Source organism: Carcharhinus amblyrhynchos, chromosome 3 (assembly GCF_965287045.1).
Source record: "Carcharhinus amblyrhynchos chromosome 3, sCarAmb.v2.hapA, whole genome shotgun sequence".
NCBI lineage: Eukaryota > Metazoa > Chordata > Chondrichthyes > Carcharhiniformes > Carcharhinidae > Carcharhinus > Carcharhinus amblyrhynchos.
In genome coordinates, this window is record NC_137326.1 from 137,816,292 (window position 1) to 137,960,470 (window position 144,179).

The 144,179-nt window shown below is 43.0% G+C and overlaps 1 protein-coding gene and 1 pseudogene across 1 annotated transcript; both read left to right on the forward strand.

Annotated features, from left to right (window-relative positions):
• Positions 1–42,369: 42,369 nt before the first annotated feature.
• LOC145341281 (scavenger receptor cysteine-rich domain-containing protein DMBT1-like) lies at positions 42,370–91,067 on the forward strand. The gene is made up of 14 exons (XM_080186206.1): positions 42,370–42,565; positions 44,204–44,521; positions 47,743–48,057; positions 51,109–51,423; positions 54,733–55,044; positions 55,813–56,127; positions 57,080–57,394; positions 57,902–57,976; positions 63,623–63,928; positions 68,625–68,756; positions 71,882–71,968; positions 72,054–72,131; positions 86,258–86,380; positions 90,961–91,067. Exons 1-14 carry the CDS (start codon positions 42,370–42,372, stop codon positions 91,065–91,067), a joined length of 2,994 nt encoding a protein of 997 aa, XP_080042332.1.
• A 6,279-nt stretch (positions 91,068–97,346) lies between these two features.
• Positions 97,347–121,371, forward strand: LOC145341282 (EEF1A lysine methyltransferase 3-like; annotated as a pseudogene).
• The last annotated feature ends 22,808 nt before the right edge of the window (positions 121,372–144,179 follow it).

The following is a 144,179-nucleotide window of genomic DNA, read 5'->3' on the forward strand; positions in this document are numbered from 1 at the left end:
CAATGAGATTGTTTTTATTTAACATTGTTACGCTACATTCCAGTCGACTGGCAGAACCCTGTTGTGGTGTGTGGAACCAACAACACGCTTGGTTACAAACGAACAAGGCAACAGACGCTGATCTCCCAAAACATCTATCGACATTATTCGCGTTGAACTTTCAAGACCCGATGTTGCCTTCATTTCGAGGGCTGGACTAATTTGGTCCCACTTGTCTAAATTATTACGGAAATCAACAGCCTCAGTGCATAATGCAGGAAATGGCGAATTATGGCGATGATGGTGAGCGTCGCTTATTATTTCAAAAGTTTCAGTGGACTATCCGAGATAAGCAACGCTTAATCTCATCTCTTTCAGAAGCACCTTGAGGGAGTTCAGAGATTGCAGACATTGTTTGAGTAGGTATTCTTAGAACCATTCACTGAGATTTCCCTCTGGTATATTCACACTTCTTATTTCTCTGTGCAAGAACGTACCCGGCCGTTATGTTTCGGCCTTATATTCTTGATCACTTATTATAACTCAGCCACTCATCTTTATGTTCGACTGATACCTTTCACGTCTCTCATTAACACGCTGATCCAGAATTGAAATTTCCGTTCAGATGAATGTGAATAAAGCAATGAAAAGGAGTTTGCATTCTTGCATCAAGGGATTTTTTTTCTTTACACCTCCCAGATTTCAGTTTCGCTTTCTTTCTCCCTCTCTCTATATCGTTTTGTGCTGCCATTATCTTTGTTCACATGTTTGTCTTCGTATATCTCTTTCTCGCTGTTGTCTTGCCTTTGAATTTTTTTTTCCAATCCCCAATCTCACATTTCACTGAGTTTCTTGATTTTTTTTTATTGTTGTACGCCACTCTATTTTGCTCTCTCTGCCTGTTCCTATTTTCACGGCAGCATATCTCACAGCAGCACGGAACTGCTGCATAATCATCTGGGGGCATTCGCTCAGCTTCACGGTATGTTAAAGCGCGTACAGAATAAACTATTGGGTATAAATGCAGCGAAGAATTCATATGGTCTTCCGCAGATAAGAGCATCAGCATAAAATGAAAACTCCCCATACAGCGATCTCCTGGCCCTCTTGCTTTTCGTTGGTACTTCTTAGTCTTGCGATATTGCGCCACAATCTCTTGCTTTGAAATGTTGACGGTCAACGGCAAATTCTCCACCGTGCTCTCACTTTGTCGAACATTGATGTGCTTAATTGTCAGTGTGCCGGTCACAGCAACCGACTTAAGCAAAGTACAACATCTCTCGAGGGCTGACGTGAATTTAACATTTTTCATAGTGATTGAAATGGTGAATTGTGCAATCTGTTACATTTAATCTCTGATGGGAAATCAAACACTATTGCTGATGTCTCCATTCATCCCTACCCATGGGAAATAGAAATACCTTTACATTAAAACAGGTTAGGTATCTTTATTTTGCCAGGATACTTTTATGGTTTTTATATCCCACGTGGTTTCATGAATGTGAATCATGTATTGGCACATTTCATCCAGAATGGTACAGTCCTTTGTGTTACTGTAACGCACTCGGTTTCCTCTCACTGGGGAGTTTCAGGAAGAACCTGACAATTAGAAGTCTGAGCGAGCGATGAACATAAGCCCATTGGGAACCAGGCTCTCTCAGGGGAATTGCCTCGGTAACCAAATTCGCTGCAATGAAATCCAGATGTCGGCGGATTGGAGCTTCCTTTCGGACGCATCATCGATATTCCCAGTTTGACTTCCCACTGCGTCGAAACATTAAAACTAAACTTTGCAGAAAGGCAGAAAAAAATGCTAAACGGTGAGAAACCTGAGGCAGCGCGGTGGCACCGTCATTAGCATAGTTGTCTCGCAGCGCCAGGAACCGGAATCAGTTCCGGCCTCGGTAACTGTCCGTTTGGAGGTTGTTCTTATTGTGTCTGCGTGGGTTTCCTCCGGGTGTTTCGCTTTCCTCCCACACTCTAAAGGTGTTCCAGTTAGGTTGATTGGCCATGGCGAATTGCCCCTCATTGTCAGCGGGTTTAGGCAGGATGCATATCTGGGATGACTAGATGGGGCCTAGGTAGGAATGCTGTCGGTGCAGGCTCCATGGCCTCTTTCTGCATTGTAGGGATTCCAAGATTCTGCGATAGGTTTTGATATCAAAAGTATGTCCTGTTCTCCTTGTTCAAGTCCATGTAGACAACATCTACTGCCTCACCCTCATCAATCATCTTCGTCACTTCCTCGAAAAACTAGATCTACCTCGATGACCAGCCATGATCTATCAGAATGGCCAAGCAGGCTGCAGAGTCTGAATTTTCTACTCCATCCCCTGTGTTGCACAATTGGTAAAAAAAACACGAAGAAACATTGTATCTGCATAGGATAGCTGGGGTCCGTGATAAGAACATAAGAACATAAGAAATAGGAGCAGGAGTAGGCCATCTAGCCCTTCGAGCCTGCCCCGCCATTCAATAAGATCATGGCTGATCTGTTGTGGCTCAGTTCCACTTTCCCGCCCTCTCCCCATAACCCTTAATCCCCTCTCTTATCAAGAACCCATCAACCCGCTTCTTAAAAATATTTAGCGAGGCAGCCTCCACCACTTCAACGGGCAGAGAATTCCAGAGATTCACCACCCTTTGAGTGAAGAAGTTCCTCCTCAACTCCGTTCTAAACCGCCTCCCCTTTATCTTGAGGCTGTGCCCCCTAGTCCTACTGTCTTTTTTGAGCGGGAAGAGTCTCTCCACCTCTATCCTATCCATCCCATTCATCATCTTATTCGTCTCAATGAGATCTCCCCTCATTCTTCTAAACTCTAACGAGTACAAGCCTAGTTTATTCAGCCTCTCCTCATCGCTCAATCCCCTCAACTCCGGTATCAGCCTAGTAAACCTCCTCTGCACTCCCTCCAGGGCCAAAATATCCTTGCGCAGGTGCGGCGCCCAAAACTGCACACAGTACTCCAGCTGCGGCCTCACGAATGCCCTATACAGCTGCAGCAAGACCTCCCTACTTTTATATTCAATCCCCCTCGCTATGAAGGCCAGCATCCCATTCGCCTTCCTGACCACCTGCTGCACCTGCAAGCTGGGTTTTTGCGACTCATGCACAAGGACCCCGAGGTCCCTCTGCACCGTCGCCTGCTGCAGTTTTTCGCCACGTAAGTAATAGTCCTTCCTACCATTCTTCCTACCAAAGTGGACCACCTCACACTTGCCAACATTAAATTCCATTTGCCATTTCCTGGCCCATTCGCCCAGCCTATCTAGATCCTTCTGCAGACTCTCCACACCCTCCGCACAATTTGCCTTTCCCCCAATCTTGGTGTCATCAGCAAATTTCGACACCCTGCACTCGGTTCCCTCCTCCAGATCATCTATATAAATGGTAAATAGCTGAGGCCCCAGCACCGACCCTGTGATGCAATATATAATTTCTAATTCCCTTGAATGATATTGATTCAAACATTGCATGTAATGGTGTAGAATTTACGGATCATGCCAAGCTAGGATTTGCATTTCCGACCCACAGTTTAGAAATCTTAGAATATATTTGTCAAATTATCCGGGTGACCAGCAGACGGGATTCAATGGGGACAGCGGAACAACTGAGTGTACGCAGCCTGCTGGTATGCAAAAGACTGAATGGTAAACTGAAACAGCGAAACTTAAGTGGAATCAAGCCAAACGTGTCCATCTATTGCAGAAACGCAATCAATCATAGTCAATGCAGTACATTAAGGAAGTTGAATGCGAGAAAGTTAACCGCAAACTGTTCACACAGCACGGTCAATACGTTGTCCATTTGTGGTTGCAAGAATGAGGAGTAGCCAAACGCGGGAAGAAGTGAACGCCATCGGATATAATTGAATTAAATATGATCGGCCTTTAATACCTTCATGTGAATATTGCTGTCGACTCAAATGTGTTTAAAGACGGAGAGTGTTTTTTGTAATTCTATCACCCAATGTGGCCATCTCTGTCTGAACCATCATTTATTACCCATAACTAATTGCCGCTGAGGGGACATTCATGAGTCAACCATTTACATGTGGATCTGGAAACGCATGGAAGCTAGATCAGGTAGGGTTGCAGATTTTCTTCCCCGAAAGACGTTAGTGAACCAGGTGAGTTATTACCATAGACAATGGTTTCATGATCATTGGACTTGTTCATTGCACCATCTGTGTGGTGGGATTCCGGCCCGGGTGCCCAGAACATTACCCTGGGCCTCCGGATTGCTAGTCTAGTGGCTTGACCACAATGGCGCTCCCCGCATATCGTTGCATGATGTTATGAAAACAATGACATGATACTCTTCTACCTCTTACAGAACAGGATATTTTTGTTTGATACAGAATTTACAATTGAAGACACAAAGACGTACGAGAGTTTGACTGCAATTTTCAGAATAACGGGAGATCAAGTGAAATCCAACTGAATAGAACAAAGCAAAATGTTAGCCATGCTGAGGTCACCTACTGTTCAGATTGACTTAGGACCCGATAGTTTGACCTACACACATCACTTCTCAGTATGTGGTTTCAATTTAGAAATCGTCGTGAAACCAATAACCGACTGGGAGTTCGGAACGGTGGTCTGGGATGGTGTAAGTTCACATCAATTTCATTCTGTAAAATATGGTTGCAACTATGTGTACTTGTCATGTTACTTCACTCGCGAAGGCAAATTTGCACTAATTAGATTTGAAGTGAAGGTCAACATGTCATATCGGATGCTCGGGAGAAGGGCAGACTAAAGAGATTGCCCTAAACTTGGATGTAATTACAGTGTGACAAGTGCGACTCAAGAACAGTTTATAGAACATATAAAACATAGAACACTACAGCACAAGCAGGTCTTTCGGCCCAAAAGTTGCGCCGATCATATCCGTACCTATCAAGCCACAGAACACTCTGTAACTCCCAATCCCATTAAATCCCATGTACTCATCCAGAAGTCTTTTAAAAGGCCCCAGCGAGTTCGCCTCTACGACCACCGACGGCAGCCGATTCCATTCACTCACCACCCTCTGAGTGAAAAACTTACCCCTAACATCTCTGTACCTGCTCCCCAGCACCTTAAACCTGTGTCCTCTCATAGTGACCATTTCTGCCATGCGAAATAGCCTCAGAGAATCCACCCTATCTATCCCTCTCAGCATTTTATAAACCTCTGTCAGGTCACTTTTCAACCTTCATCTCTCCAGGGAGAAGAGCCCTAGCTCCCTCAACCTATCTTCATAAGGCATGCCTCCCAATCCAGCCAACATCCTTGTAAATCTCCTCTGCACCCTCTCAATAGCTTCCACATCCTTCCTGTAGTGAGGCGACCAGAACTGCACACAGTACTCCAAGTGGGGTCTGACAAGGATCTTATAAAACTGCAGCATTACCCCCCCGACTCCTAAGCTCAATCCCTCGATTAATGAAGGCCAGTACACCATATGCCTTCTTGACCACATCCTCCACCTGCGAGGCCGATTTAAGAGTCCTATGGTCCCAGACCCCAAGATCCTTCTGCTCTTCAACACTGCTAAGACTCCTACCCTTGATATTGTACTCCTTCATCCCATTGGTCCTGTCAAAATGGACCACTACACATTTATCTGCATTGAAGTCCATCTGCCACTTCTCCGCCTACTCTTGCATCCTATTTATGTCACGCCGCAACTTCTGACATCCTTCAGACTATCCACAACACCACCAAACTTTGTATTGTCGGTGAACTTGCTAACCCATCCCTCCACTTCCTCATCCAGGTCATTTATGAAAATGGCAAACAGCAAGGGTCCTAGAGCAGATCCCTGGGGCACTCCACTGCTGACTGACCTCCATGCAGACAAAGACCCATCCATAACCACTCTCTGCCTTCTGCAGGCAAGCCAGTTCTGGATCCACAAGGCCAAAGCCCCTTGGATCCCATGCCCTCTCATCTTCTCAAGAAGTCTTGCATGGGGGACCTTATCAAACGCCTTGCTGAACTCCATGTAAACAACATCCAACGCTCTTCCTTCGTCAATGTGTTCAGTCACATTTTCAAAGAACTCAACTAGGCTCGTAAGGCATGACCTGCCCTTAACAAAGCCGTGCTGACTATTTCTGATCATACTAAACTTCTCTAAATGCTCATAAATCTTGTCCCTCAGAATCCTCTCCATCAACTTACAAACCACTGAGATCAGACTCACAGGTCGGTAATTTCCCAGGCCATCCCTGTTCCCTTTCTTGAAAATAGGAACCACATCCGCAATCCTCCAATCCTCCGGAACCTCTCCCGTCTCCATCGATGATGCAAAGATCATCGCCAGGAGCTCTGCAATCACTTCCCTCACCTCCCACAGTAACCTGGGGTACATCCCATCTGGTCCTGGCGATTTATCTATCTTGTTAGAATTTGAAAGTTCCAACATTTCCTCTTTCTTAACATCCGCGTACTCAATCTTTTCAGTCCACCGCAAACTGTAGTACAACCTCCCAGATCACTTTCCACCGTGAATACCGAGGCAAAGTACTCATTAAGCCCCTCTGCCATTTCTTCCGGTTCCACAAAAACTTTTCCCCCTTCACCTTTTATAGGTCCTATCCCTTCACTTCTCATCCTTTTACTCTTCACATATTTGTAGAAGGCCTTGGGATTCTCCTTAATCTTACTCGCCAAGGCCTTCTCATGACCCCTTCTGGCGCTCCTAATTTCCTTTTTAAGATCCTATCTACAAGCCTTATACTCCTCTAGATCCTTAACATCTCCTAGCTCTCTGAACCTTTTATACACCTTTCTTTTCTTCCTGACTAGGTTCATCATTATCTTCATGCACCACGGTTCCCGCGACCTAGCAAAACCTCCCTGTCTCATCAGAACATTGTCATGCAGAGCTCCAGGCAAACATTACTTGAAAATCCGCCACCTTCCTTCAGTACTTTTCCCCAAGAACACCTCCTTCCAGTTTACTTGTCTAATTTCCTGCCTGACGGCTCCATACTTCCCCTTACTCCAGATAAACACCTTCCTAGCCAGCCTGATCTTATCTCTTTCCAATGCTATCGTGAAGGAGATAGAATTATGATCGCCATCCTCAAGATGCTCTTCATCTCTCAGAGGGTGGTGAAACTCTGGAAATCTCTGCCCATTGAAGTGGTGGAGGCTACCTCGCTGAATATGTTTAAGTCAAGGGTAGATGGATTTCTAATCGATAAGAGTATTCAGGGTTATGGGGAGCAGGCGGGTAAGTGGAACTGAACCACTTTAGATCAGCCATAATCTTATTGAATGGCAGGGCAGGCTCGAAGGGCTAGATGGCCTACTCCTGCTCCTATTTCTTATGTTCTTATGATCGAGGTTGCATGGTTGTTTGAAAGCAAGTAGTGGGGATGTGGGGATGGCCTTGGTGAGATGTTCATCTTCATCGATGACATATTGAAGGGTCTGGAAAAACCCCGCAAAATCTCGCTTCCTGTCCAGAGTTGAGATAATTCACATCTCTTTAAATTGTCCTTAACCCTCTCTCCACTCACATTGTCTGCACCTGTTAAGGCTCGCATTCCAGTCATTCTTTTGTACTTCAGTTTGTCTCTACATATGCTCCGTTTGTGAAACAAACCTTGTCCTCACCTGATGAAGGGGCAGTGCTCCGAAAGCTCGTGATACCAAATAAATCTGTTGGACTTTAAGCCAGTGTTGCGAGATTACTTACTGTGCCTATCCCAACCGGCAACTCCATATCATGACCTTAAGGGCCAATTGACCTACACAAGCTCCTAGATCGAATGCTCACTTCTGTGTTGGCTGGTATTATAAGAGATTCCAATGTGGAAGTAACACTGCTCTGCTGCAATGATAGAGTCTTGATGAGATTGATTTGAATTCTTGTGCGCATTATGGCCTACCTTTGTGGAGTAAACATATACTTGCCACAGGTTCATAAGATGGTTAACAAAACTAATTCCTGTGATTGAGAGATTGTCCTTCAGGGGAAAAAAAAACTACGTCTGGGTCTTTATTCTTCATAGTTTAGAAGTGTAAGCTCATTCAAAAATATAGAATTTTTGAAGGGCTGAAAAGATCTTTCTCTTGGTTAGGAACGCTATAATCCGGGCTCAAAGTGTCGAATAAGGGTAGAACCACTTAGGATTGAGCTGAGTAGGAGGTTCTGTACTCAGTGAGCTGTATCTTCAGAATTTTCTGCCCGTAGGGCTGTTAAGTTATTTCAACACTAAGAATAGATAGAACATTAGAATGGAGTACAGGCCCTTTGGCCCTCGATGTTGCGCCGACCAGTGGAACCAATCTTATGACCCTCTAACCTAAACTATTCCAATGTTATCCATATGCCTATCCACTGACCATTTGAACACCCTTAAAGTTGGCGAGTCCATAACTGCTGCAGGCAGGGCATTCCACGCCCTTACTACCCTCTGAGTAAAGAACCTACCTCTGACATCCGTCCTATAATTACCACCCCTTAATTTAAAGCTATGTCCCCTTGTGTTAGCCATCAACATCCGAGGTAAAAGGCTCTCACTGTCCACCCTATCCAATCCTTTGATCTGCTTGGATGTCTCAATCAGGTCACCTCATAACCTTCTTCTCTCCAATGAAAATAACCTCAAGTCCCTCAGCTTTTCCTCATAAGACCTTCCCACCATACCAGGCAACATCCTGGTAAACCTCCTCTGCACCCTTTCCAATGCCTCCACATCTTTCTTATAATGCGGCGACCAGAACTGTACGCAATACTCCAAGTGCGGCCGCACCAGAGTTTTGTACAGTTGTAACATGAGCTTACGGCTCCGGAATTCAATCCCTCTACCAATAAAAGATAACACACCGTATGCCTTCTTAACAACCTTATCAACCTGGGTGCCAACTTTCAGGGAGCTATGCACACGTACCCCGAGATCTCTCTGCTCGTCAACACTACTAAGAGTCCTTCCATTAGCCCTATATTCTGTACTCCTGTTATTCTTACCAAAGCAAATCACCTCACACTTTTCCGTATTAAACTCCATCTACCACCTCTGCAGCTTATCTATATTCCTCTGCAAACTGTAACATCTATCCTCACTGTCTACAACTCCTCCAGCTTTGGTGTTGTCAGCAAATTTACTAATCCATCCCTCTACACCCTCATCTAGGTCATTTATAAAAATGACAAACAGCAGTGGCCCCAAAACAGATACTTGAGGTACACCACTTCTAATTGAACTCCAGGTTGAATTTTTCCCATCAACCACCACCCTCTGTCTTCTATCAGCTAGCCAATTCCTGATCCAAACTGCTAAATCACCCTTAATCCCATGCATCTGCATTTTCTGCAATAGCCTACCATGGGGAATCATCAAACGATTTGCTAAAATCCATATACACCACGTCAACTGCCTTACCCTTATCCACCTCTTTGGTCACCTTTTCAAAAAATTCGATAAGGTTTGTGAAGCACAACCTACCCTTCACAAAACCGTGTTGACTATCCCTAATCAATTTATTTCCCTCTAGATGATTATAAATCCTATCCCTTATAATTCTCTCCAAAACTTTGCCCACAGCAGAAGTAAGGCTCACTGGTCTATAATTCCCAGATTGGTCCCTACTCCCCTTCTTGAACAAGGGGACAACATTTGCTATCCTCCAATCTTCCGGCACTATACCTGAAGCCAACGATGACATGGAGATCAAAGCCAAAGGCTCTGCAATCTCCTCCCTAGCCTCCCAGAGAATCCTAGGGTAAATCCCATCCGGCCCAGGGGACTTATGTATTTTCACACTCTTAAGAATTGCCAACACCTCCTCCTTATGTACCTCAATCCCGTCTAGTGTACTACCTGGTATCGCAGTATTCTTCTCGACTACACTGACTTTTTCCTGCGTGAATACTGATGAAAAATACTCATTCAGTGCCTCTCCTATCTCTTCAGGCTCCACGCATAACTTCCCACTGCTGTCTCTGACTGGCCCTAATCTTGCCCTAACCAATCTTTTATTCTTGAAAGGATGAGAAGTATGTCAATACATTAAAAAATCAAGATATACACTGATAATGCAGGAAAATGATGTTAAAGTCGAAAATCAACCATTATCACGCAAAATGGCCTGCTGGGCTGGGGGATCTGAATAGTCGACACCTGCCCCTATGCATTGTGACTTCTACAGTATGAAATGAATCAAAAACGTAACAAACATATCACTTCTGAAATCTGGATAGGAGGTAAGTCATTGTTGACACAGCTTGTGTGGATCAGGATCGAAGACTACCTGAGAAACTCCTGTAGAGGTGTGCTGAAATGAGACAACTTAGCAAAAAAAATCTTAATTTATGCGATGTAGGACTGCAATCAATGGAGAGTTTATCCTGACTCCTGCTGACTTCAATTATTCAATGTCCCCTTATTCCACTTTCGACCAAATGCATCCTTGATGACAAGTGCATTGAATGTCACATCACCTCTTGCATTCAGTTCTTTTGTCCAAATTTCGACCAGTTTTGACTCTAATGTGGCCAGAAAATAAATGGGCATAGGGCAACAAAAACTAAGCAACAAAAAATCCCTCATTCACTTGTTATACATTACATATGTTTAATTTGTTTTAAAACACATTCAAAAAACAACTTAAAATGTCTGTTGTGTCTATTCGCTGCATCTAGAACAGAAAACAAGTGTGTAAACAAATAGGCGTAAATACACACCGAGGATCGGATCATAGCATCATTGAATCATGCAGCGCAGAAGAGGCCCTTCAGCCCTTTGAGTCTGCATTGACAGATTAAAAATACCTGAAATCCCACGTAATCCCATCCGCCAGCATTTGGCTCATAGCTCTGAATGTTATGATATGCCAGATGCTCATCCAACCACTTTTTAACGGATGTCAGACAATCTGTATCTTCCACCCTTCAAGGCAACGCATTGCAGACCATCAGCACCCTCTGCGTAAAAAATGTTTTTCCTCATACGTCCCTTAAATCTCTTGTCCCTTACCTTGAATTAATGCCCCCTTGTGACAGATCCTTCAACTGAGGAGAACAGCTGTTTTTTATTGAGTCTGTCCATGCCCCTCATAATCTTGTACACCTCGGTGAGATCACAGCTTTGTCTTCCATACTCCAACGCAAACAACACAAGCCTTCCCAAAGAGATGGGGAGTTGTACTGCTGGTGAAGGCAAATATCACATCTGTACGACAGGGGGAAACCGCGGGAGGTGGGGGAGCTCATACAGTGAGGCAGTATGGGTCGAGTTCAGGAATAGGAAGGGCGTTGTCACAATGTTGGGGGTTTACTATAGACCGCTCAACAGCCAAGGGGAGATAGAGAAACAGATATGTAGGCAGATTTTCGCAAGGTTTAAAAGTAGCAGGGTTGTTGTGCTGGGAGATTTTAACTTCCCCTATATGTACTGGGACTCACTTATTACTAGGGGCATGAATGGGGCAGGGTTTGGATGGAGCATCCAGAATGGATTCTTGAAACAAATTGTACATAGTCCAACTAGGGAAGTGGCCGTACTGGACCTGGTAGTGGGGAATGAGCATGGCCAAGTGGTTGGTGTTTCAGCGGGGGAGCAGTTTGGGAACAGTGACCACAATTCAGTAAGCTTTGAGGTACTGATGGTTAAAAGTAAGTGTGGCCCTCAAGTTAAGGTACTAAATTGTGGGAAGGTGAATTACAACAACATTGAGCAGAAACTGAAGAATGTAGATTGGGAGCAGATGTTTCAGGGCAAATCAACGTTCGGCATGTGGGAGGCTTTCAAGGTAAGTTGATAAGAATTCAAAAAACTGACACATTCCTGTGAGGATGAAAGATAAGTGTGGCAAGTTTTGGGAATTTTGGATAACGAGAGATATTTGGAGCCTCGTCAAAGAGTAGAAGGGAGCATTTCACTGCTAGGAGGCTGCGGGCACATGGAGCAAGTATGGAGTTCAGGGAAAGTAGAAAGAAAGTTAAGCAAGGCTTAAGGAGGGCTAAAAGAGGTCATGAAAAGTAATTAGCCAGCAGGATTAAGGAAAATCCCGTTGCTTTTTATACATATGTAAAGAGCAAGAGGGTAGCCAGGGAGAGGATTGGCCCACTCCAGGACAGCAAAAGGAATATATTGGAGCCAGAGGAAATGGGTGTGTAGTAAATCAGTGTTTTGCGTCAATATTCACAAAGAGAAGGACTTGATGGATGATGAGTCTTGAGTAGGTGTGTTGATATTTAAGTTACGTTGAGATCAAAAAGAAGGTATTAGGGTTTTTGAGAAACATTACGGTAGATAATTTCCCAGGGCCTGATGTGATATACTGAGAGAGGCAAGGGAGGAAATTTGGGTGCTCTTAGTGAAATCTTTTTATACCCACTGAATACAGTGGAAGTCCCAGAGAATTGAAGAATTGCTTTTATTTCCCTTTGTTTAAGAAGGGAAGCATGGAAAAGCCAGGTAATTACAGACCAATGAGCCTTATGTCAGTAGTGGGGAAAATATTGGAAAGGATTTACTCTCACTTGGAAATAAGTGGCCGCATTAGCGAGAGTCAAGATGGTTTTGTGAAGGGGATGTTGTGTCTTACGAACTTGATTGAGTTTTTCAAGGAAATGGTGAAAATGATTGATGTGGGTAGGGTAGTGCTTGTTGTCTAGAGGGACTTCAGTAAGGCCTTTGACAAGGTCCTTCATGGCAGACTAGTACAGAAGGTGAAGTCACACGGGATCAGAGGTAAACTGGCAAGATCGATACAGAAGTGGCTTGGTCATAGAAGACAGAGGGTAGCAGTGAAAGTGTGCATTTCTGAATGGAGGGCTATGACAAGTGATGTTTGCCAGGGATCAGTATTGTGATCTTGGCTGTTTGTTTTATTTATATAAATGATTTGGAGGAAAATGTAACTGGTTAGATTAGTAAGTTTGAAGACGACAGAAAGTTTTGTGGATTTGAAGATAGTGATGAGGGCACTCAGAGGATACAGAAGGATATAGATCAGTTAGAGACTTGGGCAGAGAGATGCCAAATGGAGTTCAATCTGCACAAATGTGAGATTATGCATTTTGGAAGGTCTAATAAAGAAAAGAAATATACAGTAAATCGCAGAACCTTTAAAAGTATTGATAGGCAGTGCAATCTGGGTGTACAGGTTCTTAGGTCACTGCAAGTGGCAAAGGTCGTCAAGCTGGCATACGGCATGCCTGCCCTCATTGGCTGGGGTATTAACTTAAAAATTGGCATGACATGTCATCACTTTAAAGAACCTTAGTTAGGCCGTACTTGGAACATAATGTTCAATTCTTGTTGCCACACTACCAGAAGGAAGTGGAGGCCTTGGAAAGGGCGCTGAAATGATTTACCAGAAATTTACCAGATATGGGGAAATTACATAAGAACATAAGAAACATAAGAACATAAGAAATAGGAGCAGGAGTAGGCCATCTAGCCCTTCGAGCCTGCCCCGCCATTCAATAAGATCATGGCTGATCTGAAGTGGCTCAGTTCCACTTCCCCGCTTTCTCCCCATAACCCTTTATTCCTTTGCCTATCAAAAACCTATCTACCCATGGCTTAAATATATTTAGCGAGGTGGCCTCCACCACTTCAACGGGCAGAGAATTCCAGAGATTCACCACCCTTTGAGTGAAAAAGTTCCTCCTCAACTCTGTTCTAAACTGCCCCCCTCCCCCTTATCTTGAGGCTGTGCCTTCTAGTCCTGTTGTCCTTCCTGAGTGGGAAGAGTCTCTCTACCTCTACCCTATCCATCCCCTTCATTATCTTATACGTCTCTGAAAGATCCCCCCTCATCCTTCTAAACTCCAACGAGTACAGACCCAATCTATTTAGTCTCTCTTCATATTCCAACCCCCTCATCTCTGGTATCAGCCTAGTAAACCTCCTCTGCACTCCCTCCAAGGCCAAAATATCCTTGTGCAAGTGCCCCGACCAAAACTGCACACAGTACTCCAGCTGTGGCCTCACCAGTGCCCTGTACAGTTGCAGCAAGAACTCCCTGCTTTTATATTCTATCCCCCTCGCTATAAAGGCCAGCATCCCATTCGCCTTCTTGATCACCTGCTGCACCTGCAGACTGGGCTTTTGCGACTCATGCACAAGGACCCCCAGGTCCCTCTGCACTGTAGCATGCTGCAGCTCTTCTCCCTTTAAATAGTAATCCCTCCTACTATTATTCCTGCCAAAGTGGATAAACTCACACTTGCTAACATTGTACTCCATCTGCCAGATCCTCGCCCACTCGCTCAGCCCATCTAGATCCCTCTGCAGACTTTCCACACTCTCCGCACAATTTGCTTTTCCACTTATCTTCGTGTCATCAGCAAATTTTGACACCCTACACTCAGCCCCCTCCTCCAGATCATCTATATAAATGGTAAATAGCTGAGGCCCCAGCACCGATCCCTGCGGCACTCCACTAGTTACCAACCACCAATCAGAATAGTACCCTTTGATACCAACTCTCTGCCTCCTATCAGACAACCAATCCTCTATCCACGCTAACACCTTACCCCCAACTCCATGCCCCCTAACCTTCTGAAACAACCTTTTCTGCGGCACCTTATGAAACAACTTTTGAAAATTGAGAAACACCACATCCACCAGTTCCCCTTTGTCTACTGCACTCATCACACCCTCATAGAATTCCAACAAATTTGTCAAACACAACTTCCCCTTGACGAATCCATGCTGCGTCTGCTCTATCAAACAATTCTTCTCAAGGTGCCTCGTTATTTCTTCTTTGATGACAGATTCAAGCATTTTTCCAACAACAGATGTTAAACTAACCGGCCTATAATTCCCTGCCTTTTGCCTGCTACCTTTTTTAAACAGCGGCGTAACATTAGCCATTATCCAATCTTCCGGCACTTCCCCGGAATCCAGCGAAGTTTGATAAATAATCACTAAGGCGTCTACTGTCACCTCTGCCATTTGCTTCAGAACACTGGGATGCATTCCATCCGGTCCTGGGGACTTGTCCACCATCAGTTCCCGCTAGTCGATCAAGCACTACCTCTCTAGTGACAGTAATTGCATTCAGGCCCTCAACTCCTACTATCCTTCTATCTTTAATACCCGGCAAACTATTCGCGTCCTCCTCCGTGAAGACCAAGGCAAAAACCTTATTTAAGGCCTCAACCATTTCCTCATCTCCCACCACTAAATCCCCCCTCTCATCCTCTAAGGGTCCAACATTCACTCGAGCCAGTTTCTTCCTCTTTATATATTTATAAAAACTCTTACTGCCTTTTTTTATATTTAGTGCTAGTTTAGCTTCATAGTCTATCCTTCCTTTCTTTATCAACTTCTTAGTCAATCTTTGTTGATTTTTAAACCTCTCCCAATCTTCTACTCACCCATTACTTTTAGCCACTCTAAACGCATCAGCTTTTAATTTAATACTCTCCTTTATTTCCTTCGATAACCATGCCTGATTATCTCTTCTCCTATGTTCCTTCTTTACCATTGGAATAAATTTCTGCTGAGCACCGAAAAAGATCTCCTTAAAGATCCTCCATTGTTCCTCAGCAGTCCTACCGACCAATCTGCGCCCCCAATCTACATTTGCCAATTCCTCTCTCATCCTATCGTACTCCGCTCTGTTCAAACAAAGGACACAGGTCTGGGACCCTACTTTCTCATCCTCCATCTGCATCAAAAACTCAACCATACAATGATCGCTCGTCCCAAGAGGATCCCTCACAACAAGATCCCTAATTCTACCTGCCTTGTTACATAACACCAGATCTAAGCTAGCTCGCTCCCTCATCGGTTCCATCACACACTGTTCAAGGAACCTATCCCGACAGCATTCCAAGAACTCTTCCTCAAGCCCACCGCGTCTGACATGGGTCAACCAATCAATATGTAGATTGAAATCCCCCATAATTATCGCTGTCCCATTTCTGCACGCATCATTTATTTGCTTGTTCATAGCCCACCCCACCTCCAAGTTATTATTTGGGGGCCTATAGTCCACACCCACCAGCGCCTTCCTCCCCTTACTGTTCCTTATCTCCACCCACAACGATTCCACGTTCTGCTCTTTGGAGCCTATATCTTCCCTTACTACTGCCCTGATATTATCCTTAACCAGCAGAGCTACCCCACCCCCTTTTCCTCCCGTCTATCCTTCCTAAACACTTGATACCCCTGGACATTCAGTTCCCAGTCCCTGTCACCCTGCAACCACGTTTCCGTAATGGCCACCAGATCATATCCATTTGTGCTGATCTGCGTCACCAGCTCATTCACTTTGTTCCGAATTCTTCGTGCATTCAGGTAAAGTGTCTTTATCCCAGCCTTTATCTGGACCCTATTTGAAGGAACGCTACCAACCTTTCTCATGCCCCCTACTCCCTTTATTATTGGGGCATCCTCAACATTTTCCTGTGCCTGTACCCTCTGTTTTACTTTAGACATTGTAATTTCTTCCCACCCCCCCTGCACCGTCCCCCTCCCCCCCCCCCCCCAATTAGTTTAAAGCCCTATCTACAGTCCTAGTTATATGATTCACCAGGACTCTGGTCCCAGCACGGTTCAGACCAAGGCCATCCCATCTGAACAGGTCCCACCTGCCCTAATACTGGTGCTAATGCCCCATAAATTCAAACCCATTCCTCCCACACCAATCCCTGAGCCACCCATTCATCTCTTTAATCCTGTTTACCCTATGCCCATCTGCACACGGTTCAGGTAGTAATCCAGAGATTACCACCTTGTCGGTTCTGCTTTTTAATTTGATTCCCAGCTTTTCATACTCCCTCTGCAGATCCTTAGTTCCCATTCTGCCTACGTTGTTGGCAGCCACATGTACCACAACGACCGGATTCTCACCCTCCCACTCCAGGTTCCTCTGCAGCCCAGATGAGACATCCTGGACCTGAGCACCAGGCAGACAACACACCCTTCTGTATTCTTTATTCCTGTCACAAAGGACAGTGTCTATACTCCTAACTAGACTATCCCTAATTACCACTACATTCCTCTTCATCCTCTTTGTCCTGTGTCTGCACCACTGTACCGTGGGCAGTTTGCTCATCAACCTTACAGCCCTCATTTTTGTCCACAAATTAGCTATGAGAAGAGGTTGGAGAAAGTTGGTTTGTTCTCACTGGAATGACGGAGGATGCGGGGCGACCTGATAGAAGTCTGCAAGATTATGAGAGTCATGGACAGAGTGGAAAGTCAGAAGCTTTTTTTCCCCCAGGATCAACTACTCGGGACAATGGTTTAAATTGTGAGGGACTCGGGTTGAAGGAGATGTAGGAGACAATTTTTTGTCACAGAGGGTGGTGGGTGCCTGGAGCTCGCGGCCGGAGGAGGTAGTAGAAGCAGATACGATAGTCACTTTTAAGGGGTATCTAGACAAATACATGAATAGGATGGTAATAGAGATATATGGTTCCCGGAAGGGCAGTGGGTTTTAGTTCAGTCGGGCAGCATGGTTGGTGCAGGCTTGGAGGGCCAAAGGGCCTGTTCCTTTGCTGATGACACCAAAATTGGTGGAAAGGCAAATTGTGCGGAGGGTGGGGAGAGTCTGCAGAAGGATCTAGATAGGCTGGGCGAATGGGCCAGGAAATGGCAAATGGAATTTAATGTTGGTAAGTGCGAGGTGGTCCACTTTGGTAGGAATAATGGTAGGAAGGATTATTACTTACGTGGAGAAAAACTGCAGCAGGCGACGGTGCAGAAGGACCTCGGGGTCCTTGTGCATGAGTCGCAAAAACCCAGCTTGCAGGTGCAGCAGGTGGTCAGGAAGGCGAATGGGATGCTGGCTTTCATCGCGAGGGGGATTGAATATAAAAGTAGGGAGGTCTTGCTGCGGCTGTATAGGGCATTGGTGAGGCCGCAGCTGGAGTACTGTGTGCAGTTTTGGGCGCCGTACTTACGCAAGGATATTTTAGCCTTGGAGGGAGTGCAGAGGAGGTTTACTAGGCTGATTCCGGAGTTGAGGGGGTTGAGCTATGAGGAGAGGCTGAATAGATTAGGCTTGTACTCGTTAGAGTTTAGAAGAATGAGGGGAGATCTCATTGAGACATATAAGATGATGAATGGGATGGATAGGATAGAGGTGGAGAGACTCTTCCCGCTCAGAAAGGATAGTAGGACTAGGGGGCATAGCCTCAAGATAAAGGTGGGGGGGGGGGGGGGGTTTAGAACAGAGTTGAGGAGGAACTTCTTCACTCAAAGGGTGGTGAATCTCTGGAATTCTCTGCCCGTTGAAGTGGTGGAGGCTGCCTCGCTAAATATTTTTAAGACGTGGGTTGATGGGTTTTTGATAAGCGAGGGGATTAAGGGTTATGGGGAGAGGGCGGGAATGTGGAACTGAGCCACGACAGATCAGCCATGATCTTATTGAATGGCGGGGCAGGCTCGAAGGGCTAGTTGGCCTACTCCTGCTCCTATTTCTTATGTTCTTATGTTCAATACTCTTTGTTCTCTTCATTTCATGCCAGGCATTTCATTTCCTTGCCAGGCAGAATTCTGATGAATTTCCTCTGCATGACCTCCAGTGAAATCACACCCTTGGGACAACGTGCGGCAGACAACCTCCGCTCGCTGGGATTATGTCGGAAAGTTAAGGGACGAACGGCTTTTGGATTTGGCAGTCGCTCTTCTGGCATACCCTGATTTCCCGTCAGGTCCGTAGGTGAGAACAGGGCAAGTGTGTTCTTCCGTCTTTTTGACCCCCTCATCTGTCGCAGGCGTGGTCTCCCAGCTTTACTCCGTCAGATCGAAATTATAGAGACCACCTGCCTGCACTTTTTTTTAAATCCAGTCTAAATAATGCAGTTTAATCCTATTTATTTTGCGAGTTGTCAATTTATTGCAAGTGGTCTGAGGCGCCTTTTGCTTTTACTGCACTAAATCTACCACTATACACGCGCACGTGGACAGTTTTATATAGAAGTATCATCATTTGATGGAATAATGATTAGAATTAGATAACGTTTATTTAAAAAAACATTGCTTGCAGTTTTCTGAGGAGGCTTTGCATATGCATTTTCTTTTGCTCTTATCGATAGCCTAGGCATAAATCAGATAATACTTTGCACTGTAACTCAACCCTATGTTCTGCAGCCAACTTCAGTTCAATAGATCTTGTATTGCTGCTGCAGGCGTAGCTTCAAAAGATCTCAGTGTTAGCTTGTGCGTCAGCGTTCAACCAAAGATATTCAGATAAGCAGCTGCTCATGGCAACCGTTACAAAAACATTTCAGATAAATGGGTGAATGTCGATATCACTACTCAAAAACAAAAAGAAATTTCCAGATTCACAGTACGCAGCTGGTTTACAGCCACAGCTGTGAAGGAGAAAAAAAAACACATATCAAGCAAAAAGTTTCAAGTACCTGAATGCCTGAGTCGTCAATTCATCTTCAAGGTTATTTTAAAGCAAAGCAATGGAACAACGGATATCTGATGGCTGTTCATTTTTACGGAAACTGTTGGACTATCATAGTTCCGGGAGGTTTCACCATTTGCGTCAAATAAATCATAGGTTTTCCGAGCTTCAGGAGCGATAGAGTCAACGACAACACGGGGACGCTTTGAATGTATGGCATTTCCTTCAGATTCTTGGTCCATTACTCCTAAATTTCACTATTGCCTCCAGACGACCCTTTGTCCAAGATTTGACAAAAGGTCATCTGTACTCAAAACGCCAGCTCTTTTCTCTCCTGACAAATGCTGCCAGACTTGCTGAGATTTTCCGGCATTAATTTTTCTATTTTGTTTTCAGATTACAGCATCCGCAGTAATTTGCTTTCACTATACTACTTAAAAGGTGCCTCGATGTACATCCGAATTGTGTTAACCTCGAAGACAAATGAGCACGTGTTACAAAGAGGGATTAAACTAAGCGACTAAGCATCGTGTATATGCCCCTCGTTGGACAACAAGGCGGACCGACTTAAAACCTGTGAATGAAAAGAGAAAAAAACATTATCATCATACCATATCCATTTACCTTACCAGGGACGTCCCAATGCTAATGAACCTTATTTAAAACAATCTCCTATATCCACCCATCTCCAACCCACTCGTGTGCCTGTCTAAGTTACTCTTAAACAATTTTAGTGTGCTTGCCTTCACCACCTTACTTGGCAGAGCATTCCATACCCCCACTACCCTCTGTGTGAAAAACCTCCCTCTAATATCTGTGTTGTACCTCTCCCCCCTCACCTTAAGCCCATGGCCCCTAGTACTGTGTGTCTCTAACATAGGAAATAGCTTACCTCTGTTTATCTATACCCTTCATAATCGTGTATACCTCTATTAGATCCCCCCTCAGTCGCCGTCTTTCAAGGGAAAAGAGCCCCAGTTTGTTCAATCTTCCCTCATAACCCAGTCCTACCATACCAGGCAACATCCTGGTAAACCTCCTCTGCACTCTCTCCAGAGCCGCCACGTCCTTCCGGTAGTAAGGCGACCAGAACTGGACGCAGTATTCTAAGTGCGGCCTAACCAACGTTCTATACAACTGCAGTATTAGACTGCAGCTCTGATATTCTATACCCCTTCCTATAAAGGCAAACATACCATAGGCTTTCTTCACAACCTTCTCCACTTGTACTGCCGCCTTCAAAGACTTGTGCACTTGCACCCCCAGGTCTTGCTGTGATTCTATACTCTTTATGGGCTTACCCTTTATCATATAACTCCCCCCTACATTATTCCGGCCAAAATGCATCACCTCACATTTATCCGGATTAAACTCCATTTGCCATGTATCTGCCCAATATACCAGCCTATCAATATCCCGTTGTATTGCCAGACACTGCTCCTCACTGCCTGCCAATCCAGCCATCTTGGTGTCATCAGCAAATTTGCTGATCACACCACTTACTCCCTCTTCCAAGTCATTTATATACACTACAAAGAGAAGAGGTCCCAGTACTGAGCCCTGCAGCACACCATTAGTGACAGACCTCCAGCTAGAAAAGGAACCCTCTGCTACTACTCTGTGTCTCCTCTTTGCAAGCTAGTTCTCAACCCATCTAGCTACCTGGCCACGTACCCATGAGCCTTAATCTTTTCTACCAACCTACCATGAAGGACTTTGTCAAATGCCTTACTGAAATCCACATAGATAACATCAACGGCTCGTCCTTCATCGACTGTTTTTGTCACCTCCTCAAAAAACTCTACCAGATTCGTAAGGCAAGACTTTCCCTTTACAAAGCCATGCTGCGTATCCTTAATCAGATCACAACGCTCTAAGTGCTCATACATCCTATCCCTAAGAATCCTCTCCATCAACTTGCCTACCACTGACGTCAAACTCACCGGCCTATAGTCACCCAGGTTATCCCTCCTACCCTTTTTAAACCACGGTACCACGTTCACTATCCTCCAGTCCTCTGGGACCTCACCTGTGTCCAAAGAAGAGACAAAGATTTGCATCAGAGGCCCAGCAATCTCATCCCTCACCTTCCTAAGCAGCCTAGGATAAATGCCATCGGGCCCCGGAGATTTATCAATTTTAATGCTACCTAAAAGCCCTAACGCTTCTTCCCTCGTAATCAATAGATCCTTCAACTGGTCTACAGCTCCCTCAATGAGCGTACCAGACATCAAGCCCCTCTCCTTCGTGAATACCGATGCAAAGTATTCATTCAGGATCTCCCCCATTCCCTCAGACTCTAAGCACAATTCCCCTCGTCTGTCCCTGAGAGGACCGATTTTTCCCTTAGCCACCCTTTTGTTCCTGACTTTGGAGTGAAACGCCTTTGGATTTTCCTTAATCCTACCTGCCAAAGCCATTTCATGCCCTCTTTTTGCCCTCCTAACTCCCCTTTTGAGATCCCTCCTACTCTCTCTGTACTCCTCCAACACTCTCTCCGTTCCCAGCTGCTTAGACCTGACATACGCCTCTCGTTTCTTCCCACCCAGGTCTTCTATATCTCTATTAATCAATGGCTCTCTAATCCTACCTTTTCCATCTTTCCTCCTAACCGGCACATGCCTTTCCTGCACCCATTGCAGTTTTCCCTTGAAAGACTCCCACATACCTAACGTGGACTTGCCCTCCAACAGCCTATCCCAGTCTGTATCCCTAAGCTCCTGCCTAATCTGGCTGTATTTAGCCTTCCCCCAATTTAGCACCCTCCCCTTAGGACAGCACTCATCTTTTTCCATTCGTATCCTAAAGTAGACGGAGTTGTGGTCACTATTGGCCACATGTTCACCTACTGCAACCTCAACCACCTGACCCGGCTCATTGCCCAGAACTAAATCCAGTATAGCCCCCTCTCTAGTCGGGCTATTTACATACTGCAGCAAGAAACCTTCCAAGACACATCTTACGAATTCCTCCCTGTCCAAACCCCCAGCTCTAGGCAGCTTCCAATCCACCCCAGGGAGTTTAAAATCTCCCACTACAACAACCCTGTTCTTCCTACACTTGTCCAAAATAACTCTACATTTACCCTCTTCCACTGCTCGCAGGCTGTCGGGCAGCCTGTAGTACACTCCTAGCATAGTAATGGCTCCCTTCCTATTCCTCAACTCCACCCACAGAGACTCAATTTCCAACCCCTCCATGTTATCCTCCCTCTGCACCGCTGTGATCTGCTCCCTAACTTAGAGCCCCACTCCCCCTCCTCTTTTCGACCCTCCCCTGTCACGCCTAAAACACTTATACCCAGCAATACGTAGATGCCAGTCCTGCCCTTCCTTTAACCACGTCTCAGTCGCTGCCACCACATCTAAATTCCTCGTGAACATCAAGGCCTTAAGTTCATCCGTCTTACCCGTCACACTCCTCGCATTAAAACAGATGCATTGAAGACCCTCAGGCCCACTCGGATCCTCCTTCTCCTGGGAGATTTTCCTATCATCTAGACTTACCCTGTCATCCAACTCACTCCCACTCCCAGTGCCTGAGCTGTCTGTCTCCTCCCCACCCCCCCCTCCATATTAGTTTAAACCCTGCCGAAACACTCCAGCTAACCTCCCAACTAAAATATGCCTACCCTTCCCATTTAAATGTTCCCCATCCCACTTGTACCAGTGCCCTTCCCTCACAATAGACTGGGACTTTTTTTCTCTGAAACGTAGAAGGCTTAGGGATGATCTTACAGAGGTCTGTAAAATAATGAGGGGCATATGTTAGCAAGATAGTCATTTTTTCCCCCCCCAAAGCAGTGGAGTCTAAAACTAGAGGGCATAGGTTTAAGGTAAGAGGGGAGAGATACAAGAGAGTCCAGACGGGGATTTTTTCTTTCACACAGAGGGTGGTGAGTGTCTGGAACAAGCTGCCAGAAGTAGTAATAGAGGCGGAAACAATTCTGTCTTTCAAAAAAACATTTAGACAGTTACATGGGTAAGATGGGCATAGAGGGATATGGGCCAAATGCGGGCAATTGGGACTAGCCTCGGGTTCAAAAAGGGGAGGCATGGACAAATTGCTTCGAAGGGCCTGTTTCCATGCTGTAAACCACTATGACTCTGTAACTATCTGTCAATGAATCTTCGCGACTATTTAAATTCTTCGTCATTACCTGTACATCACGAGTATTTTTTGTTTGGAAAAATTAATAAATAATCTCAATAATATTGTAATAAACTTTATTGAAACACAGCATCACTAACTCCGATTGCCTGATGGGTTCTAATGTTTAATTCAGATCAGGAATCTGTCGGCAATTTCAAGTTCAAGAACCCCTCCCCCACCACTCCCCACCCCTTAATTGTCGTTTGCCTAAATTGGTAATAATATTAATTTCACTTCACCGACACAGAAAAGGAACAACATAGTTCATTGGCAGATCAAAACTTAAGAGTCACTTTGCGCTGAATAAATAGAACCGCCGATGGCTAAGAGTTTTCTACTCCTCTCAGCACGTTTAAATTCGGTTTCTCCCCAGATCCATTAATCAGTCCTCCACCATGTCTCCATTCTACACCCGTCGCGAAATGCAGGTGTTAGGAATTTTCGTGCTGATCTTGGAGGTTTCAATGGGTAAGCAAATTTTTACTGCGTTCTCCTGAATTCTAAAAAAAAGGTGCCTTTCCTCGGTGAGATTAGGTACAAACAATCAGGCAGCATCCATCGCTGGCTATTCAAGTATGTTACTTTAGTTAACGCTTTCCATACCACTGAAAATCGCGCTCTGTTAATGATTATAATTTACAGTATCTGGGAATGGAGCAGTGGTGAAAGGCCAATCCGAATTTTACAGTAAATATTTCTGCAGTCGGAGGCATTACTCATTTCTTATTCTTTGCACTGATTATGGAACAGATTTTTGGAAACTAGTCAGCTGCGATAGAATTATATGGAACTTAAATGATTGGCAAACCGTATTACTGGAACGCAAATTCCGGTGGCTCAATATTCCATTGTTTGTGACATTAGGCAACTATCTTACTCCAATAATGACATAATATTATTTGTACTGTAACAATCTATTGAGCTAATTCAAATATATATTGTAACATTGCTTTTTCTTAATATACAGAATGTTCCTCGATACTTTGAAACATGTCTCCAACATAATATATTTACAGACGTAATTCTCCATTATGCAGCTCTGGTTTTATTTCATGAATTTGTATCTTTCAGTTAATAGTGAGCCAATCAGGGTCACAGAAGTACATATCAGTCAAGTGACTTAATTGGAAAGATTGCACCAGGTTTCCAGTTTCGATCCTTTTTTTTGGAAATAAAACCTAATTTGGGAACATTTTTTTAATTTCATGGATTTCCACTGGAACTAACAAACAGGAAACTTGAAAACAGAGCTAAATTGGAACCCTGAGGAAAATTGGACCCAGGCATCGAAATTTAGTTTTGTTCCTTGTTGTTATCATCCGAAGTACTAAGCTTCAATCAGCACGGTTATTTCACAAATTTTAATTAATAATTTGGCAGTTTACGTAAGGAAACTTTCATTGTTACCCCATTTTTTGACACTGACTTCCAACATTCCAATGCCAGAGCTTGTCAGTAACCGATAGGTTTACGTAATTTAACACATTCCTAAATGATAAATTTTAGGTATCTTAAAGTTGTCCCAAGTAAACCTGATAACAGTGAAAGCCTTTTCACCCCACTTTGGAACAGCTCTCACAACCATAATTACCTCACATTTTATGTTATAATATAAGGTGGCTCTCTGACATGAAGCATCGAATTCCATATGTGCATTCCATAATTGCATCCATAACATTTTTTTTCAAGTTTGCGCAGGGTTTACGTGAAACAGCTCTGAGGTTGTTTCCCGTTATGGGGACGGAATGTGAAGTGCACGGTGAGGCGGTTTTCGTGATGGTAGTGCAGATATTCAGTTCATTTTCTGTGAGATCGGAATATTGTGAAATATTGGAAAAATGCTAGACTAAGCAGGACTTAACAGCCAACTAAATTAGTGATATTCAAATGATCTCACAATTGCATTGGTGATAGCTCTGCTGGTAACTTGTGTGCCAGTGATAACATATTTTACGTGACCTGGGATTTGTCCGCATGTTAGTGAAGTGGAAATTCGGCACGATCCTTGAGGGCTTGCCGCCTGATACTAACTGCAAAAGACAAGATTGCGAGTTGTTTTCATGCTTCGAAACAGAGAGCAATTTGTATCAGATCTGTGGCACAACATCTGCTTCTTTCAAGCGGAAATAAGATTCATAAAATGCAACATAAGTCGCTCATTCGATTTTATCGAATGTGTGACATAGCCAAGGACGGATGTCGGGCCTTCTCAAAGACGTAAATCAATCTTCGTAAGTGCGTTTATTTGAAGGGATGTCAAACTCCATTATGCAAAGGTTAACCTCCCCTTTGTTCACTTGAAAACATTACGAGCACCCAGCGCAATTCAAATATTCCCCTAAATTCCCCTAAATTCCTCTAAAACCACTTATTTGACTAAGCTTGATCATATATTAAAATATTTGATAATACTACTCTACGTTAAATGTTGCCTAACTAAGCTAATATGCCCCAGGTTTCGGCATTTTATTTTGTGACTGCAATCGTTGTTACCGTCCACCAGCCCCTCATTACAGAACGCATCAATAGAAATGGCCATAAGTGACAGAGAATCCACAAATATTGGCCTTGGTGGGAATCTGAATTTCGACCTCAGTTGAGTAAGCTTACTCAACAAAAATGCATCTACAACACCTTAAATCGGGTCTCACATTTGGTAGTTTGATGTTGAAGTTAACTTGCTTAACGGGCCGGTCACTCATTTCTCACTCAGGGCTGCTCAAAAATGAACAGTACAAATCTGCGATGGCAACGGGTCAACTATTCCCGGCTGGAACTGCGAGCACCTCCGATTAGATCGCAAACTTGGCAAAAGTATTTGCACAAATTTAAGAATTAGGTGGCAGGAATGAATACTTAAACGCGGGCTTGGGCTCAACGCGGTTTTTAGGACTTAGTTTAAAGCTGTGCCTCAACCAATTCTGTAATTGCTTCCAAAATAAGCTGCAAAGGCAGAAAAATATTTCATCAGCGTTCAAATTTAAGAAGTCACCAATTAACCTCTTCTCAAAAATCACAGAAGAAAAATGGATGAAAATAACTAAACCTTGTTTGATCGAGTTATTTCGATGTGCGGAAATAGTAGAAATGCACAGAATAATAAAAAAAGAAGACATGCTATTGGTAATACTACCATTAGACTTGGATCCATGAAAAGTTGCCGCTTTGTGGTTTGCTGAATATTTTAAGTATTTATTTTATTCTATAATGGGATACTGGCTTCGCTTTGAGGCCTGCGCTTGTTCATCTTAATTGCGCTTCAGAAAGCATCGGGTCACCGCCTTGTTGAATAGTTGCTGTCAGTCTGATGTAGGTGTCTCTACAATGCAGTAAGGAAATGAGCTCCTGGATTTTGACCAACTAATATAGTTCTCAATCAGGACTGTATGTTGCTTTGGCAAGAAATACAAATAACACTGCCACTATGCATCTGCTGTCCTTCTGGGTGTTACGGGTCAATCGTTTGGGAAGCGCTGCAGAAATGGCCAGCGCTTCTTTTAGGCGAGAATTTTGTATATTATAGGGACGGCTACCAATCTTTTAGTGAAAGAGAAACTAATCATTAAATGTCCTGATTCAATCAGATTGCTTTGGCCTGGATTATGTTCATATTTTTGAATAATGATGGAGCCGTCTTCCATCACACTCCTTACTTCTGCATTGAAGGTGCTAAACGATGTTTCGGGAGTCAGAATGTGGATGATTCGCCGCAGAATTTTCATTCCAAGAGTATTGTAGTCTCAATGTTTGTATGATTAGCCCAGTGGAATTCCTTCTCAACAGTAAATCCAGGAAGCAAGAGAGCTGTGCAGATTTTCGCTTCTTCGAGATGATTATTGCCTGGAACGTTTTACTCAGGATGTTAATTGCCGTTGAAAGACTAATGTTGTTTAAGTCTTGTTGGATAAACTGCTTTAACCTAAAATGTTGAAACTAATGTTAAACATCCGTTAACATCGCCACTTAGTATCACGAGATCGCAGAATTCTTACAATGCAGAATCAGGTCATTCGGCTCATTCTCACCCAGGCCCTATCCCGTAACGTCAAGTATTTATCATGCATGTTCGCCTGACACGAAGTGGCAATTTAATGCGTCTAATCAAATCTAACATGGAAGTAAACGGATGCAGCCGAAGCAAACCCGCATAGACCTGGGGGAAATGTACAAATTCCACACATTCAGCGACCCGACGTATGATTTAAGTATGGGTTCCTGGCGCTGTGAGCCAGCCGTGTTCACCATTGTCCCACCGTGCCCATTTCCTACTCCATTTCTGGCATTACAATGGAGGAAATGTAAATGATGATGCTAGTGTAGCTGTCCAGGTCAATATGTTTCACTGTAGATTTATTGGGGCTGCGAATATCGCCTTAAATCAATCACCACCCGTACTTCCCGCCAGGTATCACTCCAATCGTTGCAGAACATTCCCCCTAATTTCCATTAACTTAATATTTCTTCGATTCCGGATACATCCTGGAGGTATTGTCAGTGTTCTAGCAATTGGCTACCAGGGACCGCGAGTTCGAATCCCATCACGGCCGACGGTAAAACTTGAATGAATGAAAACCTGGAATTCTAGCTTAATCATGACCATAAAAAGATTGTCGATCATAAATAAACAACAATGACAAACTCAGCCTATGACCCTGAAAAGTCTTCCCTGCAAACAGCTAGAGGCTTGTGCCACAAATGAAGAGATATGCCAAAGACTAGTCAAGAATCCCTTCCCCCGGCATTGTACCTTAGCGACAACCTCTCAGGCACCACCGGCAGATTAGATCCAGCAGAGCTGGAATAGTGGACCACTGAATGGATAGAGGTGAGTTAAAGTTTGACCGCATGAACAGTTTTGGCATGAGATCAGTCATTGTCAAGGGCACCTCCAGATAGATTCATAGAGGTTTACGGCATAGAAACATGCCCTTCGGCGCAATTTGTCCATGCCGCCTCTTTAAAAAAAACCCTAAGCTAGTTCCACTTGCCCACATTTGGCCCATATCCCTCTATACTGATTTTACCCATGTAACTGTTTAAACACTTTTTAAAAGACAAAATTGTACCCGCCTCTACTACTATCTCTGGCAACTTGTTCCAGACACTCACCACTATCTGTGTGAAAAAAAAATGCCCTTCTAGGCACTTCTGTATTTCTCCCCAATCACCTTAAACCTATGCCCTCTAGTTTTAGACTCACCCCTCTTTGGGAAATGATATTGACTCTCTAGCTGCTCTATGCACCTTATTATTTTGTAGACCTCTATAAGTACGCCCCTCAGCCTCTTACGTTTCAGAGAAAGAAGTCCCAATTTATCCAGCCTCTCATTATTACTGAAGCCATCATGTCCAGGTAGCATCCTAGTAAATCATTTCTGCACTCTTTCTAATTTAATAATATCCATTCTATAATAGGATGACCGGAACTGTACAACTGATACTAAGTGGAGATGTTAACGGATGTTTAACATTAGTTTCAACATTTTAGGTTAAAGCAGTTTATCCAACAAGACTTAAACAACATTAGTCTTTTCAAGTGTGGCCTTACCAATGTCTTGTACAACTTCTACAAGACGTCCCAACTCCTTTACTCAATGTTCTGACCAATGAAACAAAGCATGCTAAATACCTTCTTCACCACTCTGTCCACCTGTGATTCCACTTTCAAGGGAATATGAACCTGTACCTCTTGATCACTTTGTTCTGTAACTCTCTTCAACACCCTATGGTTAACTAAACAAGTCCTGTCCTGGTTCAATCTACCAAAATGCACCACCTCACATTTATCTAAATTAAACTCCATCTGCCATTCGTCAGCCCACTGGCCCTATTGATCAAGATCCCGTGGCAATCCAAGATAACTTTCTTCACTGTCCACTATGCCACCAATCTTGGTGTCATCTGCAAACATACTAACCATACCTCCGAAATTCTCATCCAAACCATTAATATAAATGACAAATAACAGTCGACCCTGCATCGATTCCTGTGGCACAACGCTGGTCTAGTTTGAAAAACAACCCTCTGATTTCTGTCATCAAGCCAATGGCACCACCCTCCCCGCCCATTAGCTGATGAATACATATTTTTCAAAAGTGAGGAAGCATTAAGAGTGAGAAGGGCGCAAATGCAATCTGGGAGGGGGATTTCAAGATCCATATTGCATCACAAATAGACAGCGATGTGGTTGGGTTCTAACTACTACTGCAGCTAGATAAAAATTACCGTGGGCGATGGAATTTGAAATGGAAAGAGAAACTGGTAGAAAACCTCCACAGGTCCGACAGCATTCCTGGGGAGAGAAATAAAGCTAAAGTTTAGAATCTGGGTGACTTTTTGTCAAAGCTGAGAGTAATTGGAAATAGAGTAAGATTTATACTGTTCTGCGGATGCGATGGGAGTTCCACGTTGTGGTAAGGGATGGGGTGGTGCTGTGGGGCATGCACTGGAACAAATCTGATACATGGGCACTTAGTTTTGTAGCAGTAGATTCAGTAGATGTCTTACATTCCGTTAGCACCCCCCCCCAAAAAAAACTTTGTAACATGTAGTACACTTAGTCATTTATTGATGTCACATGGAGTGAATCAATGTGGCTGCAAACTGGCTCCTCTGATACTGGGAATCTCAGAAGGAGGCCAAAATGAACAATCCACTTGGCATTTCAGCCCGACGATAGTTCCAAATTATTCAACCTTGTATTTTTCATAGTTGTTCTACCTTCGCCCAATTCACGATTGGATTTGTTGTGAGGTTGCCTCTTCCAGGTAGTTACTTTGTTCTCCACAACCGTTCGTAACTGAATTGGCATTGCTGTGGGTCTTTGATCTAATATTCTAGCTATGTAACCACTTAACTATATATTGCAAGCTGCTTCATATGTTTGACAACCATTTTTTTTCTTGAACTCCCGTTAAACTATTTGGCATTTCTGTTTCAAGTATGACTGGTATTACTCCCGGCATGTTCCTCTACACTCTTCATTGAAGCAGGATTGACCCTTTCGCTTTTTGGCAATGTAAAGTGTAAGATATCTCAGACAATGCATTCAGAAGTTATATTACTGCTCATTGTCCATAGCGCTTCATGGATGCCAGTACTTTATCAGGCAGACCTGCTGGACTCTATTCCACGTTACAAGGAGCGAGGCTCACACAATTGATAAATTGATGCCTCAGTTTGAACACATGATTCCATCTCAACAACCATTGAGCAGTGGAGCAACAGGTCTACAGCAGATGCCATATTCCTGGCCCTGCATTCAACCCTGGAAAATCTCGATAACAAAGAATCTACGTCAGACTCCTATTTATTGACTACAATTCAGAAGTCAACACCATTATTCCTACAAAATTCAAATCCAAATTCCATGGCCTGGACCTCGGTTCCTCCCTCTGCGACTGGATCCTAAACTTCCGCACCCACAGACTATAATCAGTAAGGATAGGCAACAACATCTCCTCCATGATCAGCCTCAACACCAGTGCCCCACAGGCTGTGTTCTCAGCCCGCTAGTATAGTCCATACACACCTGTAACTGTGTGACCAAAGTCCATTCCAACTCCATTTTCAAGTTTGCTTCGACACCACGGTGATGCGTTGGATCTCAAACAATGAAGAGACAAAGTCCAGGAATGAGATTGAAAATCTGGTGAACTGGTGCGGTGACAATAATCCCTCCCTCACTTTCAACAAAACAAAGGAGACTGTTATCGACTTCAGGATGCTTAAAGGAGAACATGTCCCTGTCTACATCAACGGGCATGAAGTAGAAAGGGTGGGGGACTTCAGGTTTTTAGCTGCCCAGATCACCAATAACATGTGCTGGTCCACCATGCCGAAACTATAGTTTAAAAGAAAAGCACCAACACCTCTACTTGCCTCAAGCAGACATAAACATATTGTGATTATTCTTCAGTTGTACAGGATACGGGTGAGACCACATCTGCAATAGTGTATATAATGCTATATTGTTATCCTTTTTAAAGGAATGGTCCGCCTGAGGCAGTTCAGAGAAAGGTTACCGGAATAATACCAGAAATTTGTGTCATGTCTTACGAGGAAAGATTGCACCGGCTAGGCTTGTATCCACTGGATATTATAAAAGTCATGATATGGAGATGCCGGCGTTGGACTGGGGTAAACACGATAAGAAGTCTCACAACACCAGGTTGAAGTCCAACAGGTTTATTTGGCAGCAAAAGCCACTAGCTTTTGGAACACTTACTGTTCCTTCCTCAGGTGAGTGTGATTTCAACTCATAAACAGGGCATATAAAGAAACAAACTCAATTTACAAAATTATGGTTGGAATTCGAGTCTTTACAGGCAATCAAGTCTGAAAGGTACAGACAATGTGAGTGGTGAGAGGGTTAAACACAGATTAAAGAAATGTGTATTATCTCCAGCCGGGACAGTTAGTGAGGCTTTGCAAGCCCAGGCAAGTTGTGGGGTTACATAAAGAGTGACATGAACCCAAGATCCCGGTTGAGGCCGTCCTTATGTATGCAGAACTTGGCTGTGCTGTCGTGTGTCGTGAAGGCCACCTTGGAGAACGCTTACCCACAGATCAGAGGCCGAATGCCCGTGACCGCCAAAGTGTTCCCCAACAGGAAGAGAACACTCTTGCCTGGTGATTGTCGAGTGGTGTTCATTCATCCGCTGTGATAGCGTCTTCATGGTTTCCCCAATGTACCGTGCCTCGAGGCATCCTTTCCTGCAATGTATCAGGTAGACAACGTTGGCCGTGTTGCAGGTGTATGTACCGTGTACCTGGTGGATGGTGTTCTCACGTGAGATGATGGCATCCTTGTCTATGATCGACATGTCTTGCAGACGTTGCGGTGACAGGCTTGTGTGGTGTCCTGGTCACAGTTCTCCTGAAGGTTGGGTAGTTTGCTGCCGACAGTGGTCTGTTTGAGGTTGTTCAGTTGTTTGAAGGCAAGAAGTGGGGTGTGGGGATAGACTTGGTGAGATATTCGTCTTCATCAATGACATGTTGAAAGCTCTGGAGAAGATGTCTTAGCTTTTTTGCTCCGGGGAAGTACTGGATAACGAAGGGTACTCTGTCCGCCGTGTCCCGTGTCTCCTGAGGAGGTCGGTTCAGTTTTTCGCTGTGGTGTGACAGAACTGTCGATTGGTGATTTGAGCGCCACATCCTGTTCTTATGAAGGCATCTTTCAGTGTCTGGAGGTGTCTGTTGTGATTCTCCTCATCTGAGCAGATCCTGTGTATATGGAGGGCTTGTCTGTAAGAGATGGCTTCTTTAACGTATTTAGGGTAGAAGCTAGAGAAGTGGAGTATCATGAGGTTATCCGTGGGTTTGCGGTACAGTGAAGGGCTGAGGTGACAATCCTTGATGGAGATGCGTGTGTCCAAGAATGGAACCGATACTGTAGAGTAGTCCATGGTGAGTCTGAAATTGTTGATGTCATCATACAGTTGTTTCAGTGATTGTTCACCATTAATCCAAAGGAAGAAAACGTCATCAATGTATATAGTACACAGCATCGGTTGAAGGTCCTGTGCGGTGAAGAAGTCTTACTCGAACCCGTGCATGAAGATGTTGGCGTATTGAAGTGCAAATTTGGTCCCCATGGCTGTTCCATGTGTCTGGTTGAAGAACCGGTTGTTGAAGGTGAAGACATTGTGGTCCAGGATGAAGCGGATGAGTTGTAAAATTGTATTTGGAGATTGGCAGATGTTGGTGTTGAGTACTGAGGCAGTTGCAGCAATGCCATCGTCGGGGGTTGGGGGGGATGCTGGTGTAGAGTGCCAAGACATCCATTGTGACGAGAAATTTTCCTGGTTCAACTGCTCCATGTGTGCTGAGATTCTGTAGGAAGCATTCTTTAAGTTGGCCTTCATGACACATGACAGCGCAGAGTCACTGAGAAGAGACTGATAGCCAAGTTCTGCTCGCATGAGTATGTCCTCAACGGGGATCTTGGGTTCACGTCACACTATCTGTAACCCCCACGACTTGTGTGGACTTGCAAAATCTCACTAACTATCCCAGCTGGAGACAATACACATTTCTTTAACCTGTGCTTAGCCCTCTTTCTACTCTCATTGTCTATACCTTTAAGACTTGATTACCTGTAAAGAATTGCATTCCAACCATTATTTTTTAAATTGAGTTTGTGTCGTTATATGCCCCGTTTGTCAGCTGAAATCCCACTGACCCGAGGAAGGAACAGCGAGCGCTCTGAAAGCTAATGGCTTTTGCTACCCAATAAACTGTTGGACTTTAACCTGGTGTTGGGAGACTTCTTACTGCATTATAAAAGCAACAGGTGATTTGATTGAAATATTTAAAATCCCTGAGGGCTGCATGTAAAGAGGATGTTTCCACTTTTGGGAGAATCTAGAACCGGGCACTATGGTTTAAAAGTTATTGGGACATTCATTTTAAAAAGAGATGAGGTGATTTTATTTTCTATCTCAGAGTGTGGCAAATCTTCCTGAAAAGGAAGTGGAAACATAATCTTGGAACAATCTTAAGACAAAGCTGGATAGATTCCTGATAAATAATGGGGTGACATGTTAGCTGGCGAATAGGCTGCAGGTCACAATAGGGTCACACTTCTCTTACTGAGGGTTACTCAGTTAATAGTAGGGCGTTGGGGAGAGTTTGACAACAAAGGGATCTCAGAGTGCAGGTTCATAGTTCCTTGAAAGTGGAATCAAGGGTGGACAGGATGGTGAAGAAAGCATCAAGCATGCTTTGTACCATTTGGCCAGAAGATTGATTGCAGGTGTTGGGAAGTTTTGCTGAAGTTGGACTAGACACTGGGAAGGCCACACCTGGATGTGTAAAGCTCTGGTCACTTAAAGTAGAAAGACTGCAGAGAAGATGCACTACAGTGCTATCGGGGCTTGATGGTTTGGGTAATGAGAAGAGGCTGGATAGACTGAGACTTTTATCCCCGGAGCGCATGTGTTTTACGGGGGATCTTATTGTGATCTATAAAATAATGAGGGACGTAGATAATGTAGATAGTCAATACCTATTCCCAGTTTAAAACTGGAATATATAGGTTTAAGGTGAAAGGGACTGATACAAAAGGGTTCAAAAGGGCATTTTTTTTTTCACACAGCGGGTGCTGAATGCCGGCAACTAACTGCCAGAGGTAGAAGTAGAGACGAGTACAATTTTGTCTTTTAAAAAAACATTTGGCCAGTTACATGCTGAAGATTGGTGTAGAAGGATATAGGCCAAACTCGGGCAATTGGGACTAGCTTAATGGTAAAAGCTTGGCGATATGGGAAGTTGGGCCGAAGGGCCTGTTTCCATGCTGTAACCCTCTATAATTCAATGAATTGCAGAATAGACGAGAGAGGCCGAGTGGACTACTCCAAATTCTAATTCGTACGTTCGTCACAATTTCAAGCAAAATTAAAGCGGATGCTAAATGCTGGTATGGCCGTGAATAAATATTCTAGCTTTTAATTTAATACAATTTAGCGAAATAAGGGTGTCAGGACGAATCTGATTGGGTTGGGAATTCTAATCATTTGTTTATCCGTAGCTCGATAAAATAATTGAATGTGACTTAAAGCAGACAATAGATGAGGACACTTAAAACCTCTCTAATTGGATGAATAATTCTGTCGTTGAATTTGAGCGTCGCAAAGGGTGAAAATCCAAAGTGGATATATTTTAAAGTGACCGAAACTGTGCAGTTCCCATCATGGCTACTGTTTATAGACCTGGGGATCTAATCTGGGAAGACATTAATGTCCATTAAATGGGTGCAGAAGGGACCACAAATATATTGATCGTCAAAGGTAAAATTCATGTGGAAATATTATGAGGATAATTGTAAAATCATGAAACATGCTTTGGGCTTTCCGTTGTTTAAGCCGAACGCTTAAAACGAATTGAGAGCAAGCAAATCATTAATCAGCTTGAACTGACGATAAGTAAGAGGTGTAGAAAGACAGGACTTCAGATAGAATTGATTCTTGCTGTACTAAACCTCATTATATTACCAGTGACGTTTCTTGAAGCGAAATGGACGTTGTTTCTTCTGTTGATCTGATGCATGGAAATATTTTTGTTCATGACATTTGTGACATTTTGTCAGCGCCAAGTCCTTCGAGACTTTCGAGACCCAGAGGAAAGATGCCTCAGGGCCAATGTTCAGTCAGTAAAATGCGTTTGATTAATTGCACTTGCGTTATGTTCAAAGATGACTTTGAGATTTGCTACATATTTCGGGCAAAACTGGACAGAGGGAGCAGACGCTTGGATCTGGCTACATTAATCATCCAAAGAGTTGACACTGACTCGTTGGACAGAATAACCTCTTAAGCAGTATTATTCTTCAATTATATTATTCACACAAGTGTAATGTGGATTCAGGGATTCCGAGAAGTTAACAGAATTAATCAGGTATCTGTTGACCTGGGCGTGTTCATGTTCAGTTCTTTTAATACTACTAACCAATCTTTATTCTTAGACTTTCAGGATCTATGTTATCCACCTTTTTGTGCTTCAGTTACAGCAGCGCGATCCTCTGTGCAGCCTTCCAGTCAAAGTTATACAGTTGGTGGAGTGAATGACAAAGGTAAACGTTTTCAACATTTACGTAAATATGTCCAGGATGATCTGAGGTAATCGCTTTTGAATCATTACAAACTACTTTAACATTTAACATTAAAGCTTTGGGCGACACGGTAGCACAGTGGTTAGCATTGCTGCTTCACAACTCCAGAAACCTGGTTTCGATTCCCGGCTTGAGTCACTGTCTGTGTGGAGTTTGCACATTCTCCTTGTGTCTGCGTGGGTTTCCACCGGGTGCTCCGGTTTCCTCGCACAGTCCAAAGATGTGCGGGTTAGGTTGATTGGCTATGCTACAATTGCCCCTTAGTGCCCAGAGATGCGTAGGTTAGAGGGATTAGTGGGTAAATGTGGGGGCAGGGCCTGGGTGGGATTGGGGTCGCTGCAGACTTGATGGGCCAAAAGGCCTCTTTCTGCACTATAAGGATTCTATGATTCTATGGAACTTGTCTTTAATCAGAAAATTGCCGTTCCCCTTCAAATGTTTAACAGAGACCAGAGACTTGCGACTGGTGGGCCGGGAGCAGCCATGTATAGGGCAACTGGAGATATACTACAGGGGTCAGAGGGGCTTCGTCTGTAGTACCCAGTGGGATGAAGCTACTGGAGAAGTCGTCTGCAAACAAATTGGTTGCACTGCTTATCACACAAGACTCACCACATCAATATCACAAGATACTGGGCCTATTTTGATGGATGCATTTCGGTGCAATGGAACTGAGTCGTCATTGTGGCAGTGTCCATTCAGCACTGCGAACGGGAAGAACTGCGAAACAGGGGAACTGCTGGGCTTCTTTTGTAAAGGTATTTATCCTTATTAGTTATTGTTGAATATATTGTATTATGTACTTCGGACGTATCATGGCATCGGAAGTGCATTGCATTCCCGATTAATAACGCAATGAATAGAAAGGCAGGTCGTTTAAATGATGCTGCCTTGAATTATAGTCCACATGATCCTGTTTACTGACATCATCCTAAATCTGCACATTAGCTTCCGCACCTAGGATGAAGGTATCCATCTTCACGTGAACGCCAGGTCTCTCATTCGCGCCTCGATGTGTGACTTGTGAAATTGCATGGACAAACGCGGAGGTGAATGAACATAAGTTATTTTCAATGGAACATTGAGAAAAATAGAGCTATTGTTTTCCGCCTCTACCAAATGAAAATCACTGTTTTGCCATAGAGTCCAGTTGGTCATCAGACCATTTTCTAAGGCTGAAGCACGGATTGTTTAGAAATTCGATTTCATATTTCACCAAAGAAGTAAGTCTGCCGACACAATTGCACCAAGCACTAAGATCACCTCTACATTATAACTGAACTTTGAATCGTAGAGTCATATAGCACAGAAAGGAACTCTGTGTACGATCCGACCTGCACCAAGTACCTGTCTATTCTGATTCAAAATTCCAGCACTTGATAGGTAACGTTGCATATTATAAGTTTCAAGTGCTCATATGAATTCTGCTTGAATGCTCTCGGTGTCCTCCCTCTAAGACCGTTTCAGACAGAGCTCAAGATTCTTAAGATCCTCTGCGTGGAAAGATTTTCCTCAAACCTTCATGAATGTTCTGCCAACTAGCTAAAATATGTTCCCCTGGAACATATTTTTTATTGATTATTAAGGGGAAAAGTTTCTTCTTGTCAACGCTATCTATCTCCTTCACGATGTTTTACAATTCAGTCAACTCAAACCGCCCCCTCCCTGGCCCCTCCCCACCCCTCAACCTTCTATGCTCTAAGGCTAACCAGCCCCTCTTCAATGTTGAAACGCTGCAGCTCGGGCAACAGACCAGTTCATTTCCTCAGCACGATTTCTAGTGTAATCGCATCCTGTATTTCTTTGGCGATTAGAACTGCATTAAGTATTTTAGCCGTTGTTTAATAAGCGTTTTATACAACTCCATCTTATCCCCCCTTCTCTTAAATGCCTCAACTAATAAATACAAGTATCACATGTGCATTCTTAGCTAACTTATCCATCCGTGCTGGTGTTTTCAGGGAGCTATGAACATACGCCCCAAGGTGTCTTTAGTTCCTTATACTTCCTGGCGTCCGACCGCTTATTGTTATTTCCTTGTTTTGATAGCTCTCACCAGTTGCGTCACCTCATACCTTTCCGGGTTAAATTACATTTCCCACTGTCCTGACCATCTGACCAGCTTATCTATCGCACTGAAATTGAAGGATTTCCTCCTTATCAGGCCACTATTTTTCTGCCATCTTTGATTAATGGGATCTGCTGCTGACCTCTGCATCTTTAGTCCAGAATTTTTTTGCACTCTGGCTGGTATCCCTAATCTTTGCCTCAATAAATTTGTCAGGATCGAAAATATTGCTTTCCGTGTCCCAATTCACACCAAGTCCTATTCGCTCATCACACCAATTTTCGTTGATCTGTACTGATTTCCTTTTATAAATGAACAAAGAACAAAAGCAGCCAGGGAAACAGGCCCTTCGGCCCAACGAGCCCACGCCGCCATTTTAACATTACCAGTCTCCCCCCCCCCCCCCTTCCACCCGTGACCCTTATCTATTGTTTATGGCATTCCACATTGAGGGAAACTAATTTAGGGACAATTCATTACCTCCAATCAGCCTAATAGCACATCTTTGGGGTGTGGGAGGAAACCAGAGCACCGGAGAAAACCCACGCAAGCACGGGGAGAATGCACAAACTCCCACAGACACCGGCCCAAATCCATGTGTCTGCACAGCAAAACAGTGACAGTCACTGAGCTGTCGTGTTGCCCAGCATCTGGTCCAGTTAAGCACACATTAACGACATAAAGTACTAGGCTACTCTCGAACTTTCAAGAGCAGCACTCCTACGACCCATCGCGTGTATGCCCCTCGTCGGACAATAAGGCGGACCGACTTAAAACCTGTGAATTAAAAGAGAAAAACATTATTATCATACCACATCCTTTTACATTACCAGGGACGTCCCAATGCTAATGAACCTTATGTAAAACAATCTCCAATATCCTCCCATCTCCAACCCACTCATGTGCCCGTCTATGTCATGTGCATGCACTTTACCATTTTGAATCTTGTTGTTTTAATTATATTTATGGCCTGGTCACAGCATAAAGTTGCAACATTCCGAAGTAAAATCCCTTCACGACATCTGAAGGTCTTTAACGCTGATTTATTGAGAATTGCCGAGTTCAGTCACCCATAATTTATGAGCTTCCAGGGCCTTGACCATGAAATTGTTCCTTTGAGCGCAGATGTCTGTGTGTTCCTCCTTTCAGACTCGACATGAACAATTACAGTTTGTGCAATATTATTAATATTTCCTTATTGACCATATGGATGTGGAAGCTTTGGAGAGGGCACAGAACAGATTTACCAGGATGTTGCCTGGTATGGTGGGCATTAGTTATGAGGAGAGGTTGGAGAAACATGGTTTGTTCTCACTGGAGCAACGGGGGTTGAGGGGAAACCTGGTAGAAGTCTACAAGATTATGAGTGGCATGGACAGAGTGGATAGTCATAAGCTATTTCCAAGAGTGGAAGACGAGGGGGAGTAAGTTTTAGATGCGAGGGGCAAGGTTTAAAGGAAATGTACGATGCAGATTTTTTACACAGAGAGTAGAGGGTGCCTGGAACTCATATGTGGGGGAGATAGTGGAAGCGGATACCGTAGTGACTTTTAAGGGGCATCTTGAGAAGTACGCGAATAGGATGGGAATAGAGGGATATGATCCCCGGAAGGGTAGGTGTTTTTAATTAAACTGGGCAGCATAGTCGTGCAGACTTGAAGGGCCAAAGGGCTTGTTCCTGCTGTAATTTTCTTTGTTATTTGTTCTTTATATGCTATTTTAGTCTATAATGTCTTTGTGAAGCATTCAGGACATTTCTTACAATAAAAGTGCCTTATCAATTCAAGTTGCCGTTGCCTGACCACCATCAGAAATTATAGAGTTTTTTTGAAGGGATGACCAAGAAAATAGGTGATGGCAGTGCGGTAGACATCGTCTAGGTAGACTTTAGCAAAACCTTCGACACCGTGGACTGGTGAGTAAGGTTATTTCGCATGGGATCCAAGAAGAGCTAGCCATTTGGGTATAAAATTGGCTTGTCAGTCTGAAAAAAGAGGCGAATGTACAAGGTTGTTTATCAGACTGGAAGCCTGTTACCAGTGATGTGCCACAGATCTGTGCTAAGTCCACTGATATTTATCATTTATACAGACAATTTGGATGAGACTATAGGAGGCACGGTTAGTAAGTTTGCAGATGACAGAACAATTGTTGGTGTAGTGAACAGTGAAGAAGTTTGTCTAAGACTGCAAGGGAATCTTTATCAACTGGGCAGTGGGCCGAGATTTGGCAGATGGAGTATAATTCTGATAAATGCATGGTGCTGTATTTTGTTAAGACGAACCATGCCAGGACTTACACAGTGAATGTTGGGGCCCTGGGGAGTCTTGTCGAATGGAGCGACCTAGCGTTGCATATATTTCATTGAAATTTGTGTCACAGATAGACAGGGTGCTGAAGAAGGCGTTTGGCATACTTGCATTCATCGGTCAGTGCGTTGAGTATGGGAGTTGCGAAGTTATGTTACAACTCTATTAAGGTATGGGTGGGACAACATTTGGATTACTGCATGCATTTCTGGTCGCTCTGCTGTAGGCAGGATGTCATTACATTGGAAAAGGGTGCAAAAATGATTTGCAAGGATTCCACCGGGACTGGAACTTTTGAGTTTTGCGGAGAGGCTGAATAGGCTGGGACATTTTTACCTGGAGCATGAGGGATGAGCTTGCCTGGGTTTATAAAAGCTCGAGGGACATAGATAAGGGTAATAGCCAAAGTCGTTGCCCCAAGGTAGTGGAGTCCAAAACTAGAGGGCATGCATCTACGATAAGAGGGGCAAAATTTAAAAGGAGCAACTTTTTCACACAGAGGATGGTGAGTATATATAATGAGCTGCCAGAGGAGGTGGTTGACGCAGGTACTTATACAACATTTAAAATACATTTGGACAGGTACATGAGTAGGAACATAGGTAAATAGGACATGTTCAGTTTGGGAAACCTGGCTGGCATGGGCGAATTGGGCCAAAGGGCCTGCTTCCTTGCTCTATACCTCTATGATTCTAAGTGCCATAGAGTGTACAGCTAATTTGACATCATGGCTCTCCATGCTCGCCAATGATGCTATGTGCCCTATGATCAGACGGTTGTCTATGTTAGTTGCGTGTTTTTGTATGATTTAGTTCTTGGGTACTTCTGTCTCTTTGATAATAGAACTCAGAGCTTACCATTAAATGTATTAATTAATATGATTACTTCCCTATCAACAAGACTGGGCAGGCAATTAGAGTCACGTTTGCATACTTTTCACCTTAATCGGAGCAAAATCAAGTTCGTATTTCCGTACGTGGTTCATCATCTCTTACTACTTTATCTCCCTTTCCCTTGTCCTCTCCATGATTTTAAAGAATTGGACTTTCTATTCAGAAAATATGACTAATATGAAGACACACAAATAGCACATATATCCGATCCAGGAGAAAATACAAAACCGTTCTTTGGAAGGCTAATTCGGACTCGAAATGTTAATTATATTTTTCCTCCACATATGCCGCCAGATTTGGTGAGCCTATTCAGCATTATTTTCTTTTGGAATAATTGAGGCGATGCAGTCGAGGAAACGTTTTGTAACATTTGTAAAAGGTTGTAAGATTGAATCAAGAAGGCCAAACAGAAATAATTTTCCTTTGACAAACTGACATTTTTCCTAATTCATTCTTGCGTTGTGGGATTCTCGGCCAGCATTTGTTGACCAAATTGCTCTTGAAATGAACGGCTTGCTCAATTAATAAGCAAACACATTGCTGTGTGTCTGTAGCCATGTTGACCAGACCATGAAATAAACGCAAATTTACTTTTTAAAGGACATTAGTGAACTGCATGCATTTTGATGACGAACAATAATCTACACGAGACATTTAGTTTTTTGGAGTCATAGTATGCTGCCTGTATTCGAAATCGGATCCCAGGAAAATTACCCTAGGTCTTTGGATTGCCAGTCCATTGACAAAACCACTACGCCACCGTCTCACTCCAATGCCATGTATGTCTTTGTGTCGACCTGTTTTGCTGGAATAGTTGGGGGAATTGATGGGGACTACTTTATTTTCCGCGTTCCAATTATAATACCGGAACATGCGTGTGCATAGAGGAGATGACAAAAGTTTCAATGAATTTGGAGAAGGAAGGGACTTTGGAAATTGCATTTTAGTTTGGTAAGGGCAGGGGATGAAGGGCTGGATTTTCATGAAAGGGGGATTATGTCATGTTTAAATGAAAATCAAACAGCATCGATGGAAACAGACAAAACGGCTTTCAACATTGTTAACATGCAAACAAGGACTGCAAGTTGTGTCAACGTTTTAGTGGGAATACAGTTGACAGAGAAGGAGGTGGGCAAATTGAACTCTTGGAAGGAAGATCAGAGAAAAGCTGAAAAAATGCGAGTTCAGGAAAGGGAGATGGAAATTCGTAAACACAGCCAGGCAGGTGCTGTTGTTCTAAGGCAAATATAAAGACACGGATCCGTGTATACAGGTGAAACCAAAGGAGGACGATGTTTTTGATGATAGATTGATCTAAAGACTAGATGCCCAGAGTAGCATGCAGATTGCAGTGTTATTCTGGAATGGTGAGCGCGTTTAGAAGACGAGAACAGAATTCGCCTGCGTTATCCGTTGTTCAGCGAGAGTTGGATGGTGCAAGTAGTTGTCCTCCATATTATTTCAAACCTGTGTCACATCAACTCTGGAGAGTAGCAGTTAGGGTGACAAGAGTTGTTACAAGAAAGAAAGGGTTGGCATTACTGGGGGTTAAGTAATCAAGGTAAAAGGATAAGCTGGTGATGAGGAAAGGAGTGCCTGCAAATATTGTGTAAGCAAGGAAAGGACAATGGCTAACAAATAGGACCTTCGCAAATTATGTTTCAGTTGGATTGGAATTAGTGGACGGAGGTAGTGTTGGGATGCAGAGTGGTGACATATGTGAAAGTGATACAAGAAGTGATCACCGATTGTCTTAGTCGTAATTCATGTGATGTGGTGCGCCCAAGCAGGTTAGAACACGGAGGAAGAAGGTGAATCTGCATTAGGAAGTTATTCAGGAGGGAGATATTTGGAAAGGATAAGAAGACAAAGAAGTAAGAAGAGAGTAAGCACTATGGGTTCAAATGTATGTTGAAAACACGAAGGATGTGAAGTATTTTGGGACAGAGGTTGCAGGGCGAAAGGGTGGAAGGTATATTGATGAGGCATGCGTTAGTTTGCTGGCGTGGGTATAGAGAATAAAGATGTTGAATTAAAAGAAAATGGACAATACGACATGTTTAGGGGAGCAAATATTTCTGATGAGTTAGGATTATGTGCAGATAACGTTCTGAGATGATATAAACTACCATTGATCCGACCATGATCACTAAATGATCGAGTTATCCACAGGCAGCAAAATATCATTAAGGGGCAATGTGCGATTACGTTTCCCTCACTCGTTTTTTCTTGGATGGGGGCGCTAAGGGGTCAGTGCTGGATGTGAGATGATGGTGGTCGGGGAGTGCTGGGCTTTTATATTGGCAATGGCATTGGAGTAATAATCAAGAGGCTTACAACTCTAACTGAACCTAGGATGAATACTTCAAAAAGGCCTATCATGTTGTCCATTTACGATGATCCAAATAAAACATAATCATTTTGGTTTCATATTGTTAAAATAATTATTTGTTTGCCTTATTGTTCTCCACTTGTGTCTTCTTTTTTCTACCCAACGTCGTCTAGAACCGAACCACTATTTTAAGTTATTCTTCATAAACTATTCAATATTTCCAAAATATATTTCTCGCTGTTCTGGAGTTTATGTTCTGTATTGATTGCAGCACTTCCCTATAATCTGTGAGAACTAGTACTAGTACTTATGTTAATGTAATTGCACTCGGCAAGCATGTATTATTCACTGTGCTGTATGTTTTCCTTATTTATAAAGATAACATCTTGTGCTGGAAATGTACCTTAATAGAGGGCGGGATTTCGTAACGTCTGCTGAATCCACGAGTTTGAGCAGGCTGTTCGTTGTCTCTCAAATCGGTTTATTCTAGCCAAGTTGAATATCCTGAAACTGAACTTTATTCCACAACAGTCAGACAAATAGCAGTGCTGAAGGATGGCGGTAGCCCGTGTGCTGGGAGAGTTGAGGTCAGCAGTTTCCAGACCTTGCGTAGTCTCTGTGGTCGAATGTGGGATATGAATGAAGCTCAAGTTTTCTGTAAATTCTTGAACTGTGGCTACGCTGTATCTGCATCAGGGAATTCTCAGTTTGGGGGTGGTAGCAGTGCTGTGCTTAACGTTGAACTTCGCTGCAACGGCACAGAGGATGACCCCTGGAAATGTGCAACGAAGCAACTGACTCACCGCAACTGTTCTGTTAAAGATGAAGCAGCTGGTGTTGTTTGTTCAGGTAAATTTCCTACCTGTATTCGTTGATAAAATTTGATGATAATGACACTTGATCATGCTACAGCAGGGGGCATATTGGTTTTAAATGATCGAATGTTACTGTATTTATGTTGTTGGCGATATCGTGATGGTAGAATTTTTAAAGCGCATCCAGGAGAGATTTTATTTCAATACGGATATAGTGCTGTTAGGGAGTGCTAGATTTAGTTCTAGGAAATTAAACAGCGCAAGTGGTCGAAATGTCAGTGAGCGAGTGTTTTCGTGATTTGACCATAACCTTGTAAGCTACAGTCATTTTGCAAAGGGATACGGATAGTCAAGAAATGACATGCCTCAATTGGAGAAAGTCCGGTTTCAGTATCATTAATCAGATTCTGATTAGAGTAGATGAGTAGACGCTTCTTGCAGGTAAGTCTGGGAGTCTTTTAAAAGTGAAATAGTGAACATTCCGTGCCAACTTGTTCCTCTGGGAGTGAAAGGCAAGGGTAGTAAGTCAAGGTAACCCCGTATATAGACAATGGACATCTTTGGATTTCACACCAATTCGCCACCACCCCCGCAGATGCTTGTTATACTGTGATTCAACTGGTCACACCGGAACTGAAGTTTTCAGATTGGGGTATGCACTTTCTACTCCCAAATTGCATGATTGGAATCATTCACTTAGATCCACGTCTAGTATTTCAACCTTTTCTTCTACTATTCATCTGGCTTGGGTGAATGTATGTATTCAATCTTCCACGCAAACTCATGGTACTCTGCCACATCAACAGAACACGACTGCTTCACATACAGCATCAAGACTTCATAGACCTAGCCAACTTCACTAGACTCACACATTTAGCTAAGAGCTCCTCTCTGCCCCTTTCTTTAGTTATGGTGAAGAGTTCATGTTTCAGATTCCTGTCCTTTGTCACTTTTAATTTAGTATTCATGGGATGTTTCTTTTCATTGCTGGTTTCTGATGTTCCCTTAGCTCCTTGGCCTTGCTTTCTGCCCCATATCTTTTTTTCTTCCTGTACTGTCTAATGTTGCATTTGCAGTTCTGGTCGCCTTACTACCAGAAAGGCGTGGAGACCCTGGAGAGAGTGCAGAGGAGGTTTACCAGGATGCTGCCTGGTATGAAAGGACTGGGTTATGAGGAAAGATTGGACAAATTGGGGCTGTTTTCCCTTGAAAGACAGCGACTGAGGGGAGATCTAATAGAGGTTTATAAGATTATGAAGGGTATAGATAGAGTAAACAGTGGTAAGCTTTTTCCTAGATTGGAAACGCACATTACGAGGGGCCATGTGCTTAGGGTGAGGGGGCGAGGCATAATTCCGATGTTAGAGGGAGGTTTTTCACACAGACGGTAGTGGGGGTATGGAATGCTCTGCCAAGCAAAGTGGTGGAGGCAGGTATGCTGGAGTTGTTTACTTAGATAGGCACATGAGAGGGATGGAGATGGAGGGATATAGGAGACTGTTTTAAATAAGGTTCAGGAGCCTTGGGACGTCCCTGGGAATCAAATTGATTCCTATGGACCTTCTAACATATTTTCTGGCTCACTTGTTTTACTTTTGAGCTTATGGGGATTCCCTTGAATGTTTGTATAAGGACGTTCATGGTATTGATGTTTTTGCCTTTGAATCCACAGGTGCTTCGGTTCGCCTTGTTGTCCAACAAGGGGCATACACGCGATGGGTCGTACGAGGGCTGCTCTTGGATGTTTCGGGAGTAGCCTAGTACTTCACGTCGTTAGTGTACGCTTAAACTGGACCAGATGCTGGGCAGTACAACAGCTCAGTGACTATCACTGTTTGCTGTGCATTTACATGGATTTGGGCCAGTGTCTGCGGGAGTTTGCGCATTCTCCCCGTGGTTGCGTGGGTTTCCTCCGGGTGCTCCGGTTTCCTCCTACACCCAAAGATGTGCTGTTAGGCTGATTGGTGTAACAAATTGTCCCTAAATTAGTCTTCCCTCAATGTGGAATGCCATAAGCATAGACAAGGGTCATGGGTGGAGAGGGGACTCAGTGTTAAAATGGCGGCGCGGGCTCGTTGAGCCGAAGGGCCTGTTTCCCGTGCTGTGTTGTTCTTTGTTCTTTGTACTTGCAGCGACTGTGAACCCTATTCTGTTTCTTGCAGAACATTGCTTCAAAGCTAACTCAAAAATGCTTCTGCTGCTTATTGTGACCTCTCTTTCCTAAGCAACCCAAACTTTTTTTTTTAATGTGGATTGCTTTCACATGTAATACCCGAGTGGGCACATAGGCATAGTTTAAAATGAAACGAAGTTATAGACGCATAGGAACCTTTGTTTAACATGAAGCTTAGTGGAATTTTTAAAACTTCTTAGCATACAAGTGCAGAAAAACAATGCGCTTACACATAAACTTATATCTTACTTCTAATACCTGCAAAATAAACATAAATTGTTAAAACAAATTCTATTTACTTACAGTCACCTCACCATAAATATACTCATGAAAATATTCTGAACGTATGATTGCTGAGCAATACACGTTTTGCACATAAAATAAGTGCCGATTCATTTGATTCACAACGGCGCGGTCTTCAGGTGTAATTGAGCGGTGCTGGAACTACTTTCCCCAACCGGTCACAGTGTTGTGTCAATGGATACAATGTTGGACAGGAGTGCGCACGGTAAGAAGCCTCACAACAGCAGGTTCAAGTCCGACAGTTTTACCTGAAATCACGAGATTTCGGGACATTCCTCCACTCACCTGATGAAGGAGCAACGCTCTGAAAACTCGTGATTCCAAATAAACATGTTGGATTTGAACGGGGTGTTGTGAGACTTCTTACACTATTGAAATTAACTTGCGTACTGTGAAAAATCTCCCTTTCCATTTCCAGGCACTTTTTAAATGGCGTTTCGGCAACTTTTGTAATAAAGGATTAATAACAAACTAAAGAGGAGGTAATGGCTTAGTGGTATTGTCACTAGATTATGAATGTAGAAACTTAATTAATGCTCTGGTGAACTGGGCTCGAATTCCGCCACAGCAGATTGTGGAATTTGAATTCAATTTTTTTTAAAAAATCTGGAATTAAGAAACTACTAATGACGATGAAACCATCCTTTTTTTGTCTCAGAATTGAGAGTTTGGGTAAAACACAGCCAACTCTTAGACAGAAAACAAAAATAAATCACGATCTGAATATCCTTTCAGGGAAATCATTAAAGGAATCTCTTACTATCCATTAAAACCTACAGGACACAGACAGCCGCGACTGATTGGCGGAGCGGACGGCTGCTCTGGAAGATTGGAGATAGTGCATGGAGACACCTGGGGGACAGTGTGTGATTCTCATTGGGATTTCCAGGACGCCCGTGTGGTTTGCGCATCACTGAAATGTGGAGATGTGATATCAGTGCTCGGCGGGGCTCACTTTGGCGAGGGCAGTGATCCAATATGGCAAGATGCCTACGAATGCCGTGGAAACGAGACCACTCTCTGGGAGTGTCCCACCACACCAGTAAATCAACACAACTGCACGCATGACCATGACGTCAGTGTGATTTGTTCCGGTAAGTGTTTCATTCCTTCCAACATCAGATAGAGCACCGATAAATTCAAAATAGAGCAATTTTCCTGGAAATATATATATTTTTCTGCACTGCTATTGCTTATACGTGAAACATTGCTGTTATACAGATTGGGGACGAAAATACATTTAGACTTGGGGTATTATTTTAACTGTTGGTGTCAATTTAGTTTATTCACCATTTTCATTGAACCACTAAAAGAATAACCTTTAAGAAGACTCACAACACCAAATTAAAGTCCAACAGGTTTATTTGAAATCAAGAGTTTTCGGAGCACTGCTCCTTTATCAGGTCATAGAGTCATAGATTCATAGAGGATTACGGTATAGAAACAGGTCCTTTGGTCTAACTTGTCCATGTCATCTTTTTTAAACTCCTAAGATAATCGCAATTGCCCACATTTGGCCCATATCCTTCTATTCCCATTGTACCCATTTAACTATCTAAATGCCTTTCTAAAAGACAAAATTGTATCCGTCCCTAGTACTACCTCTGACAACTTGTTCCAGACACTCACCACGCCGTGTGTGAAATAATTGCCCCTCTGGACACTTTTGAACGTCTCCTCTCTCACCTTAAACCTATGCTCTCAAGTTTTAGCTTTCCCTACCTTTGGGAATAGATATTGACTATCTAGCTGATCTGTGCCCCTCATTATTTTATAGACCTCTATAAGATCACTCCTCAGCCTCCTACACTCTAGAGAAAATAATCACAGTCTATCCAGCCTTTCCTTATAATTCAATCCAACAAGTCCCGGTAGCAGCCTAGTAAATATTTTCTGCACTCTTTCTTGTTTACTAGTATACTTTCTCTAATAGGGTAACCAGAATTGCACACAGCATTCCAAGCGTGGCCTTACCAATGTCTTGTACAACTTCAACAAGACATTCCTAGTCCTGTATTCAAAGTTCCGACTGATGAAGCTAAGCATGCCGAATGCCTTCTTCACCATTCTGTCCACCTGTGACTCCACTTTCAAGGAGCTATAAACATATACCCCTAGATCTCCTTGTTCTGTAACCCTCCCCTAAGCCCTATCATTAACTGAGTAAGTCCTGCCCTGGTTCAATCTACTAAAATGCATCACCTTGCATTTGTCTAAATTAAACTCCATCTGCCATTGGTCAGCCCACTGGCCCAATTGATCAAGATCCGTTGCAATTGGAGATAATGTTCTTCATTGTCAACGATGCCACCAATCTCAGTGTCCTCTGCAAACTTGGAAACCATGTTTCCTATATTTGCATCCAAATCATTAATATCAATGACAAATAACAGTGGACCCTCCACTGATCCCTGAGGCACACCGCTGGTCACAGGACTCCAGTTTGAAAAAAACAATTCTCTATAATCACCCTCTGGCTTCTGTCAAGAAGGCGAGTAGTGAGTTGGGTTCATAAGCAGGGCATGTGTAGACAAAAACTCAGTTGAAGGATAATGGTTGGAATGCGAATCTTTACAGGTAATCAAGTTTGACAGGTACAGACAATGCGAGTGAAAGGAGGGAAAAGCACAGGTTAAAGAGGTGTGAATTGTCTAAAGCCAAGAGGGTTAACAAGATTTTGCAAGCCCAAGCCACATGGTTGGGGTTACGCGTAGTGTGACATGAACCTAAGATCTCGGTTGAGACTGTCCTCATGTGTGCGGAACATGGCTATCAGTTTCTGCTCAGCGATTCCGCATTGTCATGTGTCTTGAAGGCTGCCTTGGAGAACATTTACACGAAGATCTGAAGCTGAATTCCCTTGACTACTGGAGTGTTCTCTGACAGGAAGGGAATACTTCTGCCTGGTGATTGTTGAGAGGTGTCCATTTATCTGTTGTCATAGCTTCTGCATGGTTTTGGCAAAGTACCATGCGACTGGACATCCTATCGTGCATCATATGAGGTAGACATTTTGGCCCAGTCGCATGAGTGTGTACCTTGTACCAGGTGGATGGCGTTCTCACATTTGATGATGGCATCCATGTTGATGATCCAGAAGTCTTGCAAAGGTCGCCGTGGCAGGGATTTGTGGCGTTGTGGTCGCTGTTCTCCTGGAGAAGCGTACTTTGCTGCGTACAATGGTTTGTTTGAAGTTCCACTGTTGTTTGAAGGCAGGTAGTTTATTTAAATTTACTTAAGTTCATATATTTTAAATAATTTACTTACAATAAAATTTAGAATTGCATTTGATGAATCGGCAAACAATAAAATTATACATAACCGAAGATGAAATTGACTCACAAGGTCTTAGCTAGACGAATTGCCCTCGGATTCCGATATCATTTTTTCAAATTCCCCTAAAAATGTCCATAATAATTTCAGTAAGAAGTCTCACAACACCAGGTTAAAGTCCAACAAGTTTATTTGCTAGTAAACCCACAAGCTTTCAGAACACTGTTCCTTCGTCAGGTGAGTGGAAAATTCTGATCAGAAACAGGGTATATAAAGACACACACAGTTCACAGAATACTGATTAGAATGTGAGTCTTTACAGCTAATCGGCTATTCAAGTCTTAAAGATGCAGAAAAAGTGAGTGCAGATAGCATTAAGCATAGGTTAAAGAGATGTGTATTGTTTCCAGACAGGGGAGTAAGTGAGATGTTGCAAGTCCAGGCAAGTCGTGGGGGTTACAGATAGTGTGACATGAACCCAAGATCCCGGTTGAGGCCGCGCGGAACTTAACTATCAGTCTCTGCTCAGCCACTCTGCGCTGTCGTGCATTGTGAAGGCTGGCTTGGAGAATGCTCACCCGAAGATGAGAGGCCGAATGCCCGTGACCACTGAAGTGTTCGCCAACAGGGAGGGAACAGTCTTGCCTGCTGATTATCGAGAGATGTTCATTCCCCGAAGCATGGTACATTGGGGAGACCATGCAGATGCTATGACAACGGATGTATGAACACCACTTGACAATCACGAGGCAGGAGTGTTCCCTTCCTGTGCTTTGAAGATTCCCTTTGTGTGTACTTTCAAATTAAACATGCAAAACAGTTTTCAATTCAAAATAAACCAGTTCAATAAATATCATTGCTTATGTACCTAGGTCAAAAAGGACCTCGACTTGTTGGTGGTAATAACACCTGCTCAGGGAGAGTGGAGATCCTCCAGGGTGACACCTGGCATACAGTTTGCGATACCGGCTGGGATTTACAGGACGCCAATGTGGTCTGTAATCAACTCGGTTGTGGAACCGCGATAACAGCTCCAGGAAATGCATTTTTTGGAGAGGGAAATGGTCCAATATGGAATGATACTCACGAATGTATCGGCAATGAGATGCGTTTGAGCGACTGCCCTGTTTTATCCAAGGGGCAGCATCAGTGCACGCACAGGAATGATGCTGGGGTCCTCTGTTCCGGTTGGTGTCCTTTATTGTCAAGGAACTCACGACTGTTTAGTTACTTACATGTTTTTTCCGGTATGTCCGGTATCATGTCACTTTTAATTTGCGCTAAATTAGACAATGCAATGCAACTAATCAAGACTAAGGGTTATGCCAATTTGTCTTATTCTCATTATCAGAGGAAATTGCAGTTACTTTTATTCAATAGTACTTTTGAGCAGTGAGGACCAATTTGTTCAGAATGTCGGAAGGTGCACTGGGTCCAGCATTCGGTCAGAGTTCAAACCTCTAAAAAACTTGTGTTCCTAATGACTGACGTAACTTTGTCCCAATATGAATTAGTCTCAATCGGGCGCACGTAGGTTAATTCAAAATGCCTGTTTATCACGCAGGTTCAAATAGATATGTACTTCTGTCCAAAATACATTTAACTATCTTGCTCCCGAGTTGTTGTGAACATCCGTTATAAGGGATTGCACGGAGCAACTCGTTGTGGGAGTCTATACTGAAGCACTTTTCACCTTTGTGTATTTGAATCTCGCGCCGTTGTTTACACTAAGTCCAAATCAGTGTGTAATTCAATCCTAACTGGCTGTGGACAATTCAGACCCAGTGGGTATGCATGCCAGCCAGCTACACTGACTGTAAAATCAACGAGCTCAGACACGATAGATACCTAAATAGGCATTATAGAGTTCATAAATCATCTTAAGATAATATATTAAGAAATATTAGTTTAAACATGATGCAACCACTAAGTAGACAAAATATATAACCCGGAACACTTAAATCCGAGATGGCGGCCAAATATTTGGCACAGCGTGTGTTATTCTCATCTTATTATTTCTCCACTTCCATTCTGCTCCGTCGGTTCACCGACATCTCAGCAGCAAGTCGGTTCCTCAGTGGAAAATTCCTATATAGAACAAAGAAAAGTACAGCACAGAAGCAGGCCCTTAGGCTCTCCAAGTCAGGCCCGATCATGATGCGCTAACTAAATTAAAAAAAAACTTCTGATCTTACACAGTCCGTTTCCCCCTATTTCCTCCCCTATTTAGGTACTCTTCCTCGCTATGGAACTAGTGACTCAGCAAAACGCAAACAAATTAAGTTCCGTTCTCTTAAAATGTCCATAGGCAATATAGAATAGAAATATCTCCAAAAGAAAGCTGCCTTATTTGTCTGAAATGCACTTCTCTTTCATTTGAATATATATCGATGCCAATTTTTAAATATTCTATTGAACTATACGTAAGGCACAGTAAAAATATATAGATGATCTGGAGGAGGGAACCGAGTGTATGGTGTCGAAATTTGCTGATGACACCAAGATTGGTGGAATGGCAAATTGCGCGGAGGGTGTGGCGAGTCTGCAGAAGGATTTAGATAGGCTGGGCGAATGGGCCAGAAACTGGCAAATGGAATTTAATGTTGGCAAATGTGAGGTTGTCCACTTTGGTAGGAATAATGGTAGGAAGGACTATTACTTACGTGGCGAAAAACTGCAGCAGGCGGCGGTGCAGAGGGACCTCAGGGTCCTTGTGCATGAGTCGCAAAAACCCAGCCTGCAGGTGCAGCAGGTGGTCAGGAAGGCGAATGGGATGCTGGCCTTCATAGCGAGGGGGATTGAATATAAAAGTAGGGAGGTCTTGCTGCAGCTGTATAGGGCATTGGTGAGGCCGCAGCTGGAGTACTGTGTGCAGTTTTGGTCGCCGCACCTACGCATGGATATTTTGGCCTTGGAGGGAGTGCAGAGGAGGTTTACTAGGCTGATTACCGGAGTTGAGGGGGTTGAGCTATGAGGAGAGGCTGAATAAACTAGGCTTGTACTCGTTAGAGTTTAGAAGAATGAGGGGAGGTTTCATTGAGACATATAAGATGATGAATGGGATGGATAGGTTAGAGGTGGAGAGACTGTTCCCGCTCAGAAAGGATAGTAGGACTAGGGGGGCACAGCCTCAAGATAAAGGGGGGGTGGTTTAGAACGGAGTTGAGGAGGAACTTCTTCACTCAAAGGGTGGTGAATCTCTGGAATTCTCTGCCCATTGAGGTGGTGCAGGCTGCCTCGCTAAATATTTTTAAGACGCGGGTTGATGGGTTTTTGATAAGAGAGGGGATTAAGGGTTATGGGGAGAGGGTGGGAATGTGGAACTGAGCCACGACAGATCAGCCATGATCTTATTGAATGGCGGGGCAGGCTCGAAGGGCTAGTTGGCCTACTCCTGCTCCTATTTCTTATGTTCTTATGTTCTTATGAATCTCTGGAATTCTCTGCCCGTTGAAGTGGCGGAGGCTGCCTCGCTAAGTATTTTTAAGACGTGGGTTGATGGGTTTTTGATAAGCGAGGGGATTAAGGGTTATGGGGAGAGGGCGGGAATGTGGAACTGAGCCACGACAGATCAGCCATGATCTTATTGAATGGTGGGGCAGGCTCGAAGGGCTAGATGGCCTACTCCTGCTCCTATTTCTTATGTTCTTATGTTCTAAAAAAAAGCCTCACTACATCAGGTTAAAGTTCAACAGGTTTATTTCAAATCACGAGTTTTCTGAGCGCTGCTTCTTCACCAGGTGAATGGAGGTGGGTTCATAAACACGGCATATATTGGCAAAGACACAACTGCAAGATAATTACAGATTGAAATGTGAAGAGTGATTGGAATGTGAGTCTTTACAGATAATAATGTCTTTACAAGTGAAGCCAGTGTAAGTGGAGAGAGGGATAACCACAATGTTTTCTCTATGATTCCCTTTGACTCCAATTTTACTCAGGACTCTTTATGCCACGTTCGGTCAAATGCTGTCTTGAATTCAAAGGCAGACACGATTATCTCTCCTCTCGAATTCCACAAGAGATTGAACCAAGGGAATAATAATAGCAGGCCTTTAGTGACTGTTGTGGAACTCAAACTGGGCGTCGGTGAACATGTTGTTGCTGATCAAGTGCCCTTTTCCCCCCTTCGTTGAGAAACATTTCATTTATCCTTTGGTCTTCAGTTTTTTTTTGTCGGAAATTGAGCAATGTGGAAAAGACTGATTGTTACTCTCTGTTGAGATACCTTGAGGAGGTATTTCCCGTGATCCACATGGACGAGCTTCCAAATCACTTAGCTGCATTCAACTTAGATTATTAAGACTTTACAGTTACACTTATTCAATGCTCATACACATGTCTGCATCGATAGCATAGCGACTGACTGAGCTGGGACTGTTTTGAAGGACATGGCTAATGAGAAAGGCACAAAAGTTCAACTTTTGTCTTTGCGTTCTCAATATTACTTTGAGAAACATTGAATATGTTTTGATCAGCAAATTTTATTCCTGCAGGTGAATTGTGGCAGATACGACTTGCCAACGGAGAGAGCCTTTGTGATGGTCGACTGGAGGTGCATTACGGTGGGGTATGGGGGAGAGTGATTGACGCTGAGTGGAATTTCAATGATGCAGATGTAGTTTGCAAACAGCTCAACTGCGGCTCCGCAATAAGTGTTTATGACCATTTGCGGTTTGGTAAAGGCCTTGGTCCAGTCTGGATCAGCAATGTAAGATGCAATGGAAGTGAAAACTTCCTGTGGAATTGTAGTTTTGAACAGACGGATCAATTATCTATCGCAGGTGACGTCGGCGTGATTTGCTCTGGTACGAACTTCACTGGTTTTCTAAATAAAATTTCCCAGATTATTGCGTTTTAATTATATATGCATCAACGCTACATGTCCTGCACAAAACACTGGGTCAAACGTCGAACAAAACAATGCAATCAATAGTAAATTCAATAGAGAATTTATGGGAAACGTATTCAATCGGAAAGTGGCAAAGGCATGAAATTCACGATCCGGAGACGTTGAGTCGAATATTGCATGCAAGGGGAAACTGAATAGCGCAGGGAAAAAATGTTTTAAAACGTAGTTTAATTGCGGCAGATGGAAAGGGATTGGGCAAACCCATTCGAAGCTGTCGACAGGCCGGTTTCTCTACAGTAACTATCTCAGAATCCTTCTGAGGTATTAAGGGTAACATTGAAAGGAAGCACAATTATTGTGGAAAACATAAACAGTGCCCCACACATTAAATATTCTAAGGGGTAATGTCTTCTGTTATAATGCACAGGCATTAAACTCATGTTTGATTTATACATGAAGCAGAGAGAAAGGTGAGTGACGAATTCTAAAATCGAAATGCCACTTCAGTCCCTTTCTATTGTAATTTTTTTTTTCCTTATTCATGTAAAATACCATGATGTTATAGTTCTGTTTATGCCAAAATTAATAAATTTTTGCATTTTGGAAAACAAATAACTAGAATTGATTGGACCAGTGGTGTCTTTCTGTTGTACGAATTGAGCATTTGATGGAAGCGTAATAACCCGACTCGATACCTTTTAACATATTACTTCTTGTTCTTCAGGTAGTATTCAGGTGAGATTGATGGATGGTGGAAGTCGCTGTGCTGGAAGGGTGGAACTTTACTACAAAGGAATCTGGGGAACTGTCTGTGATGACTCCTGGGATATAGCAGACGCCCATGTTGTCTGTAACCAGCTGAAGTGTGGACAGGCTCTGAACGCCACGGTTTCTGGTTGGTTTGGTTTAGGATCAGGGCCTATCTGGTTAGACAATCTGAACTGCACAACAAACGATTCTGTTCTCTGGGAATGTTTGGCGGGCCCGTGGGGTGAAGCTGACTGCAATCATAAAGAAGATGCGGGAGTGATCTGTTCGGGTGAGATGAGCTTTCAAATATTCCGACTTTTAACTACTGTTCAAGAAACCGTTTTGTTATCAAACTGGGGAAGGCCATGCTCGTCAGTGACTTTGACAATTTAAGCCTGCTGTGTCAGTCAACAAGAAATTGGCCTGTAACTACCTCGTATCCTAATCTCGGTTTGCGAATACCTCACAGATGAACTGGAGAATACCCCTCGGAAGATAAGGTTTCCTGGGGTAATTGTCCAATGTGCTAACATCACTCGGACAATTGCAATGAACTAGGAGCCATCCAGGATAGGGATTTAAATCGCAAACTCGGATGGTTCTGCCAGTAATACGCTTACGGTTACTTTGAAAAGTTTAGAAGAAGTAAAATCAATTGTAACGTAAATGCAAATGAAGCAAATGTCCAGCTCGGCCCAAGAACATAATTCTGCCCAGGGCCCGAATGTCAAAAGTGATTCGATCCACTCCCATGATATTCCACACCACGAGTACAAAATGCCCTACACCCCCCACAAACCTCCCCCCAACCACCCCATCCCTCCTCTGATCCAACAATTGTAATTGGGTACAGAGTGATAACCCGGAGCAAGTTATGGTCATGTCCAAAGATGTGTGGGTTAGGTGGATTGGCCAAGGTAAATTGTCCCTTAGTGTCCCGGGATGTGTAGGTTAGAGGGATTAGCGGGTAAAATACAGGGATAGGGCCTGGGAGGGATTGTTGTCCGTGCAGACTCGATGGGCCGAAAAACCTCCTTCTGTACTGTAGGGGTTCTATGTTAAGAGACATAGAGACATTTATTTTCTCAGTGGTTTCCACGAAAATAATTGACTTTTTGCTGTTTTGTAACACATGTACTCATTAATTTACCATAGTATATCCAGCTCCTGACCACATGATTCCGCATTTAGTGCTGTGAGTTTGACTTGAAAAGATTAAACATCGCTATTCTTTTCTACAGAGCACAGGGCTGTACGGTTGCAGAATGGAGTCAATTCCTGCCAAGGTCGAGTTGAGGTTTTCTATAATGCGACTTGGGGGACTGTTTGTAGAGATTCCTTTAGACTTAAGGATGCAAAGGTAGTTTGTCAGCAGCTCAGCTGTGGACCGGCTCGATCTGTGGACGAAGTCGCCACATTTGGAGCGGGTTCTGGACCGATCTGGCTCGATGATGTGAACTGTCGACTGCACGATTCACTGTTATGGCAATGCCCATCTTCACCATGGGGACAACATAACTGTAACCACCAGGAAGATGTTGGAGTTATTTGTTCAGGTAACATTTGTAAGTGGAGCCTATTTTTCTTGGAATGTTTCAGTATTTTAGTACTTCTACATTCATTAATTTGGAATTCGTCCAAATGTCTGATGTCCATGCCTTAATTTTCCGCAGGGGCTTTTCCGCTTTCACGGTGATCTTGAGCTCAAAGTTTTCATCCTTGTTGTAAATTCCTTCATGGTCTTCGTTTTCCCCATTCCTGTAAAAGTTCCCAAGTTCGGAACTCTCCAGTATACATTCGCTCCACTTGTCAGTTCACAATTATTGTTAATCATCCGTTGGTGGCTGTGGTATCAGTTGCCTAGGCCTCGATTTCTCTTTGAATCAATTTTTCTTTTTTTCTTAAGATCGCAAAATGCCGGCCAGGCCATCAGAAATAACACCTTCTGATGTGGTTCAGAGTCACCCTTTGTTTTGTAATGCTCCTGTGCTGCGACTTTCGATGGTGAATGTGCTATCTAAATTTATCTTGATGCTGAATAATTGGACCTTTTTTTATTTCAGAAAAAAGCCCAATGAAACTACGCAACGAGGGGAATACGAGGATAAAGAACATGGGACCGGGTTCAGACGACGCCGGTAATCATTGATTAGAATATTTATAAAATCGTAGCACTGATTTTGTTCTTTCATTTATTTACATTTTTGTGTATTCCTAAGTAGACGTTTGCAATCTGACCTTCAATTTACTTATTATACTATTATTCCCAACGTTTAAAAGTGCACTGGTGCGTACATTTGACAAGTTAAAGATAACGAGGGATTGGATTTTCTTTCTGCTTGTAGATTTCACACTTGTCAGGATATTATTTCGAGGGTAGCGATAATAAGATACACAACATCATTCGTTATTTAAATCAATTGAAAACATTCAAAATGCCTCACTTACGACAAGAAAATATATGCACCAGCCCCATCCAACATGTAGTCATGTCCTGGGTCAGGTTAGAAAACCCAAAGTACTTTATAGAGACCGCCCGAACCTTACGTTTTGCACCTTGAATTTGGCTAAGATGAGCACGATATTTTTGACTTCAGGTATGATTCAACAACTCACGAGAGAACTTTTATCAAACAACGCTTATTTAAGAATATAGTTAGTATGTATAGAAGAAAATTAGCAATGCCTTTTATCAAATATAAACAAAAAAGAAAAGAAAACAACCACAGTAATGTATCAACCTTTAATTAATATTAAAGCTGTTGCAACAAACCAAAACTTTCATAAACAAACCCTTTTGACAGCCTTAATACAACATAGATTAAAATCTCACCCGAGTGGAGATGAGTCTTTTCGAAGGATGCACTTTCCTTCCGGAAGGCAAAGCGTTGTCGTGAGATAACCAACAGAATGTCCAAAAAGAACTGGGAAACAGAAACAGAGGCATCTACTTCTTTCGTGATTGGTGCCCCTGCTAAAAACAGAACAAGTTAACTTCCGCCTCAGAGCTCTCAAAAAACTTTCTACAAATATATAAAACGAAAAGGAGTGGTGAAAGTAAACGTTGGTCCTTTAGAGGACCAGAAGGGGGCTATAATAACTGGAAATGAGAAAATGGCTGAGGCGTTGAACAGGTATATTGCGTCAGACTTCAAAAAATTGAAGACAGGAAGGCTATGGCAGGTGAGAACCTAGAAACTATCATTATCATGAAAAAGGTAGTGTTGGGCAAGTTAATGGGCTAAAGTTAGACAAGTCTCCTGGTCCTGATGGAATGGATCCCAGGGTACTAAAAGGGATGGCGGGAGAAATAACAAACGGACTAGTGGTAATTTACTGAAATTCGCCGGACTCTGTGGTGGTTTCTTCAGAATGGAAAACATAAAATATGGTGCCACTGTTTAAAAAAGAAGGTAGACAAAAGCAGGTAACTATAGGCCAGTTACTTTAACTTCTGTAGTAGGGAAAATGCTTGAATCTATCATCAAGGAAGAAATACTGAGACATGTGGCCCCATTTGTCAGGTGCAGCATGGATTCATAAAGGGCAGGTCGTGTTTGACTAATTTGGTGGAATTCTTTGAGAACATTACATGTACAGTGGACAATGGGGAAGCAACGGATGTGGTGTATCTGGATTTCCAGAAGGCATTTGACAAGGTGCCACACCAAACACTACTACATATGATAAAAGTGCACAGTGTTATGAGTAATGTATTAGCATGGATAGAGGATTGGTTAACTAACAGAAAGCAAAGAGCGGGGGTAAATGGGTGTTTTCTGATTGGTGATCAGTAACTAGTGGTGTGCCTCAGGGATCTGTGTTGGGACCACAATTGTTTACGCTTTATATAGATGATTTGGAGTTAGGGACCGATTTGTGTCAAAATTCGTAGATGACAGTAAGGTGGGTGGAAGAGCAAAGAGGATGCTGAAAATCAGCAAAGGGATATAGATGGAATACAATGTTGGTAAATGTGAGGTCATCCATTTTGGAAGGAATAACAGCAAAATGGACTATTATTTAAATGGTAAAAAAATTGCAAAATGCTGCTGTGCAGAGGGACCTGGGTGCCCATGTGCAGGAATCTCAAGGAGTTGGTTTGTAGGTGCAGCAGGTAATTAAAAAAGGCAAATAGAAATTTGTCCTTTATTGCTAGAGACATCAAGTTTAAAAAAAGTGAGATTATGTTGCAGCTGTATAAGGTGCTGGTGAGGCCGCACCTGGAGTACTGTGTACAGTTTTGATCTCCTTACTTGAAAAAGAATTGACTGGCACTGGAGGGGTTGTATGGGAGATTCATTAGATTAATTCCGGAGTTGAGAGGGTTGGCTTATGAGAAGAGACTGAGAAGACCAGGGCTGTACTCATTGGAATTCAGAAGAATGAGGGGAAATCTTATAGAAACATATAAGGTTATGAAGCGAATAGATAAGATAGAAGCAGGGAAGTTGTTTCCACTAGCGTGTGAAACTAGAACTAGGGGAAACAGCCTCAAAATAAGGGGAAGCAGATTTGGGACTGAGTTGAGGAGGAACTTCTTCACACAAAAGGTTGTGAATCTGTGGAACTCCCTGCCCAGTGAAGCAATTGAGGTTACCTCACTGAATGCTTTTCTTAAAGGCAAAGATCGATAAATTTTTGAACAGTAAAAAATTAAGGGTTATGATGAGCGGGTAGGTAAGTGGCGCTGAGTCCACAAAAAGACCAGCCATGATCTTACTAAATGGTGGAGCAGGCTCAAGGGCAAGATGGCCTACTTCTGCTCCTAGTTCTTATGTTATAACCTTCTCCACTGTCAATATGCTATCATTCTTGGCATCAAATTTACTAACCATGATTCCTTAATTTTCATCCGCATCATTAATATAAATGACAAGTAGCAGTGGACTCAACAACAATCCCTGAGGAACACTGCTGGTCACAGGCCTTGAAAAACAACCCGCTACAACCATCTTCTATCTTCTGTCATCAGGCCAATTTTGTATTCATTTGGTTATCTCACCATGGATCCCATCTGTTTTAACGCAGTATAAGAACCTACCATGTGGTACGTTGTCAAAGGCCTTGCTAAAGTCTATGTTGACAACATCAACTCCACTGTCTTCGTCCATCATCTTGGTTAATACTTCAAAAACCGAATCAAAAGTGTGAGACATGATTTTCTACTTACAAAGCCATGCTGACTGTCCCAAATCAGTCCTTGCCTCTCTAAATGCCTTGTGATCTTCCTTCTGAGAATACGTTCTGACAACTTACCCATTACAAATGTTGGCTTCAGCGGCCTGCAATTCTGAGGCTTTTCACTGCAGCCCTTCTTAAGCAGAGGCACAGCATTTGTCACCATCCAATCTTCAGGCGCATCATTTGTGGCTGTCCATGATTCAAATTTCTCTGCAAGGTGACCGGCCATTTCCTCCCGAGCCCAAAATCCTGGGATACACTTCATCAAGTCTCGGAGATTTATCTACTTTGAAACGCTTTGAGATTTCTAGTAACTCTTTGTCTGTGATATGCGCACTCCTCAAAGCATCACTACTCAATTCCCTAAGTTCCCTAATGTCCGTGCCTTTTCAACAGTTAATACTGATGAGAAATATCCATTTCGGAGCTCAAACGTAGAATCGTAGAAACTCCACATTGCAGAAAGATACCATTTGGCCCATCGAGTCTGCAATGACCACAATCCCACCCAGGCCCTAACCACCATATCCCTACATATTTACCCGCTAATCCCTCTAAACTATGCATCTCAGGAGTCTAAGGGCAATTTTTAGCATGGCCAATCAACTTAACACGCCCATCTTTGGACTGTGGGAGGAAACCGGAACACCCGGAGGAAACCCACGCAGACACGAGGAGAAAGTGCAAACTCCACACAGACAGTGACCCAAGCCCAGAATCGAACCCAGACCCCCGGAGCTGTGAAGCAGCAGTGCTAACCACTGTGCTACCGTGCCGCCCATAACATCTCTTGCTGATCGACTCATAGATGACCTTCTTGATCCTCAAGAAGCCCGACTCTCTCCGGAGTACTCTTTTACCCTTTTATGTATTTGTAGAATCTCTTCGGATTCTCCTTTACCTTATCGGTCAAAGTATTCTCATGTCCCTTTTTTGCTCTCTTGATTGTTCTCGTATGTGTTGAGATGGATGGGAGAAGGATAGAAAGCTGGTTAGCAGATAGGCATCAAATGTTTGGCAAAGAAAGTCTTTTCTTTTCCAATTGGCAGGCAGTGGCTAGTGGAGTACCGCAGGGATCTGTGCTTGGAACACAACTGCTCAAATTATATACCAATAATTTCGAAGAGGGACCTAAATGTATATTCTCCAAGTTTGCAAATTATACAAAGTTGGGCAGGAGGGTGAGCGCTCAGGACGATGGAAAGACTGGATGGAGAGGTAATGGTGTATTGCTATTATTGCTAGGCCATTAATCCAGAAACTCAAAAAGCGCTCTGGAGAACGACGTTCAATTCCCCCCATGGCTCATGGAATTTGTATTCAGTAAAAAAAACTGGAATTAAGAATCGACTGAAGGCCATGAAACCACTGTTATTTGTTGCAAAAAAAAAGATCTGGTTCACTAATGTCCCTTCGGGAAGGAACTTGTCGCCCTTACTTGGTCTAGCCTACATGTGACCCCAGATCCACTGCAATGTGATTCACTCTATCCTGCCCTCCAAGAACAAGCCGTGACCGTTAATAAATACTGTCCAGCTAGCGATGCCCATGTCTCAAGAATGCATATATAATAAGAATTGTTTCATTTCGATTTACTGCAATTGGTGAGACATACCTGATGTATTGTGTGCAGATTTGCTGTCCTTATTTGAAGACGAATGTCCTTGTTTTCGAGGGAGAGCAGCAAAGCTTTATCAGACTGATTCCAGGGATAGCAGGTCAATATTCGTATGAGGATAAACTAAGTTGGCTAGAATTATATTCAACGCAGTTTACAAGAATGAGAGGAGATCTCACAGAAACTTACAAAATTCTCACAGGCAGAGACGGTGTGGATTCTGAAAGAATGTTCCCGATGCTGGCGAGTCCAGAACCAGGGGTCCTATTTTGAGGCGAAGTGGTAAAGATTTTTAGACTGACGTTAGGAGGAATTCCTGCACGCACAGTGTAATGGATCTGTGTAATTCAGTACCAGGGAAAGTAGTTAAGGCCAAAACGTTATATGATTTCAAAGAGAAATTGGACATACCGCTTAGATATAAAGGGAACAAAGGATATGGGGGATAGGCGGAATTAGGATTTTGAAATTGATGATTAGGCATGTAGAAAATGAATGGCGGAGCAGGCTCGAAGCACCGACTGGCCGCCTCTTGCATCAGTTTTCTATGATTCTGTGTAACTTTCTGGTCTTGCTGGACTTCAGTAAACACCTCTGGTGGGCGATATTCAAAGTTCTTATCCTGAATCCTGACACAAAGTGTGCACTGTAACAACTGTTCTTCGAAATATTTCAAGATTGCTATTGCCTGGCAACAAGCTTGATGGAAAAAAGAACTTTCAATATAATGAAGGTCTCTGATTAAACATCAATAATTACTGGAGCGAAGTCAACTCATACTCTGCGTTCTAGTCAATTTATTTGGCGTGATGTGGTCCAGCAGACTACCCCAAACCTGAGGGAATCTCAGGATCTTTAGCATGATTGACGTCGAACAGTGGCACAGTAGGTGGACATTTAAAACAGGAAAAAACACGTTAAACTAATTGCACCCAATTACAAGTTAAAGTGTAAATATCTCACTGGTTATCTTTTGCTCCAGAGTTGCGGCTGGCTGCCGGATTCAGTAATTGTTCTGGGCGAGTTGAAATTTTCTTCAGTGGTACGTGGGGAACGGTTTGCGATGATTCCTGGGATAAGAAAGATGCTGCTGTCGTTTGTCGACAATTAAACTGTGGTGAACCTTTATGGACACCAGTACAGACGCGTTTCGAACAACAAAATGGCACAATTTGGATGGACGAGATTAAATGCAAGGGGAGTGAACTATTCCTGTGGGACTGCCAATTTTCATCTTGGGGCGATCATGATTGTGAACATAAAGAGGACGTGAGTGTGATATGTTCTGGTACGTGATTTAAAATTAAACCTAAATTTTAAAGTTAATGATCTTGTTTTCAAACCCCTCCGTGGATTTGCCCACACGTTTTCTTAATGACCTCAAGTTCTCCAACAACACCAGACAATTCTCCTATTCTAAGCTCGCCGTAGGCCTGACTGTACTCGTTCCAACACTGTTATCTTGTCTTTACCTACATAGACGCACCATGCGTCGTACCTCTCTAACGCCATACCTCTGTCTCCTCTCTTAAATTGCTTCTTAAAAGCTACCTCTTTGCCCAAAACTTTGGTTACCCTTTCAGACTGTCCCTACATCTGGTTATGGGTCGATACTCGCACTTTTCTTCGTGTGAATAGCATTGGGACACTTACGCTACATGATTCTACATGAATGAAAGGTATCCTGAGTATAATAGTTTGACAATGACTTCCAATGACGACTGTATAGTACCTGTTATTTTTGGTGCAAGCAGCAGAAAAAAAATGTACTACTAGTTTAACTGCAGAGTGCCATTTTTCGTATCATTTTCCTGATGTTTAAATTTACACTAACATGTTTTGGAACACGTTAGCGTGCTAGTTGAGTTATTTATATTGAAAGATTGAACATACTGCAAGGATGATTCTTTCTTGGGATGTCATCTGCGTTGTAAAACCCAAGTTATACTGCGCATAAAAAGCGACTACATTTGTAATCTTTCACCTTCAGCATCAGCTGCTACGATCAGCGCGTGATGAATAGGTCATACAGCTCTGTCAGTCTGTCCAGGTTTCTTCACGTTTTTCACCTGCCCCAAGTTTTCGAGATCCCTGTGTTGAAACTTCCAACTCTCTTTTCCTCGCAACTTGTCCGTCATACTTACCATTCAGTAAATACTCGAGTTATCCATTCAAAGACCAAAATGTATCAGCTCAAACTTCCCCACAAAGAACAACTGAAACATAGAAAAGTCACAGCAGAGAAGGAGGCGATTTATCCTATCTTGACCATGCCTGCCCAGGGACACCCAGGTGCCTTTTCTGATCCCACGTTCCTGCAGCCAACCAACTGCACTGTAGCTTATAACACTTAAGGTGCAGATCCAGACAGATTTTTAAATTGTTTCAGATCTCGGCCTTCACCATCAACTGGGACAGCGAACTCCAGGTGCACACTCCCGTCTGTGTGTAAAAAGTTCTTCATCATCTCCCTTCAGCACCACCTTTCACTTCTCTTGAATGTTTATCCATTGATTGTAGAATTCTCCACAAAGGGAAACATTTTATTTTGTTGACTCTTGGAGGGCATGGGCCAGGTGGCCACTGCATTTCTTCCTCATCCTTAGTTGTTCTAGGAGGGTAGCTGAAAGTCAGCTTTATTGCTGTGGCTTCATATTCGCATGTCAGCCAGACCAGGTAATTATGGCAGATTTCCTTCTCAAAGATACATTCGGGAACCAGATGGATTTTTCCGACAACCAACAATGGGTTCATGGCCAACAGTGGATTTTTAATTATGAATTTTTAAAATTTTGGCCTGTCCACCCTATATTTCATAATTTTCTACACCACAATCAAGTCGCTTCTTAGCCTTCTTTGTTCCAATGAAAATGACCCCAACCTATCCAGTTTCACATCGTAGTTATACTTCATTGCCTTGACAGTATTATTGTAAATCTCCTTTGCACTCTCTCCAGAGCGATTACATCCTTCCTGCAATATGGTGATCTCCAGTTGTGGTCCCACCTGTGTTTTATACAATCCTAACACACGTTCATATTCTCTACCTGTGCCAATGAAGGAGGCATTGTCTGCTTGAATAGCTTTTGGGTCCTGTGTACCTGTACACCAAGATCTGTCACTCCACCTATCCCCATAGTACATTTCTATTTATTGTGCATTCCCATAACTCTTTGACCATTCTAAGTGCATTACCTCACACGTCTCTATGTTAAACTCAAACTGTTACTTTACTGCCCACTCCCTCGACATATCAATATCATTTTATACATCATAGCTACACAATCCACTTCTCAGCCAAATATTGTGCTGGCAATTTTCCCAATTGTGCATCCCAAAGTCACGTCCAATAATTAATATGTAACACAGACAATAAGGGTGCCAACATCGAGATCTGTGGAACCTCACTGCACAACTTTGAATTCCAGTTGAGATAAATATTTTATTTTGATTGGCAGGCAGTGGTGGGTGGGGTACTGCAGGGATCTACACTAGGACCTCAACTATTCACATTATATATTAATGATTTGAAAGGGGAACTCCGTGTATTATCTGCAAGATGAAATGCTGACCAATCCTAACGTGTCCATGCCTTTCTCGATGACAGTTAATCCTATCTGTCAGGATTGTTTCTATTAATTTCCCTCCACCGATATAAGACTAACTTATTGTTCAGCATTTCTCTCAAACTATTTGAACATTATGTAACTATTTTTCACTTTTCTAGTCCTTCATTACCTCCTCTGTACCGAGTGAAGATTGGAACATCATCATCAGAGCAACTGTAATCTCCTGCTTGACTTATTTCAACAGCTTGAGAAACAAGACATCTGGTCCTGGCGACTTATCAACTTTCAACTATTCCAGCCATTTAAGAACATAGAACATAGAACATTACAGCACAGAACAGGCCCTTCGGCCCACGATGTTGCGTCGACCAGTTAAAAAACAATGACCCACTAACCTAAACCAATCCCTTCTCATCCATAAACCTATCCACGGATCTCTTAAACGCCCCCAAACTAGGCGCATTTACAACCGCAGCAGGCAGAGCATTCCAATCCCTCACCACCCTCTGGGTAAAGAACCTACCCCTGACATCCGTCCTATAACTACCACCCCTTAATTTAAAGCCATGCCCCCTCGTGCTAGCTTTCGCCATCCGAGGAAAAAGGCTATCACTGTCCACCCTATCTAAACCTCTAATCATCTTATATGTTTCAATAAGATCCCCTCTTAGCCGCCTTCTTTCCAGCGAAAACAACCCCAAATCCCTCAGTCTCTCCTCATAGGACCTCCCCTCCATACCAGGCAACATCCTGGTAAACCTCCTCTGCACCCTCTCCAAAGCCTCCACATCCTTCCTGTAATGTGGGGACCAGAACTGCACACAGTACTCCAAGTGCGGCCGCACCAGAGTTGTGTACAGTTGCAACATGACGCTGCGACTCCTAAATTCAATCCCCCTACCAATAAACGCCAAGACACCGTATGCCTTCTTAACAACCCTATCGACTTGATTCCCAACTTTCAGGGATCTATGTACACATACACCTAAATCCCTCTGCTCATCCACACTATTCAAAGTCCTCCCGTTAGCCCTATACTCAACACATCTGTTATTCCTACAATACTCTTATTGAATCTGTTATTCAATACTCTTCTCTCTTTATGATTATTCTGACCAATATCCCACATTGCTTCTGGATTACTATATCTTCATCATCTTTCTCCTTATAAACAGATTGAGAAATTATTCATTTAAAACACTTTCTGCAGCTCCACATGTATACAAGTGTTCCCATCTTCATCTTTGATAGATCCAATGTTTTCCACAACTAAAATATTATCATTAATATACGAGTGAAATGTCTTTGGGTTTTCATTAAAGTTACTTGTTTTTCGTTTTGCAGACTTTCTCTTTGATATCCTTATTTCGTTTGCCACTTCGGCCTACACTTTCTATATTCTTCTTAGCTATCTCCAGTGCTTGGTCCTTCATGCTGATCAGACATAAGAACGTAAGAACATAAGAAATAGGAGCACGAGTAGGCCATCTAGCCCTTCGAGCCTTCCCCACCATCCAATAAGATCATGGCTGATCTGACATGGATCTGTTCCATTTCCCCGCTTTCTCTCCATAGCCCTTAATTTCCCTGTCTATCAAAAACCTACCTACCCGTGACTTAAATGTATTTAGTAAGGTAGCCTCCACCACTTCAACGGACAGAGAATTCCAGAAATTCACCACCCTTTGAGTGAAGAAGTTCCTCCTCAACTCCGATCTAAACTGCCACCCCCCCTCCTTATCTTGCGGCTGTGTCCTCTCGTCCTGCTATCCTTTCTAAGCGGGAAGAATCTCTCTACCTCTACCCTATCCATCCCCTTCATTATCTGTATAAGATCCCCCCTCATCCTTCTAAACTCCAACGAGTACAGACCTAGTCTATTTAGTCTCTAACGCTTCATTTTACTGTTTGATATTCGCTCACATTCCTCTAGGCAACCAGGGTGTCTAGAGCTCATGAACCGCAATTTGCAGCGTTTTTAATCTGTCGGTAAATCGATCGAAGTCCTTTAGTAACTTTATGCTCGTTTCTGCAATGTCGATTTTGAGAACTGCCCCGCTCGTTCATTGACCTTGGATAAGTAACACCTTCATATTGTCTACACTGCGATTACTATTTATTTGTCTTTTACGGTATGTCCCAATTTCTGGCCACAACTGGGCCACTTCAACAGAGACAATCTGATGCTGTGCAAAATGAACGCAACCGTCAGGTTGGGTTACTTACCTTCGCTTGATATAAATTGTTATTTATATTACCGGGAAGGGCAATAACAGAGCTTATCTGGCGTAATGGGCTTCTTCATCCGATCTTATCCATAAATATTTCTATTTGCTCTGCTGGCTGCATCCACGAATGAACGAAACGTACCGGTTTGATGTTTCGTGTGTTAATATGCAATGTTTTTGCTAACAGGCCATCAGCAAAATATCGCGCCTTTCAATCAGCGGAGATTCTCTGTTTTCATCATCCCTTGCATCTTTGCTGCTCTTTTCGTCGCCGTGTCAATTGCTTTGGCCGCAGAACTCAAGAGCGGCTTACATAAAGGTTGGTTACCTCCATATTAAAAATTTTGGATCTTAATTGAGTGTTCATGTTCAAGCCCTGCCGTCCGCTTAGTTTATCTACAGTTTTGGCGACTTTTGCAAAAGGGATGTATTCCGACGCGATAATGGCAGATGTACGTGGATGTTCCCCTGGACTGGAAAATGTTAGATGTGAAAAGAGATAGATTGTATCCTGCTTTATTTCTCACAGATGAGACTTAAAAGGACATTAAGTTGTTTTGAATTTGTTAATGGGGACAGGATTAGAGTGGATAGCAGGGTCTCACTTACCCCTTAAGAAAAAGCCAGGAGGCAGCAAATAAACTAATTGTCAGAATAATTTGATGGAATTTGAAGTAAAGCCTTTATATGCAGAGAGGCCGAGGGGACTTGGGATTTTTATGCAGAGGTGGAGGGAACAGGGAATTCTGAAAAAAATGACGGAGGCATTCGGAATGTATGAACATATGTACGTGAAGTGCTGAGAACTTTGAGCTGTGGAACAAGTGCTGCTGTTCGGAAAACAAAGACAGTTTAAATGGAATGTTAATTGTACTGTTACACAAAGTATACCTTAAATGTGTTTAATTTAATATTTCTGTGCCTGGGAGGCTGAAACCCATTGTTTGATTGTGGGAGAATGGTGTTTGCATGTGTCGCGGGTTCGTTAATCTCCACAGTGTCTTTATTTCACTAAGAAAGGGCTGCAGCCTGAAGAATAAATAGTTGAAATAAGTTATTGCTTAACTACAGGGGCAGTTCCCAAAGGGAAGGCATTTTCTTGGTTCTTAGGTTTAAGAAGAAGTCAGAATTTGTTTGTAAAAATGTAGACCGTGGGAAGGCAGCTCTCACAGCTCTGCTCGACGCAGAAGGCTAACGAGGGAACAACTGTCTCCGCCTTGCTGGAAGGAAAGCAATAGTGTGGTCCAACGGTTACCTAAAGTCCAGCAAAGAATAGAGAAAACTGGAAATAAGAACAGATCAGTAAAGGCGCAGAGGGAAAACGTCAAGAGACCGTCCGAAGCCAGAAACATATCTGCAGTAATCCTCAGGTTTATGAAAAATGACTATAGTTGGCACAGTATTACTTGAAAGAGTCAAATAAATCAGTGGCCGCATCTCAGGGTTTGTACAGAACGTAGAACATTACAGCGCAGAACAGGCCCTTCGGCCCACGATGTTGCGCCGACCAATTAAAAAGCAATGGCCCTCTAACCTAAACCAATCCCTTTCCATCAATAAACCTATCCACAGATCTCTTAAACGCCCCCAAACTAGGCGCAGCAGGCAGGGCATTCCAATCCCTTACCACCCTCTGGGTAAAGAACCTACCTCTGACATCCGTCCTATAACTGCCACCCCTTAATTTAAAGCTATGCCCCCTCGTGCTAGCTTTCTCCATCCGAGGAAAAAGGCTATCACTGTCCACCCTATCTAAACCTCTAATCATCTTATATGTTTCAATAAGGTCCTCTCTTAGCCGCCTTCTTTCTAACGAAAACAACCTCAAATCCCTCAGTCTCTCCTCATAGGACCTCCCCTCCATACCAGGCAACATCCTGGTAAACCTCCTGGTAAACATCCTGCACCCTCTCCAATGCCTCCACATCCTTCTTATAATGTGGGCACCAGAACTGCACACAATACTCCAAGTGCGGCCGCACCAGAGTTTTGTACAGTGGCAACATGACGCTGCGGCTCCTAAATTCAATCCCTCTACCAATAAACGCCAAGACACCGTATGCCTTCCTAACAACCCTGTCTACTTGATTCCCAACTTTCAGGGATCTATGTACACATACACCTGCATCCTTCTGTTCATCAACACTATTCAGAGTCCTACCGTTAGCCCTATGCTCTACACATCTGTTATTCCTGCCAAAGTGAATTACCTCACACTTTTCCACATTAAACTCCACCCGCCACCTCTCGGCCCAGCTCTGCAACTTGTCCAAGTCTCTCTGTAAACTATGACACCCCTCCTCACTATCTACCACACCTCCGACTTTGGTGTCATCAGCAAATTTACTAATCCACCCAACTATACCCTCATCCAGATCATTTATAAAAATCACAAACAGCAGTGGCCCCAAAACAGGTCCCTGAGGCACACCACTTGTAACCGAACTCCATGACGAATACTTACCATCAACCACCACCCTGTCTCCTATCTGCTAGCCAATTCCTGATCCAATTAACTAAATCACCCTCAATCCCATACATCTGCATTTTCTTCAGAAGCCTTCCATGGTGAACCTCATCAAACGCCTTACTAAAGTCCATATATACCACGTCAACTGCCTTACCCCCATCAACCTCTTTGGTCACTTTCTCAAAAAACTCAATAAGGTTAGTAAGGCACGACCTACCCTCCACAAAACCATGCTGACTATCTCCAATTAATTCATTACTCTCTAAATAACTATAAATCCTATCCCTAATAATTTTTTCTAAAACCTTGCCCACAACAGAAGTAAGACTCACCGGTCTATAATTCCCGTGGAAGTCTCTGTTCCCCTTCTTAAACAATGGGACAACATTCGCTATCCTCCAATCTTCTGGCACTATACCTGTGACCAACGACGACCTGAAGATCAGAGCCAGAGGCTCTGCAATCGCCTCTTTTGCCTCCCAGAGAATCCTAGGGTAAATCCCGTCCGGCCCAGGGGACTTATCTATTTTCAAACCCTCAAGAATATCTAGCACATCCTCCTTATCAACTGCAATACTATCCAGTTTACAACCCTGTAACCCAGTGTTCTCCACAGCTACATTTACGTCTCCCTGCGTGAATACCGAAGAGAAATATTGGTTCAATGCCTCTCCAATCTCTTATGGAAGACTTTAAGACGAAGAAATCCTAGAAGTGCAAACCCTGGACTCGATACGCTGGTTAAGTGTGGTGCCGAGGCTCTTTTGACAAGAGTGATTTGGAAAACGTGGTCTGGATTTCGGAATACAAACCGCTGGGGGAAAGTATCATTGTGAGAGATTTTATAGACGATTGATGGAAATAGGAAACTGGATATTGCACACGCACGCACACACACACTACTTATTTATGTATATATTCATATACTGTTGAAACATGCTTATGTATAACCTCATGTGTTTTCGATACGACAGACGACAGAAATAGAGGACCTTTGACCACTGAACTTCCTGAGCCTTATTATGAGGATATCGACATTCACGAGCTTGGCCCATGCCCAGGTAACCATTTCAAGCGTCGCATATATGGTGCCTTACAATTTAATCAGCAATTTCAGGATTACAATCTGATTTCTTTTATTTATAGATTTGCATTCAAATAGTTCAATCAACGATTTGGAATATTATACGAATTTCGACTTACACGAATGTGAACACATGCAATGTAAGCTAATCGATGATCCTTTCATTAATTGCTCCTTGCCGTCCGTGCAGAGCGAGATAAAAAATTTAGTATGCTCGTTGTCAGGCTAAGATTCATTACATAACAACAAACTAAGAAAAATATTAGTGTGGAATTGTTTTCATTCACTTGTGGGGCATGGACATCACTGGCTGGCCAACATGTAATGCCCATCCCTAGTTGCCCTTGAGAAGATGGTGGTGAGATGGTGGTGAGCTGCTTTCCTGAATCGCTGCATTCACGTGCTTTGGGTTGACCCACAAAGGCGTTAGGGAGGTAATTCCATGTTTTTGACCCGGCGACTGCATAGGAACGGGGATATATTTCCTAGCCAGGATTGTGTGTAGATTGGACTGGAAATTGCAGCTGGGGGAGTGTCCATGTGCCTTCTGCCCTTATCATTCTGGTCGTGGGCTTAGAAGGGGTTGACGAAGAATCTTGAAATAACAAATCCAAGCAAATTGCATATCTGAATTCTTATTAGCATCTTTCAACTGAAGCAAACCATCGACAAGATAATTTTTGAACTTCTTGTAATTTTACCTGTCGCCCAAAGCAGTTATTAGAACAATTGTTACCCAGATATCTGTATGCGTTATTGAGGGAAAGCTGCACGCTTCCTGCTGGATAATTAGCAACTGATGGACCAAACAATTGCTTTTTTTTTCTCGCAGTTCGTGCCGCTAAAACAATATTTCGAATATCTTTCAGGCTTTGAATGAAGGTTAACAGATATAGCAAAACATAGTGCTCATATAAATGTCAAAACTTGGCATTATATTTAGTTCAGCTTTCGAAGGGGAAGGGGGACACGGTAATATTGACTTCATAAAGAAATCATGCACCTGCACGGGATGCACTTTGAAGCTGTCACTACTGCATCTTAAGTAAAGGGCAACAAATTGGTATCTTGATTTCAGCAATCAAAAATAGAAGGAATATAAGCTTTTGCATGCCATGCATTTCCTGTACATGATACCCATAGGGTAGTTATGAAGGAATTCCACTCTGATTTTGTTTTCTACGTTTTAATGGGATAATAATAAATCGTAATGAAGATTCTCAGTTGAAATAATTCCAATAAATCTTTGAGTAATGGCTCATTGGGGGATAGGAATGAGTAGTAAACCAATTGGTAGTGCGACAAAGTCACAATCAGATTAATTGAAAACGACATTTGTTGTTTTGGTGATTGCATGAAGTACAATCAACTGATTACAGTTGTTTTTCTTTCCAGATTCGTTTACATCTTGTGATGCTGAATTAGGAAGAGAATACGATGATGTTCAATAATTTGACATGGGACAGTGGGGATTGTCACAACATGAGTTACTCACCAATTATTTGTTTCACATAAGAACATAAGAATATAAGAAATAGGGGCAGGAGTAGGCCATCTAGCCCTTCGAGCCTGCCCCACCGTTCAATAAGATCATGGCTGATCTGCAGTGGATCACTTCCACTTTCCCGCTTTCTCCCCATAACCCTTAATTCCCCTGTCTATCAAAAACCTATCTACCCGTGACTTAAACATATTTAGCGAGGTAGCCTCCACCACTTCAACGGGCAGAGAATTCCAAAGATTCACCACCGTTTGAGTGAAGAAGTTTCTCCTCAACTCCTCAACTTATCTTGAGGCTGTGTCCTCTAGTCAAAAGAAAATCATTCCCTTTTTGTTAATAACATACATTCAGTTGAACAAATGCTAATAGTTAATATTAAAAGTTGAATTCAGCCTTTGTAGGCACCGTCAAAATTGATATGTCCCACTGGACAAAACGTTCTAATAAATCAAGAAATAAATGCCTGTGCAGCAAATGGTAAATTAGAACATGGTGTATAATCAGTGATCCAATTTAAACCTACAATAGTTTTACTTGGGATTTAAGCTTAGAATTTTAAGCTTAGAATTTACAAATTTTGGCCTTTTGCTTTGGAATTCTTTAGTAATTAAAGCCTGGTACTTTTTTTAAAAAATAAGGATATCCTAGCTACAGCACGTCTGTGCCCCTATGAATTACTTTTGCCAGCATTTTACGGATGATAATTTAGTACTAATGAGGAAGACTGTGATGATCAAAATTCAAATCACGAAACTATGACGACCTGTCTAGTAAAAGTATATTCCCTAGTCACAAGTAGGCTTAAATTAACATTGCAACGCAGTTACTGTGAAAATCGCTAATTGCCACACTCCAGCGCCTATTCAGGTACACTGAGGGAGAATTAGCATGGCCAGTTCACACAGTCAGCACGTCTTTCAGACCATGAGAGGAAACTGAAGCACCTGGAGGAAACCGACACAGATGCTGGGAGAATGTGCAAACTCCACACAGACAGTGACCTAAGCGGTGAATCAAACCTTGGTCCCTGATGCGGTGAAGCAGCAGCGCTAACGATTGTGCCACTGTGTTGCCCCTTAGTTACATAATAAATCCACGGAGTTATGAAATAGACTGACGAATGGCCTAATGGCTGCATTGTGATCGTCATGACTGAGGAAAAAAATGTACATTACAGTTGCCCACTGCAGCGTACTCATGCAGTTTTTATTTGACAATTGCAAACATTTTGCTGCTTAGCTGTTTAATCAGTCAATAATCTGAAATACGTTAAAGGAGGGATTTTTCTGAGTAATTCATTTCATAAATCAATGGATTACTAATAAATCTGAGAGCTTTCTGCAATTTTATCCGCATGCTGGTGAAGAAGCCACGAAGTAGGAAAAACATCGCTTTGATTAGCCAGCTACCTTTTCAAGTGCAGCCAATGCAGAAGTTAGATAGTAGTTGTTACAACACGCCAAATAATGAAAGAGAGACCTATAATATACCTTCAGCTCGTGGAATTGCAAATCTATAAAACAAGCATAAAGCTATAATGAGATAACGTGATTAAGGAGGTGTATGTAATCAGGCCAAGAAACTAAAATTATTGGAAATGAATGTCAAAAAATATGTTATGATGTTTTGTTTTAACATTTATGCAATTGTACAAAGTCATATTGTCTCTATTACAGTGGGCTAAGTGAAATGCATAATTCTGGTTGTTGCAATAGAAATTTCAATTCCTAGTTAGAAGAGGGCAAAACATATTATACATAATCTCAACTACTTGAGCATTGTTCAAATTTAAGCAGTGCATTTAGTTGTCTATTAAAATGATAATACATGTACCGTATACTAAATAAATTTGTGACACGATTTGTTCAAAATTCTAGAACATTGATGATCAGAGAACGAACATTCTTCTTTCTGCACTTCGGTAGTTTACAGAAATACAAAGTTGGGGTTTAAAAATTTTACGTTAATATGTCAAAGCAATAATGGCAAGCACATCAGTCATTTGTGGAACACTGCTTGACTTGATTAACTTTCATTCGTTACCCCAAAAAACAAATACCTCCACTGGGTTGAATAACTTCCTCATCTCTATGTTTGTAAGGATGCTTTTACTCAAATACCCTTTTCCAACGGCATTTTGCCGACACAATAGTTACCACCATCTCTGGGCTCTATGATATTTTTCATGTCTTGAAAATGAACCTTTATATTTTTAAGAACAAACGTTTTGTTAAGTGTTTCAACATGTGTTCTGAATGTGAAATTCCATTCCGTTTTCTACTGACTGAATAACTTCCACTTCTGAAATTTTGAACTCCTAGTCTCAGCATTATTGCAGGTTGGCAGAAGTGAACTTGTTCAAACCTTCATATTAATACATTATTATCATTCGTCTTAAACTTACTTATCCAATATTAAAATCATCTTTCATTTTTTAAATAATGTTTTGCAGTCTCATATAAACAAACTGCCAACATGACCTGGTTAGGTTTATATTTATTTTAACAATTTCCTTCCTGTCTTCACTAAAACTTTCAATCTGCCCATGATTCTGTCTATTGATACACGATCTCAATCATCAGTCGACTCTCCTGGTCCATTTTCCATCTTTACTTTACTTTGGTGCCCGGAGTCCACTGGACACACTGAAATCATCTTTGACAAAATTTGGCTATCATTTTTCCCATCCCCTTTCAGCACCAACAGTGTTTAATTAGTATGATCATCTCTGGTGATGTGGGGTACCCAAGGTATATTTTCATTGGGATTTGATGTACTGCCTCTGGAACTATTACTTTCCTCTCTCCTCCATAATCCATCTCGGCCCTTTTGACCTCCTAAGCTTTTCCATGGCTCTTTCTTTTCTTCTTGGGCCTGTGCTTCCACTTGTCTCTTACATCTATAGAACATAGAACACTACAGCACAAACTGGTCCTTTGGCCCACAAGTTGCGCCAATCACATCCATACCAATGTCATTGCTTTCTTTGATTTGCACGGCTGCCATTTCTGTTGTTTGTTTTTCTGCCAGATTCTGTTCTAATATCCCTTTCTTGAGCCTTTGTAGAAATTATTTTGTGTGCCTGTATTTTAATGACTGCTGCTTCTGAGGGATGTGTGCTGTCTGAATCAAATCTTTGATTAGGTTTTCATGTTGTATTGTCCCCCACGTATTAATGAACCCCCACCCCTTCCATGCATTCATGTAATCATGGATCATTCCAAATGCTATTTGTGGAGATGTTAACTTTTTTTCTCTGCGCTCCATGTCAAAAATGTATTTAAGGTTATTAGCACTTCTCCTACTGCTGATAGCTCTGTTCTCCTGCAGGTGCTATTCCTTCATCATTTGCCACTGGCCATGCTGAATGTGGTAAACCAGCTATTATTTTCTGGCACCCTCTACACAAGGATTAATTACTCCTCCGACTGTTAGTGGCTCTTCTGATATACGTTCACTTGCTTCCTCATTAATTTCTGTCACACTTTCATGTTCGTTTCCTGGGACTATTAGGCTTCACTCTAGATTCTTCCTCACATCCGTACTAATTTCTGCATGTTAGTCTCTTGGTTGGAGATTTGCCTCCCATTTTGAACACCTACTGTCTGACACTCCCTTCAAGCTTCCTGCCTCCAGAAGGTTTGCAATGCTATGATGGCTTTGGGTAATTATTTTTCCCATCAGACTTAGTTGTTCAGATACACTTATTACCTAGGAGGCAGAAGATAAGGCCCTTCACACCTGTAGTATACCTCTAGCCACTGAGTCTAGCTGTGCTGAGTATTAACCCACCGGTTTCAATTAACCTCCATGCCTTTGAGTCACTACTGCTGCTTGCATTCCAATACTTCCTTGACAGAAATCGTGAAATGTTTTGTTGAGATCAGTCAGACACAAAGCTGGGGCATCGACCATGGCTAAGGCTAAATTTATACAGGCCTAGTTTTCCTTCTCCTTGAACTCCATTTTTTCTCTAGTAGCTCTTCTGCCCTTGACGGAGTCAAACATTGATTTCGCAAACACTGCACAGCCCTCTACAAAATTGCTGCAGTAATTAGAGGGATATGAGCTAAACACGGTCAATTGGGATTAGCTGGGAGGGAACAATGAACAACATGGATTGGCTTGGCTGAAGGATCCGATCCCATGCTATATTACTTTATGACATGTGGGAGGCTTTCAAGTGTAAGTTGATAGGAATTCAAGACCGGCACATTTCTGTAAGGATGAAGGATAAGTATGGCAAGTTTTGGGAACCTTGGATAACGAGAGGTATTGTGAGTCTAGTCAAAGAGAAAAATGAAGCGTTTGTCAAAGTTAGGAGGTTGGGAACACACGAAGCAAGTATGGAATACAAGGAAAGTAGAAACAAACTTAAGCAAGAAGTAAGGAAGGCTAAAAGGGGTCACAAGAATCATTGGCCAGCAGGATTAAGGAAAATCCCAAGGCATTTTAATAACATATAAAGAGCAAGAGGGTAGCCAGGGAGAGGGTTGGCCCACTCAAGGACAAGAGAAGGAATCTGTGCGTGGAACCAGAGCAAATGAGCAAAGTATTAAATTAATACTTTGTATCAGTATTCACCAAAGAGAAGGACTTAGTGGATGATGAGTTTGTGAAAGGGTGTGTAAATAATTTGAGTCACGCTGACATCAAAACGGAGAACGTATTGGGGTTCTTCAGAAACGCTAAGGCAGAGAAGTCATGGGCATTCGGCCTCCGATCTTCGGGTAAGCATTCTCCAAGGCGGCTTCATGACACACACAATGCAGGATTGATGAGCAGAAACTGATGGCCAAGTTCCACACACATGAGAGCGGCCTCAACTGGGATCTTGGGTTCATGTCACACTATCTGTAACCCCCTTGACTTGCCTGGGCTTGCAAAGTCTCACTAACTGTCCTGCCTGGAGACAATACACATCTCTTAACCTGTGCTTAATACTCTCACCACTCACATTGGCTGTACCTTTAAGACTTGATTACCTGTAAAGACTCGCATTCCAACCATTATATTGTAAATTGAGATTGTGTGTTTATATGCCCTGTTTGTGAACAGAATTCCCACTTACCTGGCGAAGGAGCAGTGCTCTGAACGCAAACGGTGTTTGCTGTCAAATAAACCTGTTGGATTTTAACCTGGTGTTGCGAGACTTCCTACTGTGTTTATCCCAGTCCATAAACAGGAGAGGTCCCAGAGGATTGGAGAATAACCAATGTTGTTCCTTTGTTTAAGAAGGGTAGCAAGAATGATCGAGGTAATTGCAGGCCTGTGAGCCTTACATCAGTGGTAGGGAAATTATTGGAGAGAATTGTTCGAGATAGGATTTATTCCCACTTAGAAATAAGTGTATGTATTAATGAGAGGCAATATGGTTTTGCGAAGGGGAGGTCATGTCTCACTAACTTGATCGAGTTTTTCGAGGAAGTGATGAATATGATTGATGAAGGTAGGACAGTGGATGTTGTCTACGTGGACTTCAGTAAGGCCTTTGACAAGGTCCCTCAGGGCATAGTGGTGCAGAAGGTGAAGGAGCATGGGATCAGATGTGAGCTGAGCAAATTTGGATACAAAACTGGCGGGGTCAAAGAAGGCAGAGGGTAGCAGTGGAAGGGCGCATTCCTAAATGGAGTGCTTTGACAAGTGGCATTCCTCAGCGGTCAGAGCTGAGACGTTTGCTGGTTGCAATCTATATAAACCCCTATATATAGGGGTTGGTGCTGGGGCCTCAGCTATTTACCATTTATATAGATGATCTGGAGGAGGGAACCGAGTGTAGGGTGTCGAAATTTGCTGATGACACCAAGATTGGGGGAAAGGCAAATTGTGCGGAGGGTGTGGAGAGTCTGCAGAAGGATCTAGATAGGCTGGGCGAATAGGCCAGGAAATGGCAAATGGAATTTAATGTTGGCAAGTGTGAGGTGGTCCACTTTGGTAGGAAGAATGGTAGGAAGGACTATTACTTACGTGGCGAAAAACTGCAGCAGGCGACGGTGCAGAGGGACCTCGGGGTCCTTGTGCATGAGTCGCAAAAACCCAGCCTGCAGGTGCAGCAGGTGGTCAGGAAGGCGAATGGGATGCTGGCCTTCATAGCGAGGGGGATTGAATATAAAAGTAGGGAGGTCTTGCTGCAGCTGTATAGGGCATTGGTGAGGCCGCAGCTGGAGTACTGTGTGCAGTTTTGGGCGCCGCACCTGCGCAAGGATATTTTGGCCTTAGAGGGAGTGCAGAGGAGGTTTACTAGGCTGATACCGGAGTTGAGGGGGTTGAGCTATGAGGAGAGGCTGAATAAACTAGGCTTGTACTCGTTAGAGTTTAGAAGAATGAGGGGAGATCTCATTGAGACGTATAAGATGATGAATGGGATGGATAGGATAGAGGTGGAGAGACTCTTCCCGCTCAAAAAAGACAGTAGGACTAGGGGGCACAGCCTCAAGATAAAGGGGGGGCAGTTTAGAACGGAGTTGAGGAGGAACTTCTTCACTCAAAGGGTGGCGAATCTCTGGAATTCTCTGCCCATTGAAGTGGTGGAGGCTGCCTCGCTAAATATTTTTAAGAAGCGGGTTGATGGGTTTTTGATAAGAGAGGGGATTAAGGGTTATGGGGAGAGGGCGGGAAAGTGGAACTGAGCCACGACAGATCAGCCATGATCTTATTGAATGGCGGGGCAGGCTCGAAGGGCCAGATGGCCTACTCCTGCTCCTATTTCTTATGTTCTTATGTTCTTAAATGATTTGGAGGAAAATGTAACTGGATTGGTTAGTAAGTTTGCAGACGACACAAAGGTTGGTGGATTTGCAGATAGTGATGCTGACCATCAGAGGATACAGGACAATATAGATCGGTTGGATACTTCGGCAGAGAGATGGCAGATGAAATTTAATCCGGACAAATATGAGGTGATGCATTTTGGAAAGCCTAATAAGGATAGGAAATGTGCACTAAATGTCAGAACCCTGAAGAATATTGACAGGCAAAGACGTCTGGGTGTTCAAGTACATAGGAAGAAGGGGCTGAAGGGTGGGTTAGTGCATTTGCTGACGACACAAAATTGGTGGAATAGTGGATGAGGTGGAGGGCTCTTGCAGGCTGCAAAGAAACATTGATAGGATGCAGAGCTGGGCTGAAAAGTGGATGGAGTTTAAAAAATTGTGAGTCATGTTGCAGCTTTATAGAACCTTAGTTAGGCCACACTTGGAATATAGTTTTCAATTCTGGTCACCGCACTACCAGAAAAATGTGGAGGCCTTGGAGACGGTACAGAAAAGACTTACCTGGATGCTGCCTGATATGGAAGGCATTACTTATGAAGCGAGGTTGGAGACACTTGTATTTTTCTCACTGGAACTACGCAGGTTGAGGGGCGACCTGATAGAAATCTACAAGATTATGAGAGGTATGGACAGAGTGGATAGTCAGAAGTTTTTCTTTCCCCAGGGTGGAAGAGTCAATCACTAGAGAGCACACTTTAACGTGTGAGGGGCAAAGTTTAAAGGAGATGTATAAAGCAGGTCTTTTATACAGACAGTGGGACTCACTGGCGTGTGAATTAGTGGAAGTGGATATAGAACATAGAACATAGAACATAGAACACTACAGCACAAACAGGCCCTTCGGCCCACAAGTTGCGCCGACCACATCACCTACCAACCTACAGACCTATCTATAACCCTCAATCTCATTAAACCCCATATACTCATCCAGAAGTCTTTTAAAAGACCCCAGCGAGTTCGCCTCCACCACCACCGACGGCAGCCGATTCCATTCACTCACCACCCTCTGAGTGAAAAACTTACCCCTAACATCACTTCTGAACCTCCCTCCCCGCACCTTAAATCTGTGTCCTCTCGTAGCGACCATTTCAAACCGGGGAAATAGCCTCTGAGAGTCCACCCTATCTATTCCTCTCAACATTTTGTAAACTTCTATCAGGTCGCCTCTCAACCTTCGTCTCTCCAGGGAAAAGAGTCCCAGCTCCCTCAACCTAACTTCATAAGGCATGCCTCCCAGTCCAGGCAACATCCTTGTAAATCTCCTCTGCACCCTTTCAATAGCTTCTACATCTTTCCTATAGTGAGGCGACCAGAACTGCGCACAATACTCCAAATGAGGCCTGACAAGGGTCTTATAAAGTTCCAGCATTACCTCCCGACTCCTAAACTCAATCCCTCGATTAATGAAGGCCAGTACACCATACGCCTTCTTGACCACCTCCTCCACCTGCGAGGCCGATTTAAGAGTCAAAGAGTCAATATGACTGTGCTTTTTTAGGAACATCTTGACAAATACATGAAGAGGATGGGAATAGAGGGACATGGTCCCCGGAAGGGTAGGGGGTTTTAGTTCAATCGGGCAGCATGGTCGGTCCGGGCTTGGACGGCCGAAGGCCTTGTTCCTGTGCTGTAATTTTCTTTGTTATTTCTTCTTTGGTCTTTGATTCTCTCACGCTGTTCAGGAAAGATAGTGCAATGAAGAAGTGGGATCTCTGCCAATATTGTTTAAGGAGCGTATTCCAATGCTGGGAGAGGAAGTCAGGGACTGGTTAAGAACGTTAGTCATTTGATTAAAGATGAAAACTAATGGATGCCCAATTACATATATTGCTGTACTACACGAGTCAAGATTCTCGAGCTCGTGGGAAATTTATATAGGAAGAAATTTGCAAGGCAATTCCAGAGTTTGAAAATCAATAGTATATTCGTAGTTCATCACTCTAACACAGACTGGATGCGGTGGGGATGGCAGATAGAGGAGTGAGTTTTGGAACCGTATTTAACACAATGTTCAGTCTCAAGACGTTTCTATAAAGTGATGCTGCTGGATACGATTTTCGGGAATGTGGTGCAATAAGTGGCTAACATGACAGCTGAGAAGCATTTGGGAGGCAGTGATCAACATATCCAAATGTTTAGATTAACTATGCAAAAAGGTTATGAGACCAAGCAGGATAAAAAAAAAAATTGTTGATGAGCCAATTTATATTGCATGAAAAATGTAGGTAAATTTGAGCCAAAGTTTGGCATTCAAAGCTATAATGTGATAATGACATGCAACCAAAGACGAGTTGGTTCAGGCACAATGCAGGCACATCCCCATAAGGGCGCGACACAGGACAAAAAAATTCCAGAGCGTCTGGGTTGATGAAACTGATAGACTGTCAGGTAAATATGGAAATTTTGTGGCGATATCAGAAATCTGGCCGATAATTTATGCGAGGACCAGACCAAATCAGAAAACCTCAGAGCATGGCTGTGACAAGTAGCATTCCTCAGGGATCAGTCCGGGGACCTTTGCTGTTTGTAATATATAAATGATTTGAAAGGAAATGTAACTGGTCTGAATAGTAAGTTTGAGAACGAGACAAAAGTGGTGGACTTGCAGATGGTGATGAGGATCATCAGAGGATACAGCAGGATATATATCAGTTGGAAACTTGGGCAGAGAGATGGCAGATGGAGTTTAATCTGGACATGATCAGGAATAGTCAGCATGGATTTGTCAAGGGCAGGTCGTGCCTTACAAGCCTAGTTGAGTTCTTCGATAATGTGACTGAACACATTGATGAAGGAAGTGCCGTGGACGTAGTGTACATGGACTTCAGCAAGGCGTTTGATAAGGTCCCCCATGCGTGACTTCTTGAGAAGGTGAGAGGGCATGGGATCCAAGGGCCTTTGGCCTTGTGGATCCAGAATTGGCTTGCCTGCAGAAGGCAGAGAGTGGTTGTGGATGGGGCTTTTTCTGAATGGAGGTCAGTCACCAGCGGAGTGCCTCAAGGGTCTGTTCTGGGACCCTTGTTGTTTGTCATTTTCATAAATGACCTGGATGAGGAAGTGGAGGGATGGGTAAGTAAGTTCGCTGATGACACTAAGGTCGGTGGTGTTGTGGATGGTCTGGAAGGATGGAAAAAGTTGCAGCAGGACATAGATAGGATGCAGGACTGGGCGGAGAAGTGGCAGATGGACTTCAACGCGGATAAATGTGTAGTCGTCCATTTTGGCAGAACCAACGGGATGAACGAGTACGCTATCAAGGGCAGAAGTCTGAGTAGTGTTGAAGAGCAGAAGGATCTAGGGGTCCAGGTCCACAGGACTCTTAAATCGGCCTCGCAGGTGGAGGAGGTGGTCAAGAAGGCGTATGGTGTACTGGCCTTCATTAATCGAGGGATTGAGTTTAGGAGTCGGGAGGTAATGCTGGAACTTTATAAGACCCTTGTCAGGCCTCATTTAGAGTATTGTGCGCAGTTCTGGTCGCCTCACTATAGGAAAGCTGTAGAAGCTATTGAGAGGGTACAGAGGAGATTTACAAGGATGTTGCCTGGACTGGGAGGCATGCCTTATGAAGTTAGGTTGAGGGAGCTGGGTCTCTTTTCCCTGGAGAGACGAAGGTTGAGAGGCGACCTGATAGAAGTTTACAAAATGTTGAGAGGAATAGATAGGGTGGACTCTCAGAGGCTATTTCCCCGGATTGAAATGGTTGCTACGAGAGGACACAGATTTAAGGTGCAAGGAGGGAAGTTCAGAAGTGATGTTAGGGGTAAGTTTTTCACTCAGAGGGTGGTGAGTGAATGGAATCGGCTGCCGTCAGTGGTGGTGGAGGCGAACTCGCTGGGGTCTTTTAAAAGACTTCTGGATGAGTATATGGGGTTTAATGAGATTGAGGGTTATAGATAGGTCTGTAGGTTGGTAGGTGTTGATGTGATCGGCGCAACTCGTGGGCCGAAGGGCCTGTTTGTGCTGTAGTGTTCTATGTTCTATGTTCTATGTTCTAAATGTGAGGTAATGCATTTTGGAAGGTCTAATACAAATAGGAAATATACAGTAAATGGCAGAACCCCTAAGTGCATTGATAGGCAAAGTGGTCTGGGTCACTGAAAGTGGCAATGCAGGTGGAGTAGGTAGTCAAGAAAGCATATGGTATGCTTGTCTTCATAGGCCTCGCATTGAGTTTAAAAATTGGCAAGTTGTGTTGCAGCTTTATAGGACCTTAGTTAGTCCGCACTTGGAATATAGTGTTCAATTCTGGTTGCCACACTACCAGAAGGATATGGAGGCGTTGGAGAAGGTGCAGAAAAGATTTACCAGGATGTTGCCTGTGAAATAGGGAAAAGGTGAATGCATTTTGTACCTGAAGGGAAAGGGTTAATGGATTTTGTACCTAGAATATGTCACAAACATAACCCTTCCTCCTGTAACAACACAGCTCCAACACCGACATAGCTGGCATTGACGTTGACTTCAAATGGTTTCAAATTATTTTGTGTGTCTAAAACAGGTGACGTGATTAATGCTGCTTTCACATTCTCAAATGCCTCCTGGCAAATTTTTATCCACCAAAATGTCATGTTATTTTTAAACAAGTCTGTCAATGGTGCCACTACTCTAATAAAGCTTCATGCGAATTTTCAGTAGGATCTACTCCATGCCAAAGATTGTAGCATTTCCTTCTTTGAATTTCTCGATGGCCTTCACCTTCACATTTCTCGGTATCATACGTCCGTATCTGATGTTACGTCGTAAGAATGTCGCTTCTGCCTTCGAAAATTTTGTTTTTGTCAAGCATATGACGAACTTTGCCTTCCATAGTATCCCAAACAACTCTGCCAAACGTTCCATGTGATCGTTCCATGAATGACTCAAGATCACCAAGTCATCTATGCTAGCAGCACAACTAGTCAATCCTTTAACAACTCTATTCATAAGCCTTTGAAAAGTAGTTCGTGCGTTCTTCATCCCAAAGGACATTCCATTAAATTGACGTAGCCAATTTTTTTATGACGTATTATTATTTGTAGTAGTAGTTATTACTTAGATACATAAAGTGTTAAATCTCTGACTTTGGGCCCACCAACTTTTTCCTTACTTAATTTTAAGAACATAAGAACATAAGAAATAGGAGCAGGAGTAGGCCAACTAGCCCTTCGAGCCTGCCCCGCCATTCAATAAGATCATGGCTGATCTGTCGTGGCTCAGTTCCACATTCCCGCCCTCTCCCCATAACCTTTAATCCCCTCTCTTATCAAAAACCCATCAATCCACGTCTTAAAAATATTTAGCGAGGCAGCCTCCACCACTTCAACGGGCAGACAATTCCAGAGATCCACCACCCTTTGAGTGAAGAAGTTCCTCCTCATCTCCGTTCTAAACCGCCCCCCCCCTTTATCTTGAGGCTGTGCCCCCTAGCCCTACTATCCTTTCTGAGCAGGAAGAGTCTCTCCACCTCTATCCTATCCATCCCATTCATCATCTTATACGTCTCAATGAGATCTCCTCTCATTCTTCTAAACTCTAACGAGTACAAGCCTAATTTATTCAGCCTCTCCTCATAGCTCAACCCCCTCAACTCCGGCATCAACCTAGTAAACCTCCTCTGCACTCCCTCCAAGGCCAAAATATCCTTGCGTAAGTACTTTTAAAGGGCCTCTTACTTCGTGTTCAAACGTCAACTCAAATGGAGTAACTGAGTCGATTCATTTGGAGCATTGGGATGCCTTTATCCCAATCAATTGGGTAATCCTGGCAATAAATCCTTAACATGGCCTTTAAGATTTGACGCCACCTTTCCAATGTTCCTTGGGATTCAGGGTGGCAGTAAAATTGGAACTTTGGTCTGACGGAATTTACCTGGGTAATCTATAACGGGTAAAGTAGGCAATCAACTCCCCCACAACCGTTTTCACCTTGATATTCCGTAAAGGAATTGTCTCTGGACACCTTGTGGGCACATCCATTACTGTTAGCAATTTCTGATTCCCACTTTTGGTTTTAGGGAAGAAACGTACAGAATCCATTATATCCCTGGAAAAAGGTTCTTCAAATGTGGGAGTTGGCATCAAGGGCGGTGATTTTACCACTTTCGTACCAGAGAAGAGTTCTGACGAAGGATCATTTGGTCAGTTTAGGCATCAGGCACTTTGCGCGTGCCACCCTGAATCCCAAGGAACACCGGAAAGGTGGCATCAAAACGTTGGCTCTATCCTCTCACCACAGATGCTATCAGACCTGCTGAGATTTTGCAGCATATACCATTAAAATGCCGTGTTTTTTTTTTCATTTAACTCTGAAGGCTGTCTTTCCACTTTATAATGTAGAGGTGCTGGCGTTGGACTGGGGTAAACACAGTAAGAAGTCTCACAACGAGTTCCATTCACCTGACGAAGGAACAACGTTCCGAAAGCTTGTGGGTTTACAATCAAATAAACTTGTTGGCCTTTAACCTGGTGTTGTGATCTTCTTACTGTGTTTCCACCTTATATCAGATCATTGTCAATGTGCCTTTACATCAAAATACTTTGGTTACCCTTCCTGGAATTATTCCGAACTGTTTTGGCGCTGTTCCTTTGATATCTGTCCCCTTAAGATATTCTTTCTGTTCCAATTTCCTAATCATCTGGGCAACCAGTGCTTCTTTAGGAAGCCTGTCGCATTGCAGCTCCCGTTTTTCCAGACTTCCTTGTTGAAGAGTTGAACGATATTCCATCCTTGGTGCTTTGCCTTCAGCTGCAGGAAATCCAGTTAGAACTATGAACAACGTATTCTCCTTCCCTCTGGAAAGTGGTCCAACGCAGATAAGCAGTGACTTACTTCTATTTATTCTTCCCGCTGCCACCTTCTATTAGATAAGAGAAATGCAGTTGGAACTGAACCAGCCCCACACATGTACAAACATTTCTGTCCAGCATAATTCTAAAGATCGGTTTTACTCTTTCCTTAGCTGAAACATTAAAACATACCCAATTAAACTATGTTGCATTTCTAATATTTACCCATATTTGTTAAAAAACTAACTGTGCGTTCCCAACATAATTGTGATGATATTTCTGAATATTCAGAAAAGTCACATTCCAATGAGAAAGAAAATCTCTTTGGGAAGAACGCAACTGTTTGTGCCTAACTGAAGAAGTTGAAAATGAAGTCCTTTGCTTGTGCAGTATCGCTAAGAACGGGCCCATCCTAACCTGTCATATTGCACTGATCAATATATTCACAGGCACACCAAAAGTAAAGTGAACAACAATTTACAACTCATGAGAAGAGAATGTCGATTTGTTGGCAAGTGAAATCTGACTGGTTCATGTGTTGATGTGGAGATGCCGGCGTTGGACTGGGGTAAACACAGTAAGAAGCCTCACGACACCAAGTTAAAGTCCAACAGGTTTTGATAATAAACCTGTGACTCACCTGACGAAGGGGCAAAACCCGAAAGCTTGTGGGTTTACTATCAAACAAACCTGTGAACTTTAACCTGGTGTTGTGAGACTTCTTACTGGTTCATGTGTTGCCATGGAGAATGCGCAATTTAGCCAATTGTTCAGCTTTGTCTCGAAATTCAAAGGGCCCTAAGCCTTCATGCTCTGTAGCGAGTCTAGAAGAATTGGGATGGTTCTACTTACAATGAGAGTGATTTAAGGTAGATTTAATATTGCCGTTTCAAACTTTATGGCCCGCCAGAAGGTGGTGGGTGTGAGGGGGTGGGATGGGGGAGGGAGTGCAGGGTGGGGGTTGGAGGACGTGGAGTTACCCGCTTACACTTTCAAGAATCTCAGTAACTGGAGACAGTTTTATTCTCTCAAATATTCGGTGAGGAAACATAGAAAAAGTAGTGAATTCTTACATCTATCTGAGTTGTCCAGAAGGGTTCAGAATGCATTGCCAGCACTGATGAAATCACAGGACGCCTGTAGTGCACAGGAGGCCACTCAGCCCATCCAATCAGCAACGATTCTCCACAGAGCGTCTAAGACAGGCCTATTCCCTGCCCTTTCCCTGTAACCACAACTATCGATCCCGCTAACCTCGCTAGCAAATCTTACGACACAAAGAGGCACATCGCCAATCCACCTAACCGGCTCAATTATCGTCTGTGGAAGAAAACCGACTGGGGCAAACTCACAGGAACAACATACAAACTAGAGACAGAGAGTCAACCACGGCCGGTGCTCTGAGAAGCTGTGGTGTCCACCTAGCCACCGTGCCGGCTTCGTCACTGATCCGGATAGTGGAAGCCAATTCAATGAAAGCTGTCCAAACTGATTTCAAACAGCATTTTGGAGATAAGGAGGAGGTGGTTTCGTACTTTCTGAATAAGTAAACTAGAGGCCCAGATTATTTTCTGTGAACCGGAGTTACAATGCGACCACAGTTGGTGGTGAAATTTGAATCCAGTGAAAAATCTGGAATTTGAAGCGAACGTTTTACAACTAATGTTCCTTTAGGGAAGGAAATCTGTTTTCTTTTGTTTCATCTGCTGTGGCTATACGTGATTCCAAGTCCACAGCTCTGTGGCTCACTTTGAACCGTTCTCTGACATGACTTAGCAAGACATTCAATTCCAGAGCAATTAGGGATGGGAAATAACTGTTGGTCCAGGTAGCGGAGCCGACACCCAATGAATGATTAAGCAAAACGAATCTGGGGAAGGGGCAACGGTGTAACTGATGGGAATCATTTTCACAGAGATAGTGCACGCACGATGTGCTGGAAAGTTTGTTTTCTGCCGCTATAAGATTCTATGACTCTGCACCAGGATTTGATTTTGCCCACAGCATAAATACCATTGTGTGTGTGTGTGTGTGTGTGTGTGTGTAGCATATGCACAGCCGTGTCAGCTATTGGAATGTCGATTGATTTCATTCCAATATATCTGTGTGAATTGGGCTTGGATTGCTAAAGCATCGGATTTCCGAGCAGTTATTGTTTTAACTCAAAATGTGATTGCCTGTATTTTTGTTGCGAATATGTTTTTTTTTGTCAGAGCATAATCCTTGATGCCACAGGCATAAATCACAAGTGTATCTGCACCCCTAGCCAACTCATTGCATTGCACACAGCTCCCAATCTGTATAACTTCCCCTGCTACTGAAAACGTTACTTCTGAAAGGTCCAGGTAACTGATTGCGCACCCGAATTCAGTTCAAGATACGCAGATAAACAGTTACTCATGGCGGATACACAGTCAAATCGGATAAATGGACAAAGTACGAAAATGCCACTCACGAATTCCAGATTCGCATCGCCATGTGTAACCTCAAATGTTAAAAAGGGCAAGCTGAGTGGAACACGATCTTTTATTATTACTCAAGAAGATTTTCTCAATATTTCCCAGAGAGTTCATATATATTGCACGAGCAGAAGGTCGCCAAGTGGTAATGTTATAGGAACAGTGGCATGCTTATTAAAGTCTGAAAACTGAAAACTAGTTTAATTTGTCTTTTTTTGTATCTTCATTGCCAAAATGTAAGGTTTCAACATTCAATTACTCCTGCACTTTTTTCAACAGATTCTTCCTTATCTTTGACACTTGGCGAAATTTGACCTTGAGTTCCAGGATCTGCTTGTGATTCTTGTTCAACTTCAGTCTGCAAGTAGAAACATAGAAACTAGAAGCAGGCGTAGGCCACCCGGCCCTTTAACCCCGCTCTGCTATTCATTTTGATCATGGCTGATCATCGAATTCAATATCCTGATCCCTCCTCTCCACAAATATCCCTTGATCACTTAAGATGCCAAAGCAATATCTCATTTCTTCTTGAAATCAGACAATGTTTTGGCCTCAGCTACATTCTTTCGTAGTGCAATCCAGAGATTCACTACGCTCTGGATGAAGAAGTTTCTCCTCACCTCAGTCCTAAAATGTTTACCCCTTATGCCCAAACTATGACCCCGAGGTCTGGACTCGCCCACCAGTGGGAACATTCTTTCTGAACCTATCATGTCTAATTGTACAATTGTATAAGTTTTTGTGCGATCCTCCCTCACTCTTCTAAACTTCACTGAATATAAACCGAACCAATTTAGTCTCTCCTCTTGTGCCAGACCTGCCACCCCAGGAAGCAGCCTGGTAAACCCTCTACAGAAAGGACATCCTTCCTCAGATAAGGACAGCAAAATTGCACACAATACTCTAGGTGTGGTCTCACCAACCCTACACAATTATAGCAAAACATTCTTGTCCCTATATTCAAATCCTCATGCTAAGAAGGCGAACATACAATTTGCCTTCTATACAGCCTGCTGTAGTGCGCGCTTAGTTTCAGCGACTGACGCACAAAGCCTCCACAGTCTCACTGAGTATCCAACTCTCTGAATTTACACCATTCAAGTGGTAATCGATCTTCATTTTATTGCTACCAAAATGGACAACATCACATTAATTCACATTATACTGCATCTGCCATGTACATACCCACACCTTGAGACTGTTCAAATCACACTGAAGCATCTCTGCATCCTCCTCACAGCTCAGCTCACCCTCCCACTCAACTTTGTATTATCCGCCATTGCAGTCAGTTCCCTGAACAGTTGGAGATTCCTGTGGAAACCCACTAGTGACCACCAATCAGAAGAAAGACCCATTAATGCCAACGCTTTGATTGCTATCTGCTAACCAGTTTTCTATCCATCTCTGGTCATAATCACAACCTTGCTGGGGTGAATGGCAACACGGTCTGTAGTTGTTTTATCACGTTGCAGAGTTTCGATATCGATTACAGTCTCGCTTTTGTACATTTGAACAACTTTACCGAAAGACTGACCCTTATAATGTCCCCGACGATCTCAACCTGAACGCTCTTACATAGTGGCATTGACCGAACATTTTAATGATCACAGAACCCTACAGTGCAGAAAGAGGCCCCTCGGTCCGTCGTGTCTGCACCGAACACAATCCCACCCAGACATCCCTACATACTAGGCCCACTAATCCCTCTAGCCTATGCATCCCTAGACACTAAGGGGCATTTTCTTAGCTTGGCCAATCAACCTAACCCGCACAACTTTGGACTGTGGCAGGAAACCGGAGCACCCGGAGGAAACCCACGCAGACAAGAGGAGAACATGCAAACGCCACACAGATAGTGACCTGAGCCGGGAATCGAACCCAGGATCCTGGAGCTGTGAAGCAACAGTGCTAACCACTGTGCTACCGTGCCGCCACATGATACTTTAGCTGCTGTTTGCAGAGGATATAAGTTTCCTGTAGGCTTCAGTTTGAAGTGTTCTTTGTGTTTCCTCCTCCAGGAGATGTAACATGTGACATAGGGATTAAAGTTCATATTGTTGTGCAGTTCTATCTGCAATAGCTGCCGGTGGAAATAGTCATCAAACAACATAGTTTGTTATGACAACCCATCTAGTTTACCTAACCCTTAAGCGAATGGATTGAGCTATGAGGAGAGGCTGAATAAACTAGGCTTGTACTCGTTAGAGTTTAGAAGAATGAGGGGAGATCTCATTGAGACGTATAAGATGATGAATGGGATGGATAGGATAGAGGTGGAGAGACTCTTCCCGCTCAAAAAAGACAGTAGGACTAGGGGGCACAGCCTCAAGATAAAGGGGAGGCGGTTTAGAACGGAGTTGAGGAGGAACTTCTTCACTCAAAGGGTGGTGAATCTCTGGAATTCTCTGCCCGTTGAAGTGGTGGAGGCTGCCTCGCTAAATATTTTTAAGAAGCGGGTTGATGGGTTTTTGATAAGAGAGGGAATTAAGGGTTATGGGGAGAGGGCGGGAAAGTGGAACTGAGCCACGACAGATCAGCCATGATCTTATTGAATGGCGGGGCAGGCTCGAAGGGCTAGATGGCCTACTCCTGCTCCTATTTCTTATGTTCTTATGTTCTTATGAAATCTGTAATCCTGATGGCCTACGACTCCACTCTCTCACCAATGTTGCTAACTCCTTTTTGCCCCTGAAATGGCCCAGTGCACCATTCAGTTGTTCCAGGAGCTTCGAAGAAACACCACAACCATTAGAGCTCAACGGCGTCTTTTCAGGTTAATTCTGGATGGGGGCTGCTGCTCCAATCCCCGTGGAAGAGATAAAAATAAAATAAGTCAAGTCCCAAATAAAATCGCGTAAGCTTCGACAATACACAAAGAAGTGTACTTTTTTGATTACCATCCAGAAATGCCCTCTGCTGAAGAATTACGCTATTTAACATAGATTTGTGAGACATTTAACGTTCAGTCTTATGATCATAACATTGACCAGTTGCTGCGCCTTGAACAAAATCTTTGTGTCAATCTATCTTTCATGCACAATTTTGTCAAACACGTCTTGAATATTCATACATACAACAGCCACTGTATTCTATTGTATGCCACTGTGTTCCATTCGTTCACCTAATCCTTTATCTGGTTTCCAATGGGGGAACCATACGCATACACGAAGTGTCAAGGTAGGTGTAGGAAAATGCTTTGTTAAGATGGCGGCGCGGGTTCGTTGGGCCGAAGGGCCTGCTTCCCGTGCTGTGTGGTTCTTTGTTCTTTGTTCTTTTATCTCATCAAAAATAATTTCGGTTTTCAGGCATGATCTGGCTCTTACATATGAGTCTGTATTATTTCCCCAGCCCGATTAACATAGAATATAGAGCATAGAACAGCACAGCACAATACAGGCCCTGCGGCACTCAATGTTGCGCCAAACTATGCCCGAACCCAAGATCAAACTATCCCACTCCCTATCATGCTGGTGTGCTCCATGTGCCTATCCAATAACCACTTGAAATTTCTTGAAGTGTCCGATTCCACGATACAGCAGGCAGTCCATTCCACGCTCCAACCACTCTCTGAATAAAGAATCTACCTCGGACATCCCTCCTACATCTCCCACCATGAATCTTGTAGTTGTGCCTCCTACTAACAGCTACAACCACCCGAGGAAATAGTCTCTGAACGTCCACTCTATCTAACCCCCTCATCATTGTATAAACTTCCATTAAGTCGACTCTCATCCTCCTCCACTCTAAAGAGGAAAACACCAGCTCCCTCAACCTTTCCTCATAAGATATACCTTCGAAACCAGGCAGCATCTGATAAACCTCCTTTGCACTCTCTCCAATGCTTCTACATCCTTCTTATAGTGAGGTGACCAGAACACAATGTCCCAAATGTGGTCTCACTAAGGTCCAGCATAACCCCATGACTCTTAAACTCAAAACCCCTGTTAATAAACGCTGACACACTATAAGCCTTCTTCACTGCTCTATCCACTTGATTGGTAACCTTCAGAGATCTGTGGATATGAACCCCAAGATCTCTCTGTTCCTCGGAACCCTGCCATTGACCCTGTAATCCACACTCAAGTTTGTCCTAGCAAAATGAATCACCTCACACTAATCAGGGTTAAACTCCATCTGCCACTTACATAACATAAGAAATAGGAGCAGGAGTAGGCCATCTAGCCCTTCGAGCCTGCCTCGCCATTCAATAAGATCATGGCTGATCTGAAGTGGATCAGTTCCACTTTCCCGCTTTCTCCCCATAACCCTTAATTCCCTTGTCTGTCAAAAACCTATCTACCCGTGACTTAAATATATTTAGCGAGGTAGCCTCCACCACTTCAAAAGGCAGAGAATTCCAGAGATTCAGCACCCTTTGAGTGAAGAAGTTCCTCCTCAATTCCGTTCTAAACTGCCTCCCCTCCCTCCCTTATCTTGAGGCTATGCCCTCTAGTCCTGCTGTCTTTTCTGAGTGGGAAGAATCTCTACCTCTACCCTATCCATCCCTTTCATTATCTTATACGTCTCTATAAGTTCCCCCCGCATCCTTCTAAACTCCAACGAGTACAGACCCAGTCTCTTTAGTCTCTCTTCATAGTCCAACTCCCTCATCTCCGGTATCAGCCGAGTGAACCTCCTCTGCACTCCCTCCAAGACCAAAATATCCTTGCGCAAGTGTGGCGACCAAAACTGCACACAGTACTCCAGCTGTGACCTCACCAGTGCCCTGTACAGTTGCAGCAAGACCTCCCTGCTTTTATATTCTATCCCCTTCGCTATAAAGGCCAGCATTCCATTCGCTTTTGGCGCAGTTCCACATCCTATCCTGTCTCTTTGCAGCCTAGTACAGCCCTCCAGCTCACCCACTACTCCACTAATCGTAGTGTCATCAGCAAATTTACTAACCCACCCTTCAGCCCCCTCTTCCAAGTCTTTGATAAAAACCACAAATAACAAAAGACCCAGCACTGATCCCTGTGGTACACCGCTGGTAACAGGCCTCCAGTCTGAAAATTTTCCCTCCACTATCACCCCCTGTCTTCTACGAGATAGCCAGTCCCTTATCCAATCGGCCAAATTTCATCCTATCCCACACTTCCTTACTTTCTTCATGAGCCTACCATGGGGAACCTTATCAAACACCTTACTAAAATCCATGTATACGACATCAACTGCTCTACCTTCATCTACACACTTAGTTACCGCCACAAAGAATTCAATCAAATTTGTGAGGCAAGACTTACCCCTCATGAATCCATGCTGACTATCCCAGATTAAGCTGCATCTTTCCAAATGGATATAAATCCTATCCCTCAGGAGCTTTCCCATTAACTTACTGACCACCAAGTTAAGACTAACTGGCCTATAATTACCAAGGTCATTTCTATTTCCTTTCTTAAAGAGAGGAGCAACATTCTCCACCCTACAGTCCTCTGGTATATTCCCCGTGGACAGTGAAGGCCCAAAGATCGAAGCTAAAGGCTCCTCAATTTTATCCTTTGACTTCCAATGTATCACGGGATGTATCCCATCTGGCTCAGGGGACTTATTGACCCTCAGGTTTTTCAAAATTGCTAATACATCCTCTCTCAGAACATTTATCTCCTCCATCCTATCAGCCTGTATCACACTCTCACCCTCAAAAACATGGCCCCTCTCCTTCTTAGGGAAAGTAAATTAGAATGTAGCATAGAATATAAATTCTCAATACATTTGGACGCACACATCAACTCACCACCTTTTCTGGCCGCTCTATTGTTACATAATTATGAACATTTATTATTGTCACAACTAGGCTTACATTAACACTGCAGCAAAGTTATGTGAAAATCCCCTGGTCACCACGCTTCCTGCCTGTTCGGGTACCCGGGAGAGAATTTAGCAAGGCCAAGGCAGCTAACCAGCACTTATTTTGGACTCTGGGAGGAAGTTCACGCGGATATAGTTTGCAGTCTAAAATTCAATTAATTCCAGTTGCGAAGCATTGTTCGGCCTCGGACGACGTTAGCCTAACTATCACTGCAGCCCTCAATCATGTTTACTTATCTGAATCAGCAGGATTTTCCAGTTATTTCTCCATTAACTTACCATTTTTTTCGATTTCAATATAAGGCATGTTCACTCCAAATCGTTTCTGCCCCTACCCCTTTCCGGAGCAAAAACCATTCACCTTTCATCCCGCTCCTCACTGATCCGCATTGCTTCCAGTTGCCAAAATATTTAATGAGTTATCGTCTTGTTAGTGTTTTATTCTATTTTGCCATCATTTCGCTGTTTACTTGCCTATATTTCTTTGAGAACCGGAATCCTCCAACTCTGTCTCGTGCATCTGATCTGCTTCATCTAAGATATGGTGCTTTGATTTCCTCTTTCGTAATAGATGAAATTCCTCCCTTACCTTTTGCCTCTCCTGCTCCAGGACAATCCTTATCTCCATCATAAAAATACCTTCTTCGTGCTTTGTGTAACCCCTCCCAATTTACCCTTAGCCTGTTCAGTTTTGAGGTTCAATTGAAATGGCAAGAAATGTCGGCTGAATATTCAACGGTGTATAACAATGCAAATTATTTCGGTAATTGAATTAAATGGCAAAGTAAAGTTATATAATAAGTAAAATGGTTTAATGGTTTCCAGACAGCCGAAAAAAAAGTGCAGCCAGTGCAATACGTTTCAAAAGATACCCCTTGCTGTAATGGAAATAATTTCACGAGCATCTGCACAAAAATCATTGAGTTATCCACGTTCAATACAAAATCAGCCATGGTCGGATATATAGACGGAGCAGGTTCGAGGGTCTAAATTGCCGACTCCTGTTCCTAGTTCTGATGATTCTAATGAGAATGTGAATGTTTTACATGAAATATTATTTGTCTTCGCTTACACCGTGAGATATTAATGTGAACTGTTACAAACCGAATGATCCATATACTTTGATTTCTAGGTGGGAGTTCAGTAAAGGTTATTTCAATTCAGAGTTCTGGAAAGTGAACACGAAGCGCGCGAATTGACAATAAATTGAGTTCAGTGAGGGGGAAATTAATTGTCACAAGCAATAGAGGAATGGGAGAATGAATTTGACAAAATGACACGTAAGTCTCTTAGAAAAGAAACAGGATGCTACAATTGGAGCATGTCAGATATTTGAATGAATTCGTGCAATTTATTTACTTATTCTGCCATGGCTCTTGGCGATTGTTTTTTAGCTTTGCTCTGGTCCGATGTCCGACAACTTGGTGTTGAACATCTCAAAAATGTGAAACAGTTTCAGCACAACAAGGTCAAAATTTAAAGTCCTTCATTACTGAACGTAACTTGCGTTACTTATCGCTAAATGTTTTTCTTTGTTTCTATAGCTTCATTGACTAGTACGAAGCTTCCTGTTCAGAGTAAACTTTCCACGTTTCGTCGGAACGGTTATACTTGCCGCATGTGTAAATGTTATAGCTGCATCAGCTCCTACTCTGCGGTTCCGTTCTTCAAATTTGTGGTACATTATTCAGTTGCGTCAATGTGTTAAAGGTAAGTGGCATGGACAATCGTAGAAGGCAAGAAGTATCAAATCAAATATATTCATCCGATCCACTTCATATTTATTTCTATCGAGTTCAGTGCTGTAGGAGTAGAGAATATAATACAAGTCCAATTGGACACCATCTTTTCAATTGAATGTATAAGACGAATTTCTACATTAACGTGCCTACAATTTGAGAGTTATATTTTTCGTGCCCTGGATAGAAAAAGTCATTCCCAAACTTTGGAAATCAAATCTTTAATTTTCCTTCACCAGGAAAGCAAAAAAGGCTCTATCTCAGATTGATCACGACCAGCCAGAGACCAAAGATCATCCAGTATAATTTCCGAAACAAAGATGGCAAAATTGATGGAAATGACCTCTTGTTAGTACATTCGCGTGGATAATGATTTTATAATGAAATAATTCTACCAAACCTGTGGTTTCCGTTTAGAAATATGTGCGAGATCATTACATAGTCCAGGATTTGGAAATATTTTCTGGAAAGCTGTAGACTCGAGTCAGTCTCCTTTTGCCAAATGTACAGTTTCAACAGGATTAAAGTGGTTTCCTTGATCATGTCATTACCCCTCTAAGACTTCATTTAGCTGGACGATAACATTAAGGAGGTTCCTGGCGCAAGCAGTTGTCTAAGTGTGGAGGGGTGCGAAGAGAATGGCTCGCATGAATCCACTGTTGAAAATTAACACAAGTCAAATATTTCACAGCTGTTTTTCATCGAACATTGGATACGGTCGGAAACAGGCTTTTTGGTCGCTGTAATTATTTCCTTCATAGTACAGATATCCAATTGACTTACACTGTCCCTAATCTTTCACTGTAGCCCTCCAACACTTGCAATATTTAAATGTTCCAGGAACACATGTAAATTATTTTCAGTTAGAACAGTTTGCCTCTATCTGGTTACTATGAGGCATAAACTGGCCATGACCATGTTAAAAGTTCTTAGTTGCTACACACTGTAACAATGAGAGCCCCGAAAATAAGTCTGGAAGAAAGTATTTTTACAGTACAGTTATTTCAACGCTACAAAGGCCATACTGGGGCGGAACGGGGTGGGGGTCGGTGGGAGGGAGTTGGGGGCGTCGGGATGGGGCGATTTATATAGGAGTAGTCACTGCTACCAGAAGGTGGTTTGTCGAGGAGCTGATGTAAAGGGACAGTTGAAACCCAAAGTCGACTTCAGTGTTTCCCTCCCTACTTCACCCTCGAAAAACAAGTCTTGGTGGGGATCATAGTCAAGGTAAATGCGAGTTGAGATTATTTTTCTACTTCTATCTTTATAAGGGCAGTATGGCAGTTAGGGCAGTGGCATGCTCCTCCTACCAGATGTGTGAAATTCGGTAGCAATCTAGTCTCCCTGACAACTTTGTCTGCAAGAAGTGTGTCCATCTGCACCTCCTCACAGAACACATTGTTCAGTTGGAGCAGCAGACGTATACAATGCGGCGGATAAAGGGGACAAGGGTGTGAGAGACAGCAATTACAGGGAAGTTGTCACACCACAGGTTCAGTCGGGTGGATGGGTGACTACCAGGAGAGGCAGACGGTAATGTAGGGGTATCCTCTGGCTATTCCCCTTTCAAACAGGTGTAGACTTTTAGATACTGTGAGGGGGGTAGCCTCTCAAGGGAAGATACCAGCAGCAGCCAAGCATGTGGCACCACACCTGGTTCTGCTGTCGTGCATAGTCGGACAAAGAGAAGCGAGCTAGTTAGAGCACAGTCAAGGGTTCCTGTGGCCGCGATCGAGATTCCAGGATCCTGTGTCGCCTCTCTGAACGGTTTCAGGACATTCTTAAGGGGGAAGGTGGAATTGCGCATATTGGTACCAACGACATAGTTGGGGAAAAGGATGAGCCCCTGAAATGTGAATATAGAGAATTAGGCAGAAAGCTAAAGTTTAGGACCTTGAAGGTAATCATTTCTGGACTGGTGCAGGTGCCCGGTGCTTGTGAGACTAGGAATCGGAAGATTAGGCAGATAAAAGCGTGGCTTGAGAGCTGGTGTAGGGGCTGGGATTTAGATTTTTTTATCATTGCGATGTGTTCTGGGAAGGGGTGAACAGTTCAAAAGGGGTGGGTAACAGCTGAACTGGAGGGGGACTAATATTCTGGCGGTGAGATTTGCTAGTGGTACTCATGGGGGCTTAAGTTACTTTGGTGGGGGATTGGAACCCAAAGCAATAAGGAGACAGAAGAGAAGATTGAGGTCAGCAGTTAAAAAAAGCACGTTAAATTAAACGCAGTGTCAGTGATCCTAGTAGTAGACACTTCGGACAAAAGCAGGCCAGGGAGCAAGGGACGTCCAAGTGAACTGCACCTATTTCAATGCAAGAGGCCTGACGGGCAAGGCTGATGAACTCAGGCATGGATGAGTATATGGGACTGGGATATTAGAGATATTACTGAAAATAGCTAAGGGAGTGGCAGGATTGGCAGCTCAAAGTTCCAGGGTAGAAACGTTATAGGAAAGATAAAACAGGATGTAAGAGAGGAGGGGGAGTTGCATTTTTGAGTAGGGAAAACGTCACGGCAACACTGAGAGGGCAATATCCGAAGATTCGCCCACTCTGTCTATATGCGTAGAATGGAGAAACAAAAAAACGGAAATCACTTTGATAGAGTCATACTGGAGGCCCCCAAACAGTCAGCCGGAAATTGAGGAGCAAATATATAAGGAGATTACAGGCAGTTGCATGAAAAAAATAGGGTGGTAATAGTAGGGGATTTTGACTTTCCCAACATTGACTGGGACCGCCATTGTATTAGAGGCTTGGATGGAGAGAAATTTATTGAGTGTATTCAGGGGGACTTTTTCATTTTGTATGTGGATGGCCCGATTAGAGCGGAGACAATACCTGATCTCCTCTTGTGAAATAAGGAAGGGCAGGTGACAGAAGTATTAGTGAAGGATCACTTTGTGATCAGTGACCATAATTCCATTATTTTTAAGGTAGCTATGGAGAATGATAGGCCTGGCCCAAAACTTAAAATTCTAATTTGGGGCAAGGCCAATTTTGATGGTATCAGGCAGGAACCTTCAAAAGTTAATTGAGACGGTCTGTTGCAGGCAAAGGGACATCTGGTAATTGGGAAGCTTTCAGAAGTGTGTTATCCAGATTCAGGGTAAGCACATTCTTCTTAGAGTGATGGACAAAGCTGGTGGAAGTAGGGAACCATGGATGAATCGGGATAGGAGAAGAATGAGGAACATGCTATGCATTGCAGCTGGGATCAAATGGATTTCTTGAACAGTATAGAGGGTTTCCAGGTTTAGTTAGGAGAGAAATCAGCCTTCTATCCTTCTCCCATCCATTTCAACACACACGAGAAAAATCAGGAGGGCAAGAAGGGGGCGCATGATTGCTTTGGGAGACAAAGCAAAGGAGAATCAAAAGAGTTCTACATAAACATAAAGGGCAAAAGCGTAACTTGGGAGAGAATAAGGCTCTTAAGGATCGAAAAGTTCATCTATATACGGATCCACAAGAGATGGGTGAGATCCCAAATAAATATTTCTCCAAAGTGTTTACTATTAAGAAAAGCATGGATGTTGGGGAACTTAGGGAAATAAATAATGATGTGTTGAGGAGTATACATATGACAGAGTAGGAGGTGCTGGAAGCCTTAAAGGGCATCAAGGTATATACATCTCTGACACCTGATGAAGTGTATCCTAGGAAGTTGTGGGAGGATAGGGAGGAAATTGCAGCTCGTCTTTCAGAGGCATTTGAATAATCGACAGCCACAGGAGAGATGCCTGAAATTGCAGGGGGGCAAATTTTGTGCTTATTTTTAAAAAGGGCGGCAGGGAAATTCCTGGAAACTACAGGTCGGCGAGCCTCACGTCTGTAATGGGTAAGCTGTTAGATCGTTTTCTGAGAGACAGAAAGTACAGAAAATTAGAGAGGCAAGGACTGATTAAGACAGTTAGCATTTTTTTGTGAGTGGAAAATCATGTCTCACGAATTTGATTGCATTTCTTGAATGGATAACTAAGGCGATAGATGAGGGCAGTGCAGTTGATTTTGTCTATATGGACTTTGTCAAAGCATTTGACAAGGTACTGCATGGTAGGTTGTTGCAAAAGGTTAAATCTCATGGGATCCAGGGTGAGGTAACCAATTGTATACAAAATTGGTTTGATGACAGAAGAGAGAGAGCCCTTGTAGATGGTTGTTTTTCACACCAGAGCGTTGTGACCAGCCGTGTGCCTCAGGGATCAGTGCTGAGTCCGCTGTCATTTGTCATTTATACGAATGGTTTGGATGAGAATTTAGGAGGCATGGTTAGTAAGTTTGCAGACGACACCAAGATTAGTGGCATAGTGGACAGCAAAGGTTATCTAGAGTTGCAACAAGCTATTGATCAATTGAACAGAGAGCTGAGGAATGACAGATAGAGTTTAATTTGGATAAATGCGAAGTGGTGCATTTTGGTAGATCAAAGCAGGGCAGTACACACTCAGTAAATGGTCGGGCGTTGTGGTGAGTTACAGAACTAAGGGATTTAGGTTTATAGGTTCAAAGCTCCTTGAAAGTAATGTCACAGGTGGACAGGGTGGTGAAGAAGGCATTCAGCATGCTTGGTTTAATTTGTGATAACATTGAATACAGGAATTGGGACGTCTTGTTGAAGTTGCACAAGACATTAGTCAGGCCACACTTTGGAATACTGCGTACAGGCCTGATCACCCTATTTTAGAAAGATAATATTAAACTAGGAGCCGTGTAGAAAAGATTTACTAGGATGCTACCGGGACTTGATTGTTTGAGTGAGAAGGAAAGGCTAGATAGACTGGGGCTTTACCCTGGAGAGTAGGGATAAACTTAATAAACGTCTATACCGGAGTTGAGGGGATTGAGCTATGAGGAGAGGCTGAATAAACTAGGCTTGTACTCGTTAGAGTTTAGAAGAATGAGGGGAGATCTCATTGAGACGTATAAGATGATGAATGGGATGGATAGGATAGAGGTGGAGAGACTCTTCCCGCTCAAAAAAGACAGTAGGACTAGGGGGCACAGCCTCAAGATAAAGGGGAGGCGGTTTAGAACGGAGTTGAGGAGGAACTTCTTCACTCAAAGGGTGCTGAACCTCTGGAATTCTCTGCCCGTTGAAGTGGTGGAGGCTGCCTCGCTAAATATTTTTAAGAAGCGGGTTGATGGGTTCTTGATAAGAGAGGGGATTAAGGGTTATGGGGAGAGGGCGGGAAAGTGGAACTGAGCCACAACAGATCAGCCATGATCTTATTGAATGGCGGGGCAGGCTCGAAGGGCTAGATGGCCTACTCCTGCTCCTATTTCTTATGTTCTTATGTTCTTAAAATAATGATGAGCACAGATCAGCAAGTAAGTCAGCATCGTTTCCCAGTGATAGCGGAGTCTAAAACTAGAAGCCATGGGTTTAACGTGAGAAGGGACAAATACCATAGAGTTCAGAGGGGCAATATTTCAAACAGAGGGTTGCGAGTGTCTGGGACGACCTGCCAGAGTTAGGAGTAGATACTGTGCAATTTTGTCTTTTAAAAGACATTTAGACAGTTACATGGTTAAGGTGCGTATAGAGCGAAATGTTCCATACGTGGGCAATTGGGACTAGCTTAATGGTTAAAAAAAGGGTGGTATGGACAAGTTGGACCAAAGTGTTTGCTTCCATGCTGTAAACCTCTGTGACTTCCGAATAAATGACACTATGTAAAACAGAGTGTAGCAAACAACTTTCTACTCCGATCGACAAATGCACATCAAATCAGAAATAACTCACTCAGCTGTGTGGGTTCCCTCCGAGTGTTCTGGTTTCTTCCCACAGTCCAGAGACATGTGACTTAGGTGAATTGGACATGCTGAATTGACCCTTAGTGCCAGGAGGACTATAGTGGGTAAATGCATGGGGTTATGGGGATGGGGCCTGTGTGGGACTGTGTTCAATATAGACTCGATGTGCCGATTGTTCTCATTCTGCATTGTACGATTCTATGAAAACACAATATTATGCCAGAATGTCGTGGTTGACTGCTTGCTCATTAATGTGAAGTTACGTGTTATTTGTCTCTCGAGGCTTCGCCTGTGGTTCATTGTCAGTGTGTGGGGCATATAAATCTCCTGCGGCAGCGCCGTGGAACTGATGTGATTTTCTTTTTCCCTCAAATTGCAATTCAGTGCATTTCAGTTTACTGCAGATGGAAGATTGAGCCCTTATGACCAGATACCAGGTTGGTAGTCACTGACTGTATTGACTTTACAGACGGAATGAGGCTATCGTCTGAATAGAAGATGCACAATCATTTCCTGATGTCTCCCGCAATGCCCACCATTGAATGTTTTCCTCTCTTTGCTTGGATATTATGTTATGCTGTTTTTAATTACTGTATCATCTTCATTTTTGCCTCTCTCTCTCATCATGTGTTTGTTTTCCCCGCTGTTGTCAGGAGCCATATAGACATTGCGCCTGATTCTGCTAATGTGTCTTGTCATAGTGCACATTCCAAATATTTGCTTATTACTGACCAACTGTTCATGTTCAATTACTTTTCGGGGTGGAGGCGATTGGTCAGCAATCACGTCCTCTGCAACACGTCACACATTTGCCGACCTGAAAGTTGAACTTTTGACTTTTCTTAAAAGGGAATTCAGTTTCTTGTCTGTCAGTTTGCTGCGCTTTTCTATAAATGAGAAATAAAGCGCGAACCAACAAGCACTAATTTTGTAGATGAGATTTCAATTCAAAGAACTGTAAATGCCCTTTTTGCCCTCGGTGTCTTATTAGTATCAGTTCATTGCCACAGCTCCTATATTTAATCTGAATCGCGAATATAATCGGCACAGGAGACAGAAAAGGACAGAGGAATGTGGCAATAGGTGAGAAAAAGATGGAGGGTCGGTTATAATTCCCTCCCTTAACCATTTGGATCATATAACACTTTGTGCCGCAAATTTTGTGTAATTTATTTTAATCTGTACTTCCGCAGAATGCTGTCTTGTTGTTAAGCAGATTTTCTAAATTAAAAAGGAAATTATGCGAATGTACAGCCATTCTATACTATGATGGTTTCATGAGAAGTTTTTTTTTGTATCAGTTTGCTACTGAAGACCAAAGCGGAACTGCCAGAGATTTACCAGAATCTGCCGAAATCGATCAGTAAATAAAATCATACCAATTGAACGACACAGAGGAAAATGACGACTGGACAGAAAGACAGTGGCGACCACTCTGTTTCAGAGGAGATAGATTTCCCACGCCATTGTTGCTTCAAGACATGTGGTTTCGTTTTAACTATCGGCATGTTTGCGTATTCCGAAATAGGATTTGGTTCCCTCATCTGGGGCGCAGTAAGTCCATCTCCTTACATATATGCAGACGTTAAAATCAGCGCTATCGCAGTTTTAAGCAAGTGAATTCGGCAGAATCCTTCTGAAAAGTTGCCGTAAACGGCTAACCCGATGGCTCAGCATTTTTAATATCGAGGTAGCGTCATAGAGACAGTGATCGGCCGTTACATCTTTTTTTTCGAGAGCAGGAAGTTGCTATAATCATGGATGAGGAGGCATTAAAATCGGCGATGATCCCACGATGTATCAATCGAAAAGTGAATAACATAATTAATGTACAGACATAAAATGGGCGCTCGGGTCCGTTTTTAATGCCAAACATCCAAAACTTGTTGTTCATTCGACTCTTGAAATCGTGCTCTCATTCCACTGCACAGGTAATTTCTGAAGTGAATACAGACCAAATATTAGTAAACATGCCCCCGATAAATTAATCCAGTCTTTCATTAGCCAAAGACACTGTTTCCCTGTCCACATAACATGGATGACATACAATTGACTTATGCAATTTCCAGTAATTAAAGAGAAGAAAAGCCATGCCAGCATCCCAGGTTTTAAATGCAGTTGAACTATTCATTTGACTCTTCTTAAAGGAGGCAATGGCCTCGTGGTGTTGCGAGACTATTAATCCAGAAATTTAGCTAATGTTCTGGCGACCAGGATTCAATCCCGCCACAGAATAAAACATTGTCTATTTTCGGGGAAAAAAAATCCATTTGGTTCACTCATGTCTTTTAGGGTCGGAAATCTGCCGCCCTTACCTGGTCTAGCCAACATGTGAATCCAGAGCCATAGCATGGTTTATCTCTCAACTGCCCTCGGAAATGATATAGACTTGGGCAACTAGTGATGGGCCAGTTATCGACGCCCAAGGCCCACGAATGAATAGTAGAATTGTTGTTACGTCTGCAACAATCAGACATTTGTCACGTAGGTCATCAGCATTTTTACCTGCCCCTCCTGTTTGATTGCGTGATTGCAATGCGGTTTGCCGGTGTGGGGGTGGCGGCGATTTAGGTGTGATGTTGTAGGGAAGGTTGAAAACGCTGAGGCGTCTTCTCTAATGCTGCCTTTCAGGGTCGAGGTGCATTGCGATCTGCATCTAGTTGGGCTCCAGATCGCGAAGTTTCGGGTTGCGGTTTCCCAGGGCAGTGGGGCGAGAGTGAGATATTCAGGCACTGTTTGAGAGCCGAGGCAGTTGGCATTTAATGACAGTCAGAGAGACAAGATAGGTCAAACTCCAACAGTTCATTTGTGGAATGAGTGGCATTCGCCTGAAGGGGTACCATGAAGCAGCCTGTCGAATTCCACTATGTGCCCTAATTAGATTGAGACACGATTACTGCTGATGATTCAGAGGAATATTAATCCGTGATTGCTATTTTAGATAATTTCTGCTTCAGACGATCGGCGGAACAGAATGCAACTCAACCTAAATAACGGGCCAACTTTTCCGAACATTATTTAATGGAATGACTTACTTGTTTAAATATCCTTTCTCGTAAGACAATGTCCTACAATGCTTCACAGTAGCGTACCCAGACATAATTTGATACCGGTTTTCTTAATTGCCCTTACCACAGGAATGAGTGGCTTTGGAAGGGTTTTAGGGCTGGAGGGAAAGGAAGGAAGCAAGCCCAATTAATCAATTAAAATCAAAGTATGACTTCAAATCAAATCAAATTTTAAAATAAATATCGCTAACTTGTGTAGTCAAGGAACCACATAATGCAGACTTAAGTAACCGTTGTCAGTTTCTGCACCGCAGTCCATTAGTCTCATAGCCGCATCTTGCAGATTCTCCAAATTAACAGCTGAAGTCAATGATAGCCGTTGCACTCTATAAAACCGTGAATCGGTCGCAATTTGAGCACGTGCCAGCACCATAAAACATAATTCAATTTACTGGCAGTCACGGATGGGTGGGGATGCAACACGCCTTTCCCTCCTATAAGAAATCTGTTCCCAATAGTAGAATTTGTGTGTTTCTATATCAATTATAGCGTGAGATGTTTACATATGGAAATAACATCACGAAGGGCAAAAACACAGAAAAGCTCTATTTGTGCGTTTATAATGTTTTAATTTATTACCAATATTAAACTAGGTTCAGCACTTTATTTCGTGACAGGGGATCATTTACATGTTAATTACAACGAAATCGATACCTTTAAATGAACGTATAGATCTACCTTATTCCTTCAAATCATGTCACTATGTTTACTTTCAGATGATTGCTAGAGTGTCCGCAAGAAATGCCTTCCGGAAACTGGCTGTTGCCGATATGTTTGTAGAATAGAAAAGGACGTCTGTTCCTCTGTAGCATTTTAAGGTCACCTCTGTGACCTGTGCATTACTGGTTTTTAAATGTCCGAACGCAAGTCTTTTTGTGATTCTTGCAGCTTTTCCACCTCCACCCAGTCGTTCTGGGCCTAACAAATGTCACCCCCGACCGTATCTAATAGTTACACACCTGGTTTATTTATTAACTATTTATTAACTTTCATTCAATTTGTCCATCTTGGCCAACAGATGAATCTGTGCAGTTATTGCTGAAAACGCAGTTTTAAGTTAAATGTGATAAAGGTGCAAACGAAGTGCATCATTGATTCCATTATACTTTTCAGAAAGTCAGATAGAATCAACGGGGAACCATTTAATTGTCATCAATTAGCCAGTAGCAAAACAACAACGAAAGCTAAGTATCATTAATAACGTTGTATGTGTTTTTTTAAAGGCTTTTGCTATGATGAAGTACTTTGAGGAACAGAAGATCAGTTTCGTGAATCAGAAAATGATTGAACTAGGTTCAGGCACTGGAGTTTTGGGCATTCTATCAGTTCTTCTGGGTGAGTAAAGGAAACCCCATCTACACAGGAAAGCCAGGCTAATATTTTGTGTCTATGTGTCAAAACCTTGGAAGTTTGTGGAATTGGAATTCAACTGATAAAGACCCCTGAAATTGGAATATCACCAGCATGAACTCATTGTAGATTGTGGTAAAGCTCATATAGTTAATTAAGATCCATTCGAAAAGGACATCTGATATCGTTTCCTGCTCTGGCCTATATGTGAAGGATTTTACGGCCTCGCTCGATCCCAGACGGGAAAATCCATTGCGAGGTCAACGGACCTTCCCATTGTCTGCCCCTTGTCCGCTCCAATTTCAGTGGTGGGCGGGACGGTAGAATTTTGGCGCAAGTTGCCATCATTGTAGTTTAAAAATCATAGAGTCATGGAGTCGCATTGTTCAGGAAAAAAACTCCTCGACCTAACGAAACTGCACCGACAACAGCTACCGACAAAGTCGCAGTGATCTCATTTCCAGTCTTGGGCAACCTTCTGGTAAGCCAATAACTTCTAGGGAACCGAGAGTTGGGCAGCAATCCTCGCCTTTAAACATTGCACAGCCTTCATACACGAATAAAAACAATAGCAGCATGACGTAGAGTGCATCGAAAATTAAAAAAAGAATGTTAAGATGGAAACATTAAAGTGGATAGCGTATAAACTTTCAAAGTGGTGAATTTTTGATCCACCATTATCATTCTTCAAGATGGCGCCGGAGAGAGGTGACTTCTAACAAGCTTCGCCCAGCATACCTTTTAATTCTGTCATTTACTCTCGTTATGATCTTCTAAACTTCATTGTTCTTTCTCTACACCGTAACAATGACTGTAATACTATATTTTGCATTATCTCGTTTCCTTTTCTACGAACGGTATGTTTTGTTTGATTTTATTTGATTTGATCTATTATTGTCACATGTATTACAATACAGTGAAAAATCTTGTTTCTTGCACTATACAGACAAAGCATACCATTCATAGAGAAGGGAACGAGAAAGTGCAGAATGCAGGGTTATAGTCATAACTAGGGTATAGAGAAAGATTAACTTAATGCAAGTTAAGTCCATTAAAAAGTCTGACAGCAGCGGGGAAGAAGCTGTTTTTTAGTCAGTTGGTACTTAACCTCAGACTTTTGTATCTTTTTCCCGAAGGAATAAGATGCAAGAAAGATTGTCCGGGGTGCGTGGAGTTCTTAATTATGCTGGCTGCTTTGTCGAGACAATTGGAAGTGTAGATAGAGTCAATGGCTGGGAGGCTGGTTTGCATGATGGATTGGGCTACATTCACGACCTTTTGCAGTTCCTTGCAGTCCTCCTTGCAGGAGCCATACCAAGCTGTGATACAACCAAAAAGAATGCTTTCTATGGTGCATCTGTAAAAGTTGGTGAGTGTCCTAACTGACATGCCAAATTTCCTTAGTCTTCTGAGAAAGTATATGCGTTGATGGGCTTTCTTACCTGTTGTCTCGTCAATTTGTGGTGAATGGCTCCAAATTATTTCTCATGGATCAACTTCATTCTCGGGTTGCTTGGCTTCACATTGCCCCCCACCTTCGAGAATACGATGCCGTAGACCCCATGAGACAGAAGTTTCATTTTGACTGATTGAAGGGTAGGCATGGCTACCATTAATTGGCCAAACCTGTTAACTTGAAACGGCAGTGTGTTCTGCGTTCTTGAACCTACTGAATAACGAGGGATTTCAATAACTTTGACTGTTACAATGGAAGAAGTAAGATATCTCTCAAAGTGAGCATCATTCGTGATTTGAATGGGGTACTTGTCATTGTCTTTAGCTGACTACTGGCCTGTTTTTTCTACTTAGGTTATGAATGTGCGTTAGATAGATAGGGCGAGTTGGAGAACCACATTTTGTTGATGAAAAACAGTTCAGTTGTCTTGCTCCGCTGTTCTAGGGTTGAATGTTATAGTTTTGTTGTTGTTTCTGTGGAACGTTCTATGCGATATTGGAATTATATTTGTTAGAGTGGTACGTCCCGTTGTGGGGACAAATTTAAGCAAGGATGTGAAGGAAGGATTATAGGAAATGATCACGACAATTGGTCCAGGCGTCAGAAAGTAGAATTATTTAGATAAACAGTCACTTTATAGTGCAAACGTTGAACAATGCTGAATAAAGAAACATGCTACTGAAGTTTCCGATCTTGCCCTCATCAGGACATTTCAAGTGGTGTCAACAAGCGGTTAAAGGTAAAAGATGCTGAAAAGGCCATAGGTCACGAAGGGGGCCACGAAATGGCTTTGGCGGGTAGGATTAAAGAAAATCCTAAGGCATTTTACTCCTATGTTAGAAATAAAAGGATGGTTAGAGGGAAGATTGGTCCTCTCAGGGACAGAGGAGGGGAACAATGCTTGGAGCCTGGGGGAATGGGGGAGATCCTGAATGAATACTTTGCGTCGGTATTCACGCAGGAGAGGGGCCTAATGTCTGGTGCTGTGCTTGAGGAGTTTGAGGATCCGTTGAGGGATATAGTCATCACGAGGGAAAAGGCGTTGGGACTTTTAGACAGTATAAAGACGAATAAATCTCCGGGGCCTGATGGCATCTATCCCAGGCTGTTAAGGGAGGTGAGGGATGAAATTGCTGGGCCTCTGACGCAAATCTTTGTCTCTTCTTTGGACACAGGTGAGGTCCCAGAGGATTGGCGGATTGCAAATGTAGTACCGTTGTTTAAGAAGGGTCAGAGGGATAACCCAGGGAATTATAGGCCGGTGAGCTTGACTTCAGTTATAGGCAAGCTAATGGAGAGGATCCTTAAGGATAGGATGTATGAACATCTGGAGCGCTGCAATCTGATCAGGGATACGCAGCATGGCTTCGTTACAGGGAGGTCGTGCCTTACGAATCTAGTGGAATTTTTTGAAGAGGTGACAAAAACGGTTGACGAAGGACAAGCCATTGATGTCGTCTATATGGATTTCAGTAAGGCGTTTGACAAGGTCCCTCATGGTAGGCTGATAGAAAAGGTGAAGGCTCATGGGATACAAGGCCAGGTATGTAGATGGGTGGAGAACTGGCTTGGGAAGAGGAGACAGCGAGTAGTAGTGGAAGGCTCCTTTTCCAATTGGAGATCTGTCACCAGTGGTATGCCGCAGGGCTCGGTACTAGGACCTCTTCTATTTGTGGTATATATTAATGTCTTGGAAGAGGGGGTAGGTGGTGTGATCAGCAAATTTGCTGATGACACTAAGATGGTTGGATTGGCGGGTACTGAGGAGCAGTGCCTGGCAATGCAACAGGATATAGACAGGCTGGTAGATTGGGCAGATAGATGGCAAATGGAATTTAATCCGGAGAAATGCGAGGTGATGCACTTTGGCCGGAATAATGTGGAGGGGAGTTATACGATAAAAGGTAGAACTATCCGGAGCATAGATACGCAGAGAGACCTGGGGGTGCAAGTGCACAAGTCCCTGAAGGTGTCGGTGCAGGTGCAGAATGTGATGAGGAAAGCGTATGGTATGTTAGCCTTCATAGGAAGAGGTATAGAATATAAGAGTAGGAGTCTGATGTTGCAGTTGTATAGAACGTTGGTTAGGCCTCACTTGGAGTACTGCGTCCAGTTCTGGTCGCCGTACTACCGGAAGGATGTAGAGATCCTGGAGAGAGTGCAGAGGAGATTTACCAGGATGTTGCCTGGTATGGAAGGGCTGTCTTACGAGGAAAGATTGAATGAACTTGGGCTGTTTTCCCTTGAGAGACGTCGGCTGAGGGGGGATCTAATAGAGGTTTATAAGATTATGAAGGGGATAGATAGAGTAAATGGTGGTAAGCTTTTTCCGCTATTAGAAATGGATAGAACGAGGGGTCACGGGCTTAGGGTGAGGGGGGCTAGGTATAAGACAAATATTAGAGGGCAGTTTTTCACGCAAAGGGTAGTGGGGGTGTGGAATGCACTGCCGAGTAAGGTGGTGGAAGCAGGCACGCTAGGGTTGTTTAAGAGTCACTTAGACAGCCACATGAGCGGGCTACATATAGGGGAATATAGTAGGCCTTACTAAACATTGTAGGCTTGGGAATACGTTTTGCCTCAGGGATGTTAGTCTTTGCCTGTTTAATAATGAATTTTTTTGTCTCCACAGGCATTTAAGTCCAGCAAGGGGCATGCATGCGGCAGGTTGTAGTGGGCTGCTCTTGGACGTTGCTTCGGGAATTGCCTATTGCTTCATGTCGTTAGTGTGCTTAAACTGGACCATCTCAAGGGCAACATGACAGCTCAGAGACTATCTCTGTTACCGTGCGGACACATGGATTTGGGCCTGTGTCTGTGGGAGTTTGCACGTTCTCCCCGTGGTTGCGTGGGTTTCCTCCGGGTGCTCCGGTTTCCTCCCACATCACAAAGATGTGCTTTTAGGCTGATTGATTGGGTACTAAATTGTCCCTAAATTGGACCTCCCTGATCAGGCGTAGACTAAAATCATGAATAGGTCACTGAGACAGTGGGACGGCGGCGCGGGCTCGTTGGGCCGAAGGGCCTTTTTCCCGTGCTGTGTTGTTCTTTGTTCTGTTCTTTGTTCAACGTTCCTGCAATAAAACTGAAGATTTGCTGAACAGCAGCCAAGCTGTTCCAAGACAATTCCATCGCCATTTCTACCCAGAACTCAGAAAAATTGCACGGATATGTTCACCCCATAACATGAAGGCAAAGTCCAAGCCAGACAATTACCCACTAATCGAACTACCTTTGACCATCAGCAAAATGACGGGCAGTACGGCTGACATACTACTCTTCTTCTGTAAAAGTCTGATCAGCGACTCGCAGCTTGGGCTCCGCCGGGGCCAGTCAACTATTGGAATCATTAGAGGATGTTCTAAGCATGGGCAAAAGTGCTGAACTCAAGAAACGAGGGGAAGGTGACTGCTCTTGACAACAAGATAACATTTTATCAATTGTGGCATCAAGGAACCCTGGAATAGCTGGAGTCATTGGAACATAGGGAAAACTCTCCACAGATTGTTGTCACACCCAGAACAAAAAAAAATAGGGCTGTGAATGTTGCTAGTCAATAATTTCAGTCGCAGGATATCATTACAGCAGCTCGTCAAGCGCTGGCCTGGGTCCAACTATCTTCAGCTGCATCATTATGGTAGTTCTTCCTCTGTTAAGAACAGAAATGGGATATTTGAGGCAGATTGTGCAATGTTCATTATCATAGATTACTCCCAAGATAGCGAATCAGCCTGTTTCATTTGCATCAAACCACACCCATTTTCAGGATTGAGCTGATGATGGCGAGTGACACCCTTGTTACACAAGTGCCAGATAATGATAACATTTAACCAGCATCTCTTGACATTCGATGAAATTCTAATTACTTAACGTCACTCTATTAACATCCAGAGAGTTACTTTAAATAATAAACTAAATATACATAGCGACTGTTGTAACAGCGAAGATCAGAGACTGGGATTCTTTGACAGGTTACTCATCTCCTGAATCGCCTAAGCATGCCCATTATGTGCAAGATCAATCAGGCATGTGATGGAATGCTCTCCCTGGATAATGGATAAAAGCTGTTCTGACAGCACTCAAAAAGTTTGACACCATCCCAGATAAAAACATTCAGCTTGATTAGCATCCTGTATACCACTTTGAAAATGCGTCCCCTATCACTGACGCACAGCAGCAGCAAGGTCTACAACCTACGTGATGCATTGCGGCAACACAGAAAAACACCTTAAGCAATGCCCACCAGGAACGCAACTTTCATTAAGTTAATAGACAAGGATATCAGAATGCCACCACCTAGGAGTTTCCCTCTAAGTGCACATCAATCTGACTTGTATCGCCGTCATTCTACTGGCAAAGTAATTCAATCCTGGAACTCCCTTCTGAACAACAATGATGGGGGACTGAGATGCTTGCTTTGCAACAACAACAAGCAGATTCCTCTGTAGGAATCACAGCGACTTGAGCTCCAATTAGTGGAGAATTTGCTATTTGAATTCTATTGACTTGAGTCATATTCCTTTTTCATTCACGGCAAGTGGGCTTCAGTAGCGTGGCCAGCATTCATTGCCCATCCCTAATTTCCATTGAGGAGGCGATAGTGGACTGCCTTTCTGAATAATTGCTGTCCATATGGTATAGGTGCAATCACAGTGCTGTTAAAGAGGGAGTTCATGCGTTTTGACTAAGTGGCAAAGTTCTATAGAGGGTAGCCATGTTCCCATATATCTGCTGCCCTTGTCATTCAAGATGGCAGTGGTCGTTGCCTGGAAGGTGCTCTCTCTCCTCTGCAAACAGGATGGTTTTCACCTTAACCGAAACAGAATCGAAATTCTGGCAGTGGTGTTTGCTGTCGGGATGCTTTACGAGCATGGGGGTGGGCATGGGGACATGAGGCAGTGATACCTAAATAGCGAATTAGAGGAGCTGGAAACTGGATTAGAAACAAAGACAGAAAAAAAAAGTGAAGGCAAAAGAACTTGGAATACAATGCAAAAGGAAAATCAGTGGTCGTTTGTTGGTAGAGATTGAGTTAACGTAAGCAAACCTATTAAGAAATAAAATGAAGAATTTCAACTTTTAATGCATATGGCAGGAAAAAGAAGTAAATGAACGGATGGGAAATCAATATTCAGGGTTATTTGACTTTTAGGAAGGACAAGAGGGAAACGAAAGCTCTCCCAATAAGAGAGGAAGTAAGTACAGTTATGAAGGATGGTGTAAGCTGGGAGTCTGTGAATTCTATATGGATGGAACTGACAAATACCAAGGAAAGGTCGAAGGTAATAAGAGTAGCGCATGCGCCCCAGTACAAGTATCAACACTGCAAGAAAAAGTTAAAATCGAAAATTAACAAATGCACTATTCCTGTGCAACTTCAATTTTTATATAGACTTGACGAAAGCAATTGGTAATGGCTCCAGGATAATGAATTCATGAGTTCTGAATCGGGGTAGGCCATTTAAGACAGAGTTCAGGAAATATCTGTCTATAGGAGGGGGCAGTGGAAGCTCAAGCAACGAGCTTATTAAAGGAGGAAGCGACAGAATTCTTTAAGGGATAGGGGAGTAGTGGGAAAATTACGCTGAGGTAGATGATCCACGATCATTTTGTTTGAACGGCGGAATACGTTCAACGGACCGAATGACCTTCCGCAACTTCTAAGTTGTGAGTAGACCGTTAGAATCTGCCTGTTGCATACTGTTTCAGTTGCTTGTATGAGTTGTGTTCCAGCTTCAGTATTTACATATGACTTGACCTGCTCACGGCATGCCCTGTTGCAGTAGCCGACCCAACTTGACCTCTCCCCACCACTCCCCGATTGACAGTAATGATCGTGTTGTGCACATGCCGGGCCATGAGTTTACATATTATGGTTGAATACATACCTGCTACTGCCGATGGCTATTTGGACCTAATGAATGGCCGATTGTGTGCAGTTAGATCTGTTTGAAAACTTGCCAATGTCGCACCGTGGTAGTAACCAAACAAGTCAATGGAGGGTATGTCAACATGAAATCTGGTCTTCGTTTTCTCAGCACCAGCTGAGTCTGCGGTCAATACAGAAGTCCATAATAAATAGGAAAAGGACTGCATGCCACCTGGGCTTGGTGACTTTTGGGGTCCAGATTCTATGCCGAGGGCAGCTAGGGCCAAATACTCTGCACTGTTTGGAAAGATGACACCGCTTTAGTTGGCTACACCCTGAAGGTGTAGGAATAACATATTGTCATGAATTGAAGATTGCTGGATAAAGGGAAACAGAGGGTTGGGATAAATGGGTCATTTTGCACTTGGCAGGGTGTGAAGAGAGATCAACGTAGGGATTTTACGATATAAATATTGTATTTTATGAAGGGACTGACGGTATGATTGCTGAGTGTTCTGACGACACAAAAAATGATCGGAAAGTAAAGAATGAAGAGGATATAAGGACACTGTGTAAGGGTATAAGACGCGTTACGTGAATGTGCAGGACTCTGGCAAATGAGCAGTAATATGAGCAAACGTGGAATTGTCCACTTTGTCAGGAAACATGAAAAATAAACTTTTGATCGAAATGGTGCGATATTAGAAAAACTGCGAGTTGCAGAATGATCTGGCAGCCCTCGGGCATGCATCACAAAATGTTACAATTCAGGTGCAGCCAGAAATTAGCAAGGCAGATACCATGTTATCGTTTATTTTGAGTGTAAATTGATTACAATATTCGGGAGGTTATGCTGTAGTTGCACGAGGCATTAATGACACCACCTCTGGTGCATTTTGTTAAGCTTATCTACCTCTATGTGTAAAGTAAGATTTTAATCCGATAGCGACAGTTCAGGTAATGATTACGCGACTAAAAGCAGGAAAGATTGCAGAGGTTATGCTTATATTTAGAGCTCAAAAATGTAAAATACGTTTTTATCGATAAGTTTAAGATTCTGAGGGAAAGTGCCACGGTGGGTGTGTAAAGGATGATTGCGCTTGTAGAATCCACAACTTGCTTTCAAAGTTGAATATATGGGAATCGCTCATGTAAGAAAGGAACTGTGACCCGAATAGTTTACTTCTGTTCGAGATTACTTTTTGTCCCAGACGGCCATGAGCCTCTGCAGCTCTCTTCCTAAAAAGGCAGCAGACGAAATATTTTGAAGGCATAGCCTTATGGAATTTTATCAAGAATCGGTTGAGAGGTTATCTGGGGAACGCAGGAATGTGGGTTTGGGATTACAATCAGATCATTCATCATCAGGCTCGGGGAATGGGTGGCATACTCCTCTGCTCCAAATTCCAGTATTTACATGTTTCTCCAGGAGCCGGACAACCCCGCACTGATAACAGAAGATTTTGAACGTTGATTGTAAGGTGTGATGTGTGTCAGAGTGTTACTTGATTGTACGCGACTTATTTCTTCCAGTTGTGACATAAGCCCACACACGACATTAAAGAGCACTTTGCAGAGTCTTCTGGCCGATTTTTTGCCGTCCCTAATTCTAGTATTTTATTTGAAACTGGGTTGAACATCCAATTTATTCTTTTCAGTTGGTCCCAAATGTCTTGAAAGAACGCAACAGCTCCCTCCTATAGTTCAAAGAGCAGTTCAGAGAAAACGCGTATTTTTTTTTACCTGGGCCTCATTGGGTCAGATCGAGTAACAGCGGTATAGTTCCTTTAATTGATGAACAGAGCGATAACGTTCTTTATCTTGTTTCAGGTGGAGATGTCACCATTACGGATAAGCTGAAAGTTCTGAAACAAATTGAATGGAACGTTTCTGTCAATATCCCTCCCTCCTGCAAATCTCGTGTCAAAGTTCGTGCCCTAGCCTGGGGTTATGATCACATTTTGTTTCCGTCAAACTACGACTACATCCTTGGTTCGGATATCATGTACTCTACTCGCCATTTTCCTCTAATTTTAAAGTCTCTTCTACACCTCAGCAACGAAAGTACGGTTATTTATTTCGCCTCCATGATGTCAGTAAACAAAAAAGTGGTTGCTGCAGGATATCGGTATCTATCTGAACATTTTAACTCCCAGCTTGTTTACAGAAACGAAGCTGCAGATATTTGCATTTACGTGATGACTAAAATAATTAAAAAATATGTTGTTGAAACCAAGCCATCGACTTCAGAAAGCGTAGAGGAGAGAATAGCCCTTTCTACGTCAACGGGGATGAAATAGAAAGGGTCGAGACCTTCAGCTATTTAGGCGTCCATTTCACCAACAACCTGTCTTGGACACTCATGCGAACACTAACATAAGAACATAAGAAGTAGAAGCAGGAGTAGGCCATCTAGCCCTTCGAGCCTGCCCCGCCATTCAATAAGATCATGGCTGATCTGAAGTGGATCAGTTCCACTTTCCCGCTTTCTCCCCATAACCCTTAATTCCCTTGTCTATCAGAAACCCATCTACCCGTGACTTAAATATATTCAACAAGGTAGCCTCCACCACTTCATTGGGCAGAGAATTCCAGAGATTCACCACCCTTTGAGTGAAGAAGTTCCTCCTCAACTCCGTTCTAAACTGCCCCCCCCCCCCCCCGTCTTGAGGCTGTGCCCTCTAGTCCTGCTGTCCTTTCTAAGCAGAAAGAATCTCTCTACCTCTACCCTATCTAGCCCCTTCATTATCTTGCAAGTGTCTGTAAGATCCCCCCTCAGCCTTTTAAACTCTGATGAGTACAGGCCCAGTCTACTCAATATCTCTTCATATGCTAACCCCCTCATCTCCGGTATCAGCCTGGTGATCTGTGCTAGGGCCACAACTGTTCTGATTATGTGTTAATGATTTCGAAGAGAGAACGGAGTATCTCCAAATTTGCAGCTGATACAAATTGGGTGGGAGAGTGAGTTGTGAGGAGGATGCAAGGATGCTTCAGCATGATTTAGACAGGCTGAGTGTGTGGGCATGTACAAGTCAGATGCTGTAAAGTATGGATGAATCTGATGTCATGCACATTGATAGCAATAAAAGGAAGAGAGTTTACTACTTGAATGGGTGCAACTTGAGAGAGGTGGATATTCAATCGAAACCTTGGAGTCCTGGTGCACCAGCCGCTGAAAGTAAGTGTGCCGGTACAGCAGGCAGTAAACACGAATGATTGTATGTTGGTCTTCATAGCGAGGCAATTTGAACATAGGGATAAGGATGTTTTGCTACAATTGTTTCGGGCTTTGGTGAGGCCACACCCGAAGTATTCTGTGCAATTTTGTTGTCCTTACCTGACGAAGGATGTCCTTTCTGCAGAGGGAGTACTACCAAATTTTACCAAGTTGATTTCTGGGTGGAAGTTGTGGTAAAAGAGGAGAAACCATATTGGTTCAGATTATATTCACTGGAGGTTAGAAAAGTAGGAGGGGAATCTCAAAGAACAAACAAAGAACAAATAACAGTACAGCACAGGAACAGGCTCTTCGGCCCTCCAAATCTGCGCTGATCACGTTTAACTATCTAGACCAACTGCTCATTCCCTCTATTCCCCGTTTGTTCATGCGTCTATCAAGATAAGTCTTAATGTGGCTAACTGAAGTGCCTCTACCACCTCACTTGGCAATGCATTCAAGACCGCACCACCTTCTGTTTAAAAAACTCCCACTGCACATCCCCACTGAACAATTCCCTCCACATCTTGAACTTGTGTCAACTTGGAATTGTCATTCCTGCCCTGGAAAAATGCTTCTAACTATTCACCTTATCTATATCTCTCATTACTTATGAACTTCTGGCAGGTCGCCCCTCAACCTTCATCTTTCCAAAGAGAACAATCGCAGTTCATTCAATCTCTCCTCATAGCTAATATCCTCCATGCCAGGCAACATCCTGGTAAACCTTTTCTGTATTTATAACATTCTATCAGTGGTAGACAGGGTAGATTTAAAAAGAATGTTTCCAATGGTGGGTGCGTCCAGACCTGGTGGTCATAGTTTGTGGATAAGGGATAAACATTACAGAACTGAGGTGAGGAGAAACTTCCTCGCCTAGAGCGCAGTGAATCTCTGGAATGCACTGTCACAGAATGCAGTTGTCCTTCATAGCGAGGCGATTTGAATATAGGGATAGGAATGTTTTGCTGCAATTGTGTAGGGCGCTGGTGAGGGCACACCTGGAGTATTCTGTGCAGTTTTGCTGTCCTTACCTGATGAAGGACATCCTTTCTGTAGAGGGCGTACTGCCAAGTTTTACCAAGTTGATTCCTGGATTGACAGGTCTGGCAGAAGAGGAGAGATAAAATTGGTTTGGATTATATTCACTGGAGGTTAGAAGAGTGAGAGGGGAACCTCAAAGAACAAACAAAGAACAGTTCGGCCCTCCAAGTCTGCTTCGATCACGTTTAGCTATCTAGACCAACTACCTATATCCCTCTATTCCCCGAAATACGTTGGCTGATTTGAATTTTGAGCTGAAAGCAGTAACTGTTCGAAAATCCAACGGTTTAGCCATCCAAGCCCAATTCACACTTGGAATGGAATCACTCGATATTCCAATAGCTGACACGGCTGTGCATAGGCTGCACATATAAAAAAAAACAATGATATTTATGTTGTGAGCAAATTCAAATCTTGATGCAGAATCATTGAATCTATAGCGGCAGAAAGTGACCCTTCGACCCATTGTGTGCGCACCACCTCTGTGAGAATGATTCCAATTAGTTTCACCGTTGCTCCTTCCCCAGATTCGTTTTATCTTTAATCATTCATTGGGTGCGAGCATCGTTAGCTGGTCCAACAGTTATTTCCCATCCCTAATTGCTCTGTAATTGAATAACTTGCAAAGTCATTTCAGAGAACGGTTCAAAGTCAGCCACAGTGACGTTGATCTGATGTCACGTGTAGGCCAGAGGAGATAAGGAAAATAGGTTTACTTCCCGAAAGGACATTAGTGAACCTGATGGAAATTTACAACGCTGGCCTCAAATAGCAGATTTTTGATTGGCTTCACAATTCACCACGAACTTTGATCGGATTCTATCCCCGGCTCACAGAGCATTAATCTGGGTCTCTAGATTACAAAGAACAAAGAACAACACAGCACGGGAAACAGGCCCTTCGGCCCAACGAGCCTGCACCTCCATTTCAGCATTGTGAATCCATCTTCCACCCATGACCCCTGCCTATGCTAATGGCAGTCCTCATTGGAAACCAGATTGAGGGGATATTAATTTAGGGACAAATTTTTACACCAATTAGCCTAAGAGCACATCTTTGGCGTGTGGGAAGAAACCGGAGCACCCGGAGAAAACCCACGCAAGCATGGGGAGGATGTGCAAATTCCCACAGACACTGGCCCAAATCCATGTATCTGCACAGCAAACAGTGATCGTCACTGAGCTGTCGTGTTGCCCATCAGCTGGTCCACTTTAAGCGTACACTAACAACGTGAAGCACTAGGCTACTCTTGAAACATCCAAGAGCAGCCCTCACACAACCCACCGTGTGTATACCCCTTGTTGGACAACAGGGCGGACTGAAGTACCTGTGGATTGAAAGAGAAAAACATCAATACATGCACATCCTTACGCAAAACTTCAGGGTAATCCTTGAACAAGTTAGCCAGGCTCTTGATCCTTATTATAACAGTCTCTTATATCCCTCCATTGCTGTCCCACTCATGTGCCTTTCTAAGTATCCCTTAAACAACTCCAGTGTGCTTGCCTCCACCACCTTACTTGGCAGCGCATTCCATATCCCCACAACCCTCTGTGTGAAAAACCTTCCTCTAACATCCGAATTGTACCCTGCCCCCCTCACCCTAAGCCCGTGGCCCGTCGTAGTATTTATTTCCAGTCTAGGAAAAAGCTTACCACTGTTTACTCTATCTATACCCTTCATAATCTTGTACACCTCTATTAGATCTCCCCTCATTCTCCGTCTTTCTAAGGAAAACAGCCCCAATTTATCCAATCTTTCCTCATAACCCAGTCCTTCCATACCAGGCAGCATCCTGGTAAACATCCTCTGCACTCTCTCCAGGGTCTCCACGTCTTTCCAGTAATAAGGTGAACAGAAATGGACGCAATACTCCAAATGCGGCCTAACCTACGTTCTATACAAGTGCAACATTAGCCGCCAGCTCTTATACTCTATACCCCTTCCTATAAAGGCTAACATGCCATAAGCTTTCTTCACAACCTTCTCCACCTGAACTGCCACTTTCAAAGACTTGTGCACTTGCACCCCCAAGGTCCCTCTGCGTTTCTATACCCTTTATAGGTCTGCCCTTTATCATATAACTCCCCCCTACATTATTCCTCCCAAAATGCATCACCTCACATTTATCAGGATTAAATTCCATCTGCCATTTATCCGCCCAATATAGCAGATTATCTATATCTTGCTGCATTGCCTGACACTGCTCTTCAGTGTCTGCCAGTCCAGCTATCTTAGTGTCATCTGCAAACTTGCTGATCACACCACGAACTCCAGAAATTACAGTGTTACGTATATATTGACCCTACACTATTCTCCCCTGAATCTGGCTACAGTAGGGGTACCATTAGCATACACACGGGGCAAGGTAGGTGTAGGAAAATACTTTAAAATGGCGGCGCGGGCTCGTTGGGCCGAAGGGCCTGTTTCCCGTGCCGAGTTGTTCTTTGTTCTTTGTTGTTTGTGTCCAGAAAGCACGAAGCCGCTTCGCCATGACTGCTGAATACAGTTTGGACTCAGTTTGGGTAGCTGTCAATGAATTGGTTTCCACTATCCGGAACACTGACTAACCGACGCTATGGCTCGGTAGTTACCATGGCTTCTCACAACACCGGTCTTGATTGACTCTCTGCAGTTTGTACGTTCTTCCTATATCTGCGCGAATTTGTTCCGGTTTTGTTCCACAGTCGGTAATTGTATCGGTTTGGTGGTTTGGCGATGTATCCCTTTGCGTCCCAAAGATGCCTGGATAAAATACTCTGCCGGAGAGTCGGTGCAGATGGAATGGGGCGGCACAGTGGCACAGTGGTTAGCATTGCTACCTCACAGCGCCGAGGACCAGGGTTCCATTCCCGGCTGGGGTATTGCTTGCCTGGAAGGTGCACATTCTCCCGGTGTCTGTGTGTGTTTCCTCTGGGTGCTCTGGTTTCCTGCCACATTGCTGCCTGTTTGATAAGGTTCCCCGTGGTAGGCTCATGAAGAAAATAAGGAGGTGTGGGATAGAAGAAAATTTGGCCGATTGGATAAGTAATGGCTATCTAATGGAACCTTCCACACACCTGACGCAGGAACACCGTTTCCGAAAGTTTGTGGGATTACTATCAAATAAACTGGTTGGACTTTAACCTTGTGTTGCAATACTTCTGACTATGTTTCCCAGTCCAACGTCGGCATCTCTACATCATATCTAATGGAAGACAAAGGGTGGTGTGGTGGGAAATTTTTCAGACTGGAGACCAGTTATCAGTGGTGTACCACAAGGATAAGTGGTGGGTCTTCGGCTATTTGTGATTTTATCAATGACTTGGAAGAGGGGGCTGAAGGATGGGTAAGTAAATTTGCTGATGACACCAAGATTGGTGAAGTAGTGGATGAAGTGGAGGGCTCTTGTAGGCTGAAAAGAGACATTTATGGGATGCAGACCTGGACCGAAAAGTGGCAGATGGAGTTTAACCCTGATGAGTGTGAGGTGATTCATTTTGGTAGGACAAATTTGAATGTGGATTCCAAGGTCAATGGCAGGGTTCTGAGGAATGTGGATGAACAGAGAGATCTTGGGGTTCATATCACAGAGCTCTGAAGGTTGCCACTCAAATGGATAGAGCAGTGAAGAAGGCTTATAGTGTGTTAGCGTTTATTAACAGGGGTTTGAGTTTAAGAGACATGGGGTAATGCTGCAACTGTACAGGAGCTTGGTGAGACCACATTTGGAATATTGTATGTAGTTCTGGTCATAAGAACATAAGAACATAAGAAATAGGAGCAGGAGTAGGCCATCTAGCCCTTCGAGCCTGCCCCGCCATTCAATAAGATCATGGCTGATCTGTTGTGGCTCAGTTCCACTTTCCCGCCCTCTCCCCATAACCCTTAATCCCCTCTCTTATCAAGAACCCATCAACCCGCTTCTTGAAAATATTTAGCGAGGCAGCCTCCACCACTTCAACGGGCAGAGTATTCCAGAGATTCACCACCCTTTGAGTGAAGAAGTTCCTCCTCAACTCCGTTCTAAACCGCCTCCCCTTTATCTTGAGGCTGTGCCCCCTAGTCCTACTGTCTTTTTTGAGCGGGAAGAGTCTCTCCACCTCTATCCTATCCATCCCATTCATCATCTTATACGTCTCAATGAGATCTCCCCTCATTCTTCTAAACTCTAACGAGTACAAGCCTAGTTTATTCAGCCTCTCCTCATAGCTCAATCCCCTCAACTCCGGTATCAGCCTAGTAAACCTCCTCTGCACTCCCTCCAGGGCCAAAATATCCTTGCGCAGGTGCGGCGCCCAAAACTGCACACAGTACTCCAGCTGCGGCCTCACCAATGCCCTATACAGCTGCAGCAAGACCTCCCTACTTTTATATTCAATCCCCCTCGCTATGAAGGCCAGCATCCCATTTGCCTTCCTGACCACCTGCTGCACCTGCAAGCTGGGTTTTTGCGACTCATGCACAAGGACCCCGAGGTCCCTCTGCACCGTCGCCTGCTGCAGTTTTTCGCCACGTAAGTAATAGTCCTTCCTACCATTCTTCCTACCAAAGTGGACCACCTCACACTTGCCAACATTAAATTCCATTTGCCATTTCCTGGCCCATTCGCCCAGCCTATCTAGATCCTTCTGCAGACTCTCCACACCCTCCGCACAATTTGCCTTTCCCCCAATCTTGGTGTCATCAGCTCACCTCACTTCAAGAAGGATGTGGAAGCATTGGAGAGAGTGCAGAGGAGATTTACCAGGATGTGTCCTAGTTTGGAGGGTAGGTCTCATGAGGAAAGTTTGAGGGAGCTGGGACTTTCCCCTTTAGAGCGGAGGAGGCTAAGAGACGACTTTACAGAAGTTTATAAGATGATGAGGGGGATAGATAGAGTGGACGTTCAGAGATTATTTTCTTGGGTGGATATAACTGTTACCAGGGGGCATAACTATAAGGTTCATAGGTGGGAGATATAGCAGGGATGTCCGAGGTAGGTTCTTTACTCAGAGAGTGGTTGGGGTGTGGAATGGACTGCCTGCTGTGATATTGGAATGGACACTTTATGAATTTTCAAGCGGCTATTGGATAGGCACATGGAACACACCAGAATGATAAGGAGATGGATACCTTGATCTTGGGTTCGGACATGGTCCGGCACAACATCGAGGGCCAAAGGGCCTATACTGTGCTGTATTGTTCAATGTTCTATTCTTTTTCTTTCTCCACTCCATTTATCATTTCAATTCCATCCAGAATTTTTCGATGGAACCTGCCCCTAGTACAAAGAACAAAGAACAAAACAGCCCGGGAAACAGGGCCTTCGGCCCAATGAGACCACGCCGCCATTTTAACACCACCAGTACCCCCCCGACCCATGACCCTTATCTATTGTTTTATGGCCATCCACATTGAGGGAAACTAATTTAGGGACAATTTATTACTGCCAATCAGCCTAATAGCACATCTTTGGGGTGTGGGAGGAAACCGGAACACCTGGAGAAAACCCACGCAAGCACGGGGAGAATGTGCAAACTCCCACAGACACTGGCCCAAATCCATGTGTCTGCACAGCAAACAGTGATAGTCACTGAGCTGTCGTGTTGCCCAGCATCTGGTCCAGTTTAAGCACACACTAACGACATGAAGCACTAGGCCAATCTCGAACAACCAAGAGAAGCCCAAGTACGACCCATTGCGTGTATACCCCTCATCGGACAACAAGGCGGACCGACTTAAAACCTGTGAATGAAAAAGAGAAAAAACATTATTATCATACCATATCCATTTACCTTACCAGGAATGCCCCAGTGCTAATGAACCTTATTTAAAACAATCTCCAATATCCACCCATCTCCAACCCACTCATGTGCCTGTCGAAGTTACTCTTAAACATCTCTAGCGTGCTTGCCTCCGCCACCTTACTTAGCAGAGAATTCCATCCCCCACTACCCTCTGTGTGAAAAACCTCCCTCTAATATCTGTGTTATACCTCTCGCCCCTCACCTTAAGCCCATGGCCCCTCGTACTATGTGTCTCTACCATACGAAATAGCTTACCTCTGTTTACTCTATCTATACCCTTCATAATCTTATATACCTCTATTAGATCCCCCCTCAGTCGCCGTCTTTCAAGGGAAAAGAGCCAATTTCTTCAATCTTTCCTCATAACCCAGTCCTTCCATACCAGGCAACATCCTGGTAAACCTCCTCTGCACTCTCTCCAGAGTCTCCACGTCCTTCCGGTAGTATGGCGACCAGAACTGGACGCAGTACTCCAAAAGCGGCCTAACCAACGTTCTATACAACTGCAACATTAGACTCCAGCTCTTATATTCTATACCCCTTCCTATAAAGGCTAACATACCATACGCTTTCTTCACAACAGTACAGTGCAGTACATTCCATAACTGATAATGTACAATGAGTGTTTGTTGTTGATACCTTGGAAAAGATTCCTCTGGGAGCTAAGTTCGTAGTTTATTTGAATTTCACAATCAATTTGACATGCATCTAAGGCTTTAAACGTAATTAAGTGGAATTATGAAAGGGACAAGGGAGTGCTTGATAAAGTGAACTAAGACATGAGTTTCACTCTCATCACGACCGTGCCTCCAGCATCCTGGAGATATTTCCAGTAATATCCCATTCCCGTATTAGCAGCATTTTCAAAATTCCCTGCCACCTTCAGCAATTTGGTACACATATACCTCTATGTTCCCGTGCTCCTGCTCCGCCTGGCCAACTGTACCATCTAGTTTTTATTGATTCTTATTATCTTCACTTGACATTGCGCACATTAAAATGTAAGCCGTCTGCCCAAATTGCCCCCATTCCACCTGCACCTTTATGTTATTCTGAAGTTTAATTCTGTTCTCGTACAGTCCATAATACTTCAAAACTGTGCCATCCACAAATAGCTATCTGAACACTCAAATCTATGCTATTAATGCAAATTAAAGAAGCACTGGTCCTTGCGGTGAAAAATGGAGAATGGTCCGCTGTATTTTCTTCAGTTCCAAAGGAAAATATTACTGCTCTAATTACTGAGGCTTAAGCAAAACTGTTTCCATGTAGTCATCTTCTCCTCCATCCAAGCGCTCATCTGTGCTGGCAACTATTTATATAGTTCTTCATTGATACCTCTCATAGCTGCATGTGCAGTGCATCAACAGAATTCTACTAATAAAAACTTTCTCTGTTTTTTTATCATGATACATACTAGGTAATTAAACATATTTTAAATTTATTATATGCATTACATTTTTGCTCAACTTATCCACATTTAACAGAAGGGCGTTTTATCATATTTTTCTTGGATATGATTTCTGAAAGCTTTACACCACCTATGATAAACTGACACGAGTGGATGTGCTGGATTGTCCCTTGGAGCTATTTTCGAACAACGTTATGAATTCTTCAATGCTCCTATCCTCCGGCGTTGTAGACCCCGACAATCACATTTTGATTTGACGTGTCTTAAGTTTTCTTTGTAGTTTTTGTTTCTGTTCGGGCCGTTCCCCTTCCTTTTGGGGAGCCGCCCCCTTTTTCTTTGTCCTAATGTAATTCGAGTTTGTTTACTTGGTTTGACCCGAAAGATCCCCCCCACAGCACCCCCCCTCCACCCCACCCCCCGCCCCACCGCCCACTGTCCTCCGGCACCAAATGACAACCTAGATGGTTTCAGAAAATGACGCTCAGTTTCTCTGCAAATTCTAACGTTACTTCCCCCACTTTCAGCAGATGTATCTAATTGCGTCAGTCAGATACCACTTCTTTATCAATTCATTCTCAAGTGAAAATTGTCAGAAGTAACTTTTATTTCACTCTGGCGTTGGAAGAGTCAAATTTCTTGATAATGATAAATGCAACGTCCCATTTATTATCACAAAAATGCCATCTACGATCATGAATAAATTCTCTTTTGATCCCTCATGTTTCCTATCTTTCCTGAACAGTTTAGAGTGATATAATCATAGAGCTATGCAGCGCGGAAACAGGTCCTTCGGCCGAACCAGTCCATGCCGACCATGGTGCCCTGCCAGCCAGTCCAATGGTCCGTGTTTCGTTCATTTCCTTCTAAATACCCCTACAATTTTGCAGAGGGCTATGCAGTGCTTGCTTGTGAAATCATTGCAAGATTCTGTAAAGGGGTGGGGGAGGAGATCTTGTACAGAAAAAGTGGATTTGGGGAGAAGGAAAACCAGGCCTTTACAGATTTGGACTTGGCCATGGTCAAACCCCCAACTTCGTGTCTGTCTCATCTGAACAAACCATTTCACATTTTCTGTCAAGAAAATCTTGGAATGCAAACAGCAACAGTGGCACAGAGTCTTGGACATGAATTGACATCAGTGGGGTACTACTCAGCACAGCTAGACTCAGTAGCTAGAGGTATGCTACAAGCATGAGAACTTTAGATTGTGTCTGATGGGCAATATGTATATCTGAACTCCTAATGCTGATGGGAAAGACAAATTTTCCACAGCCCTCATAGCATTGTATAACTTCTGGAAGTCAGAAGCTTGAAGAGAGTATCAGATAGGAGGTGTTCAAATTGGGAGGCAAATATCCTACCGAGCGATGAACATGTAGATATTAGTAGGAACTTGAGTGAGAATCCAACGAGAGGCCAAATAGTCCCAGGAGACTGACATGAGTGTGTGACAGAAATCAATGAGGACGCAAGTGAAGGTATAAAAGAAGAGGTGCTCACAGGTGAAGAGTAATTAATAATTGTCTAGATGGTACCAGAAAATACACAGATGTTTTATCCTATTCAGCATGGGCAGTGGTAAATGATGAAGGAATAGTACCTGCAAGAGAACAGAGCTAATAGCACTGGTAGACGAGCTGAGAGCCTTAAATAAAGCTTTAACATGGAGAGCAGGAAAAAGAGTTAGCATCTACACAGATAGTTAGCATGCATTTGGAGTGATCCATGATTACGTGAGTGCATGGAAAAGGCAGGGATTTGTTACCTCAAGTGGGGAACATACACAACATGAGAACAGAATCAGAGATCTGATTCAGGTGGCACACACCTCTGGAGAAGTAGCAATCATTAAATTACGGGGGGAAAGGAGAGCAGAACAGGCAGATGAAGAACTACTGGAACAAAATCTGGCAGAAGAACAAACAATAGACATGGCACCATAGAAATCAAAGAAAGCTCTGACATAGATGTAAGGCAAGTGCAAGCATTAACACCAGAAGAAGAAAAACAGCTCTGAAAGGATTAGGAGGTCAAAAGGAGTGAGCTGAATGATGGAAAAGAGAGAGGGAAATAATAGCTCCAGAGGCAGTAAAGCAAAACCCAATGAAAATGTACCATGAAGTAGCCCACACCAGCAGACATGGTGAAATTAACTGGACATTATTGGTGCTTGAAAGGGTGGGAAAAATGATAGCCAAATTTTGTCAAAGTTGAATTCAGTGTCCTCAATAGGAACCGGGGTGCCATTGTAAAGTGAAAATGGGAAAATGGGACATGAGACTGGATTGATGAATGGGATTGTGTAGTAATAAGCAGAGACATAAGCAGATTGTAAGTTTTAGTAAAGACAAGAAGGAAAGTGGTAAAATAAATGTATGCCTACCCAGGTCATGTCGGCAGTTAACTCACATGCGAATGCTAAATATTCTGAAAATAACATGAAAGATGATTTTAATGTTGAATAAGTATATTTACGACGATTGATAACAATGTATTAATATGAAGGTTTGAAAATGTTCAGTACGGCCAACGTGTAACATTGCTGAGACTAGAAGTTTAAAAGTTCAGAAGTATAAGTTATTTGGACAGCAGGCAATACAATAGGGTTTTACACTGAAAAGAAATGTGACACATTTAATGAAACATTTGATATGAAAAATGTAAAGGATCATTTTCAAGTCATGGAAAATGTCAATTTTATGGGCCAGAAATAGTGCTATCTATTGTTTTGGCAGGTTGCCGTTGGGAAAGGTATTTGAGTAAAAACGTCCTTAGAAACTTAGCGACGAGAAAGTTACCCATGCCAAGGGGGTGGTAAAACGAATGGGATAATGAATGAAAGAATATCAAGTCAAGCAGTATTCCACAATTGGCTGAGGTGCTTGTTATGTATTGGACTGATACATTAATGTCAAATGAAATTAAATCTAAGTTAATTAGAACGAGTGCCTTAGATATCATAAAGATATAATTGCAATGAGTTTTTGCTCTGTGTCTCAGACCTTTGGAGAGGTATTTAGCACCAGTTGGTGTTATCTTACTCTTCGAAGGAATCCCGCGGCCAAGATTAATGTTTTGTTGTGATTTCTTGTATACCTTTTGTATTTCAAATTAATTTATACTCTCTTTAAACTGAAAAAAATGGCTTTGTGACTTTAAGTTTTCTTAAGTTTTTAAGGGAATCTTGCCACCAGCAGAGAAATTTCCTACAACATGAAGATGAGTTGCTGCAACTCTAGCTTGCACTGGAATTGAATGGAGTGTTTCAGCAGGTGAACGACAGTTATGTTGGCAGGAGCACACGGTGCTGAATGAAAATGGCAAGTGACAAGACGGTCTTGATGGTTAAGTGAAGGTTATTCAAACTACAGCCATCCAGTCTATGTTTAGCCTCACCAATGTAGAGGGCACTGGATTGGGAGCAACCAATAAAGCAGGCAAAATGGGCGGAAGAGCCAGGTGAAATCCTTTTAAACTGAAAGGAAAATTGGGAGCATCAAAAAGAGGGAAAGTTGCATATTCTATCGTCGTAAGTCGAAGTGCTGTGGGAAGGAAAATGGTGAATTGTATGTAATCTCACACAATTCCTCACCCCTTTCCACTGCCTTCCATACGGCCAAACTTCTCATCCCTTTCCACAGCATCTTCCATTGCAATCAGAAAGTGTGATATCCACAGGTTATCTCTTCCCTTGTAAATAATCAAAACTCCAAAGGCTTCTTTGTCTTTTAATGGCATTCCACTTGTATCTTCTTTAACTTGCTCCATCGTATTTGCTGTTACCAATGAAGTCTCCTCGACGCCATAAGACCTTGAGAAATAGGACCAAGAGCAGGCTATTTAGCCCCTCTCGACTGCTCCGCCATTCAATTAGATGATGATTGTTTCAATATTCCACATGTCCATTTTCCTGCCATTTCCCCGTAACTCTTGATGCCATTGCTGGTTGGAAATCTGACTGTCTTAAATATGCACAAGTACTTTGCCACCAATGCTCTCTATGGAAGGACTCCCAACGATTCACATTGGAATCATTGTGAATCCAATGATTCACAATGTTGAGGAAGAAATCCCACCTCATCCCAGTTGAACATTGGCACCCATTTATTGTGAGACTATGTCCTCTAATCTTAGAGGGAAAACATCCCCTCAGCAGTTACCCTGTCAAACGTTTTTAGAAGACTAATGTTTCAATGAGATCACCTCTCGTTATTCTCAATTCCAATGAATAGATCTCCAACCTGTCTAACTTTTCCACAGAAAAAAATTCCTCAATATTAATGATTATCGTTGTGAAACGACTCCAAACTGCCTCCTTTTCCTTAAGTAAATCGACCAAAATGATCACAGTACTCTGGACATGGTGTCACCAGAATCTTTTAAGGTTGCTTCAGGACATTCTTCCACTTGTCTTCTAATAACAGTGCACATTCAATTCGTCTTCCTGACCACTTGTTGAAACTATGTCATAGCTTTGTCTGTTTCATGCACAATCATCCCCCAAGTCCCTTTGTGTTTCAGGATTCTGCAGATTCTGCCCATTTAAAAACAAAACTCTGTCCGTTTGTCATCCCTACGAAACTGAACAACTTCACATTTCCGCAAGTTATACTCTATTTGCCAACTTTTCACACGGTTACTTACCCTATTAGTATATATTTCTGAACTGTTTGTATGCCTCTCGCAACTTGTCTTCCCACTTATTGTTGTTTCAATTGCAAATGTGGACAAATTGCATTCGCTTCCTCCTACAAGTCATTAATATCGACTCCAACACTCCATAGCATAGTGGAGTCCGAATATTGGAGTGGTTTCAACAGGAAGATACATAATATAACTTAAAATAAAGGATGTGGGGAACAGGTAGGGAAATGGAATGAGGCCAGGGAGAGAACAGTCATGATTTGATTGAATGGCAAATCAGGTTCGAAGGGCTAAATTTGCCCAGTTCTGCTCATAATTCCGATGTCCCCATGTTTCTACATGTATTGAAAGCAAACACAATGATATCTGTGGAAACCAACAGGCGACAGGTCTCCAAATGTAACAAACACCCATACCCTGACTTGCTGTATTCGACACTTCAGCTTTTTTGTTAATTCATTCGCGGGTGTGGGCATCACTGCTTGGATCAGGATTTAGTTCCCAAGCACCAATTGCCATTGAACTAAATAGCTGGCATGGTCATTCCCAATATTTCTATTTTCCCAGGAAGTGAAGGAAAATTTGCATTTTTACTACGACACTCACCATCTCTTGCAGATGCACCACAGACAACATCTTTTCTGGGTGCCACACTGGTTGGTATGGCTCCTGCTCTGACCAAAAACATGAGAAGCTGTTAGCGCGAGTGGGCAAAACGACCATTACGGACTCAGGGTGAAGTTCAATAACGGCACAGCTTGATTTTCCTTGCCGTCGACGGAGAAGCGCAGTCAGGACATCCAATCGGACTGTCCCGAAAGCGCTGTGCCCGTCCCTCGCAGCAGGCTATAGTTATACCTGAACTTCGATGCAGTATGCGATTCAAATGCTAATACTTTCTTTACCGTATTCGACCTTAGCCATCCCGTCTCGATGTTTTCAAGTGTTGAGGAAATTGTTTTAGGTGTGTGTTAATTGTTTTGTCCGATTGGTTATTAATAGTCTGGAATCTCCGGGCTTTGAACCATAGGTATGTCATTGATCTCAAAAGAGGTTTTGAGGGGCCAGGAATGTTTCCTTAACTATGCTAATTTTAGGTGTCTCCATTAGGGTTGTTTGACTGTTTTAAAAGTGCTTATTTTGATGGGGCGGAGATTTAGTTGCTGTAGGTGCCATCCTGTCCAGCTTCCCTTATGTGCTAGCCCTCATTTGCATTATAAAAGCATGCTCTTGCCTGCTGATCGGTGTCTGTTACGATGTGATTTTTAGTGGAGAGGCTCTGAATGTAACTTTAGTCTGCTTCCATTTTGTGCGCCCAATTTCATAAAATTTGTTGTCCGCTAACAAAGCTATAATGGTTTGTGAATGTATCCCAGTCCATCACGCACACTTGCGTCCCATCCATTGACTCTGTCTATTCTTCCCACTGCCTTGGAAAAACAGACAGTATAAACAAGGACCCCACACATCCCGAACGTGCCCTCTTCTATGTTGTCCTGTCGGGGAAAATATGCAAACGTCTGAGGTCATGTGCCAACCGACTCAAGGACAACTATTAAGTTGATCGTTCTCTACACCCTAGCTATAATGTAACATTACATTCTTCGCCCTCTCCTTTGCTTCTCCCCTATGTACTCCATGAACAGCGCTCTTTGTCAATGGATCACGCAAGAAACAATACCTTTCACGGTAATTCAATACATGTGACAATAATAACTGAAATCAAATCAAATATTTTAAGTGTTAACCACATTGCTGGTGTATCTGCACTCACATGTAAGCCAAACCAGATCAAGACGTCAGATTTAATTCCCTTAAATGCAATAGTGAATAAAGTGCATTTTTGCAAATATTGACAATAGTGATCATTAGATTTTAAATTCGAGATTAATTTTATTGATTTCAAATTCAACCATCTGCGGTGGCGGCATTTAAAACTGATCCCCGAGTGTATTAACATATGCTTCTGAATTACTAGTCCAATGACAACGCCACAACACTATCGCCACACGCTTCTTACAGTTTATTTCGCATTTTTTTGAAAATTGTTTAATCCTAACATTGTACCTCTACAAAATACCAAAGTTCAGAAAGAAGCATGCATCAATATCTTCATTCTCTAATCATTAATGTTCTAGAACTTTGGACAATTTGTGTCACTAATTTATTTAGCATATAGTGCATGTATTAAATTTCAATTGACAGCTAAATGCAATGCTTAAAATTGAACAATGCTTAAGTGGGTAAGATTATGTACAACATGTTTTGCCCTCTCTATTTGGGAATCGAAATTTCAATTGCAACAACCAGAATTATACTTTTCTCTTTGCTCACTGCAATATAAACAATATTACTTTATACAATTGTATAAACGTTAAAACAAAGCATCAAAGCAGATTATTTGGCATTCATTTCCAATAACTTTAGTTTCTTGACCCAGTAATACCTGTTTGCCGTACACCTCCTTAATCATGTTAGCTCATATGTAGCTTTATGCTTTTTATATAGATTTGCAATTCCACGAGTTGAAGATTTACCATAGATCTCTCATTCTTTGGCATGTTGTAACAGCTATTGTCTAACATCTGCATTGGTTGCACTTGAAAAGGTAACCTTGCTAAACAGAGTGATGTTTTTCCTACTTCGTGGTTTTTTTCACCTCCATATGGATAAAATTGCACAAAGCTCTCGGGTTTATTAGAAATCCATTGATTTGTGAAATGAATTACTCAGAAAAATCTCTCCTTTAATATGTCAGATTTTTGATTGATTATCCAGCTAAGCATCAAAGTGTATGCAAATATAGGAGTAAAGATTGCATGAGTACGCTACAGTGGAGAGCTGTAATGCACAATTTTTGCTCATTAATATCGATCACAATGCAACGGTCAGTTCATTCGTCTTTCTGCTTCATAAGCCCCCGGATTAATTCTGTAACTAAGGGCAGTGCAGTGGCACAGTCATTAGCATTGCTGCTTCACAATGTCAGGAACCCAGGTTCGATCCCTGGCTTAGGTCGCAATCTCTGTGGAGTTTGTACATTCTCGCAGTGTCTGCGTGGGTTTCCTCTGGGTGCGTTGGTTTCCTCCCACAGTTTGAAAGACGTGCTTGTTGGGTGAATTGGCCATGCCAATTCTCCCTCAGTGCACCCGAACAGGCGCCGGAGTTGGGGGCCAGGGATTGTTACAATAACTTCATTACTGTGTTAATGAAAGCCTACTTGTGCCTAAGAAATAAACTTTACTTTTACTAGACAGGTCGTCATAGTTTCGGAGAGTTGACTCCACGATCATCACATTCATGCTCATTGGTACTTAATGATCAAGTATAAAAAGCTGGCAAAGGTAATTCATAGAGGCACGGACACGCAGTATCGAAGATATCCTGATTTTTAAAAAAACAGGCTTTAATTACTAAAGATTTCCAAAGCAAAAGGCCAGTTTTAAGTCCAAAAATTAAAAAAGAAAATAATGTCAAATCCCAAGTAAAACTATTGCAGATTAAAGTTAGGTCACTGATTATATGTCATGTTCTAAATTACCATTTTTTTGCACAGAAACTCAGTTGTTGTTTTATTGGAACAATTTGTCCAATGTGACGTATCCATATTGACGATGCCGAAATTGGCTGAATTCAACTTTCAACATTAACTATTAGCAATCGTTCAAAAGAATGTAATACTGTTATTAACAAATGCGGGATAATGTGAAACAAATAATTAGAGAGTAACTCAATTTGTGACAGTCCTCACTGCTCCATGTCAAATTATTGAACATCATCATATTTTCTTCCTAATTCAGCATCACAAGATGTAAATTAATCTGGAAAGTAAAAAAAAACAACTATAAAAGTTGATTCTTCTTAAGGCAGCCACTAAAATAACAAATGTCGTTTTCAGTTAATCTGAATGTGATTCTATTGCATTACCAATCGATTTATTACTCATTCCTATCCCCCATTAAGCCATTGTTCAGTCAAAGAATTATTGATATATCAACTGAGAACCTTAATTCCGATTTATTATTTATCTCATTGAAACGTAGAAAACAAAATCAGAGTGAAATTCCTTAATATCCACTCTTTGGGTACAATGTACAGAAAATGCATGGTGTGCAAAAAAGATGTTTTCTTCCTTTTTGATTGCTGATATCAAGGTACCAATTTGTTGCCCTTTACAAAAATTGCAGTTGTAACAGTTTCAAAGTGTATCCTCCTGAGGTGCATGATTCCTTTAAGAAGTCAATTTTGACATGACCCCGTCCCCTTCTAAAAACTGAACGAAACATAACATCAAGTTTTAACATTTACACGAGCACAATGTTTGGCTCTGCCCGTTAACATTCAATCAAAGCATGAAAGACGTTCAAAATATTGATTTAGAAACACGAACTACGGAAAAAACGATTGCTCACTCTATCAGTTGCCGATTATCGAGCAGGAAGCGTGCAGCTTTCCCTTAACAACGCATATAGATATCTGGGTAACAGTTGTTCTGATAACTTCTTTGAGCGACAGGTAAAATTACAAGAAGTTCAAAAATCCTCTTGTAGGCGGTTTGCTTCAGTTAAAGATGCCAATAAGAATTCAGATATGCATTTTGCATGAATTTGTTTTGTTCAAGGTTATTAGACAAGCGCTTCTAAGCCCACGACCAAAAGGATAAAGACAGCAGATACATGGGAAAACCGCCAACTGCAAGTCCAAGTCACACACTAACCTGACTAGGTAATATATCCCCATTCTTTCGCCGTGGCCGGAGGGTGTGGAGAGTCTACAGAAGGATCTAGATAGGCTGGGCGAATGGGCCAGGAAATGGCAAATGGAATTTAATGTTGGCAAGTGCGAGGTGGTCCACTTTGGTAGGAATAATGGTAGGAAGGATTATCACTTAAGCGGCGAAAAACTGCAGCAGGCGACGGTGCAGAGGGACCTTGGGGTCCTTGTGCATGAGTCGCAAAAACCCAGCTTGCAGGTGCAGCAGGTGGTCAGGAAGGCGAATGGGATGCTGGCCTTCATAGCGAGGGGGATTGAATATAAAAGTAGGGAGGTCTTGCTGCGGCTGTATAGGGCATTGGTGAGGCTGCAGCTGGAGTACTGTGTGCAGTTTTGGGCGCCGCACCTACGCAAGGATATTTTGGCCTTGGAGGGAGTGCAGAGGAGGTTTACTAGGCTGATGCCGGAGTTGAGGGGGTTGAGCTATGAGGAGAGGCTGAATAAACTAGGCTTGTACTCGTTAGAGTTTAGAAGAATGAGGGGAGATCTCATTGAGACGTATAAGATGATGAATGGGATGGATCGGATAGAGGTGGAGAGACTCTTCCCGCTCAGAAAAAATAATAGGACTAGGGGGCACAGCCTCAAGATAAAGGGGGGGGAGGTTTAGAACGGAGTTGAGGAGGAACTTCTTCACTCAAAGGGTGGTGAATCTCTGGAATTCTCTGCCCGTTGAAGTGGTGGAGGCTACCTCGCTAAATATTTTTAAGACGCGGGTTGATGGGTTTTTGATAAGAGAGGGGATTAAGGGTTATGGGGAGAGGGCGGGAATGTGGAACTGAGCCACGACAGATCAGCCATGATCTTATTGAATGGCAGGGCAGGCTCGAAGGGCTAGATGGCCTACTCCTGCTCCTATTTCTTATGTGTTCTTATTAAAATCCTGGAATGCCCCCAATACCGCCCCCTGCCGCCCTCCTAACGGCATTGTGGTTCAACCCACAGCACATGGATGCAGCGATTCAGGAAAGCAGCTCACCACCACTTCTCTAGAGCAACTAGGGATGGGCAATACACGTTGGCCAGCCAGCGACCCCCATGTCCTACGAATGAATGAAAACAATTCCACCCTAATATTTTTCTTAGTTAGCTGTTATGTAATATATCTTGGCCTGACTATGAGCATACTTGTTTCTATTTTTGTCACTCGTTCTGCACGGAGAGGTGGGCAAGGGGCAATTAATGAAAGGAACATCGATTAGCTTACATTGCACTTGTGTTCATATTCGTGTCAGTCGAAATCCTCATGGTATTCCAAATCGTTGATTGAACTATATGAATGCAAATCTGTAAACAAAACAAAACAGACTGTAATCCTGAAATTGCTGTTTAAGTTGAAAAAACATCATATATGCGATGCTTGAAATAGTTACCTGAGCCTGAGCCATGCTCTTGAATGTCGATCTCCTCATAAAGAGGCTCAGGAAATCCAGTGTTACAAGGCCCTTCATTTCTGTTGTCTGGAGAATCAAACACAGGAGATTATATATATTTCAATTATATATATATATATATATGAATATATACTGTGCGTGTGCAATATCCACTTTCCCATTTCCACCAATCGGCTATAAAATGTCTCACAACAGTACGTTCCCCTAGCGGTTTGCATTCTCAATCCAGTCACGTTTTCCAAATCACTCTTCTCAAAAAAAGCTTCCGCACCACTTTTACCAGCCTATCTAGTTCAGGGTTTACACCAACACCTACGGGATTTCTTGTCTTAAAATCTTCTGCGATGAGGTACGGCCACTTATTTACTCGATTATTTCAAATCATATTTATGCAAACTGTCGTCATTTTTTTTTACAAACCTGAGGATTACTGCAGATATGTTTCTGGCTTGGGACGGTCTGTAGATGTTTTCCCTCTGTGTGACTTTACTGAATAGTAATCTGTTCTTGTTGGACATTAGGTGATCGTTAGTCCGTATTATTACTTTCCTTCTAGAGAGATTGAGACAGCGGTTCCCGCGATACCCTTCCGAAACCAACTGCGTCGGCGAGAGTTGTGAGAGCTGCATTCTCATGGTCTACATTTTTCCAAACAAATTCTGACTTCCACTTAAAACTAAGAATAATGAAAATACCTTTCCTTTGGGAACTATCCCCGTTGCTAAGCAATAAATTACTTCAACTGTTTATTCGTTAGAACGTAGCCCTCCGTTACTGCAATTGAGACACTGTTGGAGACGAACGAACTCGCGACACGTGCAAACACCATTCTCCAGCAATCAAACAACAATTTTTATCCTCTCAGGCACAGAAATGTCAAATTAAGCGCTCATTATCTTATACTTTGTATAACAGTAAACCAACATTCCCTTTAAACTGCCTTTGCTTTCCGAACAGCAGCTCTTGATCCATATTTCATAGTTGTCAACACTTGAGATACACATCTCTATAATTTTTGAATGCCTCTGTCATGTTCTCAGAATTCAGAATTCTCATTTCCCTTGGCCTCTCTATAAAAATTCTCCGGCCCCACGGCTTCTCTGTATATTAAGTTCCATCAAATTATTCTGACAATTATTTATTCGCTGCCTCCTGGCTATTTTCTTAAGGGCTAAAAGAGACCCTGCTATCCACCCTACTCCTGCCCCCTTTAACAAATATAAGACAACTGACTTTCCTTTATCTCTCATCTATGAGAAATAAAGCAGAGTACAGACTGCTTAACCCCTCTTGACTTCTAAAATTGTCCATACAGGGGGAACATCCACGTACATCTGCTGTTATCGCGTCCGAATACATTCGTCTTGCAAAACTGTAAATAAACTAAGCGGATAGCAGGATTTGAACATGAGCACCCATTTAAGATCCAACACTTTTAATATGGGTGAGATCCTAAATAAATATTTCTCATCAGTATTTGTTATTGAGAAAAGCATGGATACTATGGAACTTGGGGAAATAAATAGCGATGTCTTGAGGAGTGTACATATTACAGAGAAGGAGGTGCGGGAAGTCTTAAAGCAAATCAAGGTAGATAAATCCCCTGGACCTAATGAAGTGTGGGAGGCTAGGGAGGAAATTGCGGGTCCACTAGCCGACATATTTCAATCGTTGATAGTCACGGGTGAGGTGCCTGAAGGTTGAAGAGTGTCAAATGTTGTGCCTTTGTTTAGAATGGGCTGCAGGGAAAAGCTTAGGAACTACAGGCCAGTAAGTCTCACATCTGTGGTGGGTAAGTTGTTGGAAGGTATTTTGAGTGACAGGATCTGCAAACATTTAGAGAGACAAGGACTGATTAGGGACAGTCAACATGCCTTGTGAGTGGAAAACTACGTTTGACAAATTTGATTGAGTTTTTTTGAAGGGGTAACAAAGAAATTAGATGAGGGCAGTGCGGTTGATGTTGTCTGCATGGGCTTTAGCAAGGCCTTTGACAAGGCACCACATGGCAGGTTGTTGCATAAGGTTAAATCTCACGGGATCCAGGGTGAGATCCCTAAATGGATACAAAATTGACTTTATGACGGAAGCCAGAGGGTGATTGTAGAGGGTTGTATTTGAAACTGGAGGCCTGTGACCAGCGGTGTGTCTCAGAGATCAGAGGTGGGTCCACTGTAATTTGTCATTTACACTAATGATTTGGATGAAAATATAGGAGGCATGGTTACTAAGTTTGCAGATGACATCAAGATTGGTAGCATAGTGGACAGTGAAGAAACTTATCTCCGATTGCAACTGGGCCAGCTGCAATCGATGGGGAGGGCTGACAAATGGATTTTAATTTAGACAAAGGCGAGGTGATGCATTTTGGTAGATTGAGCCAGAGCAGGGCTTAGTCAGTTAATGATAGGGCGTTGGGGAGAATTACAGATCAAAGAGACTTCGGGGTAGATGTTCATAGTCCCTTGAATGTAGAGTCACAGGTGGACAGAATGGTGAAGAAGGCATTCAGCATGCTTGGTTTCATCAATCAGAACATTGAATACAGGAGTTGGGACATCTTGTTGAAGTTGTACAAGACATCGGTAAAGCCATATTTGGAATACTGTGTGCAGTTCTGGTCACTATTATAGAAAGGAAATTATTAAAGTAGAAAGAGTGTAGAAAACATTTAATAGGATGTTATTGAGACTTGATGGTTGAGTTATTAGGAGAGGCTGGACAGTCTGGGACTTTGTTTCTCTGGAGTGTAGGAGGCTGAGCGGTGATCTTGGAGAAGTCTATAAAATAATGAGGGGCATAGATAAGATAGATAGGCAATATCTTTTCCCAAAGATAAGGGAGTCTAAAATTAGAAGCATAGGTTTAAGGTGAGAGGGAAGAGATACAAAAGTGTCCAAAGGGGCAATTTGTTTCACACAGAGGATGGTGAGTGTTTGGAACAAGCTGCCAACGTAGTAGTAGAGGCTGGTATAATTTTGTCTTTTAAAAGCATTTAGATAGTTACATGGGAAGATGTGAATACAGGGATATGGGCCAAATGCGGGCAACTGGGATTAGCTTAGGGGTTTAATAAAAAGGTGACACGGACAAGTTAGGCCGAAGGGCTTTTTTCCATGCTGTAAACTTCTATGACTCTATCTAGGAAACCAACCTCTAGGTGAGCCTCTCTTGAATTCTGCAACCAAAGCAATTGACACGGCGACAAAAAGGACAGCAAAGATGCAAAGAATGATGAGAACGGAGAATTTCTGCTGATTGAAAGGCACGATATATTGCTGATGGCCTGTAAGCAAAAACAGTGCATATTAACACATGAAACATCAAACCGGCACGTTTCATTCACTCGTGGATGCAGCCAGCAGAGCAAATGTAAATATTTATTGATAAGATCGGGTGAAGAAGCACATTACCACAGATAAGCTCTGTTATTGCCCTTCCATTTTATTAACGTTAAATAACAATTTATATTAAGCGAAGTTAAGGAATGCATCTGACAGTTGCATTTATTTTGCACAGCATCAGATTGTCTCTGTTAAGCAGACCCAGTTGTGGCCAGAAATTGGGCGTCCTCGTAACAGGCAATTAAATAGTTAATCACAGTGTAGATAACATGAAGATGTTGCTTATTCAAGGTCAGTGAACACGCGAGGCAGTTGGCTAAGTAGACTTTGCCGAAATGAGCATAAATTTGCTAAAGGACTTTGGCCAATTTATCAATGGGTTTAAAATGCTGCAAATTGCGCGTTATGAGCTTGAAACCCCTTGTTGCCCAGAGGAGTGTGAGGGAATATCAAACAGTAAAATAAAGCCTCTGATTGGCACAAAGGACTAAATGCTGCAGATAGCTAAGAAGATATTAGAAAGTGCAGGCCGAAGTGGCAAAGGAAATCAAGATATCAAAGAGAAAGCCTGGAAAAAGAATAGCAAGTCAAGGTAATGAAAACCCAAAGATATTTCAAAAGTGTTTTAATGGTAATATTTTAGTTATGGAAAACGTGGGACCTATCAGAGATGAAAACGGGAACATGCGTGTCGATATGGAAGCTGCAGGAAGTGTTTTAACTGAATTATTTATCAATGTGTTTACAAAGGAAAGCGATGATGAACATAATCCAGGAGCAACGTGATATTGGTCGGGATAATCATAGAGAGCGGAGTCCTGAAATGGTTGGAATATTTGAAAGCTGATAAGCCGCCAAGGTCAGATGGTTTGTTTTGTGGATAGTGTCGAAGGTAACTATGATATATAAAATGATATTGATATGTTGAGGAGGTGGGTAGTAAAGTAGCAGTTGGAGCTTAAAATAGAGACGTGTGAAGTGATGCTGTTAGAGCAGTCAAGGAGTTATGGGAATGCACAATAAATAGAAATGTACAATGGGGATAGGTGAAGTGAGAGATGTTGGCGTACAGGTATACAGGATCCAAAAACAGTTCAACAGACATGCAACCCTTATTGGTAGAGGTATAGAATATGAAATTAACGGTATGTTAGGATTGTATAAAACACAGATGAGACCACAACAGGAGACGTGTCTACATGTCTGGTCACCACATTGCAGGAAGGATGTAAATGCTCTGGAGAGATTGCAAAGGAGATTTACAAGAATGCTGCCAGGGCAATAACACATAACGACGAGGCGAAAATGGAAAGATTGGGGTTATTTTCATGGGAACAATGAAGGCCACGTGGCAAATTGATTGTGGTGTATAAAATTATGAGAGTTAGAGTGGACAAGACAAAATTTTAAACTATAATTAAGAATTTACCGATGGCCATCAAACCATTGTTGATTGTCAGGAAAAGCCATCTGGTTCCCTAATGTATCTTGGAGAAGGAAGGAAATCTGCAGTAGTTAACTTGTCTGGCCGACATGTGATTCTGGAGCCACAGCAATATTGTGGACTCTCAGCTGCCCTCCAAGAAGAACTAAGGATGGGGAAGAAATGGCGTTGCCAGCCAACGGCGCCCATGCCACCGCCCCCCCCCCCACCCGCTCCCCCCCCTCCCCCGCCCCCCGCCCCCTCCCCCCCCCCCCCTTCAGAGTCAATAAAATAAAATGTTTCCCTTGGTGGAGAATTCTACAATCAATGGATAAACATTCAAGAGAAGGCAAAGGTGCTGTTGAAGGGAGATGATGAAGGGCTTTTTCCACGAATAGGGTAGTGTGCACCTGGAGTTCGCTGTTCCAGTTGACGGTGAAGGCAGAGATCTGAAACTCATTTAAAAAACTATCTGGATCTGCACCTTAAATGCTATAAGCTACAGTGCGGGTCGGGTGCAGGAACGTGGGATCAGAAAGGGCACCTGTGTGTCCCTGGGCAGGCATGGTCAGGATGGGACAAATCGCCTCCTTCTCTGTTGTGACTTTTCTATGCTTCTATGGTTCTTTGTGGGGAAGTTTGAGCTGATATATTTTGGTCTTTGAATTGCTAACTCGAGTATTTACGGCATGATAAGTACGACGGGCAAGAGACTAGGAAAAGATAGTTTGATGTTTCAACAAAGAGATCTCTAAAACTGGTGGCAAGTGCAAAAAGCGAAGTGAGCTGGATAGACCGACAGAGCTGCATGACCTATTCATCTCGTTCTGGTCGTAGCAGCTGATGCTGAAGGCGAAAGATTGTACATGTAATTGTTTTCCATGCGCAGTATAACCTGGGTTCTGCAACCCAGATGACATCCCAAGACAATATTCGTCCTTACAGTATGTTCAATCTTTTAACATAAATAACTCAACTAGCACACTAACGTGTTCCAAAACATGTTAGCGTATATTTAAACATTAGGAAGATGGTAAGAAAGATGGCACTCTACAATTGAACCAGTAGTACCTTTTTTTTGCTGCACGCACCAAAAATAACAGGTACTATACAGTCGTCTATGGAAATCATTCTCAAACTGTATTATACTCATAACATCTTTCATACAGATAGAATCCTTAGTGTAACGTAAATGCCCCAACGCTATTCACATGAACAAAAGCTCAAACATCGAAGCACGATGTAGGGATATTCGGACAAGTAACCAAAGGTTTGGGCAAACAGATAGCTGTGAGAGAGAGGTATAGCGTCTGAGAGGGTTAAGTACGGCATAAAGTATGATGCGGCTAGGCAGATGACGACTAGATGACAACGTTGGAACATTGCACAGTCGGCATTGCGGTGGATTGTTTGGTGTTGTTGAACAACTTAAGGTCACAAAGAAAACGTGTGAGCAAATCCTTGAAGAGGTTTGAAAACAAAGTCGCTAAATGTAAAATGTAGGTTTACTTTTAAATCACGTACCAGAACATGTCACACTCACGTCCTCTTTATGTTCACAGTCATGATCACCCCATGATGAAGATTGGCAGTCCCACAGGAATAGTTCACTCCCCTTGCATTTAACCTCGTCCATCCAAATTGTACCGTTTTGTTGTTCGAAACGCGTCTGTACTGGTGTCCATAAAGGTTCACCACAGTTTAATTGTCGACAAACAACAGCAGCATCTTTCATATCCCAGGAATCATCGCAAACCGTTCCCCACGTACCACTGAAGAAAATTTCAACTCGTCCAGAGCAATTGTTGAATCCGGCAGCCAGCCGCAACTCTAGACCAAAAGATAACGAGTGAGATATTTACATTTCAACTCCTAATTTGGCGCAATTAGTTTATTGCGTTTTCCCTGCTCTAAATGTTCGCCTACTGTGCCACAGCTCGACGTCAAACATGCTAAAGATCTCAGGTCTGTGATAATCTGCTGCATAATGTTAAAATGGCGGCGCGGGCTCGTTGAGCCGAAGGGCCTGTTTCCCGTGCTGTGTTGTTCTTTGTTCTTTGGGCCACATAACCCCAAATAAATTGGCCAGAACGTAGATATGAGTTCACTTCGCTCCAGTAATTATTGATATTTATTCAGAGGCGTTGGTTATTTTGAACTTTTTTTTCCATCAAGCCTGTTGCCAGGCAATAGGAATCTTGAAATATTTCGAAGAAGGTTGTCCCACTGTACATTTTGTGCCAGAATTCAGAATAAGAACTTAGAATGTCGCCCAACAGAGTGTATTCACTGTAGTACAGCGTGAATGCTATTACACAGTTACATAGAATTGCAGAAAATTGAAGCAGGGCCAGGCCAGTCGGCCCTTCGAGCCTGCTCCGCCATTGATTTTCATCAAGGCCAATCATCAAATTCAATATTCTAATTCTGCCTTTAGCCCCAAGTGACATGTCCAATTTCTCGTTGAAATCGCACAATGACTTGGCCTCAACTTTTTTATGTGGTGCTGAATTCCACGCATTCGCCACTCACTGGGTGAAGAAATTTCTCCTCACCTCAGTCCAAAAATGTTTACGACTTAGCCTCAAACTATAACATCTAGTTCTGGACTCTCCCATAAT

Excerpts from the sequence above, each read along its gene's own strand:
- LOC145341281 (XM_080186206.1), top strand. The coding sequence starts at position 42,370 with ATGGAAACAGACAAAACGGCTTTCAACATTGTTAACATGCAAACAAGG. Across the intron at positions 48,058-51,108 it reads CGTCAGTGTGATTTGTTCCG|GTCAAAAAGGACCTCGACTT; the intron begins GTAAGTGTTTCA and ends TTATGTACCTAG. Across the intron at positions 55,045-55,812 it reads CGTCGGCGTGATTTGCTCTG|GTAGTATTCAGGTGAGATTG; the intron begins GTACGAACTTCA and ends CTTGTTCTTCAG.